General features: G+C 45.4%; 4 protein-coding genes across 8 annotated transcripts; 1 reads left to right on the top strand and 3 right to left on the bottom strand.

Moving 5' to 3' along the window:
- Positions 1–66,571: 66,571 nt before the first annotated feature.
- CSF3R (colony stimulating factor 3 receptor) lies at positions 66,572–98,782 on the top strand. The gene is made up of 16 exons (XM_026673671.2): positions 66,572–66,693; positions 70,241–70,340; positions 70,461–70,763; positions 72,742–72,865; positions 73,126–73,310; positions 75,354–75,508; positions 75,819–75,969; positions 76,479–76,555; positions 77,273–77,486; positions 86,284–86,472; positions 86,764–86,865; positions 87,742–87,888; positions 89,888–90,028; positions 92,859–92,949; positions 94,825–94,906; positions 96,280–98,782. Exons 2-16 carry the CDS (start codon positions 70,247–70,249, stop codon positions 96,793–96,795), a joined length of 2,571 nt encoding a protein of 856 aa, XP_026529456.2. The 5' UTR covers positions 66,572–66,693; positions 70,241–70,246; the 3' UTR covers positions 96,796–98,782.
- An 8,191-nt stretch (positions 98,783–106,973) lies between these two features.
- DCDC2B (doublecortin domain containing 2B) lies at positions 106,974–121,056 on the bottom strand. 2 transcript variants are annotated; one of them, XM_087970472.1, is made up of 11 exons: positions 120,660–121,055; positions 118,409–118,466; positions 117,093–117,169; positions 116,209–116,340; positions 114,508–114,654; positions 113,019–113,055; positions 111,899–111,952; positions 109,558–109,735; positions 108,771–108,874; positions 107,684–107,746; positions 106,974–107,159 (listed from the first exon to the last, which is right to left on the bottom strand). In XM_087970472.1, exons 1-11 carry the CDS (start codon positions 120,935–120,937, stop codon positions 107,151–107,153), a joined length of 1,137 nt encoding a protein of 378 aa, XP_087826598.1. In that variant the 5' UTR covers positions 120,938–121,055; the 3' UTR covers positions 106,974–107,150. The 2 variants fall into 2 exon arrangements, with proteins under 2 accessions (XP_087826598.1, XP_087826599.1); XM_087970473.1 differs by lacking the exon at positions 106,974–107,159 and adding an exon at positions 107,382–107,485 and having other exon boundaries at positions 120,660–121,056.
- A 1,226-nt stretch (positions 121,057–122,282) lies between these two features.
- IQCC (IQ motif containing C) lies at positions 122,283–127,632 on the bottom strand. 2 transcript variants are annotated; one of them, XM_026673704.2, is made up of 5 exons: positions 127,260–127,632; positions 126,103–126,246; positions 123,622–123,940; positions 123,290–123,408; positions 122,283–122,915 (listed from the first exon to the last, which is right to left on the bottom strand). In XM_026673704.2, exons 1-5 carry the CDS (start codon positions 127,293–127,295, stop codon positions 122,877–122,879), a joined length of 657 nt encoding a protein of 218 aa, XP_026529489.2. In that variant the 5' UTR covers positions 127,296–127,632; the 3' UTR covers positions 122,283–122,876. The 2 variants fall into 2 exon arrangements, with proteins under 2 accessions (XP_026529489.2, XP_087826600.1); XM_087970474.1 differs by having other exon boundaries at positions 123,622–123,931; positions 127,260–127,406.
- Positions 127,633–128,618: 986 nt separating this feature from the next.
- CCDC28B (coiled-coil domain containing 28B) lies at positions 128,619–140,747 on the bottom strand. Of its 3 annotated transcripts, none has more exons than XM_087970470.1 (6): positions 140,580–140,747; positions 138,375–138,561; positions 135,932–136,101; positions 133,309–133,463; positions 132,024–132,046; positions 128,619–130,470 (listed from the first exon to the last, which is right to left on the bottom strand). In XM_087970470.1, exons 2-6 carry the CDS (start codon positions 138,530–138,532, stop codon positions 130,416–130,418), a joined length of 561 nt encoding a protein of 186 aa, XP_087826596.1. In that variant the 5' UTR covers positions 138,533–138,561; positions 140,580–140,747; the 3' UTR covers positions 128,619–130,415. The 3 variants fall into 3 exon arrangements, with proteins under 3 accessions (XP_087826596.1, XP_087826597.1, XP_026529486.1); XM_087970471.1 differs by lacking the exon at positions 140,580–140,747 and adding an exon at positions 140,372–140,531; XM_026673701.2 differs by lacking the exon at positions 140,580–140,747 and having other exon boundaries at positions 138,375–138,808.
- Between the last annotated feature and the right edge of the window lie 1,349 nt (positions 140,748–142,096).

The raw sequence follows: 142,096 nt of genomic DNA, 5'->3' as shown, positions 1-142,096 counted from the left end.
TTCGCACAATGTTCATTGTATGGTTTGGCATTTTGATCCCTCTGCTTACATGACTGATTCATCTTCATTATGGTGGCTTCAGTTTGGTCTTACATTCTGAAATGTACTATTCTTAATTGGATGGCAAATAAAGCCGACCAGGATTTCTGGTGGTGGGGAGTGTTTCACGGACTCTCTGTAAGGTCTTGCCTCTCCAATCTTCCCACGAAAGCAGGACTCTTGAAACTGCAGTTGTTCCAAAAGGAGCTTTTATTGAAAGTCTTGTGATAACCAGAGATCTGGGCAAGAACTGAAGCTTTTCACTTAAAACCAGCTATTTGAAGCAATGTTAACCAAACCAGGGGTAGGATTCTACCAGTTCGCACCTATTCGCTAGAACCGGTTGTTTACATTCTAAGAAGTTCGGAGAACCGGTTGTTGGAAGAAAATATTGGCCTAATCCTGTAAGGAAGGCAGGAAGGAAACATTATGGTGTTGCTTACAGAAACTGCCTCGCCGTTAATCCTTATTACATTCTTGGCAGGACTAACTTCCTGTCCCAGGAACGTCTCTGGAGTTTTTTCCCCACTCCTTTGCTGATACCTTGCTTGTGTGGAGTGACCATTTAAAGTTACAATGGCGCTGAAAAAAATGACATGACCATTTTTCACACTTATGACTGTTGCAGCATCCCCACAGTCATGAGAGGCCAGGCAAGGAGATGCATGCCTCAATGTGAGTGATGTTGAGTTGGCCACGCGCAGCCAGTCACATGACCACCAAGCCATGTCCACCAAGTCACATGACCACCAAGCCATGCCCACCAACTAATCCATGCCCACAGAACCGGTTGTTAAAAAAATTGAATCCCACCCCTGAACCAAACCCCCACACACACTACATCATTGCAGGGAAACAGAAACAGAAACTTAGTTAGCACAGTAATGCAGGAAACAGAAACTTCACCTGCAGATCATTCCATTCCTCCCCCACTTCCTCCCACCAAAATGCCAATGTCCCTGTAGAAATATCTGGGACCTGACACTCTCCTAGGCTTCTGAGGTTCCCAGTCGTCTGAACATGGTTTGGTGGCCCACAGTAACTCCTCAGGACAGGGCCTTCCTTGATGACCTCAGCCTGATGACCTCAGGACACCTGTGCTGTCCCAGCCAGTCTATGGGAATTGGATAGTTACTTAGGAATTATGAGCTGTCCCCTTAAGGGACATCATGGTAAATGTAGTTAAAGGTATCCTGGGAAATGTAGTTCATGTCACGTGGCAACATCTGTAATCCCGATTGGTCATCAATTTGACTCTCGATGGGTTGGGGAGTTTTCCTCTCTTTGCCTGAACTCCCTAACTCATGGCAGTTGCTTTCTATCACTACGAGATGGGTTAGGAGATAACCATCTTTTACTACAAGGCAGATATGCAAAGGATTGGTCATTAAAGAAGAACTTCATCACAAATGTGAGTTATGAGGATACCTGATGAACTAATAAATGTACTTTGTTATGGACGCCTTGTTGAGTTTATCTATCTGCATCTGTACAGCTTAAAAATCCACTACTGTGCAGAAGACAGAAAAACACCTAACATCAAAAACATCATCAAAAACCACAACAAAGAATGTTCTTTCTGTGCCAACTCAGGAAGCTCAAACTGCCCAAGGAGATGCTGATCCAGTTCTACAAAGGAATTATTGAGTCTGTCATCTGCACCTCTATAACGGTCTGGTTTGGTTCCATAACCCAACAGGACAGACAGAGATCTCAGAGAAAAATTAGGACTGCAGAATTAGGACTGGTCACTAATTTGACCCTTGATGGGTTGGGGGAGTTTTCCTCACTTTTGCCTAACTCATGGCAGTTGCTTTCTATCACTACGAGATGGGTTAGGAGATAACCATCTTTTACTACAAGGCAGATATGCAAAGGATTGGTCATTAAAGAAGAACTTCATCACAAATGTGAGTTATGAGAATACCTGATGAACCAATAAATGTACTTTGTTATGGACGTCTTGTTGAGTTTATCTATCTGCATCTGCACAGCTTAAAAATCCACTACTGTGCAGAAGACAGAAAAGTGAAAGATGATCTCCTGAAGCCCATCAGTATAAAGACTGTTAATTTGGATTTCTGATAAAGCAAAGTAATATTGAAGCCAGGTGTGAATATGCATCCTCTCTCTCTCTCTCTCTCTCTCTGTGAGCATTGGAACTCTTTACGTGCTGGTTGGATGGTGGGAGGGGTTGGAATTCCCCCACATGCTAGAAACAAAGAGAACTTTCTAACCACAGAGTTGAAAACCAGTAACCCACCCACCCCCCTCGTCTCTGTTCAATTTGTCTTCCTGCTATCTCAAAGACTCCATTTGCATAACAAGGAGAGTCAGATATTTCCCAGCTCTCAAAGGAAAATCAAACCTCTGTCTTTAAACCTTCTACAAATGCAGTGAGAGACTCTGAGAAATCATGCCTATATGCTTGTCGGTAAAACAAAAGCTGATCTTCCTCTGCTCATCTGGAAGGCGGACAAAGCAATAAAGAAGCCAGGGTTATAAAAATTCCTCCGGCCAGAGCCGTCTCCAGAGCAATGGGCACATTCCTTCCCCCTGAAGAGAGACACTTAATCTAGCAATGATTTAAACAAAGTCAGCATCTTGTCTTTTGCTATCCTGCTGAAGTCAATAAGGATTTTTCCTTTAACAAAATTAGTAGCAATCTAAAAGCAACCACGGTGAAGCATCCTAGTTGTGTTTTCAATTGCCATTCAACTGCTACACTCTACCACCATCTAGTGGTCAAAAAAAATTCTTATATGATTTTTTTTTTTTTTTACAAAGTCTCTCAAGATTGACCAGAGTGTTTCTCCAATGATAACGCCATTTTGAAACTCTTGTGGACAATTTAATCAATTTAATTCAAATGTTCCAAGATTAATTGCAACCTACCAGACTCAAGCAAAGCAGCCCACAGCACCAGCTGGTGGTCAAGGAGAAATTTCCCATATTTTTCCAATACGTGTTTATCCAATGACAATCCCTTTTTGCAACTATTGTGGACAATTTAATCAATTTAATTCAAGGTTCCAAGATTAACTGCAACCTAACATGGGTGTAGCAACAGCGTCTTCCAGACCCTCTACTGCCATCTTGTGGAGCAAGCAATTCTAACAGGCATATTTCTGCGTTCAGCCCTCAAGTCTCTAGACTTTGCAACGCAACCTCTAGTGCCTCCTTGTGGAGCAAGCCACACTAGCATGCATATTTCTGCATTCACCCCTCAAGTCTTCAGACTTCGCAACACAACCTCTAGTGTCCCCTTGTGTTGCAAGCTCACAACGCACCCTGGAAACAGTCATACTATGTGCTGTGCTAGCATCGCCCAGACTCTGCAGCGCTACCTACGTGCTCAAGTACTAAATTCAGCAGAAATCCTACTTTCCGCTACCTGCACATAGCGCCCCCTAGTACAACAAAAGGAATTACACGGAAAACCACTAAATTTTCCAAAATTCTCCCTTTGCCAATTTGAAGCATGGCAACTTCCTCAGCCATGACAGATGTCTCTGATGTACCAGAAGACCTGAATCCTCCACCCACCCTTGTTGCAAACATGGAACCTGGTTCCCGAAACTGAGTTTCAGATGTCCAAATCTCTACGGAAGTGGTGATACCTCCGAAAGCCTACGACCTCAGAAAGAGTAGGAAGCTTACCGAACCCATGGAAGAACACTTGAAGAACGAGTGGGAGAAGCAATATCGCCGCTATGCAGACTCCTGGGCGGAGCTTGAGAAGATCTGTGATACCCCAAAAGACAAGCTGTCCCCCGAGAAATTCCGCACATTGCTAGATGATCTAGATGCCCTTTTCGCACAGTGGAGACGCAGCGAAAACAACCTCAAGTCCATCCAGTCAAGACTGGGTGACCCAAGACTCCTCAAACATGTCCAATGCTTTGAGGAGATTCACATGGAACGTGAAGACTGCATCGAGGAAAACATAACAGCCCTCCAGGCAGCATGCCGCAACACGGTCCGCCAGGAAGTAGCATCAAGGGAGCAGGCCACATCCAACATAGCTCCTCGATCACATGCGTCTTCTTCCCACCACTCAAAGAAAGCCTCCTCCCTCCATCCCAAATTGGCTAGATTGCAGGCAGGTTCTAGTGTCTCATGCCAATTCTCTGCTGCCAGCTCTCACCATCCTTCCAGAACATCCTTCCATCGTAGCGGTGTATCTAAGGCCTCCAAAGCAGCTAGTTATGCCAAATGAGCTGTAGAAGCCCAAGTTGAAGCTGCAGCAGCAGAGGCAGATTTACCTATTACGACAGAGATGATATGGCAGAAAACTCAAATGGCCAATCAACAAGCAGAAACGGCCAAACAACAGGCAGAAATAGCCAAAGCTCAGACCCAAGTGGAGTTACTTGAACGACAAAGAGAGACAGCAGCAAAAACAGCACAGGCCGCAGCATGGCAGAAGGCAGCCAATGCTGCCTCCCTCAACTTTGCCCTCGAAGACTTGAGAGAAGAGAGCCCAGATACACGGGTCAAGGCCTACATGGATGAGCAGCACTCGCTTCGAAATGAGCAGATGGAACCACCTCATTTGCCTAACAGTCTCCCACAACCAGGGAAGCACAGGGATGAATCTCAACCACAGACTCTACACGTCAGTTACACAACTGACGTTGTACGACCTAAAGTATGAGATTCACTTCCCACAAACAGCAAACTTTCCCCAACTGATGTTGTACATACTAAGGTCCAAGATTCTCTTCCCAGCACCAGCCACCCTACCGCAACATCTCATGCCCTGCTGCCCAAGCAACTTAGCCCACCAGGTGCTTACAACAACTTTTTGACAAGTTGACATGCCATCAATGACAACTGCCACACTCAATTCACAGGCAGCAGCATTCCTGCCGCAACCTTAATACCAATCTGGCTCCCAGGCACCACAAGGTAACCGTGCCCAGCCTACACAGCAGCGTGACGCTCAACCATCATCCCCAGTATGGGTGAACGACATCCTCCATAAGTACTGGGAGGAAAACTACAACCCGTCATTGACTTACAATCTGAACCCACCCTATGAGAATCCAGGGGGAGAACCCTCTATGTCAATACCTCCCCCCAACTTAGCAAAAGCTGAAGATTACTGGAGAAACTTGGCTGTACAGAGTGGAAAGCTAAATTTGTGCACCAACGGAGCTCGCAAATTCTCTGACAAGCCAGGCGGCGAGTATCTAGGATGGAAAAAACTTTTCCTGCGCCCCGTTCAGGTGGCACACCTGAACCCTGATGAAATAATTGGACACTTGATAGCATGGCTAGGGCCACAGTCTGCTGAAATACCGAGGGCACTTTATGCATCCCACTTAGACGACCCAGCCGCTGCCCTATGTTTATCATGGAAAAGGCTTGTCGAAATGTATGGTGCTTCCGAAGATGTACATGTCAGCCTTCAAGATTTTTCTCCCTTTGCTTTGCTTCTTTCAGCTGTCATAAGTAACAGGGGGAGGAGGGGGGAATGATTATGGGAAGTGAGCTGGAGTGTTACCAACCAGAACTGTATAAGCTGGTGTGGGGGGTGTACATTCTTGCTTAGGTTTCTATCCTATGCTATGCGCAGCTGCAACCCTTTATCAAACTATGTCAAGGTCAACGGACAGAAGCCTCATCACCACTTGGAGATGCCCACATGATGATATACACAACTTTTAATTGGATGAGCCAATTGAACTATTGGGGGTGGGAACTTTGCCATCACTTTGTATATGTGATTTATGCGCAGATTTTCTCAGATTCAGAATTCTTTTATTGCTACCACTTGATTTCCAGTAAAAGATATCTTTTCTCTAATTAATGGAGTCTAAGTATTTCTTTCTTGGATTTTGAATGGAGCACCAGCTGACATTATTCTGAATCTCCACATTACCAGCCCACCCGGAGAAATAATAAATTTTCTTCCGAGGGGATCTGAACACAATGTCAAATCCAGCCAGAGACCAAGAAGACCTGGGAGCAACTGGAGGACCAGCTTCCCTACTGTTAGAGGCGGCAGGGGAAGCTGAGTTGTTAGCAGAACTACATCTTGATGAAAAACCCACTCTAAAGCCCAAATGGTCTCTGGGAGTTGGCTGGAAGAATCCGGAGGAAGATCCCCCTCTAGGAGTGACCACTACCAGACAGCGTAGAAGAGGAGCCATGGCGAGAGGATGAAAGAAAGAATTTTTTATTAGCTCAAGCCCTGCATCTTCTAAATGAAGCTGTCAGAGAAACTCAGACTGATCAAAGGTATGAGAGGGAAGAGGGGGAGGCAGCCTCAGCTAGGAGAGCCCAAGCAGCGACCCCCCATAAATTAACCTGGGCCGGCTCAGCCCAGGGGGCCCCAGGAGGGGGAGTGATTGCCAGAAGACGTAGAACTCCAAAGGTGCCTCCGTTGGAAGTAAAATATGGAGGGGATCCCAAGGAGTTAGGTTTCTTCCTGGCACAAGTCTGGAGCCACATGGAAGAATATGGGGAGGATTTTTCCTCGGAAGCAACCCAAGTCAGATGTGTTATCAGGACTCTCGAAGGGACAGCTGCAAAATGGATGGTGACTTTGCATAATGATAATGCCCTCCAGCTGATGAATTATGATCTGTTCATGACAGCGCTGTGTGCCAGATTTGAAGACCCACTTGCTGAACGTAAGGCCAGAATTAGGATGAAGACCATAAATCAGGGGCGGAGATCAGTGGCCGACTACACCCAGGAATTTAGAGAGCTGGCGTGTCATATTCAAGGCTGGTCCCAGGGAGCCCTGATAGAAGCTTTTAAAGATGGGTTGAATGAAGATGTATATCAGAGCTGCATCGCCAGAAGAGACCCCAGTGAGCTACAGCTGTGGTATGTTCTGGCAGCAGAAGTGGAAATTGATCTGACCCGAAACAGACGCAGGGGTGGCCTTGGTTGGAGCAAGTCATCCCCCACCAGCCCTCAAGAAGCCTCAAAACCTCAAAAGGGAGGGCTGGTGGCAAAGCCCAAGACTACTGCATGCTTCTGATGTGGGAAGGAAGGTCACCAGGCTGCAGACTGTCGTACCAAGCTGGAGAAAAAGGGGGCACCAGAAGGAGGAAGAAAACCTGAAAAAACTCCAGTCAAGCTTCGCGTAATGGCTCTTAAAGTGGAAGAGGTTGTAGAGATCGCCCCTCCGAAAGGAGAGGAGCTGGGAACTCCAGCCTCTTCTGAAGAGAGTGAATCCGAATCGGAAGACGACTCACTGGTAAATCCAAACAAGGGCCCTATGATCATTCCAGTGAGATTAAGGGTACCCACGTCGGGAGCCAAAGGGGAAATGCTGGCCTTGTTAGACTCTGGGTGCACAAGGTATGTAATCAGCTTGGAGGTAGTGGAGAAAATGGGCTTAAGGCTGAAGACTTTAAAAACGCCCATAGCCTTTTGCCAATTGGATGGATCGGTAGCTGGGGGCGGCCCTGCACATTTCATAACGGAACCAATAGAAATGACGATGGGGAAGCATAGAGAGACTTTGTGTTTTATTGTGGCTCCTGGGATGGAGCGGCCCCTAATACTGGGGTTGCCCTGGCTCCGGAAATGGAACCCCACGTTGATTGGAGGAGAGGGTCATTGCGCATACGTACTGACCAGCGCCCAGAAGGGGAGGGGCAATCTCAACCGAAACTCAAGAATCCCACTGAACTGGCCTCCACTGGCACCGAGAACCTGAAGGGGGAGGAGAAAATTCCGGAGGAATATTGGGACTTAAAGAAGGTATTCGGTGAAAAGGCCTTGGATGAGCTTCCCCCCTCATCGTTCAACAGATTGCAGTATTGAAATTCTACTGACAGTAGAAGCAACACTCTTGGATAGCCTCAACAGTTTTCCTAAAATTACTATCAACAAGCCTCGACAGATCATAGACCTCACTAACATACTTGTCCAGATGAGAACGGCACAACGGGATCCCAAATTACCGGGACTCACCTGTCTTGATCATATCACACCTGGCTCATCACTTTCCCACTCTAGATCCAGTGGCCATCAAATCTCCACTAGGATGAGGGATTGTAGAAATTGTCAGTGTCGATCGGATGCAGGCTCCAACCCAGGCAAATACCTTAACACCATCCATTCCAACAGCCTTCCGACGCCCTTTCGCACCATCGAAAACAAGAATGACGTTCCAGCCTAAAAGGCCGCCTCCAATCACTACACTTTCGCTAGGACACCCTAAACGGCCAACAACAACCACCAGACATCCACTAAGATGCTCAACACGGGCATATGCCTCTGCAACACCCTTTCCAACAGCTTCCCGACGCCCTTTGACACTGTGGAAGCAAGAGTACCATTCTAACCCTAAAAGGCCGCCAGAAGCGACCACCAAACTTTCACCTTTGCCACCAAGAGTACCTGTACACCCTAAAAGGCCACCAGAGGTGACCAGCAGAGTTGCACCAAGAGGCCGAACTTGAAGATTGAACCTCAAGCTTTGCATGCTTTGCTTTGTTTGATGCTTTATTAATGTTTACTGTTTTTCTTAGTTATATAGCTAACTGTTTATCTTAGATATAGTTATCTGCTATTCATAGTATTACTGTTTACTGATTATCTTAGTTTATAGTTAATTTTTTTCTCTTCTCTTAATAGTGGAATTTACAAGGGGAGGGGAGGGGAGTGTGCTGTCCCAGCCAGTCTATGGGAATTGGATAGTTACTTAGGAATTATGAGCTGTCCCCTTAAGGGAATGCATCATGGTAAATGTAGTTAAAAGTATCCTGGAAATGTAGTTCACGTCACATGGCAACATCTGTAATCCCGATTGGTCATCAATTTGACTCTCGATGGGTTGGGGGAGTTTTCCTCTCTTTTGCCTGAACTCCCTAACTCATGGCAGTTGCTTTCTATCACTACGAGATGGGTTAGGAGATAACCATCTTTTACTACAAGATATGCAAAGGATTGGTCATTAAAGAAGAACTTCATCACAAATGTGAGTTATGAGGATACCTGATGAACTAATAAATGTACTTTGTTATGGACGTCTTGTTGAGTTTATCTATCTGCATCTGCACAGCTTAAAAATCCACTACTGTGCAGAAGACAGAAAAACACCTAACATCAAAAACATCATCAAAAACCACAACAAAGAATGTTCTTTCTGTGCCAACTCAGGAAGCTCAAACTGCCCAAGGAGATGCTGATCCAGTTCTACAGAGGAATTATTGAGTCTGTCATCTGCACCTCTATAACTGTCTGGTTTGGTTCCATAACCCAACAGGACAGACAGAGATCTCAGAGAAAAATTAGGACTGCAGAAAAAACAATGGCTACCAACCTGCCTTCAATTGAGGACCTGTATCCTGCACGAGTCAAAAAGAAGACTGTGAAAATATCTACAGATCCCTCACATCCTGGACATAAACTGTTTCAGCTCCTACCCTCAAAACGTCGCTATAGAGCACTGCACATCAGAACTAGACACAAGGACAGTTTTTTTCCCCAAAAGCCATCACTCTGCTAAACAAATAATTCCCTCAATACTGTTCAACTATTTACAAAGTCTGCACTATTACTGTTAATCTTCTCATCACTCCTTATCACCCATCCCCTCCCACTTGTGACTGTATGACTGTAACTTTGTTGCTTGTATCCTTACAATTTATATTGATTGTTTCCTAGTATGATTTGATCACTTATTGTACCCTATGACTATCATTAAGTGTTGTACCTGATGATTCTTGACTCTTGATGGATGTATCTTTTCTTTTATGTACACTGAGAGTATTTGCACCAAGACAAATTCCTTGTGTGTCCAATCACACTTGGCCAATAAAGAATTCTATTCTATTCTATTCTTTGTTGCCACCCAGGCAAAGCCCAGCCCAGCAATTCCCCACCCATATCTTTCACTTTTGTTCTTTGCTTCTGCCTTGGTTACTGAAAATGCTACCTCCAAATATTTTATAAGTCCATCTTTAGGCACAGAGATGTTAAAATAATCCATAACTCCAAAGAAAGCATGTTTAAACTTTAAAAGAATATTTCTCAAAGCAGCAACAAAACTTTGCTGAGTTAACTCTTGATTTCCTGTAAAATATTGTCTGTTTTGTTTACAGATACAAGTAATGCTTAATGTCAGCCCAGTGGCACTAAAAAAAAAAAAACAGCTTCTGTTGAGTCTTGAAGAAAATCATTTGCAAATCTACCGCTGTGCTTTTCAAGGTTGCCAAAGAATAACAATCAGATGCTGCCAGAACAAGACTGTCATAGAAATTGCTCCTGAAGTTCAAGCTGCTAAATGGAAAGTATGAATTGCCTTCTTAAGACCTGTCACCTGGAGGTAATTCGGGTAATCACAGCATAGCAGACAATTGACCTTAATGAGCATCTGGCTGTGGAATTAAGCTGTTCCACACTGAGGCAAGAGCTGTGGAGAAGGACAGAACCCCAGCCCTGGCAATTATGGAAAACAGTTTTCTAGGAAGGCCATCCGTCTTGGTAGCAGGTAAATAGCCCTGATTGTGCCTGATTTTCAGTCCAGACTGAGCCAGTTCTCCAGATTGGCTGACTCGGTGCTGACAGAAGAGGGGGACTGCTGCACTGTGGCAGCAAGAAAAAAAGAAAGGCTGAGGGAAGAAACGGTTGTGGGATGGTGCTTTTTGGCGACCAATCCCTTCTGTTAAACAGTGGGACCAGCTCCCTGCATTGGCTCTACCAGCTACTGGCTTCCAGGAGGAGGGAAGAAAAAATATTGCCCCCCCCTCCCCCCAATTCTTCAGGAGGGCATTTCCTATTGGACCTTTTGCCTTGGAGAACTATTTTACTAACTAGATTTGGGGTTTCCAAAGTCTGAAAAGTGCTAACAGTTATTGCTAGAGCTAACAACAATGGTTCAGTACCTCCAAACTGTAAGCAAAAACATTTGAGATTATTTTCTCACCATGTAAATAATAAAATATACAAAAGTCAACACAACACTGATATAGGCTTACCAACTGTAGAGTTCGAACTAGTAGCCAGCACAGGTTTGTTAAAAACAGATCATGCCAAACCAATCTGATTTCATTCTTTGATAAAGTCACTAAATTAGTAGACAAGCGAAATGCTGTGGACATAATATACTTAGGCATTTGACAAAAGTAGATCACAACCTACTTCTTCATAAACTAGAAAAAAGTGGGATAGATAACATCACCACCAGATGGATTTGTAGCTGGCTGACAAACCATACTCAAAGAGTAGTCCTTAATCAGGGGTGGGATGCTACCTGTTCTGCCCAGTTCTAAAGAACCAGTAGCTCTGAAGAGCAGCAGACACCGAACTGGTTCTGTGTTTGCTGCTATTTGGCCCACCTGCCCACCCGGGCTCTTACCAGTCCTTTATTTCCTGCTTTTCCAACCTCAGCTGCTTTGCATGGCACGGTTGAGGTTGAAAAAGCAGGAAAAAAGTGGCTTTTCAAACGCTGCGCACCTGAGCGCAGTGCTTGTCAGCTGTCCAGGCACCACAGCTTAAGGTTTTTTACACGCGCGCACAGCATAACATAGAGGTTTTTTACACACACGTGCAGCACAATGTAAAATGTAGTCACCGAACTGGTAGTAACACCGGTTGAATCCCACCCGTGTGGCAGACTATCAAATATTGGAATGCTGCTATCATGTCGCCCCTAGTCCTTCTTTTCACTAGATTAGGCATGCCCAATTCCTGCAACCACTCTTTATATACTGTATTTTAACCTCCAGCCCCCTAATCATCTTTGTTGCTCTTCTCTGCACTCTTTCTAGGGTCTTAGCATCTTTTTGCACCATGGCGACCAGAATTAGATGCAGTATTCCAAGTATGACCTCACTTGTGCAATATAAATGTAAAAGTGTTAGCAATTGCGCCCAGTTCAGCGTCATCTGTAAATTTGATGAAATTCACTTCTATCCCCTCATCCAGAGGTGGGATTCTACTGGTTCGGACCGGTTCAGTAGAACTGGTTGTTACGATTCCTCGCAGTTTGGAGAACAAACAGCCCCTGGCTGTTCCTGCCCCTCTTCACCCTCCCCTCCCTGCCCAGTCAGTGCTTATCGCGCATGCGCAACATCACTGACTGCATTCTCCCCCTCCCACCCTCCCCCACCCAGTCACTCCTTATGGTATTTTTTTTTCTCCCGACAATCAGCTGTTCCGATGATCAGCTGTGATGGGATCCCCCTTGCTGTCTTACTGCTTCACCCAGGAGGCAAAAAGGGACATGGGAGATGCTGTGCGTGGGGGGGCATGCTCCATTTTTTGCCTCCTGGGCCTCAAGGAAGCCTCCTGGGAGCAAAAACTGCCTCCTAGGATGACTCCCTGAGGCATAGGAGGCCAAAAAATGGAGCACGGGGGGGTTGCAAAAGAAGAAGAAGAAGAAGAAGAAGAAGAAGAAGAAGAAGAAGAAGAAGAAGAAGAAGAGAAGAAGGAGGAGGAAGAAGGAGGAGGAGGAGGAGAGGAGGAAGAGGAGGAGAAGAAGAAGAAGAAGGAAGAAGAAGAAGAAGAAGAAGAAGAAGAGAAGGAGAAGGAGAAGAAGAAGAAGAAGAAGACATGCCCACCCAGTCATATGGCCACGCCCACTTAGCCATTCCCATCTAGCCATGCCAACAGAACCGGTAGTAAAAATATTTTCATCCTACCCTGGCCCTCATCTATATTGTTTATAAAGAAGTTGAAGAGCACTAGGTATATGACAGAATCTTGAGGTACCCCACTGCTTACTTCATTCCGTGTAGATGTAGTTCCATTAAGGACTACAAATTGAGTGTGGTTTGTCAGCCAGTTACAAATCCATCTGGTAGTGATGCTGTCTGTCCCATATTTTTCTATCTTACCAAAAAGTAGGTTACCAAAAAGTAGTCTACTTTGTCAAATGCCATGTTTACTACATCCACTAATTTAGTCACTTTGTCAAAGAATACAATAAGGTTGATCTGGCATGATCTGTTTTTAACAAACTCATGCTGACTTCTAGTGATTGCCTTATTCACTTCTAGGTACTCACAAACCAGCTGTTTGATTATTTTTTTCCAGTGTTTTCCCAGGGATTGATATCAAGCTGATTGGTCTACAGTTTCCTGGATTCCCTTTTTCTCCTTTGGAAAATTGGAACAGAGTCTTATCTTTCCTGACACTGGTTCTTGTAGAACTGAGCTATTGGCTGGTATTCTGTTCTACTTATGTGCCCCTTTTCCCATTTTTTTATACTTGTCTCTTTTGTTCCTCAGTTTGTCCTTCAGTTTGCAATAAAATAAGTATTGTATATTTTAAGAACTCATTGGACTATAAGGAAGAACTTTTGGTGCCTGCACCTAGCTCTGGAATTCCCTTCCCAAGAATTTTTCATCAGTAGTACTTTGGAAGTCAATGAGGAAGATCTTGCTTCGAGGCATAATTATTTGCAGAGCCCTGTGAGTTTCTGCTGCAAAACCAGAGCCTTTTGTCCCAGCAGGATACCGTCCTTCCCTTGAAAGGTGAGCGTCCTTCCACAGTAACTTGCCTTTGAATCATGTTTGGCTGCCTTCTCTTTCTCTTTTGCAAGAAAAGCTTTCTCCACCCCGTGAGTTCCAAGCAGTTTTGCAAAGCCCTGAGAGACTTCAGCAGCTAATTAAAACTTTGAAGTTCCGATCGAAGTGAGGGAAAATGAATGTGAAACATTAAGAGTATATTCAATAGAGTGAGCATGTTCCTTAGTAAGCAAACAATTCAACTGAGCAAACAAAACTGTACATAAAACTCTTGGGAAGCAATTTGAACTGACAGAACGTGGAACCTGATGGATCTCTCACAGCATCTGGAAATGTGCTCCATTACAAGCTGGCTTTAAGCTGAAGGACAAAGGACCGTTCACTCCATCACGTCTAGGATAAGCTAGGAGGTGTGGCATGATGGCGGCCAAACAAGAGCACACAACTTGCTTCTTGGGACCCCTGTCTTTAAGAGAATTAGAATTCTATATTCAGTATGGAAGAAAGATCTAGACAATATTGAATTCCAGAGTCCTAGTACATCACACATTTGGTAGATTTCATTTGGCAACATTTAGAGATTCTGTCGCAGCCAGAATGACAGACTCCCCAAAGGCTATTTATGATTCAGTTTCAAAGTTATGGCCGCTGCGGTGCCCCCCTCCCCCAATTATTCACACATACCAACAACCATGTCAGTGCCTCCCCACTATCTCCCCCACCCATCCCGCCAGCTCCCTGCAGGACTTTGGCCCCCAACTAGGCCACTCAGCTATCCAAGGGAGCCTAAACCCAGGCAGCAGAAAGTACCAGCTTGTGGGGTCTTCACAGCTTGGAGGCTAAGATCTGCTTTCCATCTGGCCACCCAGAGACTTGCAGGAAACTTGTCTGCTCCTCAGACAACTCCTGTTGTGAATCAATAAAAAAGTAACTAAGCCCAAATGCAAAGCGGGTTTTGAAAGCCTGCACACCTGATTGGTCCTTAAACAACGAACAAGGATTGGTCCATAACAAGTCCCTGATTGGCCCATATTAGGACACTTCTTATTGGGTATTAGTTGAACTTGTTGCACATATTATTGGTTAATAAGGTAGCAGCCAACCCTATAAAAGGGTTACTGCTGCCCATAGCCTTGCTCTGTTCTGTTCTATCTACTGTTATTAAAGAGTTTGAAGTCACTGGTCAGATGTCTGGTCTCCATGATTCTCCAAACTTAACAACTCCAGAGCCCAGAAACACCCAGCTTTATTGCAGAGGCACCTGGTCGATGCAAAACCGGACGAGGCTCAGCTTTCCTCCAGAGGCTGCCTGTAGGAGATGAGCCGGCTGAGTCCAAGGGAGGGACCAAACACCTCATGCCGTCCCTTGGCACCCCCAAGAGATCTATCCAGCCGCCCTTGAATTCCACGGATTCTTATCTATCGCCTATTTGCTTTGACGGTTACTAGTAATTGCTATGGCCTTGTAGAGACCATAAGCTTGCAAGAAACCTTTATGTTCATTTGAACTGCCTGAACTTCCTGATTTTCCCAAGCTTGACACTTGACACACAGGGCTTTGTGGCAGCCCTGTGCTACTCTGCAGGCAAGTGCTATTCTCACCACCCTCTAGTGATCTTAATTTGTTTGTAGAGTTTCTAGAGCCTTCTTTAAAAAAAAACAGAGTCTGCTAGAGCAGAGGTCTCCAACCTTGGCAACTTTAAGAGGCTGGAGAATTCTGGGAGTTGAAGTCCACAAGTCTTAAAGTTGCCAAGGTTGGAGACCTCTGTGCTAGAGAACCGCAAGAATAGCACCGGCTTATAGCCTAAGGTTACTATGAGGCAGCCTCTGGAGGAAATGTTGGAATTAAAATCAGGTCCTGTTCCAAGCTGGGAGAAGGACGCAGAAATAAAATGGAGTCAGGCTGAAGGAAAGAAGGATTCTGTTCACTTGGTAGCCAGAAACTAGTGATAGCAGCATGCCAAAATGAGGTTGAGATTAGGTGGGGTTTTTTTTATTTTTGGGGGCTTTTTGATTGAGATGCTTGTTCCCCGTGCAATGTATTTTGACCTGTGCTTGAGTGTGCCCTTTTAGTATTCTAATTATTGTTGGCTGACTACCACTGTAGCTGGGAGGTCATGCCTTGTCCTTGGAGCTGGCGGGGAGGGGGAGAATCAGTGGTGGTATTCAGCAGGTTCTGACCAATTCTGGAGAAGCAGTGGTGAAAATTTTGAGTAGTTGGGAGAACCGGCCAATCCCACCTCTGACTGGCCTCACCAACCCCATCTCTTCTCTGCCTCCCATTGAGTCCCAGCTGATCGGCTGGGTCTTCTTTTGTTGCCCTGCACAGGAGAACGGAGCTGGAAAGCAGGTCAGTGGGGTGGGGAGGGAAGGGGGATTTTGCAGCATCCTTCCCCTGCCACTCCTACCAAGCCACGCCCACCAAGCCACACCCACAGAACCGGTAGTAAAAAAAAATTGAATCCCACCACTGGGGAGAATGTAGGTTTTAGGAGTCTTTGCTTTTTTGCTTTTAATCCCATCAGCTTCAGCCTTCTGTGGGAGCTGCAGCTGAATGCGTTTTGTTTATGAATGGAGCTGTCTGGCTTTCTGTAAAATGGATACTGAATGGAATGCTCCAGTTTTCTCAAGAGATGCAAAAGTATCTCATTCATAAAAGTTAGAGAGACTTTCCTACAGAAAGCTGAGAGATGCGGGCACCCCAAGGAGCAGGGAGCAGAGCAGTGGGGGGGCCTGACAGGATGGGGGCGACCTTGGGAGGCCCAGGGCAGGAGGACCTGCTTGTTCCCCAAGCCTCCCAGGGCTTCCCCAATCCCTGAGGTACCCAGTGCTCTGCTTAATGACCTGCGTCAGAAAAAACAGGGTTGGGGGGTCATTACATGAGGCCAACTGTAATAGGCAGTCTCCGCTACAGTCATAAGTCAAGGATGGCTTGTAATTCGTTTAAATTGTAGACATTATTTTTGTTGGTGCTAATACTTTAGAAACCATTACTTTGGTGCAGTTGTAGGTATTACCATTTGGTGGGGTTGTACCTTCTTTGGGCTGTGTACCTGAGTTTCCTGTTCCTGTGCAAGAACATGTCCTTTAATATTGTATTATCTGTTGTCAGATTCCTATGGGGTCATGTAGGGGTTATGTAGTGGTCATAGCTGGCTCTATAGGCAAAAGGGGAAATGCAAATCCTACATGCTTGTCAGTGGTGGGATTCAAAAAAATGTATTACCGGTTCTGTGGGTGTGGTTTTGGTGGGCGTGGCAGGGGAAAGATCTTGTAAAATCTCCATTTCCTCCCCACCCCACTAACCTGCTTTCCAGCTCCTTTCTCCTGTGCAGGGCAACAAAAGGAGACCCAGCCAATCAGCTGGGACTCAATGGGAGGCAGAGAAGAGATGGGGGTGGGGCCAGTCAGAGGTGGGATTTGCTGGTTCTCAGAACTATTCAAAATTTCCACTACCGGTTCTCCAGAATGGGTCAGAACCTGCTGAATACCACCTCTGGTGCTTGTCTGAGCTAATCTGGTCAACCTCTGGCTTATTGTTTATCTCAGCTCCCAGGTGAAGTTTGGGCTGTTCTGGGATGGTGCAATGAAGGGGCTTGAGTTCTGAAAGGGTGTTGGACAATTCCCATTGTGGCTTAATGGCTTTCGTTCTGTTTTGGATCTTGGGTGAGGGGGCTGCTTCTAATCCTACCATTCTGCCTTTGTTCAGACTTTGCTATTGTTTCAAAATAGCCTGTCTTGAATGGATTTCTGCCTGCAGTATTTGCTTTGCCTATGAATAGAGCTATCTAGATACTTGTCTTCCTCTTTATCTCTTAACTGGTGACATCTGCTGTGGGCTATTAAGGAAAGTGGGGGCTGCTTTCTGCCTCTAAAACAACATTTTTCTCCATTTCTCCCTTTCAGGAAATATAATATTCTGCCTTTTTTTTAACATTTCCCAAAATATTTCATTCTTCTAGGAGGGGTAGGTGCTGACTTTCTACACTATCCTGTTTTATACTATTTAGAATAGAATAGAGCCGGAGGAGACCTTGGAGGTCTTCTAGTCCAGCCCCCTGGTCAAGCAGGAGAAGAACCTATACCATTTCAGATAAGCGGCTGTCCAGACTCTTCTTAAAAGCCTCCAGTCACAAAGCACTGACTGCTTCTGAAGGCAACTTCTGTTCCACTGGTTCATTATCCTAACTGTTAGGGAGTTTCTCCTCAATTCCAGGTTGTCTTCTCTCTTTGATTAATTTCCACCCATTGTATCTTATCTTGCCTTCTTTGGTGCTTTGGAGAATAATTTGACCTCCTCCTCTATCATGTCTCCCCTCATCCTTCTTTTCTCTGGACTAGCTGAACCCAAATCCTGCAGTTGTTCTTCATATGTTTTAGTCTCCAGGCCTTCAATCACCTTAGTTGCTCTTCTCTGAACGTTTTCCAAAGTCTCTTTTTTGCAGTCTGGTGACCAGAATTGGTTGCAGTATTCCAGATGTGGTCTTACTGGGGTTTTATACATGTCAAGGTGTTTTATAAATGTATTCTAATTTTGTCTTAAACTGAACGAAATTAAAAATCTGCTGTTAGGAAGCTTCCTTTGACCTTCTGCTATACCTCTAAGCTTCCAGAAGTACACTCAAAAAGGTACTTGGGTTTAACAAAACAGGGGAGAGGAAAGAAAGACACCCCAAAGTCCTTGAAAACTTGAATGTCAAGACAGCCCCATATTTTCCTTTTTCACCTTTTTTAAATGTCTCCTCAACAGGAAGAGGGCCCAGCCTTGGGAGCGATCCAGAAGCAGAAATCATGTTCCAACGGGTCATCCAAAGAAAAGAGAAAAACATTCCCCCAGGTAGGTTAATGAGGGACTTCTTGATGGTTAATTGTCCATTGTGTCCCTTCCCTGCATCGATTATCTGTAATTATGCTTCTACTCTAATTAAATATAATAATGGAACCCAGCTAAGCATTCATAGCAGAGGCCGCTGTGCTCCCTCTCACTGTCCCACATGAAGCCTGCCAGCCTGTGGCTCTAAAAACCCCTTCATTTGCTCAATCGTTCCAAGCGTCCTTTGCCCCTGTCTTTCTCTGTTTTGTTCACAGAGGACAAAGGATGGTGGGGGGGAAACTGATATAATGGGAAGAAGAGAACAATTGTCGTATCTTTGTTTCCGATTCTGCCTTGCTACTCCCCAAAACCTGAAGCCAGACAAAAATAATGATTGTAATCTTTTCAGAAAAATAGGAGGAGGGAGAAGAGAGCAGAGGTCCCAGGAACATTAACAAAAGCTGACATGTATATCGTTTTTAAATGTGCTTTACTGGATAGAACAGGTATCCTCAAATCACAATAGTTCATTTAGTCGTTCACAGTTACAATGGCACTGAAAAACGTGACTTATGACCATTTTCCCACTTATGACCATTGCAGAAGTCCCGTGATCTCTTGGACAACATTCGGGTGTTTTGGCAACTGGTTCACATTTACGATGTGTCCCGGGGGTCGTGTGATCCCCTTTTGCCACCTTCTGACAAGCAAAGTCAATGAGAAAGCCAGAGTCACTTAACATCCATATTACTAACTTTAGCAACTGCAGTGATTCACTTTGCAACTGTGGCAAGAAAGGTCATAAAATGGGGCAAAACTCACTTCAATGTCTTGTTTAAACAACAAACATTTTGGGCTAAATTGTGGTTGTAAGTAAATGACTTCTTGTATAACATTGTACAGTATTTAGTGATACAACAATAAGTGGATATAGAGGCAGAGCGTCCTTCACCCACTCTAAATCCGCACAGGTATCTGAGAAGAAAATGAGAAAAATGAGAAAAAACAAGAAAAATGAGTTTAATAAAAAAGCCAAGGGGAAAGAACAATATCCCAAAGTTCCATGAAAACTTAGATATTGTTGTGGCTCGCCGGCAGCAGGTGCAGATGGCTGAGGTCTCGGAGAGCGAGGACTCCAATGAGGACCCTGCATGTGATGCAGGGATGGGGCCAAGACCCTCAGGGAGTGGATTGCTGCCTTTGGAGATTGTGGGGGCTGGCAGCAGCGATGAAGGGTCCCTGAGGAGCCTGTGCCAAGTGTGCGTGCACACAGGGCTGTTCGAAGGAAAAAGCAGCTGCAACAGCACAGGCAACTCGGGAGTAAGGCTGCAAGGTAATGCCCCCCCCCCCTTAAGATATAAAAGCCAGCTGAGAAACCGGAGTTCTTTGCAGGAAGCAAAGAAGTTTTTGCACTCAAGCCTTGTGGATGTTCGGACAATCTTAGTTGGTGTTTAGAGATTCTTTGTGTTTGAAATACTTCTTGGCAACTTTATCTAGTGTTCTTGGCAGCCTTGCACAACCTTGGCAAGGCTCAATCTTATCAGAGTTTTAACCGGGAAGGAACGGAATATGTAAAGAATCATTAAAAGGTTTTGCTGTTATCTCTGTTTCATGTGGAACAAGGTTTGGGTCAGAACAGATATATACCTGGCCACATGGTTTCCTTTCCCTCCTTTCTTGGCAAGGAAACGAATGCAAAAACATCAACTAGTGTAAAATCTTCAGTACTAATAGAGAAATGCTGCTGGGCCCTGCCCGTCCTTCTCCCACTTGTTGTGAAATAACTGATCGCTTTTTCTTTCCTACAGAAAATTCCAATAATTCAGGGGCTGTTATAAATTCTCCAAAGCATCTGAACTCAGGACAAGAAGTAACGGATGGACATTGTATCAAAAAGAGATCCAACCTCGCATTAAGGAGAATTACAGTGAAAACAATTAGTCAAGGGAAGAGCTTCCCTCCAGAAGTTGTGCATGCTCCATCACTGGAGGTTTTTAAGAGGAAATTGGACATCTGTTTGTCTGGAATGGTATAGGCAGGGGTGGGATTGTACTGGTTTGGACTGGTTCTATAGAACCGGTTGTTATGATTCTGGGCAGTTTGGAGAACCAGCAAATTGTGCCCCTGGCTGGCCCCGCCCCTCTCCGCCCACCCCTCCCCTCCCCAGTCAGTCATTACCGCACATAGGCAACATTGTGCACATGCCCGACATCGCTGACTGTGTTCTCCCCAGTCACTCCTTAATGTGTTTCTTTTTTTCCCCTCCCAACGATCAGCTGTTCCGATGATCAGCTGTTCCGGGATCTCCCTCGCTGTCTTACTGCTTCACCCAGGAGGCTTTCCTGAGGCCCAGGGAGCTGTGCCCCCCCGCTCTCCACTTTTTGCCTTCCTGGGCCCTCTGGGAGCAACCCCCCCCGAAGCAAAAAAATGGGAGTGCTGAAAAAAGAAGCCACGCCCACCCAGTCACGTGACTATGCCCACTTAGCCACACCTCCCTAGCCACAGCCACAGAACTGGTTGTTAAAAAATTGTAATCCCACCCCGGGTATAAGGTGTCAAACACACAAGAGTCGCGTTGCCATCACATGACGTATCACGACATTCTTTCCCCCTTCATGGAGCTGGAGTGGGTGTCTTCTGTGCATGACACATCCACCCCACAGGCCACCAGTTTGACACCCCTGGTCTAGGGTTTCCTGCTTGAGCAGTGGGTTGGACTAGAAGACCTCCAAGCTCTCTTCCAACTCTGTCATCCTGTTGTTATTCTCCAACCATATGGAGCTCCAACCATATCCAGCTGATGGCGGTCTTTGCTGTACGTTGCTCACTCATGCAAGTGTCCAGCAAAGCACATTCTTCATTCTGCCACTATCTTAGGGAATTAGGAATTATTTATTCGTAGAATTTCCTCATTTGTGACATGGTCCCAATAGGAAATCTCTATGGATGGTGTGGATCTAATCCTAGGAACAGCCACTCAAGTAGAGTTTCATTACTGCCCGGAATAGAGTATCTTCTCCATTCAGGGGAACTGCTTGGTCACCACAGTGGTTATGCTGCTTCTAGAAGAGCTTGCCTGCATCTTTTTAGAATTCCCTATTCAGAAAGCTGGAGTGCTGGAGTGGCTAAGGTGGTTTGCCAGGAGTGGGGAAGTCCAACTTTTATTCGCCCCCCTGGATAGAGAAACCAGCTGGGTTGATGAACCAGAATTCAGCCATTCTGGTTTTTACAGACATTCTGGTGTTTTGTATGATCTTCCCCACCACTTAGAGAGAAGCTGGCACAGTGGCAGCCAGGAGAATCACTTTGTGAAGTGATAAAGTAGAGCAGGGGTCTCCACACTTGGCAACTTTAAGACTTGTTGACTGGGAAAATCTGGGAGTTGAAGTCCATGGGTCTTACAGTTGCCAAGTGGGAAGACCCCTGACTTAGAATCATAAAGTGATCTAGCCTTGATTTGATGGGATTGCTACAGAAAGCTGGGATAGGAGATGATAAAAATTTGGGGTGGAAAAAAAAAGAGTTGACTGATTTAAGCTTTTTACAGCCTAGGTGGTATATACCTGGTGTGAGATATACTTGTTTTACTGATAAGAAAGATAAACCTCTAACTCGCTAACTTCTAAGACCACAGGATGCTTCCTTGAGACCACAGACGTAAAAGCTGGTGGCTTTCATTGGAATTGCACCTGCTTGGAGGAAAAATTTCCAGGTGCCTCTTCTGCCTGCAAAATAAAGTTGCTCTTATCTCCACCCTCAATGTCCGATTCATTGAACTGTACCCTGCCAGGAATGACCCCAGAATTCCTGGGATAGCATAGTGACCTTATGCAGGTCCTCCTTCCCAACCAAATCAGCCTCAGGCTCTGCAACAAGCACAGTGCAAAACACTGTTAATCACAGTGCAAAACAAGAGGATTTTGCAAATACCCCTTGCCTGCCTCACCTGGGTTGGTTGGTTGGTTGGTTGTTTTTGGAAAGGATTTTTTTGTATTTGTATTTTTCCCCTCCTTCAAATTCCTCCCTTGCAAACAGGAGGGATTGCTTAAATGAGCAATCTCTTCCCAAACTGCTATAGTTGCAGCACAGCACTTCCCTAAAAGGTGCTAACCATAGGTTAGCTCAGCTCTGCTACCTTAATTTACAGATTTACAGATAATCAGAGTTGGAAGGGACCTTGTAGGTCATCTAGTCCAACCCCACACCTAAGCAGGAGATCCTACACCATTTCTGACAAATGGCAGTCCAATCTCAAGTGATGGAGCACCCAGAACTTCTGAAGGCAAACTGCTCCACTGATTACTTGTTATGAAGTTTCTCCTAAGACTGCTGTTCTCCTTGGTTAGCTTCCATCCATTGCTTCTTGACCTGCTTTGGAGAAAAGTTTGGCCTCCTCTTCTCTGTGACAGCCCCTCAACTATTGGAAGACTATTATCATGTCACCTCACCAGTCCTTCTCTTTCAAGATCAAGATTTCTTTTTCCAAGTATTGAATGTGAGAGAATCTGCTGTGTGTGTGTGTCTTCCAGCACTTTAGTGTAACTATGTCATTATTTTGCATTGTGGGTTTTTTTTTACATTGCTTCACTATGTGGTCCTCATTGATTTTTACTGTTATTGATGGTGAACACCCTCCCGAATCATGTGCAAAATATGTTTAATGCAAACAGTATTTTTTAAAAAATATTCCACTCCATTTTTAGATAGTCATCATTATCTTTCCTATTTGGCCTGCTTGTAAGTGAAAAATCTCAATTCCAGAGAGCACATGTGGTTTCTCAGTTGGCAACCTCACTGAAAACCTGTTCAATGCGCTGTTTTCTCAACTGTAACTCCTCCATTGCTGCCAATATTATCCAGTGAGCCAGTTTTCAGCCCTGGATCCCTCATTGCCAACCAGCTGACTGAGGGGACTTATGAAGAGGGAGGCAGGCTGGCAAACGGTGGCCTAAAGTTCACAAGAGCAGAGGGCACTATGGTGGGCTTCCTGGGGTCGTTTAGTTGTTGTGGTTAGCCGGCAGCAGGTGCAGATGACTGAGGAGAGCAAGGACTCAGATGAGGGGCCAGGACCATCAAGGAGTGGACTGCTGCCTTCAGGGATTGTGGGGACTGGCAGCAGTAATGAGGAGGTTCCCGAGGAGCCTGTGTCAAGTGTGCGTGAGCGCAGGATGATTCGTAGAAGAGAACAGCTGGAGCAGAACAGGCAACTTGGGAGTAAGGATGCAATGTAATGGCCCCTCCCTCCAGGGAATATAAGCCTGGTTTCAAAAGGTTTGGCTTTTCCAGAAAGCAAAAATGTTCTATGGACTCAGCATTGTGTGTGGAGACTCCGGCTTATCTGAAGAATTCTGTCAAGGCTTTTCTGGTTGGACTAATTGGCTGCAAGCCATCTTTTATCTACAAAGAAGTTATTTGTAGATTAAAGCTGAGAAGGTTTAAGTTGCTGCGTTTGTTTGAGATTTTTTTGCTAGTAACAGGGTTGGGTCAGAACATTAGTATGTACAATATCAGCCCCTGTGATACACAGTCCTGCTTTCTGGATGCCCTGGATCAGCGGCTAGAACTGAGAAAAGTTAAGAGAAGAGTCATTAACCAATACCAAGAGAAGCCAGCAACAAATTGTTGCTGCACAGGTGTGTGTGACTCATCCAGTTGGCTGCATGGAGGCGGAGCTGGCGTCGTGACGATACGGCATGCGATCTTGGAGGTCTGAGATCGCTGCCGATATCTTTGCTCCTGGACGGCCCTATCGGATCTAAACCATCCCGAAGAGACGGTGAAAGTGAAGAGCGCATCCTGTCGATCCCAGGGATACCGCAAAGTCCATGGTAGATCCAGGAGAAGCTCTTCTTGCCAACGGCAAAGAGGCAGCCATTAAAGCTGCTGAAGTTGGGACAGCTCCGAAATGGAAGAGAACAGAAAGAGAAAGTGTGCCAGTTTGGTAAGAACTTTTTCTTTATTCTAAGATCTGAAAGGAAAGCCTAAGGAAAAGAAAGAATCTGTAAAAGTTTTGACAGAAGTGATTAAGCGGCGATTTTAAACAGGAATGTCAAAGTAATTTTTTTTTCTCATTGCTGGATTTTCTATACACGATCTTGTATTTTGAAACTGGACTGGTTTTTTCATTTACATCTTTTTTCTTCTCCTTTTTGATTCTGTAATATTTTAGGCTAGAGGCTCCCTTTAGTTATCTCTTTTTTTAAAATATATTTTTCTTTTTTTATTAATTCTTATTATATCTTGGGGGGGGGGGGGGGGGGGGGGGGGGGGGGGGGGGGGGGGGGGGGGAGGGGGGGGGGGGGGGGGGGGGGGGGGGGGGGGGGGGGGGGGGGGGGAGGGGGGGGGGAAGAAGGGGGGGGGAGGGGGAGGGGGGGGGGGGGGGGGGGGGGGGGGGGGGGGGGGGGGGGGGGGGGGGGGGAGGAGGGGGGGGGGGGGGGGAAGAAGGACATTGCTTGAAAAGGAGGGAAAGTGAGAGCAAAGAAACTTTGTAACACTGCCAACTAAAGGCTTGAAAATATTCAATTTCCTGTGACCAGACAAAGCTGAGAGAGAAAGAACTGAGACTCTTTTTCAAGGACATTGCTATTTGATAAGATAGAGGGAAGAGCATGGGAGAGTATTATTGCAGGTGCTCTTCTGGGTTTCTATCAACAGCTGGAGTCTGGTGTTGAAACCTAGGGGGAAAAAGGTGATAAGTTTTTGGACAAGAGAGCTATAATAAGAGCCTTGGATAATTAAACAAACTGCAGTGTGCTCTTTTTACTTTTTCTAAGTTGTGCTATCCCTCCTCACCAGCTTTATTGTATTTCATTTTATCTTTTTTTTTTTTTTTGTAATAACTATTTGGGGTTTTGGCTTTGTTGGAGCTTGTCTTTGTTTTTGTTTTTTTCTTTGGAAGTCCAATCTCTACATTTGCTTTTTATTTTAAAGGGAAAGCCTTTAAGTATTAATGTTTTTTTTAAGGGAATAGCCTTTTTTTCCCTTTCCTGGTATTTTTGTTTTTTCATCTACCTTTCTGGTTTATTCTTATGCACTCTTGCCTATTTGAGACCTTTTAATTGGATTAAGGTGTTGAAGAACCTGAAGAATTTTTCTTTTTCCTTTCTTTTTCCTTTTTTTTTCCAAGCCTTTTTCTTCATCTAACTATTAATTGGATTAAGGTATACAAGAACCTGAAGAAATGTTGTCCTCCCTTTTTTTTCTTTTTTTTATCATTATTATTTGGCTTCTTTTTTCTATTATTTTTATTTTGAACTATAATTGGTTACTTCACAATTGGATTAAGGTTTAGAAGAACCTGAAGATTTTGAATTGCTTAAAATGAGTAGGAAATTTACAGCTCCTGGTTCTTCAACTTCTACTTCTTCCTCTCCACCATCTGGAGGACAACGTTCAATACAGACAATGTTAAAGCAAGAAAAAGAACAAGAAACAGTGACTCTGCAGATGATTATGCAAGGAATTCAAAATATTCAAGCAAGATCAGAGAATATTGAAAAGAGAATAGAGAACATTGAACAAAGAACAGGGAAAACTGATGTAAAAGTGGAGAACATCCAACAAATGATGTTGAAGTATGATGAGAGATTCCAAAAAATTGAAGAAGAAGATAAACAAAGAGACAAGAAGATTGGAGATATTGATAATAGATTAACAGTGGTTGAACAAGATAAAAGTGGTATGTTGAGAAGGGAGATGGATAGATCAGAATTCTATGTTAGATTCCAAAATGTAGAGGAAGGAAAAGGACAAAACTTAGCTGAGATAATGATAGAAATACTGGCTGAAGCTTTGGAAATAACTCAAGAGAAGATGATGGATGGAATAGATGAGGTTTATCAAGTTTTCACAAGATATGCGATGAGAAATAGCTTACCAAGAGAAGTTCACATTAGATTTACAAAGAAAGCCATTAAAACACAAATATTGCAAGTGGCAAAAGAGAAAACATTGAAATATAAAGGCAAGGAGATTGTGGTCTTGAAACAAGTACCCAGAAGAGTGAGAGAGATGAGAAGAGAATACCGATTTCTGACCAAAATGCTACTTTAAAAAGAGGTGAATTATAGATGGCTGATTCCAGAAGGCTTAATGTTCACATGGCAAGAACATAGATACAGAATTGATTCAATTGAGAAAGCTGAATCATTTTATACAGAATTTTTTAGAGGGAAAGAGGAAGAGGCAGAAAAAGAGATCTCACTAATTGAATTCCAAGAGGACTGCCAAATGGCGACTGAAAAAGAAGAAGGTGCAGTTGGTGGAAAGGTGGAAGCCAAAGAACAACGTGAACTAAGATCTACGAGAGCTGCTAAACTTAACTACAAAATATAACCATGGAAGAGAAAAAATTGATTACAATTAATATAAATGGACTTAACTCAGCTGTTAAAAGAAGGAAAACCTTTCATAAATTAGAGAAATTAAAATTTGATATAATTTGTCTACAAGAAGTACATATTAAAAAACAATATGAACAATTGTTGATACAGCCAAAATTAGGGAAAATATTTACTTCCTTGACCCAATGTAAGAAAAGAGGAGTGGTTTTATATATTAAAGAGACCACCCCAGGAAAACTGATTTATACTGGTGATGATGGAAGAATACTAATGGTGGAAATAATGGACAATAATACGAAAACACTCCTGATTGCAATCTATGCTCCGAATGACAAACAAGAAGAATTCTACAAAAAACTACATATGAAAATAATTGAACTGGACTATGTTAATATAGTTATGATGGGAGATTTTAATGGAATTGTAGACAATAAATTGGACTATACAGCACAGAAAACAATAAAGCAAAACAGAAAGACTCTCCCTAAATCTTTTTTTTAAATGGTAGATGAAATAAACTTAAAAGATACATGGAGAGAAAGAAATGCTAAAACTAAACAATACACCTTTTATTCAAATAGACACTTATCATGGTCCAGAATAGATATGATATGGATGTAAACAGAATTAATAACTAATATTCAAGAAATAAATATTGAAACAAGTACTTGGGCAGATCACAATCCAATGACAATTAAATGGAAAGGACAAAAAAGAAGATCTAGATGGACGTTAAATAATACTATTTTAAAGAAAAAAGACTTCACACAGTGGATGGAGAAAAAATTGGCTTTTTTCTTTAGAGAAAACAAAAAGAAGATACATCAATTCAGAATGTATGGGATTCAATGAAGGCATATGTTAGAGGCTTGATAATAGACTATACAAGGAAAAGGAATACTATGAAAAGACTAGCCTCTAAGGCAGGGTGGGCAAACTTTTGGCTCGGGGCCTCATTGACTTTTAAAATTTGACAGACGGGCGGGTCAGCACAAGATACGATACATATAAAAACTGCAAAATCTCCTCAAAATCAAGTCACTGCGCCTAATGCGCTACCTGGTGTCGAAATGCCTGTCATTATGAGTCAAAATCAAATGAATGCAATCATTCAATCATTCACATCAAACCTTAATTCTGTACCAATCTTCGGCGGGCCGATTAAAAAGACCAACGGGCCGGATGTGGCCGCGGGCCGTAGTTGCCACCCCTGCTCTAAGGCCTTAGAGGATGAGTATAAAACACTTGAAAAAGAGCTATAGAAAATACCAGAGAAAAAGGACATCAAGCTAAAAATGGATATAACCAAACATAAAATGGGTCAAATAGAAAAAGAAGAATTAGCACAGAAAATTAGAGGTGCTAAACAGAACTACTTTGAAGACGCAAACAAACCAGGTAGATGGTTAGCATACAAATTGAGAAAGGAGAAAGAATCAAGGAAAATATTGCAATTAATAGATGACCAAGGCCAAGTTTGCTATGGTAGTAAAGAGAAGAAGGAAATCATTCGAGACTTCTATGGGAAATGATATATGCAAGAGAATATTGATGAGGAAAGAGTTAAACAGTACTTACAGAATGCTAATTTACCTCAGATACCTAAAGAGATTGAAAGTGAGGATGTTCTTTACAGATCTTTGGGAAAGGAAGAAAAAGGGAAAGGTTCACTGTAGCTCAACAGGGGGTGTCCTGCAGCTGGATGGAGCTGAGCTTCTAAGGCAGGGGTCCCCAAACTTGGCAACTTTTAAGACTTGTGGACTTCAACTCCCAGAATTTGGAGTTGGAGTCCACAAGTCTTAAAGTTGCCACGTTTGGAGACCTCTGTTCTAAGGTCTCCTACTTTCTACCTAGCCATATCTGCCAGTAGCCAGTCCTCTAGGGAGAACCAGGAAGTCTCAATTGGCCTCAGCAATACACCTTTCCCTTGAGGGCTTCAGGAAAACTTGCTCTGATAGACATGGTGCGAACCCCAGATATCTTAGCCAAACTTTGGCCGCTTCATGAAGAACAATGCACTCTGGACCAAATGGGATCTAATATTCAGGATAACAGATTTGGATGGGACTTTGTAGATCTTCTAGTCCAATCTCTTACTTGAGAAAGAGATCCTGTACCATTTTGGAGAAATGGCTGTCCAATCTCTTCTTAAGAACCTCCAGTGGTGGTGCATCCACAAGTTCTGGAGGCAAACTGCTCCATTGGTGAATTGTTCTCCCTGTCAGGAAATTTCTCCTTAGTTCTAAGTTGCTTCTCTCCTTGCATAGCTTCCATCCACTGCTTCTTGCCTGGCCTTCTGATGCTTTGGAAAACCCTCTCTTCATTGTAGCAACCCCCCAAATATTGGAACACTGCCATCACGCTACCCCTATTCCTTCTCTTTGCTAGACCAGACATAACCAGTTCCTGCAACATTTCTTCATATGCTTTAGCTTCCAGTCCCTAAGCATCTTTGTTGCTCTTCACTGCACTCCAGTCCTGATTTTAGTGTCCTATGTAACAGTCATTTGTAGGAGAAAGAGGGATTCTTTGAACCACTGCCTCACCCAAATGCCTATTGTAGCTTTGCTTTAGATCTCACAGCAGGAGCTGGTCTGAGCAGATAGCATGCTCTTGATGGGTGTTTATGTTATCAGAGGCAATTACTTTCCCCCTTCCCCTCCTCCTCCTCCTCCTCCTCCTCCTCCTCCTCCTCCTCCTCCTCCTCCTCCTCCTCCTCCTCCTCCTCCTCCTCCTCTCCTCCTCCTCCTCCTCCTCCTCCCTCCTCTCTTCTTCTTCTTCTTCTTCTTCTTCTTCTTCTTCTTCTTCTTCTTCTTCTTCTTCTTCTTCTTCTTCTTCTTCTTCTTCTTCTTCTTCTTCTTCTTCTTCTTCTTCTTCTTCTTCTTCTTCTTCTTCTTCTTCTTCTTCTTCTTCTCAGAATTTACCTTTCTCCTCATCTCTTTCTGGGACTTTGTCTGGCTGGAAAGATAACCAAAATATTCCTAACCTGGGTTTGGGGAATCCAGATGCAAATGAAAGGCAGCACCTGAGCAAACAGCTGTTGGTGAAATTTAGATGTCCAAGAAAACATGATTTGGGTGCACAGAAATGCTGTAAGAAGACACAGGGAAGACACTATCCACAATAGAACTAAATCTGGAAAGAGAAACTTTTGGCTACCAACATTGTTTGACTGCAACCCTGTTACCTTTCATCCTATAGTGGGGACATAGGAAGGTTGGATCTTGGCAACACATCACATCACAATATCCTTCCGAAAAGGCCATCCGTAGCATCTGGGCATTGTTGGCCACCATATGTTTTGGTACTCAAGATGGTGTTTCTGTTCCTAGTATTTTTTTTCCAAAGGAGAAGATTGCCATGGCAACTTCCACCTGAAAACATGCATTCTAAATGTCACTCATCATCCAACAATGTTAATCTGCTGGATTTACATAGTAATTAATGTCAAGAGGCCCTCTGCCATTGAAGCAATCAGCTCCTGTGTTTCCAGGTCCCTGCAGCCTGATGCTTGGAGGGAGGCCCTGATCTGACCTCTGGGTTGGTTCTTGCTCGCCTGCCTCTTGGCTGTGGGGGGAAATGAAATGGAGTGAGAAACGGCCTTTTCTTGTAGGCCAGCAGGTTTGGGGTCCGTGCGGGGCTGGTTCTTCCTGCCTTCTTTGCAAGCTGCTCCAGGCAACCCTCAATTGATGACCTCAGTGACCCCAAGAATTGACCCCAAGAATTGCTAAGTGAGAATAGTTGTGATGACCCTAAGGGCCATGGCACAAAGGCAACACAGTCAGATAATCAGTAGGAGTCCCTTTATTAGCTCCAACTTTGCCCCCAGTGCCCTGGTTACCTTCTGGCTGGAGAAAAACTCTCCCAGGAACAGCCTTCGGCTGCAGAGAATCCAGTCCAAAACGTGGTCAACAAAAACTGCAACTATAAGTCCAATCAAGGCAAAATGAGGTGATTAGTCCATCTGAGCAGGAGAAGGAATTCCAGATGTGAAGTAATTCAACCCGGTTGGGAGAACACCAGGAACGCAGATAAGCAAAGTCAACACAAGATAAACTCACATTTGCTCCCAGCAGCTGCCTCACTCATCATGCATCTCTTTTAAACTCTCATTCCCAGCGGTGGCTAATGAAGGGAATCAGGGCCCTTTCCTCACCAGTAAGCCACGCAACTCACATTGCTCCCTTCTCCGTTCCTCCCAGGATGGGCCTGGGTCTTCCTCTGAATTCCCTCTCCCTTGTTCTACCTCTCTCCTGCTCTGCCCAACCGGACTTTGCCCTTCCCCAGTTTCCTCCAGAGCCAACGGAGCCACACACACACTCCCTGTCAGCTGTTCATCTTCCTCCTCGGATTCAGACTCCGACAGGGGCACGACACTTGTTAAGTAAATTTGGCCTCATTTTATGACTGCCACAGTTGTTCAGTGGAACACTGCTAACTCAGTAAAACAGCTATTAAGTGAATCCGGTTTCCGCATTGACTTTGCTTCTCAGAAGGTCGCAAACGGGGATCATGTGACCCCAAGGGGGCATTGTAACTGTCATAAATAGGAGTCAGTTGCCAAACATCTGAATGTTGTTCAAGTGACCATGGGACTTCTGCAATGATCATAAATGGAAAAATGGTCATAAGTCACATTTTTTCAATGCCGTTGTAACTTCGAACAGTCACTAAATGAATAGTTGTATGTCAAGGACTGCCTCTATTTGTAATCCAAATGTCTGACAAGGAAGCCTACATTGAGGAGACTTAAACTTTAAAGACTTTAACCCTGAATCTGAATTGGGGAGCACCAGAAGTTGAAATTCCAGAAAATCAACTCTAAAAATCTGAAAACTCTTCCCCAAAGCAGAGGTGGTATTCAGCCGGTTCTAACCGGTTCTGGAGAACCCGTAGCAGAAATTTTGAGTAGTTTGGAGAAGCGGAAAATCCCACCTCTGACTGGCCCCGCCAACCCCATCTATTCTCTGCCTCCCATTGAGTCCCAGCTGATCAGCTGGGTCTTCTTTGGTTGCCCTGCACAGGATAACAGAGCTGGAAAGCAGGTTAATGGGGTGTGGAGGGAAGGGGGATTTTGCAGTATCCTTCCCCTGCCATGCCCACCAAGCCACGCCCACAGAACCAGTAGAAAAAAATTGAATCCCGCCACTGTCCCAAAGCGCATATAAAAACTCTTCACTGAGCCTTGAGCCAGCAGGAGAGGATGCAAGCAGACATGGTGCAGCTCAGTCATGGATCCCAGTTTGGTTGTCTGACCAATTCACTTTGGGACAAGTGGAGGAAGATGTTGCTTTGTCTCCCAACAAGCATCACCTTCCTATGGCAAATCTACCCCCAATTGCTCTCCTTAATAGGGCTTGAACCTAGTGGATGGTAGATTTCACCTGGTTTTTGGGTAGCAGGAACTGTAGGTTGAGGGTGGGGGCTGCAAGGGGGAGTGAAAGGGGGCAATCCTGATGCTTCTACTCAATGCAACTCTTCCTCACATCACTGATTTGTCCTGGACACAACTCTAGACATTTCCTGAAATGCATTTCCAAAAGTAGCCCTGTTGATTGGCCAGTACTGGAGTACAAAAGGGGATCGACTGGGATTACCTATGCGTGAGCTATGGAAGACATGACAGTGAGCAACCAAGAAGACCCGTTCTGTCCTCGGGGCCAGCAAGACACGGAGTCCCCAGCCGTGGTCCCAGGGAGCTGCTATTTGGATTGGCTTCCTTCTGTAGAAACATCAGTGTTATGTCTCACCTGGACAAACAAAGTAATAAGTCCAAATTTCCAACTGAAACACAAATAAGCAGGCAAGTCCGGTAATTACAGGGTTAACTTCCTTAATCCGAAAACATTCTTGGCAGTCTCAGGCCAGCTGTCTGCCAAGTCCGATAAGGAAGCATAAATCACAAGCTGACGCCACACACAGGAAAAATGCAGAAGCTTCTCTCACAAAACAAGTTGTCCCGAACAAAAAACCAGAGCTAACACGCCCACTTTTATTCCCTGTGGGGCGTTGTCAGTCTCTCATCTCAGTCTCTGATTTGTCCTTTCTTTTTATGTTGCATTTCACGCTTTTGCCTGCGTCTTTGCCTTGCATCAAACCAGCATTCCTTGGCTTGATCCTCAGTCAGAGGCTCTGATACGTTCTCCTGATTATCTGCCGACACCTGAGGCACAATCAGGGGGGAAGATCCTGCCGAGGAGGACAGTCCTGGGGAGGAAGGCAATTCCAAATCCTCCAACAAAGCAGGCTCAAACCTCAGAGCCAAATCCTCCTCTTCCTCATTTACCAAGTCCTTGACCTCTGACAAAGCAGGCTCAAACCTCCGAGCCACAACACATCAGCATGATGCTGATGCACCAAGGCAGAATGAAGAAAGCAAAATGGTGGCATAACCATGAAGCTAGGTAGATTCTACCATCCCCCACCTTATCTCACCCCTTTCCCTTGACTGCATCAGCAGCTTATCACTTGAAAGAATTGTAACAAATCACCATCTTACAAATGTGAGGGGCAAAGCTGAGAAGGGGGTGGCATTGCCTCAACTTGCCCAAACTTCAGGAAAGGAAAGGCAGCCACTCTGGGCCAACCCCAAGGCGCCACAGTCACATTTCCCAGGAGGGTTGAGAATCCTCTCTCACCTGAAGGATCTGGAGCCTCTGCCTATTCTCATTAAGCTGTTGCTATTGCAATGAGCAGAAGCTGTCAAAATACCGAGCATTTAAGTGCCTGCATGGAGGGGAAGAGAAAGAGACGGGGGGAAAAAGAGGGTGCCCTCTGCTCAGTCGTGAAGAGCAAATTTTTTTTGACAAGAATCAGAAGCAGACTTTGCAGGATGAATAGCTTTCACAAAAATCTAACATCACAAAATGTCTAATTGGCACGTGGCTCCAGCATGTTTTATTCATCCTTTCCTAAATGGTTTCCAATGTTTTGTCAAGAACAATTTGCCATCTTACAAAGCATCGATTAGAGCTGTCTTTGGGTTACTGTTTGGTATCACCCTAGTGAAATATTCATAAAGACACATTTAAGCAAGGGATGGAAAAGAAAAGCTGCCAAACAGCTTTGGGCTGCAGGGAGGTTTCTGTGAATCTCTTGCCAAAGGAAATGTGAAAAGGGTAGTCCTCACTTAACAACCGGTAAATAGAAATCAGAAATCAGAAATTACAGATACAGATAATCAGGGTTGCAAGGGACCTTGGAGGTCATCTAGTCCAACCATGCATCCAAGCAGGAGACCCTACACCAGACAAATGGCAGTCCAGTCTCTTCTTGAAAGTCTCAGGTAATGAAGCTCCCACAACTTCCGAGGGCAACTTCTGTTCCATTGGTTGATTGTTCTAATTGTCAGGAAAAAAAATTCTTAATTCTAGGTTGCTTCTCTTCTTGATTAGTTTCCATCCATTGCTTCTTGTCCTGCCTTCGGGTGCTTTGGAGAATAACTTGACTCCCTCTTCTTTGTGGCAACCCCTGAGATATTGGAAGACTGCTATCACGTCTCCCCTAGTGCTTCTTTTCATTGGACTAGATATACCCAGTTCCTGCAACTGTTCTTTACATGTTTTAGCCTTCAGTCCACTCACCATCTTTGTTGCTCTTCTCTGTACTCTTGCTAGAGTCTCAACATCTTTTTTACATCGTGGTGACCAAAACTGGATGCAGTATTCCAAGTGTGGCCTGACCAAGACATTAATAAGGTAGTATGAACACTTCACGTGATCTTGATTCTATCCCTCTGTTTATGCAGCCTAGAGCTGTGTTGGCTTTTTTAACAGCTGCAGCACTCATGTCAAATCCATGTATCTGTCATTTCTTCAGTGAAAGAAGAAAAGTGGGGGGGAGATGATAAGGAAATCCTTTCTTGATGTAACCTGAATACATTCAATCTTATATCAAATTTGTATAACCTACACTTGATACAATGGAGGGAGAAAACCCAGATGGCCGGAACCTATCACCTCTGAGAGGCACAGCCAGGAGATGAGAAGACCATAAAAATTCCAGTGAGATGTATGCTTGGGAAACTGTGGAAAAGATCGTTCCTTCAGAAGAGGTGGGGGTGGAATAAACATACCGGCTTTTGTTTCACAAAATACACATCGAGAGAAGGGGAGGGGTTCTAAACTCCCTTATCTACCCCTGCATGCCTGAGAGACCTTAGACGCTGCTTTTAACCCCTACATGAATTGTCTCATCTCAATAAAGGATTCCTTTTTGATACGTTTTGATACGTTTCCAGAAGTTCATTCTAGTTGATTGAATGGGAAAAGTTCTGTCGCCTGACAACTTGGCTGGCTCATATTTAAGTGATGGACCACTAGGACTTCAAGATGCCTCTCACAGTTACTACTATTAAGCAAGGTACCACTTATACTGTACCTGTGCATTTTGTTTTTCTTGCCTATATGTAGAACCTTACTTTTTTTCCACCATTGAAGTCCATTTTGTTAGATAGTGCTCAATGTTTAAGTCTGCCAAGATCCTTCTGTTTCTTTAGCCTATCTGCTGGACTGTTAGCCACTTATGACCCCCTTCTCCCGGTTATGTGACCCCATGGCAGACAAGTCCGCTTTATAATGGTCATGTGACTGTGATGTGCAATGAATTGGTTTGCCTAACAATGTGGCATTTCAGTCAACAACTGCTGTGAAAAAGACTAGAATATTCTCTTCCGTCACATGGGTGCCTCAACTTACGACCATAGCAATTCAATTATGGCTAGAAGTCAAGGACTACCTGTATCCCTAATCAAAGTAGGATTCTTTCCCCCTTACTCTTTTTGGACCACTGATAGCTGGCCTTCAGTTTGAAAGGCAGTTTTCCTATGAAAATAAAAACCAGACTTCTAGCCTGGAAAACATTGTACAGAAAGAAAGGGAAGTAGTGGGGGGAGGGGAAATGGGCAGCAGAGCGTGTGGTTTGTTATAAAATTTGTCATGCCTTAGAAAATATTATTTTGTTACAGGTGTTATTTTGCCCAATTGATTTGATTTCTAGGTACCACAGTGCAAAAACATGTATGCACATATAAACACCTCTTGCTTGCTCGGATCACTCACTCTAAAACGGGGCAACTTTAAGACTCGTGGACTTCAATTTCATGGCTGGCTGAGGAATTCTGGTGGTTGAAGTCCACAAGCCTTAAAGTTGCCCAGTTTGAAGCGGCTGCCCTAAAGCATGGTGTTGCCACCGTTTGCTCTCCTCTTTCCAGTTGCCTTCCCCCGGGGCCTAGCCAGGCACCTGGAGAAGAAAATAGCTCCGCTTGTTTGGTAGGTTGAGTGGGGAGGAAAGGCAGAGAAAGGAGGTGGGAGGAGCCAGGCCAACCCAGGTACAAGCTGTCTCCTGTGAGGCAGAGAAATCAAAAGAGACCAGATGAGACCAGCCCATCTTGAATTCCATTGACTCTTACCTACCTCCAATGCCCTTTGACCATTAGTAGTTCAGATTCTTGTAGAGAGCGTTAGCATACAATAAACCGGTATTCATTTGAACAGCCTTAGCTCCTGATTTCCTGCACTTGGCAGTCTCTTAAGCATCAAGCCATTGGCTCCAGAGAGCCTTTTCAGGTCTAGTAGCCTTATCAGGCCTGGAAAATGCCTGTTTTTGCTGCATGATTAGCTCCTGAACCTGCAGCCTGGCTGAGAACCCTCACAAGCAAACAGAAACCTGTTCCCCTGCCTCAGGCTTGGCTGGAAGGTGTCCAGGCAGATATATCAATTTGTTCATTAAAAAAAATAACTCTTTAAATAGCCCTGGCGAAGGTGTTTCTTATCCAAAACACTAAACTTTGAGCACTTGGACGCTTGAATGGTCTTAATTTTCCTCATATATATATATGAGCCATTATCAAGCTTCATCAACAAACAAAAATATTCCTGCTTCCAAAGAACTGTCTGCCCAACACTATCAGCCTCCAACAATTATTGGATGTGAATCAATAACCAGCAGGTGTTTTCATTCCAGGTGCTACCAGATGGAGGCTGTTCCCAGGATTACTAAAAGGAAGGTGCTGGACAGCTATGCCTCATTACTCCCTTTCACTGATTTAGCCCATGTGTGTGAATGTGAGATAAGGAAAGGGATGGGGAAAGGAATGGGAAGGCTGATGGCTTACAAATAGTGGGGAGACTGAGTCAGGCAATTGCACAATACAATTCTCACCTGGAAGTTCTGTCTTAGTGCAAGTGTGCTACCATTGTGCATAGGGATCAGTGGTGGGATTCAACATTTTTTTACTAATGGTTCTGTGGGCGTGGCTTGGTGGGCATGGCAGGGGAAGGAGACTGTAAAATCTGCAGTCAGAGGTGGGATTGGCCAGTTCTCCAAACTTCTCAAAAATTTCTGCTACCGGTTCTCCAGAACTGGTCAGAACCAGCTGAATCCCACCTCTGATAGAGATGCTTATTGGAGAGGAATAAAGCAATTTGTCTCTGTTGCTTGGAAAAAGGGTGTTCAGTGTGTTTTTTAGTGAAGGTATTTAATGTGAAACCTCTTAACTAACCCAGCCAGCCTAACATCTGGAGCAACCACCCACTCAGTGTCCGCTGATGGGTACATTACAACACTACAACAGTCGGTATTGTAGTTGTCCCTTGTGGCATCTGGAATCAAGTATCTTTTTGACCTTTTTGATGGCTCCTGCCAGCTGGCCACTTTTTTCCTCATTCACCCTTGGTTGCTGTCCCAATCTACCGATGGGTTCCATTTCCTCAACCAGGCTAGTCCTAGGACCATTGTCCCTGGTTCATTCCAGGAGCCATAATAAAAGGAATAGTCTCTTCTTCTTCCTCTTTATTGTTGCTCTCATAGAAAGCCAAGCCGGGCTTGAGGTGGGTCAGAATTTCCCACCCAAGACCTCCCCGACCTGTTGAGCCACCCGCATTTTCTCTTTCGGCTTCACGGGTCGTTTTCTCAGCTTCAGCCGACTCTTGGTGCAGATGCTGGCTGCAGCGCGAGCCAATTGGCCATGCAGTGACCTTCCTTCTGACATCAAAAGCGTGCTCATGGGCCCAGGGGAGTCTTTCTCCAGTGGCAGGAGGCAAGCCCCCCATTTCCCCCACAGGGCGCTGAGTATCAGACTTTGGTAGGGCCAGTTCTCATGTGCAGCGTATTCCCAGTACTCCATCAGGTCAGACTCTGCATTCCTGGCAGCTGGTCACACACTCAGAGGTCACAGGGCACCCCCTGGGGTAGGCAGTGGGTGATACAGCTCCTTGTTCGACCCCTCTTGGAATTGGTGGACCAGCGTAAGCTTGGGCCAATCTCTCAGGCGAGCCACCAGCCTGTGAAAATCCTGGATGTACTCTGCCAATGGTCTCTCGCCCTGCTGCAGGGAGGGAGTGAGGTTCTCTGCTGCTGGGCTGCCATGGGGTCCTTGAACCTTTCTCTCAGCACCTGCATGAAAGCGTCCAGGTTTTGCAGTTCCGGAGTCCCTTCGCCATGGAACTTCCACTTGGGTTGTCCCATTCGGCCACTCGCCTGGACTTCCATTTGTTCCCCCACATCAGTGGATCCTCTGCTTCAGCTGCCTTCCCCCCCATTGCTCGCCCACTTGGGGCCCAATAGGGTCCCTCCATCCCTCTTTCCAGCTTCTCAGCCTTCTGTTTGGGGCATGTGCCAATCACTTGCACCCTGGCTCTGACTTGAGGCATTGCAGAGCCTCTTGAGAGGGGGTTTTCTCTGCCTTCACCCCCACCCCATCTGTCTTTTTGTCGGTTGCCAACATCTCGAAGCTGCTGAACTCCTGGAGGTTAGCCTGGAGGTGGAGTCCAGGCAGAGAGCTGGTTTATTGTCAACTGTCCAGTTAGCAAATCCAGAAGAAGAACTTCTGGTGCAGAATGTAGGTGAAAGGGCAAATCAGTCGTGACAGAATCTCATTTTACTAGATGGATGTTGGATGTTGGGCTACAGCAGAAAACTCTGAGATCTCCTTGGGTGTCCAATCCCTAAAAGTGATACTGCCATTCAATTGGGAGAAGCGGGGAGGGCTTGGATTCATTAGTATTGCCTGTGACAACTGGTATTTTATAACTTGTATCCTGGCTCAGGAGCACCCTGAGATTTTCTCATCTCTTGGGGAGGATGGATAGGGAGGACCATGTGGGTTGTTTCCCTTTAATAGCCAGTGGAAGATGGCCATGGGAATGTATGCTGATCTGTTTTCTCAGAGTAGCTGGTACAATAACATCTTCACACCTGTGGATTGGCTGAATCCGCACCTGGCTAGAGGGAGGGGTCCCTACTGCTTTAATTCTACTTGTCTTGCCTCGGGGTAGCCAGACATTGCTTTGAATGGCATGCTTTCACTTCTGCTTAATAAAAGGTTCCTTTTGAAATCCTTTGTTTCAAGAGTCTTCACTTTCTTAAGTAAGAAGGAGGCAATGGGTAAGGATGTACCCAGAAGAACCTAGGATTTAACTGATGTTGAAACGAGTGATTCAAGCCATTAACATGAATAAGACCATCGATGCAGGCATGAAAGGAGCTGGGGGTATATAATAACATTAGGCACCTGGGAAAGAACATGGCTAAGCTCAAGTTCAACTGCTATTTAGTAATGCAGAATATTTGCAAAGATCTGGGTTGCAGTTTATACGGACCATAACAAAAGCAAGGTGGGCAGGAACATTGCATGGTGTGAATCTCAAACCCAGACTGGCGGGCTTTCCAGCTGACAAGCTTAGCATATTTCATCAGTGAGCCACCGTGCCCCCTTCATCTAAGTAAATATTCCCCAGAGCATTGAACTTCACTTCTCATAAATCCCAGGCAGCGTGTCTGAAGTTTATGCAGGCTGTGCTTATGGCAAAGGTCAATATAAAGCTGGGGAGTGTAAATATAATATAAAGATATAAACATAAAGATATCAGACTGGGGGATGCTATGCAGTACAAGTAAGCCCTACACTTATGACCACAATTGAGCCCAGAATTATGGTTATAAGTCATGGCAATAATGTTGTGGCCAGCAGAGCTGGCAGCAGAGTCAGACAGCGAGGAGGTTGGGGAGGAACCTGGGCCAGTCCTGGAGGCTGAGGAAGGCTCGGACGAGGGCTCTGCGTGGGAGGCAGAGATGGGGCCAGGGCAGGCTGGCAGTTATCAGCTGCCTTCAGAATCAGACAGCCACGAGGCAGGGGAGCAGCTGGAGCCGGTTCCCAGCCTGCACATGCACAGAGCTGCCAAAAGAAAAGAAGAATTACGAATTAAGGGTTGACGTGGGAGTAAGGCCACAGGTGATCAGTGAACGGCCCCTCCCATAGGGATTAAAGGGGGAGCAAAAGGGGAGGGGGCTTTTTCTTAAGAAAGAGAATTCAGAGATTTTAAAATTCTCTCAGGTGATTACTCACTACTCAGTGAGTACCACTCAGTACTACCTCTCAGTACTATACAGGTGACCCTGATGACATAGGGGTCAACTACAGGTGACCTCAACTACTCGCTAAAATAATCCTTCCATTCCCCACCATCCAGTCAGAGCTGAAGAAGCTTCTTGGATGAAAAGTGAAACATCTTTAAAGAAAACCCAGAAAGTCCAGTTGCCTCCTGAAAAAGTCCCTTTGGAAAAAAAACTATGACCTGGAATCTCCATAGACAACATAAAAAAATTGGTTAAATAATATGAAAGTGGTGATGGGAACAAATAAGGCTATTTGTAAGGTGGAGGAAAGCAAGTAGTGGAGACCTGAAGCCAACACTATTTGGGCCAGTTATTTAACAAAATTTCATAAACATCCTGCAGTCACACACACACACACACAGCTCATACAAAGGGAGTCTTGTAGGGTAAATGAGAAAATGAGACCAGATAATTCAGGAGGCTGAGGAAAATCAGAGCAGGCTGCAAACGGGGGCCAGGAGGATTGTCTTCAAAGGGACCGAACAAGCATTAAAATGGCAAATGTGATTCAATATAAATTAACATAACAACGACATTGTTAACTCAGGGGTGGGGGGAGAGGAGGAGGAGGAGGAGGAGGAGGAGATTCTCTGCTCAGAATAATTGAAAAGGAGATTGGAAACAAACCAGTCTATGATGCAGCCATGCTGGAAAACTGTAGAGAGCTCTCAAATTAGGCATCACATTTTAACTGGATACATTTACCTAGCTAGGAAACAGGCCTTGATTTATACTGACAACCAGGTCTACGGGATCATAGCTATGGTTTATAAAAAGTTAGGCTGCTGAGGATGGAGAACATTTTTCTCTTCATGTGAATATCAGAAAATCCCCGAGGGCAGGTGAGGCTGGGAACCCTCCTGATCTGAAAAGAGGAGCCGGACAATGTACCTCATGCCACCCACCCACCCACCCCGGTCAGTTCCTGCTCAGCAGCTCCTCTGCTCTGAAAGCATTTCAGGCACCTCCCTGGAAAGCCCCTGAGGGCCACTCAGGTTGCCAAAAACAATGAAGCCCACGACACCTCGTGGCTGTGACTCTCCCTTCCCCCGAATCCCCACTGTGCTTGCTTACAGTTTCTCATTTGTGAAAAGCTTCTGCCTCAGCAGCCTGCCAGCTCTCATTACCTGGCAGGTAGGAGAAATTGCTGGTGACACTTTACTTAGGCTGATAACAGGGTGTACCTGCTACATCGTTTCTGTTCCTGCCTCCCCACGCAGGATGTGGCTGGGCTGGTGGAGAGCAGCCCTGCATTTTAGCAGCAAGGTTGTGGAATACAAAAGAGGCAGCCTGTGAAACCTCCGCATGATGAAATCCAGAGAATTCTTCTTTGATTCGGGGTGCACGACAAACATTAGCAAGCAGTCCCTGCTGCATTTCAAATGTGAGTGCAAGACACGCTCATAATCGCTGGAGAAGGAGGAGGGAACAAATAGCCTGGTGGCTCTGGAGACAGAGCTCTGAAATTGCAGGCGCCAATTTGGCGCCATCAGGTTTCTTTACTCGCTCTGGACCAATTCTCTCTGTGGACAGTCCAAATCATCTTTTCTTCCTTTGATATAGGCCTTTTTTTAATGATTTCTTTTCAGCCACCTGTCCTCTGAGGCGGGGAAAGACACACACAGAGACTTTCGCCTTTGCATTTCTTGTCTTATCCTTGATTTGTTAATGAGGATCTTATCCAAAATCTTGCCTCAGGTCACCTTCACTGGCTCTTAGTTTCATCATGTAAAATCCATGTGTTTATTCAAATAATAGTTCATCAGGATTGAGTCATGCTTAAGCAGCAGCCTGAGTAGTGATAATCATGACATTCTTGGGTTCTTTTCAGACAGATTTCTGTGATGTAATGGAAAGGTCACACCATCTAGCCGTGGAAATTGAACAGATCAGCAAACAGAATGCACATGAAATGTCATTTTTGTGAGGGAGGTGTGGCCAGAAGTAACTGACCAGGGCCTAGATCCTGAAGTGTTGGTTGAGTGAATCAAAGAAGATGAGGCAGAGCGCGGAAGGAATCAGCATCCTGACAGGACAGAATTAGGACCAGCATTAGAGGGAGCAATGAGGATGCGCATGTTAAGGAAGGACAACCAGCGAGAGAGCAGGAAAGGAGCGCATTCCTTGTGGCAAATGGAAGGGAACAGATAGGAAGGGAATCACCATGTTGGAGCAAGTCCTTGAATTCCTGTCCATGATTGGGCAATGAAGAAACTAAATTGCAGGATAGGTTGCAGGAATTAGGTTGGAGGAACTGGGTATTTCTAGTCTAGCGAAAAAAAGCACCAAGGGCGATAGGATAGCAAGTGTTCTAATATTTGAGGGGTTGCCAGACAGAAGAGGGGATCAACCAGAGCACCAGAAGGCAAGACAAAAAGCAATAGATAGAAACTCATCAAGGAGGGAAGCAACCTAGAACTGAGGAGAAATTTCCTGACAGTGAGAACAATTAACCACTGGAAGAGCTTGCCTTCAGAAGTGGTGGGCGCTCCATCACTGGAGGCATTTAAGAAGAGATTGGACAGCCATTTGTATAGAATTGTGTAGGGTCTCCAGCTGGAGCAAGGGGTTGGACTAGGAGATTTCCAAGATCTCTTCCAACTCTATGATTCTGTATTGTGTAAAGAATTATTGAGTATATTAAAGGTGACTTTGAACGTGAAAATTGATGCTGGATTTAATTTCCATTGATCCCAATAGAAATTGGAATCTGCTCCCCTAGAACTCCAAATATTTGTTGTTCATTTATTTTATTTGTACACCATTAACAAAATAATCTTTAATCTTAATTAAAAAATGGAAAAAATACAACTTCAAACATCAAAATAAAGAAAGGGAAAAATCTGTTTTTAACAAACCCAAGCTGGCTTTCAGTTATAACTCCCTTTGTTTCTAGATGTTTGCAGATCTGTTTTTATTATTATTATTATTATTATTATTATTATTATTATTATTATTATTATTATTATTATTATTATTATTATTATTATTATTATTATTATTATTATTTCATTATTTTTATTTTTATTTCCAATCTGTCTTTTACAGTTACATTTTGGGTAGGTTGGGTTTCTTTTTGCGTGAAGTCCAATGCAAAGAATGAATGTTACTAACTTAACAATTGTAACAATTGATTCACTTAGTAACTGTGTCATGAAAGGTCATAAAATGGAGCAAACTTCACAGAACAACTGTTTTACTTAGCAACAGAAATTTTGATCTCAATTGCAGTCGTAAGTCAAGGATTCCCTGTACGGTTTGTTGCTTGCCGGTTAAGACCGGCACAACTGGAAGAGATTTTTAGTCCTTTTCTCCTGCTTGTATACATTGTATTAAGGTGTGGGGGGGTATTATGAAGACAGGATCAGACCTTCAATGGCGCTGACATCTCCAGAGGGGCTTAGAACACCCATCCAGCATGCAGGATTGAGAGTATCTGGGTTTGGGAAGCAAATAGTAGGGCAGCGCCACCATCTAGTGGTCAATGAAGGAAGGAAGCCCATGGCATTTCCAGAGTTGTTCTAGGGCAACTTTAAGACTTGTGGACTTCAACTCCCATGCTGAGCTGTGGCTCTTTCTCAGCTGGTGCTTCTCCACAAGCAACTACATCCTTTCAATAGATGAGAGAGTTATTCTGTTGACATTTGGCAGTTTAGGGCAAGATATAGTTGCTTGTGGAGAAGCACCAGCTGAGAAAGAGCCACAGCTCAGCATGGGAGTTGAAGTCCACAAGTCTTAAAGTTGCCAAGTTGGGGACCCCGGTTCTAGGGAGAGTCAGCCTTGTTTTGAGTTTGGGTTCTGGACAGATGAGGCAGTTGCACTCCAGTCACAAAAGGCATCGAAATTGTCTTTAGGAAAAACTGTGAAAAATTCCCCCATTGTACAGAATAAGTAAAATTTTACAAGACAGCTGTTCTGGTGTGCTGGTTAAGGCACCAAGTCAGACTGTTCCAAGGGACTGTTATGTTCTTGGCCTGCAAAGCCCTGAGGTGCAAAGCCAGCTGGGCCGGTCATTCTCTCTTGGCCCTGGGAGAAAGCTGGCAAGGGGCAATGGAAGGGGGTAGCGGCTGTCCTATTGTTTCTCTTTCTTGGCCTTTCTAGGATTTTTTATGTAAGCAATGGCAAACCACTTCAGTAAAAAAATAATAAAAATAAAACCACTTCAGAAAAACCTTGCCAGGAGTCAACATTGATTTGAAGGTAGAAATTACAATGATATAATGTCTATGGAGATTGTCAGTCATCCAGGTCATGGTCGTCCCAAAAGTGCTTTTTCAAAAGGCAACTGGACTTCCTTGTTTTTTGCTTTAAGACATTTCCCTTCTCATCCAAGAAGCTTCTTCAGTTCAGAACTAAAAAAAGCTTCTTGGATGAGAAGTGAAACTTTTTCAAGGAGAAACAAACTCCAGTTGCCTTTTGAAAATGCACCTTCTGGACTACAAAGATACAAGTTTTATAATGACTGATTTGATGCCTTGTACTAAGCTATGATTTGCTTCACATGGTTTATTCAATGAATGACACTTTCCTAATTCAGAAAACATGACTTTCAAAACAGATTGGCTGGATTCACATAAGATGGCCAGTTTTTAGAATAAACCCACATTGTGGCCTGAATCAGTACACAAATGGCCGAGCTGTGGATGAAAACACGTACTTCCTCCTACTTCTTCTTTTGTGTAAGTAGTGGTGTGTTAAATAACAACCAGGATGTCATCGGACTTCTGTTCAGGGGAAGGAACTATTTTGGCCTCTGCTGCTGGATCCCATAATCCCAGATGACCGATTAGGGGTGTCCATATTCTGCTGAAAAGTGTGGAGTTCCACAGCATTTAGAGAGCACCTTTCTTGCTCTTTCCTTTCTTCATTTCTAGTTACAAAAACAAGAGGAAATTGGGTTTTTTGAGCCATATGCCTCAGCCCCAGAAGCAGGAACCGAAGCGGCCCAGAGATCATCTATTATTCTATAGACACCTAAGAGAAGGGCTGTTAAGAAACCATCTTGGTGAGGAGAAATGTCCCCCCGATGTTTGACTTTAACCGGGGTTATTAAAGAGGTCAGTTATTTCCCAAAACCAGCAGGCCACCAAAAGGTTTACACTAGAGCTATTGCAGATAATTTTTCCCAGGGCCTCTGTCTCTCTGAGATGACTACAGGCAATCCTCCACTTACAACAGTTTTTTAGTGACTGATAACAGATAACAGATAATTAGAATTGGAAGGGGCCTTGGAGGTCATCTAGTCCAACCCCCCCACCCAAGCGGGAGACCCTACACCAGTCTCTTCTTGAAAGCTTCCAGTGATGAACCCCCCACAACTTCGGAGGGCAACTTCTGTTCCATTGGTTGATTGTTCTCACTGTCAGAAAAATTCTCCTTATTTCTAGGTTGAATCTCTCCTTGATCTGTTTCCATCCATTATTCCTTATCCGGCCTACAGGCACTTTAGAAAATAGCTTGACCCCTTCCTCCTCTCTGTGGCAGCCCCTCAAATATTGGAAGACTGCTATCATGTCTCCCCTGGTCCTTCTCTTCACTAGACTAGCCATGCCTAGTTCCTGTGAACGTTCTTCATATGACTGTTCAAAGTTATAAAAGCACTGAAGTATAACAACACTGAGAAAAAGTGACTTCCGGTGGCACTTCGATTGACGACAGTCAGAGACCGCTATTGTGTGCGACTCGGGTCTGTGTTTCCCTTGTCGGAAGGGTCTCTACGGGACCGGTATCATCCTGACTCACCTCGGAGGGGTGGGTGAAGAGGGGGAGACCGCCAGCTGGGTTGAGGGGAGCCGCAACTCCCATCTCTGGCTAGGTATTACTCCCCTGGAAGACAGAGTGAAACGGAAGTCTAAAATGGCTGCCCTGAAGATGGAAAGCTGCCGGGATCTAAGTTTTGCGCTGGAGTGGTGAAGTGGTGAGCAACGTGCAACCAGATAAAATAACTTGGCTTTTTCTTAACAACTCTGAGAAGTAGAAAGAAAGTGCCCTCGTGTAAGAGTACATAGCGGCGAACAGAAAAAAAAGAGGAAAATACAAGGTAAACAAAATTGGTTCATAAAAAGCTACAATGAAAATAGAGACTAAACTTTGCATAATATAAATTGGCATTAATTAGGCATTGGATTAAATGCTGGACTAGCCTGGAATTGGTTAATATTAAGAAAATTAATTGTGGAAATGTTTGGAAATTAATGTTTAATATAATTAAAAGAGAAAATAAAAGAACTTTAAAAAGTGGAAAGTGATACAGAGCACCATCTAATGGTCAAAGACTTTTTTTCCTACAAAATTATATAGAAGTTTCCTGGACTTCTAATTGTTATGAAAAAAAAAAGACAAATAAAATAATAAGAACCCCGGAAATTTTGAAAAAAGAGGCAGAAATTTTACCAAGAGGATATACCAAAAAAACGCCATTTTCAGTCTGATCTAAGTATGGTATATAAAATCAAACATTGCAATGACTTACCGGTCAATGAATACTTCAGCTTCAACCATAACAATACAAGAGCAAACAATAGATACAAACTCAAGGTTAACCGCACCAAACTTGAGCAGGAAATACGACTTCAGCAACAAAGTGGTCAATGTCTGGAATACTCTACCGTCTGTGGTTTCTTCCCCAAACTCCAAAAACTTTAACCTTAGACTGTCTACTATTGACCCCACTCCTTTCCTAAGGTGTCTGTAGGGGGCGTGCATAAGTGCACCAAGTGCCTACTGTCCCTGTCCTATTGTTTCTTTTATTTTTCTTATATGTACCCATTTCATGTATTCATAACTACATATATACTGATACCTATTATCTTGTAAGCGATTGACAAATCAAAATAAATAAATAAATAAATAAACTTCCTGGGACTGTTGGGTGTTGATTGTGACAGAGACAGAAGGATTAACAAAAGAAATAAAGATAAAAGGAGACTTTTGGCAAGGATCGCAATAAAAGACTTTGAATATTAATAATTTATTATAAAAATGGAAGAAATAAGCAAAGACTTTAAGTTGGAATCACAAATGGTAAAAGGAATGTTGAAAGAAAGAAGAGAATTATTGGAAATATTGGAAAAGAAAATAATGGCGATGGTTGAAGGACAAAGAAATTTCAGTGAGGCAAAGTTAAAGGAAGAAGAAAGAGGCTCAGACAGACATGGAGAACAAGAGACATTGCCAAAAGACACTAAAGGAATTAAAACTATGATATTGATGACAGTCTTAATAAATAAAAGAGAAAATGCTCCCAAGATTAAACAAAAGAAGAAGAAATTATACAAGAAGAAACTTCAAAAAAGAGAACAGGAAAGGGGATGGGTGAAATGTTAGAAGGAAAGAAGGAAGACCAGGGAAATTTAGAAAAGGGAAAGTTGGCTAAAATTAAAATAAATAATAAAGCCAAAAATTTAGAGATAAGGGTTAGGGATTCTGTAAGGGGGATACCACATGGAACATATATTGGCGTTTAATTTAAAACTTGTATGGAAATATCTTAGGAATGTGTAATTACATATATATATATATGAATATTAACTGTATATAAAATGTGTTGTTATTAATCCTTTTCTTTTTTGGAGGATCAAAACAAGGGAATGGAAATGAAAAAAAATGATTATCAATGATTATAAGTAAAGTGAAGACAAAATGAGAGATATTAAGAAGTTATTTTAGTGATTTATTGGAAGGGATATATGACAGTTGACTATATATACAGTTGATTATTTAATGGATATTAGAATTGTATAATGAGAATATTCTATTATGATTAAATTAGGGGAATGGAAAATACCATGTGGATCCAAATATATTGGTTTTATCTATATTTTTACTTCTTAGATTGTTTATTATATATCGGCTTAGAGAAAACTAAGGATAATAATGATGTGTAATGTAAAATAAAATAGGTGGTAAGCTGAAAATGGAAATAATAGGGGATAAAGATTTGAAAACTTATGTATGGATAAAATGATATTGATATTGAATCAATGAACTGAAACATGAAATGCAAATTTATTTAAAGATGAGTGAAATGGATAATGATATGGGTTAATATTATATAAGATCAATGGAAATGAAAGTATGACTATGTACAAGTGTTATTGTCAGCCTTCAAGATTTCCTTCCTTTGCTATGCATCTTTCGGCTGTCATAAGTAATGGGGAGGAGGGGGGACATAGTTATGGGAAGCGAGCTGGAGGTTTTACAAAAAAGAACTGTATAAGTTGGGGGGGAAGTTTCTTGCTTATGTTTCTTTCCTATGCTATGCGCAAGCGCAGCTCTTTATTAAAATATGTCAAGGTCAACGGACAGAGGCCTCACCACTACCTGGAGATGCCCACATGATGTTACACACAACTTTTTATTGGATGGACAGTTTGAACCGTTGTGGGTGGGAACGTTGCCATCACTTTGTATATGTGATTTATGTGCCCATTTTCTCAGATTCAGAATTCTTTTATTGCTACCACTTGATTTCCAGTAAAAGATATCTTTTTTCTAATTAATGGAGTCTAAGTATTTCTTTCTTGAATTTTGAATGGAGCACCAGCTGACAGTTAAAGCCTGAAAATATGCATACAATTTAAAAAATAAAAAACTTGTATTTTAAAAAACAACACTGAGAAAAAGTGAATAATGACTATTTTTCACCCTGAGGACCATTGCAACCTCCCTGTGGTCATAGGATCAAAGTTTAGCCATGTCTCAGGGTCAGGCAATCCTACCTTTTGTGATCTTCTGGCGAGCAAAGTCAATGGGGAATCCAGATTCACTTAAAACAACTGGGCAATCAACTTAGCAGCAGGGCTTCACTTACTGTAACAATTGTGGCAAGATAGGTTGTAAAACGGGGCAACACCATCTTGCTTAGCAAGAAAAATTGGAGGCTCAATTGTGGTTTGAGTTGAGGCTACCCAGCATTCAGCCACTTTCGAGGCTGCTTTTGAATCACCTGATACATTTCACATGTTCAAACCGAGGCTGAAAGGACCGGAAGGAGTGAATTGTAACATCCTGGAAACCAGCAGCCTCTGGTGGTGATACATGATGGGAAGAAGTTTGTTGCAAGCCTTATTCACAACTTCTTGATGAGAAGTTACCGCCACATTTCTTACTGCTGGAAGCCACATCAATTGTTTGCTATGCTGCAACAGTGGAAAATAATGACTTCTTCTTTGGGGGTTTCTACTGATGTGGGTGACAGGGAGAAATACACCTGCCCCCCTCCCGACACACAAAACCTGGCTCTTCTTCCTGGATTAGGGCCACGTGTGTCATCAGCCCGTCCTGTTCTGAGAAACAAAAGTGCCCCCACACTTCCTTCTTCTGAATTAACATTTGAAAAGCTGTTAACAAACACCTCCCCCCCCCACACACACACAAGAGGGAAAGATCCTTCAGGGCCAGGCCAAGGATAGGTAGCTTCCTTATATTGTTGCAAATCCTTCCTTTGTTTTCTTTTTCAAATGACACTTGAAAACGCAGGGTCTACAGTTAATTGAGACACAAGCAGTAAAATTATGTATGCAATTAAATGACATCAGTAAAAACATCTTGCAGTTTTACGTAGTTCAACTTTAAGGAGAAGTTTAAAAGTATAATCAGACAGGATGAATTGCTTTTGATGAGTAACAACTGAGACAGCAGAGACAGCCACAGCAGAGACGTTTCTCATGAATTTGGTGGGCTAGGGTGTGATCTGGCCCTGGCATCGAGAGTGTAGAATAACAACAAAGGTTTGTTTGTTTATAAATCTATTCGCCACTCATCTTACCACAGGGTCACTCTGGCTTATGGCCTGGGGGCTGGTTGTTGAAAGCTTTCTGCAGGAAAAAAAATCCAAAGATTTGTGGCAGGGCAGGGCTGTCAAACTTGCAGCCCACGGGCCAGATGCATCACGGGCTGGCCATGCCCGGTTTAGCGAAGGGGGAAAAAGTCCCGATACGTCATGTGATGGCACGAGTTTGATACCCCTGTTTTAGACACTTACGCAGGCCTTTTATTTTATTTCAAGACAGTGCAGCATTATTATCACCCAAAAACAGATTTTTCTTATTTCCAACTTCTCTCATAGTGTTGAGCATATGCAGCTGCCTTTAGATGTGCCAGTTTAATTCTGCGGAGGGCTGCTTATTTAAGGTACAGTACAAATAGCTCTTGTACACGTGAGAAGCTTCCTCTGATGAATACAAATGTATGTAACTGGAGAAGCCATTGATTTATTTCCTGCCTGTGAATATCAATGTCTGGCTGGAAGTAGAAGGATGGCCTAACTGGACAGAGCTCTGATCTATGAAGACAATTTATAGCTCCTCTTACAAAGAATTTTTATGTCAGTTTTAATATGAACGTTGCAGGTGCAGTTTTTACTAACATTCATTCACAGAATTGGGCTACATCTGGAATACTGCATCCAGTTTTGGTCACCACAATATAAAAAAGATGTTGAGAGTCTGGAAAGAGTGCAGAGAAGAGCAACCAGGATGATTAGAGGACTGGAGATTTAAACATATGAAGAACGGTTACAAGAACTGTAGACTAGGCTGGTCTAGTGAAGAGAAGGACCAGGGGAGACATGAGAGCAGTCTTCCAATATTTGAGAGGCTACCACAGAGATGAGGGGGTCAACCTGTTTTCCAAAACACCAGAAGGCAAGACAAGGGATAATGGATGGAAGCTGAACAAGGAGAGATTCAACGTTAGAAATAAGAGAAACTTCCTGACAGTGAAACGAATTGAATTACCAGTGAATGGCTTCCCTACAGAAGTTGTGGGTGCTCCATCACTGGAGGTTTTCAAGAAGAGACTGGACAGCCACTTGTCAGAAATGGTCTAGGGTCTCCGGCTTGGGCAGGAGTTTGGACTAGAAGACCTCCAAGATCTCTTTTAAGTCTGGTATTCTGTTAAGAATTCTATTTTCCTTCCCTTAGGTCTTTTCATTTCATTTTCATCCACAATGCTATGTGCTCCCTGATTTAAATATAATTGTAATATTTCACTGGAAGAGAGACTTTTGGAGAGAGAAAATAGTTGCAACACTCACAAAGAGTCCACTGTCTCCACCATTCAGGGGTACTGCTAGGCCTTTAATGTGGAATCCTGAAATATAATCCTGGCCACCAATACAGGTCTGATTTGCCTTATTCCAAGACTGGTTTTTTTACTCCTGGGCTAATGATCTTTGATCATGGCGCTAACAGACAGTGATCTACAGTTGATGCTAAACAAATTCTGAAAATCTTTGATGCTCTTTGGCCTGACTATCAGCCTGAACAAGACTGAAGTATGTTATCAGCCCATGCCAAATGCCAACCCCGTAAAACCAAAAATCACTGTTGATTACATCCAGCTGTCCAATGTAAACAGTTCCAAATATTTGATAAGCATCATCTCAAACAACGGGTCTTTGGACAAAGAAATTGCCTCCAGAATCAACAAGACCAGCCAGACTCTGACTGGCTATTCTCCAGCTGGCTGGGGAATTCTGGGAGTTGAAGTCCACAAGTCTTAAAGTTGCCAAGGTTGGAGACCCCTGTTCTAGAGTGCTCAATCAACACAGTGTCCATGTTTCCACAAAGCTGAAAGTCTACAGGGCTGTGGTTATCTTTTCCCTCCTCTAAGGAAGTGAATCCTGAACTCATCCATGACACTACAAACAATTGGAGAAATTTCACCACATGCTCTTTGCTCCATCCTTGGCATTTGTCAGCAAAACTCTGTCTCCAACCTGGAGGTCTTGCATCACACAGTCCACCAACACTGGGTCCCTGTTTATTATCAGAGCCTAGAAGTAGTGGGTGGAATGTCATCGTCCGAATAGATAGCCAGTTGCTCTGTCATATACCGGAGACTTGAAAAGCCCTTGAGGCTGTCCATGCAAGTGACACAAAGGTGCTGTGAAGGAAACCCTAAACCACTGTAAAATCCAGCCAAGGGAACTGGAAGTTGCAGCTGCTATGAAGCTTCCATCAGTTTTGAAGATAGGCACCGCCAAAAATAGCCAGAAAACGTTGAGTGGCATCAACAATGGTGGTGCCCCCATTGCACAGACTGCACTTCCAGACTGGGAGTGGAGAGCCACCTGAATGTCCACAGATTATCTGCACCACAGTGTGTCTTCTTCAATCTTGAAGGATTTCTTACATATCACCTTCATAATTCACACAATGAAGAGTCTTTTGAAGTTGAAGCAACAAATGGAGTGTCTATGGAGATTCTCAGTCATCCAGATCATGGCTGTCCCAAAGCTGCTTTTTTAAAAGGCAAGTGGATTTCCTTTGTTTTGCCTTGAAGACATTTCACTTCTTATCCAAGAAGCTTCCTCGGTTCTGACTGAATGGTGGAGATTTTTTTTAATCCTTCCATCCTCTGCTATTCATTCAAAACTGAAGAAGCTTCTTGGAAGAGAAGCGAAACACCTTCAAGAAAAAACAAAGGAAATCCAGTTGCCTTTTGAAAAGCACATTTGGGGCAGTAAATGGGGGTTTCTCTTTGGCAGGAGCTCACCTCATCCTGCCTGAAGGAGAAGTATGGAAATACTTCAGCGAATGAAAAGCTGAAGCCACTGACTGTGTCGAAGCAACCTCTGGGTGGTTGGCGGGCTGCACTTACTCTCTCACCATTCTTTGTGCTTATCCTCTTTCTTTTTGCACATCATTTCTTGTAGTGCAAATAGCAATGAGGCAGTTTGATGAAGGGTTGATATCCTCTGAATAAATAAAATAAGCTGGGCCTGTTCATCTAAAGGCCAGGATACAGCAAAAATATTGTTACCTCTGACACAGACAAAGGTCATTACTTTTGCTGTTGACTGAGGAAGGGCTGCCATTAAAGATGAAAAATCTGGCCAGGTGACCTTTTACATTTCATGTTTTCAAAGGCTCAACCTCTCCAGTTAATCTGGGAGAAGTTCTAAGCAATGAGATCAGCTGGCGAAAATAAAGCTACTCTTTCTGCGTTTTATTCTGTTACTCCTGTCTAGCAGTCTTCCAATATTGAGGGGCTGCCTCAAAGAAGAGGGAATCAACTTATTTTCCAAAGCCCCAGAAGGCAGGAGAAGAAGCAACTGAGGGAAACTCTTCCAGGAGAGAAGCAACCTAGAAGAACTAAGGAGAAACTTCCTGAAAGTGAGGACAATTAATTAATGGAACGGCTTGCCTTCAGAAGCCATAGGTGCTCCAACACTGGAGGCTTTTAACAAGAGATTGGACAACACTTTGTCCAAAATTGCATATGGTCCTGCTTGAGCAGGGAGTTTGATAGAACTTCACCTGTGGCATATGTTCTTTCAACATCCCCTCCAACTCTGTTATTCTATTATTCTATGGAAATGCCAACTGCGTTACATCCAGCTGCTTGCAGGTTATGGCTCCCCTTTGATAGAACTTCACCTGTGGCATATGTTCTTACAGCAATTGTTTTTTTTCTACTTGTAATCCAGGCAAGAGGAAGAAGTAGACAACAATGTTTGTTTTGTGTGTTTATGTGCTGTTTCTTTGATCTGACACTTCCCTGCAGTTGGTCCCTTGAAGCTTCTTCCCACAGAGATGGATGATGCACATCACCATAGTTACTGGGGGGGAAAAAAACTTGTTTTTTTCTGTAAGAAAGTACAAGAAATTGCATCACTTTCTAAGTCAAACAAATTACAAAACTGACTCATTTCTGCCCAACAAGAAAATGTGGAGACCAGAAAGGGACAGGGGATATGTAATGTGAGGCCTAGTGGATTTTGCAGAAAAATGGGCCTAATTTGTTGGATCTGTTTTTTCAAAAAAAAAATGTTTTTCAAAGTGTAAAACTTAGATATCATCAGAATAATGCATGTTTTGATCTTGGAATGTGAGATGTTGCTGACTGTTTAAGCATCTCTCGCTTGCCATGTGCCAGTTCTGAAATTGATTGCAGTGTTTCCATACTGGCGTGTTGTTTGGAGCATGTTGTGTTTTGTAGCTGCAGCATTACATCCTGACCAAGCCTTTAGGAGTTCAGGGGAGAGTTAGTCTATTGATGCACATGAATACAGTCTTGTGTTTTCTTTTCATCAAGTCAGATAAAGAAATCAATGCTCTCTGCTGGCCGACACCACCAGTAAAAGAGAATATTGAAATGAGGGATCCCCAGTGCTCCCTGAACTTGGTTGTCTCCTTGGAGACATTTCATTACCCAAACTAGGTAATAACGTCATCAGTGCCAGAAGAGGCTTGTTATGTAAACAGAAAGCAAAGCCCTTCAAGTACTGAGGATGTTATCTAATTGGATAACCAAATGTCTGCAAGAAAACATCAAAGCTCAGAAAGCACCAAGGACCCCAATACCACCAAATACCAAGATTTTCCCATCCAAAATACAGGGATTCTGACTTGGAAACTTTGGGGCTGCCCTGCTTCACGGAGCATCCACGTGGGCCTCTGCTTGAAGAGTAGCATGGATCACTTCATGCCTGTCCTCAGCCCGCTTAACAAAGCAGTTGGAGGACAAAGGCAGCGATTCAGAAATGGTGTCTGGTGGGAAATGGGTGTGACTTTCTTCCCAAAAACCTGTTTGGCAGCCTGAGGAGAAAACTCCTGTTTTGTAGGGAGGGAAGCCATCGGAAGGAGTGCCAAGGGGAAAGGGTCGACTGACTGACCAAGGGCTGTGGCTGCATACTTCATAGCAAGGACCTTTTAAATGCCTCCCCACATTGGACACTAGATCCACTTTAGAAATCTGCATTTCTTTGAAAGGAAGATTACACTTTCATGATTGTAGGTCAGTCTGATGTGGCTTTTGGGGGAAACCTCAACTAAGTGTGCCTAAATCCAACTGGCTTTACTCTACTGGGAAATACAGACTGCCCCCGAGCCCACAAGGTCTCAGGTGGAGGGTGGCTTGCTTGTGCTTACAACCAGCCATGGACATGGAGGAATACATTTCCCAAATGGAGAAATGGCCTTTGACCCATGCGCTCTTCAGCTGTGGGGCTTGCAACAGGTTTTTCTGTTATGGGAAGTGACTCATGCTGCCTTGTTGGAAACCTTGTAAAAGACCTCTTGCCAACTCCATGTTCCAGTTAGCACGTTCTGTGGTCTCACAGGGTACCTTCCGTTCACTCTTGCCCCATAGATGACTTCAGAGCCCATGGAGCCTCACTCAGATCTTGAAGACCCTTTATGGCCTAGTAGGATGCCTCATAACAAACTAAAGTTAATGTTGAAAGATACTGAGACTCTGGAAAGAGTGCAGAGAACAGCAGCAAAGATGATTAGAGGACTGGAGGGTAAAGCATATGATGAATGGTTGTGGGAACCGGGCATGTCTACTCTCATGAGAAGAACGTGGCAGCAGAGTTCCAATATTTGAGGGGATGTTATAAGGAAGAAGGGATCAACCTATTTTCCAAAGCACCCAGAACAAGAAGTAATGGATGGAACTTATCAAAGAGAGATCCTACCTAGAACGAAGGAGAAATTTCCTGACAGTGAGACTGGACAGCCATTTGTCTCCTGTTTGAACAGGGGTTGGGACTAGAAGGTTTTCAAAGTGCCTTCCAACTCTGCTACTATATGAACTATGTTCTATATCAATGATTGGCTGTTGGTAGTGTTTTGAAAAAGGCAAAATCTACTATCTACTATATCTACTAGTGGAAGAATTCAGTAATTGATGTTATATTACTATGGCTGTTGTGATAGCTTACAATAACATTTTGCATTGATCATTTTATAATAGTGAATTCATTAGTTAACCAGCAACTATTGATAAGTATAAAATACTGCATAAGATTATTTTTTTGTCTTTGTCTGTCTCTTTTCCCTTAATTTGATATGATGTTTGAAGTTGTCTTTTTTCCATTTTTTATTATGATTAAAGATTATTTTGTTAATGGTGTACAAATAAAATGAACGAACAACAAAGAATTGGAGTTTTATGGGAGCAGATTCCAATTTCTATTGGGATCAATGGAAATTAAATCCAGTATCAATTTTCACATTCAAAATCACCTTTAATATACTTAATAATTTTTTAATAATTTTTTTATAGAGTTGGAAGAGACCTTGGAAATCTTCCAGTCCTGCCCCTGCTCAACCTGGGGACCCTAAACCATTCTGGACCAATGACTGTCCAATCTCTTCTTAAAAGCCGCCCGTGTTGGAGTATTCACAACTTCTGAAGCCAAGCCCTTCCATTGGTTAATTGCTTTCACTGTCAGGAAATGTCTCCTTCGTTCTAGGTTGCTTCTCTCCTTGATCAGTTTCTATCCGTTGTTCCTTGTCTGGCCTTCACATGCTTTGGGAAATCGGTTGATCCCCTCATTTTTGGGATAGCTCCTCAAATATTGGAACACTGCTATCATATCACCCCTAGTCCTTTTTTTTCACTAAGCTAAACCCACCCAATTCCTGCAACCGTTCTTCATATGTTTTAGCTTTCAGTCCCCTAATAACTTTGTTGCTCTTCTTTGCGCTCTTTCCAGTCTCAACATCACTTGTGGGATTCAAATTTTTTTACAACCAGTTCTGTGGGTGTGGCTTGGTGGCCGTTGTTTGGCTTGGTGAGCATGGCAGGGGAAGGACACTGCACAATCCCATTCCCTCCCCGCCCCACTAGCCTGCTTTCCAGCTCCGTTCTCCTGTGCAGGGCAACCAAAGAAGACCCAGCCAATCAGCTGGGACTCAATGGGAGGCAGAGAAGAGATGGGGTTGGCAGTCAGAGGTGGGATTGGCCGGTTCTCTGAACTACTCAAAATTTCCACTGCGGTTCTCCAGAACTGATCAGAACCTGCTGAGGAACACCTCTGCTCAACCCAAACTGGATGCAATATTCCAAGTGTGGTCTTACTAAGGCTTTGTAAAGCGCTACTAACACTTCACATGATCTTGACCCTATGACTCTGTTTAGTAGAAATTGTTATGAATATGGGCCTCTCAAAGAAGATGATGTAGTCTTAGACAGTTAAACGGTGCAAAGAAACAATCTTATAGATTTTGTGGCTTATTAGAATCATTTTAAATGAATTTAAATAATCCATTGAGACTTAACAATTAAATCAATTATAAATTCATAAATCAAAATGGAGGTGTACCATATTTGAATCCAACCAGGTGGCAGTGCTTTGGATCCAGCTGGCATCCTCGCTGTGCCTGTTGGCCATGCATTAAAAGAGCTACAGACTTTTTCTTGATCTCCCATTATGGCCACGTGAACTCTGGGAAACATATGTTGTTATGTTTGGATTAATGAGGCACCCAGTAACCACGCAGTGATGTGGGTTACCACCCCCTCAGTCCAAAGGATGCCACTGTAGCAGGGAGAGAACAAACAGCAAATATACATTCTCCTCCTCATCTCTCCACTCATTTTTTCTGTTATTTCTCACCTGACTTCTACCCAACCATTCGTGCCAGCTAGCATGAATGATTCAGTTTTGTTTTGTTTTGTTTTTTGATGGATCGTGTGCACTGATCTTTTTCCTCAGTAGCTAGAGATATGCCTCTTATCTAAGGATCTCATCACCTGGCCTGAACGTAAATTTTATAACCATGTCCGTACAGATGATAACCAGATGACTGCAAAGAAATATGACCCTTTTAACCCTTCCTGTCAGAACTAATCCTTCCATCACTCCCATCATTCTGCCAGGACTGATGAAGCTTCTTGGATGAGTAACAGAATAACAAGAGTCGGAAGGGATCTTGTAGGTCATCTAGCCCAACCCCCCTGCCCAAGCAGGAGACCTTACACCAGGGGTGTCAAACTTGATTTCATTGAGGGCCACATCAGGGTTGTGTTTGACCTCGAGAGGGCGGGGGAGTGTGGCCAGGGGGCGTGGCTAGCTCAGTGTCACTCATCCAGGCTCCCTTTCTAGGACGGCCTCCTTGCAGCCCTTTTCCAGCAAAAACAGACCTCGGGGAGGCTGCTCCATTTTCACTGGCAGAGGCACCACAGTCCAGTCCTTCACTGTTTCCATGGTGGGCCCACGGGCCAGATCTAAGCACCCCATGCGCTGGATCTGGCCTGTGGGCCTTGAGTTTGACACCTCTGCCCTGCGCCATTTCTGACAGGTGATTGTCCAGTCTCTTCTTGAAAGCCTCCAGTGATGAAGCTCCCACAACTTCCAAAAGCAACTTCTGTTCCATTGGTTGATTGTTCTCACTGTCAGAAAATTCCTCCTTATTTCTAAGTTGAATCTCTCCTTGATCAGTTTCCTTTCATTATTCTTTGTCTGGCCTTCAGGTGCCTTGGAAAATAACTTGACCCCCTCCCTCTCTGTGGCAGCCCCTCAAATATTGGCACACTGGTCTCCTGTCTCCCCTGGTCCTTCTCTTCACTAGACTAGCCAGGCCCAGTTCCTGCAACCGTTCCTCGTATGTTTTAGCCTCCAGTCCCCCAAACATCCTGGTTGCTCTTCTCTGTACTTTTTCTAGAGTCTCAACATCTTTTTTATTGTGTGGTGACCAAAACTGCATCCAGTGTGGTCTTAATAAGGCTTTATGGAGCGGTATTAGTAGCTCACGTGATCTTGATTGTATCTCTCTTGTTAAGTATCCATGTGGGAGTGAAGTCTGATATAAGACTTCACTCATTGGTTCATTTTCCAGGTGGGAAAATGAACCGATGTCAGTGGATGAAGTGCTGGACAGGAAGCTGCTGGCAGCCGCATTAAAAGAAGGAAGCTGCTGGCAGCCGCGTCTTTGTCTTCTCTTACCAGAGCTGAATAAAGGGTTATGCACTTTTGCGAAGCATCCTGCCTCCCCTCACTCAACCCACAATCTAATTTAGGATTGCATTCGGCTTTTTTGGCTGCCGCTGCGCCCTGCTGGCTCATATTTAATTGGTTGTCCACTAAGACTCCAATGAGTGGATGAGAAGCAAAATATTTTCTTCTTCTTCCTTTTGAAACAACACCTGTGAGACATATCTATACAGTCTTATTCACAACTGTGCAGAACTGGTTTGCAATGCCTCCTTCTGGTTCAGGGTTATCAAACTCACATCATCACAGCGGCATCATATGATATATTGAGACTTTTTTCCCTTTTGCTAAACCGGGAATGGGCATGGCCAGCACATGATGCATCCGGCCTACAGGCCGGAAGTTTGACAGCCCTGTTGTAGTTTGATTGTGGAATTCCTTCACCTGGATGAATTGGCTTTCTTCATGCTAGCTGAAGACACCTGCCTTCCTCTGTCACAGAACCTATTAACTTCCCTTTCATCCTGAGCAGCATGAACAAGGCTACCGTGGCTCACACTACCCTTGATGCCAAGCTTCCGAGATCTCCCATAGTGGTAATCCACCAAATGAACACATTCTGGTAGATACTTCAAGATATTGCTACTCTTGAGATACCTGAGATCTGGGACAAGAAGAGGATGATATACACTTTGTGAAAAGAATGGTGTCCTAAAAGAAGAGGAGGCTGAGGTGGGAATAGTGGTCAAGGTATTCTGGTAATTCATACAAAACTGACTTATTTTAGATGGTATAAGAAATGTTTGATGCTAAGTCCCACAGAATTCCTATTCAACAACTCTGTGGGATTTTGGGGAGAATTTGTTTAAATATTTGGGGTCTTGAGCCATTATTCAAACTTATTTCTTCAAAACAAGAAAGAATTGTTTACTTTGTTGGTTGGTTGGTTGGTTTTAAAAGAGTTGTATGGCCACCCATCTTAAAACACAACTCTGGGTGGTTTACAAGAAGAACAAAACCTAGAACCTAGAAGAAAACCCGTAAAACAGAAAATCATAAACCAAGACAAAACCCAGTGTGGTGAATTGTTCCATAAGATGGGGCAGCCACAGGAAATGCAGGTCCTTCTAGATGGCAAGACTTCAGGGAAGCAACCTGGAATGTGCCTATCTTATCCAATCAGGTAAGGCAGGCAGGTATGCTCAGGGAGAGGTAAATAACTTGGTCCTGTACAACATAGGTTTTTTTAAGTTAATGATCAGCATCTTGAATTACACCGGGAATTAAACTGGGAGCTTTTTGGTAGCAACCAAAGTGAAACGTGGCTGAATTAGAAGTGCCCCCTACTCTTTGCATTTCCGCATTCTGGTCAGTTGTAGATCCTGAGCAGTTTTTTAGGGTAGCCACATGTAAAGCACATCACATCAGTCGAAACAGGAAGAGATTAAGCCACAAGTGACCACGAACGAGGCCTCTCAGTCCAGGAAAGGATGCCTTGGTTGCACAATGAACCTGTGGAAAGATCCCACCAGCCATGGCTGACACCTGCATGTCAAGCAGCACTCAGAGTCCAGGACGGCCCCCAAACTCCACACCAGCCCAGTGTGGGGAAAGTCAACCTTCTTCAGAGTCAACAAACCATCAAACACCAGGGGGAAGGAGAACCCCCAAATCACTCTGTCTTGTCAGGGTTGGATCAAGAAAGGTATACTGAAATTCTTCTAAGATGGATATTATATATTATTATATTATATACTTATATATTATATAATATAATATTATAATATTATATAGATATTATATAATATTGTTCCTCACCTATACAGGTAGTCCTGTAAAGTGAGTTGCGAGCGTTTTTCACACAACCTTTGCAGTATCCTCATGGTCACGTGATCAGAATTTGGATGCTTGGCCACTGGCATGTACTTAGGACAGATGCCGTGTCCGTCCCAGGGTCATGTGATCCCCTGTTGTCACCTCCTGACAAGTAAAGTCAATGGGGAAGCCAGATTCACTTAATGACATGTCACTAACCTAACTGCAATGATTCACTTAACAGCTGTGTCAAGAAAGGTCACAAAATGGGGTAAAACCTAACAATTGCATCGCTTAGCAACAGAAATTTGGGGCTTGGTAGTCGTAAGTCAAGGACTACTTGTAGACAGAAATCTTGCCAAATTAAGCAGACTCCTTGTACCATAAAACATATATCCCAAAGTGCTGTTGATCCAGTTCTACAGAGGAATGATGGAGTCTGTCATCTGTACCTCTATAACTGTCTGGTTTGGCTCTGCAACCCAACAGGACAGACACAGACTTCAGAGGATAATTAGGACTGCAGGAAAAACAATTGCTACCAACCTCCCTTCCATGGAGGACCTGTATACTGCACGAGTCAAAAAGAGGGCTGTGAAAATATTTACAGACCCCTCACATCCCGGACATAAACTGCTTCAACTCCTACCCTCAAAACAACACTAGAGAGCATTGTCACCAGAACAACTAGACACAAGGACAGTTTTTCCCCAACGCCATCACTCTGCTAAACAAATAATTCACAATTGCATCAATTTCTGAAAAAACTAGGCTGTGGCATGATTATCTGTACCTTTTCTGTACTGCTACTCTTACAAGCCATTCAGATGGTTGGTCTGGCCCAGGAGGAGGTGGGTGTAGTCTGCCCACAGAGCAACTTATCACTGTGTTGTATATCTGCTTCATAGTAACTGTGCATCCCTTTCCCAAAGGTATTAAAATAAAATCTTTTTTAGGTGTTCCACATTGGAAAAGTTAGCACGCTGCACCAAATCTGTCGAACAAGGAAGACTGTCCACTGCCTTTTATTGCACTCACAAAAATAACAAGTAGGGCCAAAATTTCATTTTGTTTACATTTATCAAAATCAATATAGATCATTATTTCAGCCAAAGAATCATTTTCCCCTTCTGTCACATTAAACATTTCGATTTGGACACCTCTGAGGACTGTACCCAGGGCTTGGAGAAATTGGCCATAACCTCTGCATCACACATTCAAGAGATTAACGTTATCCACAAAATCTCTGCATTGTATTATCTCATTATCCTGAAAAAAGGCACATTTTAAAAATCAGAGTTAAAAGAGTGTAGCTAAAATAATCTCTAGAGCAGGGGTCTCCAACCTTGGCAACTTTAAGCCTGGAGACTTCACTCCCAGAATTCCCCAGCCAGCTGGCTGGGGAATTCTGGGAGTTGAAGTCCTCCAGGCTTAAAGTTGCCAAGGTTGGAGACCCCTGCTCTAGAGGGATGTCTATGAATAACAGAACAGAATAACAGGCTTGGAAGCAGGGGTGGGATCCGACCAATATAGCTATCGGTTCGGTGATTTTACGCTTGCTGCGCGCGCCTGTATATCGTCATCAGCTAGCTGCCTGGAAGCTGAGCAGCACTGCATGCAGGTGTGCAGCTTTTGAAAAAGCACTTTTTTACTGCTTTTTCAACTGCAGCTGCTTTGTGCAACACAGCTGCGGTTGAAAAAGCAAGAAATAAAGGTCAGCTAAGAGCCCGGGGGTGGGGGTGGAAACAGCAGCAGACACAGAACCGGTTCATGTCTGCTGCTCTTCAGAGCTCCCGGATTCTACAGAGGTGGACAGAACCAGTAGAATCTCACCCCTGCTTGGAAGGCACCTTGGAGATCTTCTAGTCCAACCCCCTGCTTAGGCCCTAGTAGCGGTAGAGTACAGTGGTGGTATTCTACCGGTTCTGCCCAGTTCTTCCAAGCTGGTAGTGCCGATTAGCAGCGGAGACCGAACCGGTTCTCTCCGCCGCTCTGCTGTTGGGCCCACCCACCTGCCCAGGCTCCCATACTCACCTTTATCCTCTGCTTTTGAAGCGCAGCTGCTTTGTGTGGCACAGAAGAGCGCCACGCGGCAGCTGCTAAAGCGACCGGGAGAGTGCCGACTTGCAGGGGGTGAGTTAGAACGCCTCTGTGCCTGCACAAACGCCTTTGCGCAGGCGCAAAGTGCGCATTCGGCATGCGCACGCACACAACTTGTGTGCACATGTGCAAAGCACGCCCATCAAGCCCCACCCACCGAACCGGTGGTAAAAATATTTCAATCCCAGCCCTGGTAGAGCAGTTCTGGAGTGACTTGAGGCAAATCAGATCAATGGAATACATGTTCTCTGCACGCCCCCAACTTTCAACGATCGTCAGTGAGGGAGGGAGGGTTTTAGATTACAGGTAGTTCTTGACATGATCCAAATTCAGACCCTTGGCAACTGGCTTGTATTTATGACAGTCGCCATGTCCCAGGGTCAGGTGGTCCCCTTCTATAAACTTCTGACAAGCAAAGTTCACGAGGAAGCCCAGGGTGGGATTCAAAACTCCCAGCAACCAGTTTGCTGCACAGTTATTGGGTGGGCGAGGCCATGATGGGCGGGGCCTACCAGAACTCCCTGTTCCCGGCTTCCGGTGGGCTTCCTGAGCCTGGGAGAGGCCATTTTCGCCCTCCCAAGGGTCCAGAGGCCTCCCCCGGGCTCAGGAGGCCCTCCAGAAACAGGCCTGTTTCTGGACTTCCAGAAGGCCGTTTTCCCCCCTCCCAGAGCTCCGCGCAGCCCCCGCACTTACCTCCATCGAAAATGGGCCGCATGGAGACTCCTGGGAGGGGAGGGAGGGGGAGGAGTGGGCAGCCGGGCAGCCGGTCAGTTGAAATACCAGTTCGGCGAACCAGATGTAACTTTAACATCCAGTTCACTCGAACCGGTCCAAACCAGTAGAATCCCACCCCTGAGGAAGCCACATTCACTTAATAGCTAACTTAACAATTGCAGTGATTCACTTAACAACTGAGGCAAGAAACATTGTAAAATGGGAGGAAACACACTTAGCAACCGTCTTGCTTAACAACAGAAATTTTGGGCCCAGTTGTGGTCATAAGTCAAGAACTACCTGTATAAAAGTGAGATTCAATTTAGGCCTGGAAATAGATCGACTCTCCCCTTCAGGTTCCTGGGAATTGCTCCTCCAAAGATGTTGAATGTCCCATTTCTGTAAAAATGTACATTTTTTTTTCTGAAATTATGGGTAAGGTAGTACCTGAACATTTTCTGCATGTGCATTTTTTTCAGTTTGACATGTCAGGGCAATATTTAAAACAGCTCTCTTTTCTCCAACATTCTGTCCGGCTGCTAGGTTGTTTTTTTTTCCCCTTCCCTGAAAGATAATATAACCTGATCAGGAAACAACAACTGAATGAGAAACTGCTGGTGACCTTCTACCGCTGCACCATAGAGAGTATCTTAATTTACTGCACCTGTGTATGGTTTGCCAATTGCACAGGGGCAGATAGGAAAGCACTCCGGAGGGTGAACGTCATTGCCCAGAGGATCAATGGTTGCCTTCTCCCCTTTTTGGAACAGCTTTATAGCTCCCGCTGCCTTAAGAAAGTTCAAAACATGCTCAAAGATCCATCTCATCCTGGGAACCCTTTTTTTGAACTATTACCATCTGGCAGACGGTGCAGGATAATAAAAACAGGGACAAATAGGCTGAAAACCAGCTTCTATCCCAGGGCAGTAGCTCTTTTGAATTCTGCTGTATAGTGCAATATTAATGCGATATAAGGGATTTTCAATTCAATATATAGAATGTGAAGGATGTATGTTTGTGTTTATTTTCATGGTCATGATGTGCACTGAAGATGGTGTTTGATTTTGTTGTACGAGATGCAATGACAATAAAGTAAACTAAATACTAAATGCTAAACTAAATATAAAAGAGACTGCCCCCAAAGAGTCTGGTATTCCTGTCCTTATAAAAATCTGATCCATGCATGGAATCCATGGTATTTTTGGAAAGGCTACCTGCCCTAAAATTCTTGTACAAGGTACAAGAGTTCACCTGATAAACCCAACACTTCCTTGGCCAAGGCACCAGATGATTGTATGTCTAGCCCAGAGCAGTGGTCAATGAGAACTCGTTTCTCTTCTCCCCAAGGCTAATGGAAACCACTCCTGCCTGCAATGAGCACACCACCAAATTATGTAATAAACAACCTCTTGCTCAGGAAGTGAAAGTTTGACAGTCCTGTGGAATTGGGCAATAAGCTTGTTTTTCCCAATCACAACCCATCCTTTCCACTGAAGGCCCTGAAGGGGTGCTTGTCCCTTGGGCCGGACTTTCTCTCTGCCTTCTGCGGCCACAGTTCTATCCTGGCAGGAGGACTTCTGTCCTCCTCCTTTGGCCAAGGGTTAACTTTGCATCTTGCCTCTGAGCAACAGCCTTGCATTTGAGGGCAGCCGAGGCTCCATTCACACAACCAGTTCCTGAATTAAATCTTTTTTTTTTCTAGAATGACCAGATAATAATCAGATGGACCAGATTCACCCAACGCCTAAAAGAAATAAAAACCTTTCAGTTAACACCTACTGAGCTGGGAGTGATAGGCTGGATCCAGACTTGTCTTGGTTAAGGTCGCTGTGATGACCCAAAGAAGCATGGCACAAAAGCAACAAAGTCACAAAAGTAGGTAAAGTACCTTTAATGCCTCCAACTTGGCCCCCAATGTCCAGTTATCATCTGCTGGAGAAAAAACTCTCCCAAGAACAGGTTTTAAAGGGAAGAAATTCAGTCCAACCCCAAAGTACATATAAATTATAAATAAAAACCAACACAAACCACGCTGCAGCAATTAACGAGACAGGGCAGGATAAGGAATTGCAGACTTCCAAAAGATAATGAAACACACACACTTGGGAGGATGCCAGAACCCAGATAAGACTTCACAAACAAAGATAATTCACGCTTTGCTTCCAGCAAGGTGCTGTGCGCAAACACCCTTTTTAAATCCTGTTTCCCAGCTGCAGCTAATGAAGGGAATCAGGGCCCTTTTCTCCCCCATTGCTCCCTTCTCTGTTGGTCCCTTCTCCGTTCCTCCCTGCGTGCCCAAGGATGAAGAAGGGGTGGGCCTGGGTCTTCCTCTGAATTCCCTCTCCCTTGCTCTACCTCTCCCCCACTCTGCCCAGCTGGACTTTGCCCTTCCCCAGGTTCCTCCACAGCCAACGGAGCCACACTCCCACTCCCTGTCAGATGTTCGACCTTCCCCTCGGAATCAGATTCCAACAGGGGCAGGACAATCTCATTTGAACGCAACCAAATTATAAGTAGTCCTCAACTTACAGCCATTCATTTAGTGACTGTTCAAAGTTACAATGGCACTGGAAAAAAAAGAGTCCTATGACCATTTTTTACACTTGCGGATGTTACATCCCCCCCTGGTCACATGATCAAAATCCAGACCCTGCTATACGCCATGTGTCCAGGACTCATGGGATCACCTTTTACACGTAAACTCAATGGGGAAAATAGATTCACTTAACAACCGTGTGGCTAACTTAACAACTGCAGTGATTCACTTAATAACGGTGGCAAGAAAGGTCATAAAATGGGGTGAAACTCACTTAAAACTGTCTCACTTAGCAACGGAAAGTCTGGGTTCAATTGTAGTCCTAATTTGAGGGCTACCTTGTCTCCCTGTCATATGTTTAACTTCCGTGAGATAGTTGGGCTTTGGGGGGAAAGGACAATTCCAGCCCGCCCAGCCTCTTCCTGAGCATCAGACACGTGGCACCCACCCCTGGGCAGCTCTCCCGGTTTCTGAGCAGGACCAGCCTGTGGGGGCCATAAAGGTGTGGTTTGCTCCACCAGTGAGGCTGGGCCAGGCTCTATGAAAGCCGGGGGGGGAGGGAGGGAGGGAGGGAGTGGGTGCCAAAGGAGGAGTGTGCACACTCCCCGCGTGTGAGCTGGTCAGCCACAGAGTTCCTTCCTTCCTGAGAGTTGGGCAGATAAAAGCTTTCAGCAGCATTTTGCAATCACCTTGCTCAGAGAGAGAGAGAGAATAACGACAGCTTTTGGCGTTGGGAGGATCATTTTCCTTCCAGGGGAAGTGAGGCGGCTCGCTGGCAGAGGAGTCCTCTCCGGCGAGCAGAGTTGTGGCACCTGAGCTCGCCTAAGGTAAGGGCTGGGCATCCCAGCCTCTTTCGTCCTTCCAGGGTCCCTCGCGCTGCTTTAAGGGCCATGGCTACGCGCAGAATGTAGCTGTGTGCCAACTGGGGTGCCTGCGTGCCTTTTGCCTGCAGCTGCCACTAACGTGATGCTGGACTCAGTCCTGTGGCCAGAGGGCAGGGGTTTGGCAAGGTCCCATTTCCTGAGTGCCCAGTCACAGCCACATGGGGATGGAGGGGGGGGTGCTGCATGCCAGGAGGCCAGATTGCAACCAAAATGGCTGGCAAGGAGCAGCTGGGAACTTGCTCTGGCGTCTGGCAAGATCATCCAACCGAGAACGCTGACACCAGGCATCTGGGGGGGTGGGGGCTGAGCCCCTTTTGTCTACTGGTTCCAGCTGGAGAGCTGCTGTTGCAAGGGCAGGATGGATGGAGGCTCAGTTTGACAGCATTTTCAAGGGTGGGTGATAAGTGTTGCTCAGGATCCTCCTAGTAGTTGATATGTGGGGAGTCACACTTCCAGGTCATCTACATTGGAAAGCTTGCGTTGCTCCGATCAGCAGACAAATTTTCTTTGCTTGTCTTCCTTTTTTTTGGGGGGTTAAAATTGTCATAATATAAAATACAAATAAAAACAAAGGTAGTAAGAATTTGGAAAGGGAAAGAAACGGGAAGGAGAAGCATAGGCTAAAGGGGGAAATGAAAAAAGCTTTGACTCCCAAACTTTTTTCAGCACAGTAAAATACAAAGTAAAGTAAAATTACTTTTAGGTGCTAAATAGGTACTACCCATTTGCATAACAACAAACTAATTTAACAGCAAATCTCAAAGTGAAGAGGTGCCTCAAGCCTACAAGTGCATTCGGAACAAAACTAGATATATTCTTTTCTCTCATTAAAGGCTCAACATTCAGAAGGATCTTGACCGGCTTGAGTTCTGTGCCACACGTTGCCATTCAGTGGTGAGAAAAGTAAGTCCTGCACTTGGGCAGGAAGACGCCCAGGTATAGAATGGCTCAACCTCCATAACTGTGAGAGGGTTCTAGGTTTCCTAGGGGGTCACCATTTAAGTCCATGTCAGCAGGTCCTGCAGCTGCCAAAAAAGCCAATGCAGCATCAATAAAGAGGCAGCATCAAGATCACGAGAAATGATATACTGCTTTATACTACACTAGTGAGGCAACACTTGGAATTTTGCATCCAATTCTGGTCACCATAATACAAAAAAAGATGCTGAGACCCTAGCAAGAGTGAAGACAAGAGCAACGAAGATGGTTAGGCTTCTGGAGGTTAAAGCATTTGAAGAACTATTGAGGGAGCTGGGTATGTCTAGCCTACTGAAGAGAAGAATTAAGGGGACCCGATAACTGTTTTCCAGTTCTTGAGGGGCTGCCAGTGGAAAGAGGTCTATTCTTCAAAGCACCAGAAGGCAGGACAAGAAGTAATGGGTGGGAGCTTGTTAAAGAGAGGTCCAATCTTGAAGTAACTTCTTGACACTGAGCACAATTAATAAATGGAACAGCTTGCCTCCCAGAGTTGTGGGTACTCCCTCACTGGAGGTTTTCAAAAATAGGCTGGACAACCACTTGACCAGAATGGTATAAGATCTCCTGCCTTGAGCAGTAGATTGGACTAAAAAAATAGAATAGAATAGAATTCTTTTATTGGCCAAGGATGATTGGACACACAAGGAATTTGCCTTGGTGCAAATGCTCTCAGTGTACATAGAAGAAAAGATACATTCGTCAAGAGTTGAGAATCATAAGGTACGACACTTAATAATAGTCATAGGGGACAACAAGCAATCAAATCATACTAGGAAACAGTCAATATAAATCGTAAGGTTACAAGCGACAAACAGTCATACAGTCACCAGTGGGAGGGGATGGGCTATAAAGAGTGATGAAAAGATTAACAGTAATAGTAGTGCAGACTTTGTAAATAGTTGGACAGTGTTGAGGGAATTATTTGTTTAGCAGAGTGATGGTGTTTGGGAAAAAACTGTCCTTGTGTCCAGTTGTTCTGGTGTGCAGTGCTCTATAGCGTTGTTTTGAGGGTAGGAGTTGAAACAGTTTATGTCCGGGATGTGAGGGGTCTGTAGATATTTTCACAGCCCTCTTTGTGACTTGTGCAATATACAGATCCTCCATAGAAGGCAGGTTGGTAGCCATTGTTTTTTCTGCAGTCCTAATTACTCTCTGAAGTCTGTGTCTGTCTTGTTGGGTTGCAGACTCAATCATTCCTCTGTAGAACTGGATCAGCAGCTCCTTTCTGAGCTGGCGCAAAAAGAACATTCTTTGTTGTGCTTTTTTGATGACGTTTTTGATGTTAGGTGTCCATTTTAGGTCATGTGATATAATAGAACCTGAGGTCTCTTCCATCTCTATGATTCTATGTTAACTTTGGCAGCTCTGCTGATTCAAATTCTCTTTGCTCTTCCACTCAACAATTTGGGTGACTCTTGCGAGCCATTGACCTTTCTCACCATCAATGGGCCAACCTCCAACTTCCAAACCCCAGTAGCCCATCACTCTGGTCCAGCAATTCAGTCTCTTCTTCTCTCCAGGGTAGAATCGACACAGGTGTCCAGCCTCTTATCCAGGAGGTTATAGCTCACCAGCTCATAATGGGATTGGATCAGAGCACTTAAGACCAGGTATTGATCCAAAACCCCTTTCTTGGAGGATGATTGGCATTTTCATAGCAGCCTCCATGCCAGATATAAGCCCCTTAATAATAGCCATCATGCATCAACGCAGCAAGTGTGCCCAGCAGGTGAACTGCCCCTTATGAAACATGCAACAGAGCAGTCCACAGTCCATGGCTCAGGTTTCCATGATATACTTGCCTACACATAACTGGAGGCTTTCTTGGAGCTTGGGCACTGTCCTTGCCAGGATGAAGGCCTATAAGCCACAAGACTCCTTGGTCAGGACCAGGCGAGGCTGCTTCCCCAAACAAACCACTGCTTTGAATTCACATTTGTACGTCAAGTAGCGGATGGGGAAGAGGGTCCTTCCCTGCACCCAAAAACAGTCCAATCGTCCACCCAGTCCTGTTTAAGCTCCTGTCCAGTCAGTACAGCAGTCCTGCAGCTGCAGCCAGAGTCACTCCAGGCTCTGTAACTCCAGCCACAGCTGCTTTGCAGACTGAGATGAGCAGACAAAAGGATCAAAGAAAAGCAAGTTGGATGTGTTTAGCCTATAGCCATTCAGTGACTCTACTGAAATTCTAGACAAATAATTATTTTTATTTTATTATTTCTTGAATGTGCAACCCCAGAATGTATAAACCACCAACTTAACAATATTTTTAGTGTACTGAAACTTGATGGCACAGCGGGCAGAGGCACAGATGTTGTCGAGAAGGTGCTAATGCCCCTTTGTGTGGCACACAAAAGGAGGATGAAGTCCGAGCCTTTTGCCACTTTCCTCTTTGAGGCCCCACAGTCAGCCAAGCCCATGTTCCTACCAGGAAGCCGACCAAATCCTGCACAAGGGGCAGGCCATAAGGTGAAGTGCTGGAAGCTGCCTGAATGTCTCTTTCTGTAAATTGCAGGACTAAATGTTACACTGCCTGAGCCAAACTATGAGAAGCCCATGGGATTCCTGGGCAAAGATGCTGGGATACACTTTTTTCCTCCTCTGGATGCCAGGAGGTAGGTGCCCGTGACTCCAGCTGGGGTAGCCTTGGGGGAAAGGGCCGGCCACCCCCTTGGGCAGGCAGGCAGCCACCCGCCTTGCCATTCATTGCTTCCAAATCTTTTCCCCATCTTCAGCGGGGTCCTTCTCCTGCAGTCACTTGGCTGTCAACTCCTCAGTTGTCATCTTGGGAGGAAACATCACAGCTTCTTGTACCATCTGGAGAAACCACTGCCCCATTGCAAAGGATAGCAAAATCCAGATTATTTGGAAATTGAGCAACCAACAACTTCAAGGATCCCAGTACAGCTTAAGCAATGGAGTGGAAGTTTCCAACATCACTCTCGGCCCCTTCAAGGAACCTGTGACTCCCCTGAGCTGCTACCTGCAGGAACATGATATCCCACAGGTTGTGAACCTTACCCGGATCAAGGCTGGATGTAAGTCTCACTGCAGGGATCCAAGGAGAGTGTCCACTGTGCAGTGATCATAAAGAAACCTTTGTATTGCCTGTTTATGAATCATAACAGGTAATAATCAATAATATCATTCATAATCCAACACTGGGACCAAAATCCCTTACAAGCGGGATGTGATTTTTAAAACTCAAAATGGTGGCCACGAAGTAGTTTGGATCATATCTTTGCAGTCACCATTTTTTGTGACCCTCAGCAGACACTGCAATTCACTTATACCGCATCCAGATTTGATCACCACCATACAAAAAAGATGTTGTGACTCTGGAAAGAGAGCAGAAAAGAGCAATAAAGAGGATTAAGGGCTCTGGAACATATAAAGAATGGTTGCAGCAATTGGGTTGTTTAGCCTCGTGAAAAAAAGGGACTTAGGGAGACATGATAGCCTTCCAATATTTGAGGGGTTGCTAGAAATAAAGAGGGGATCAACCCAGGAGTGGGCTCCTGGGGGTTCCCTTAGCTAAGATTCTGTGCAGTTCAGAGAACCCCCAAATCCCACTCCTGGCTGGCCCTGCCCACCCCACCCCTCCAACCACCTGCTCAGGCAGGAGGTCCTACACCATTTCAGGCAAATGGCTCTCTAATCTCTTCTTAAAACCTCCAGAGTTGGGCTGGTGTTTCCAGTCACATGCTGGACCCAGCTTGTACTGGTTTGCAACAGACAGTTGATATATTTTCTACAATGTTTGTGATTTGCTTGAGAGCAGAGCTGAGTTACAACCCCTAGTTATTAGTTATTCTCCAGGTAGCAACGAAGCCACAGAGATAGCTTCAAACATTTTCCATTGGCCATTGGTAGTTTCCTAATCTCAGCACCTTTGTAAAGTGTGAAGTTCAACTCCCAGAATTCACCCACCAATATAGCCATTGCTAAGAATTCTGGGAGTTGAAGTCCACATCTCTCAAAATTGTTGTGGTCGAGAACCACTAGTCTTGTGTGCGATGAGATCCCCGTTCTAACTAACCAAATCTACAGAAAAGCATTTTAATTTTTTTTGCATTTAAGGAACATCATTAATTAAAGTGATGATGTTGTGTTGAGATGGCTTCAACAAGGAAGCAACACTGCACTCATCAGTGGCAGGGAGATGCCAGTTAAATGCTGGATAGCCATTCCTTCCTTCAAGAGGACAGGAATCAAAGTTGGCCATAAGTAAATCTTTTAAGTGAATGAAATGACTTCCAAGTAATGCCATAGAAATGCATTTTGTGGTTTGTTTGTTTTTGTCCAATAAATCTAAAACTGAACTTGGGAACAGATTCATATCAGTGGTGGGATTCAAAATTTTTTACTACCAGTTCTGTGGGTGTGGCTTGGTGGGCATGGTGTGGTTTGGTGGGCGTGGCAGGGGAAGGATACATTCCCTCCCCACCCCACCATCCTGCTTTCCAGCTCCGTTCTCCTGTGCAGGGCAACCAAAGAAGACCCAGCCGATCAGCTGGGACTCAATGGGAGGCAGAGAAGAGGTGGGGTTGGCGGGGCCAGTCAGAGGTGGGATTGGCCGGTTCTCCGAACGACTCAAAATTTCCGCTACCGGTTCTCCAGAATCCCACTTCTGATTCCCATCCTAACAAACTGCCTGTATTGAGCAGAACAGAAATCCTGCACTCCATCCTGGGCTCTGGTTTCTCAAGACCAAATAGGCATCTCTGCTCTCACTGGTGGATGTTGTATGTTAGCTAAGAAATTCTCGCTCATTAAAAAAAAAAATACCAATTGTGATGTCAGGAGGGACAGCAGACGTGAGGAGGCTTGTGTGTTGGAACAAGTCACTAGAAAGGAACATCAAATGTCGATTGTGTTAGGACAACTCTAATTCTCTACCATTCAGTGTAAATCCCTCAAACTCGCAGGACTGTTGCTGCCTGAAATATTGTCATTATTACGCCGAAAACTTTTTCCTGCTTCTTTTTTTCTCATTGCCACGGGAACGCCAAGCAGACCCTCCAGGCCAACCTCAGAACCTCACCTGTGTCTTCAACCTTACCTCCAAGAGCCTGGCCTGCCAATGGGACCCTGGCTGGGACAGCCTCCTCCCAACCCGTGTGGCCCTGAAGGGATTCCGGTAAGGACAGGAGACGAGCCGTTGCGGCCAGGCTAGGGCCAATGAGGGAGGAGGGTAGACTGCTTCCTGACCTTTAACTTGTAAAAAAGAAATCAGGATTTCTGGCTTAATAGAGCCCCTTCCTCCTTGGAATAAGGTTTGCAAGAGGTGGGCCCTTTCCCTTCAATATGGCCTTGCAATTCTGTTAGCCTCTCTGCACATCACAGAGAGCACAGCTCCTTTCTAGCCCTCCCCCCTGACAGCTGTTCTTGGTGTTTCAGGAGCTCGAGGGAGTGCAAGGCCCTGACCCCCATCACAGATTGCATTCCTGAGCCTGGCCAGCACTCCTGCACCTTTCAACGCCTGGAGCTGCAGCTGTATCAAAAAATGCTTTTCTGGGTGTCTGTGGAAAATGCCCTGGGCAACGTGACCTCAGAGCGCTTGTGTGCAGACCCCATGGACCTAGGTGGGTGCCGACAGCAGGGGCAGGTTTCCCCTGCCCTCTTTTCTAGACAGGTGGGGCTGAATCCCTGGGTGTCTGTGAGAAGCGGGGAGGGCTGCAATATTCAGAGGCCCAAATGAGAAGCAACCTGCCTTGCCTGGAAAGTTTCCGTCCCTCCCCGAGCTGGAAGAAAAGCTGCTCCTTGCAAATCACTCCGCACAAGAGAACTGCCCAGGGGGACTGTCTCCCCATTCCCTCCCCACCAGGGGTGGGATTCAAATTTTTTTTACTACCGGTTCTTCTGTGGGAGTGGCTTGGTGGGCGTGGCAGGAGGAGGTTAGCTGCAAAATCCCCCTTCCCTCCCCACCAGGGGTGGGATTCAACCGGTGTTACTACCGGTTCAGTACTTACGTTTTGCACGTACATTCTGGCTTCACGCATGCGTGTGTGTAATACAACAAAAACCGTGCCTCCCGGACAGCTGATAAGAGCTGCGCACAGGTGCATATCATTTGAAAAAAGCCCCTTTTTGGGGGGGATTTTTCAGCCTCAGCTGTGCCACGCAAAGCAGCGGAGGCTGAAAAAGCAGGAAATAAAGGTCAGGTAAAAGCCCGGGTGGGTGGGTGGACCAAGCAGCCGCAGACACAGAACCGGTTCTGTGTCTGCTGCTCTTCAGAGCTACCGGTCTTACAGAGCTGGGCAGAACTGGTAGCATCCCACCCCAGCTGCCCACCCACTCACCTGCTTTCCAGCTCTGTTCTCCTGTGCAGGGCAACCAAAGGAGACCCAGCCAATCCGCTGGGAGTCCATGGGAGGCAGAGAAGAGATGGGGTTGGCAGGGCCAGTCAGAGGTGGGTTTGGTCGTTTCTCCGAACTGCTCGAAATTTCCACTAGCGGTTCTCCAGAACCGGTCAGAACCTGCTGAATCCCACCTCTGCCTCCGTCCCAAAGGTGCTTTTTGAAAAGGCAACTGGACTTTCTTTGTTTTTGTTTTTTTCTTGGAGAAGTTTCTCTTCTCATCCAAGAAGTTCCTACAATTCAGAACTGGCTCCTTGGAAGAGAAGTGAAATTTCTTTAAGGAAAAACAAAGTCAGTCCAGTTGCCTTTTCAAAAAGCACCTTTGGGAGGCCCAGGGAGAGAGACCCCATCCTCCCTGCTCCCCAGCCAACAAAAAAAAAAAAACCCTCTGGGAAGGAAGAAGGCAGGCTGGTTGCTATCGTTCTCTTTTCTCTCTACCCTGGCATCTCATGTCAATATCTAACAGCCATGACACTTTTTTGAATGTCGCACAGCTTTTGGGGGTGTTCCATTCTTCATCCTCTAAGACAGGGGTCCCCAACCGCCGGGCATGGACCAGTACCGGGCATGGAACAAGCCTTACCGGTCGCTGGTTGCTGGGCGCCGCCATCTTTTTGGTAAAAGTGCTTCCGGTGAGCTTTTCCGGGTAGAAAGCTCACCGGAAGCGCTTTTTCACAAAAAGATGGTGGCGCGCATGCTCGGTGAGCTTTTCCGGTAGAAAGCCATTTCTACCCAAAAGCTCACCGAGCGCTGGCGCCGCCATCTTTTCGTCCAAAAAGATGGCGGCGCCCAGTTGACGCTGACCGGCCGCGGCGCCCAGCTGATGCCGGAACCGGGCGCGGCGTTGAAAAGGTTGGGGATCCCTGCTCTAAAGAAGAGAGAAACTTCATTAAAGTCAAGACTTGGAGCAGGGACTTGGAGCAGAACCTATTGATGGTTTCCAAAGGTCAAGGTGGGGATCAAATCTGTTCCAAATCCCCCTCAAGAAGATCCAAGGTGTCCCTTTTGATGGACATCCCTTTGGAGGCGACCAAGTATCGTTGGTGCGGGTGGCACAATCATTTCAGGCCCTGGGAGAAGCCCTTCCCTTCCTCCCCAATGCTCTTTCCTGTTACTGCTTGATGTACGTTTTACCCTTTTAACTTGGTTGTTCAGGGTGGTGATGTCACTCTTCTTGCCACCTCTCCTTGGGGTGGCTTTGGAGGTTGGCATTGAGATACTTCAATCAAAGTACCAGGCTCTCTCTCACCCCCACATTGTTCCTTCTAGCCTGGCTGGAGCCCCCAATCATCCAGGACATCAGGCCCCTCTTCGAGGAGAGCGACTGCATGGAGGTCAAATGGGAGGCCGCGAAGGATAGCGAACTCATGGAACAGGCCTGCGACCTGCGCTATCGGGTGGAGGGCAGCCTGGAGTGGAGCCTTGTGAGTCCCTCTTTGGCTTGACAACAGAATGGCTTTGCTTGGTAGGACCCCTCTGTGAGGGGGGGTCAAAGCCAAGGCCCCCTTGGCATGGCTTCCCCTTCTATCCCTGTCCCAAGCCCTGTGCTTCAGGCTTTGGGCCCTTTCTGGTGGCCACGGCCACCCATAACACCTTGGCCCTCAACTCAAAGGCCTTTTTGTTCAAAGCATGTCTGGCCTCTTCCTGGGGGTCCTGTGGGCTGCGGGGAGAGAAGGGGGCAAGGGAAGGAGGCTTTCCATGGGCCCGCTTCTCCCATTCTCCCTTTCATCCCAGGTTCACAACATCACCACCTCCAGCCGGCGGATCCAGCAGTGTGGCTTCCTCTTTGGCAGCCTCTACCGCTTCCACATGCGCTGCAGGCGCCTGCATCTCAGCTACTGGAGCAGCTGGAGCCCAGCCAAGCTCTTCACTACCGACGAGAAAGGTGGGGAAGGGGACGAGTCCTGTGTCTCTCCCACCCCCTGACCCCACAGATAGCCAAGCCCTCTAAGTCCCCGGGGTAGCCAGGGCGTTGGGACAGGTCGGCCTATCCAGGTTGAGGAACCGCTTTCTTTGATCATATCCACCGGGCATCGTTCTCAGTGAACTGGAACACAGTGTCCGGTGGAGGAGGATTGTATCACATCATGTCTGCTTACAACAGGGGTGTCCAACCTTGGCAACTTTAAGACTTGTGGACTTCAACTGCCAGAATTCCTCAGCCAGCAAAGCTGGCTGAGGAATTCTGGGAGTTGAAGTCCACAAGTCTTAAAGTTGCCAAGGTTGGACACCCTGGCTTACAATCAAATACGTTTAGTGAAGAAGAATTGGGGTGGGGGGAAGTGACTTTCCAAGCAGAAGATAACTTTAGCTGACCTTGAAGAGCTGGGCTGCTTGAAGGAGAAGGGTCAGAGCCAAATGCTGATGGTGCTGAAGCCTCTTTCTCTCCCACAGCACCTTCAGGAATGCTCGATGCCTGGTGGGAACTGCGAGAGGCAAAGGAGGGGACAGAGGTGCAACTCCTGTGGCAGGTAAGCAGGTGCCTCACTAGGCAGGACTGAAGGCCACTTTATTCCAGCAGCTGCTCTTGGGATAGGGAGACCATGGCCAGGCGGCCAAGCAGGAGGGAGATGGGTAATCGTATTAGAGATAATCAGTGAACAAACACAACTGAGCCCAAAATTTCTCTTGCTAAGCAAAGCGGTTGTTAAATGAGTTTTGTCCCATTTTATGACCTTTCTTGCCACAGGTGCTAAGTGAATTACTGCAGCTGTTAAGTTAGTAACATGACTGTTAAATGAATATGGCCTTCTCCGTTGACTTTCCTTATCAGAAGGTTGCAAAGGGTGATCACATGACCCCAGGACACTCTGGATTTAGATCACATGATCTTGGGGTCACGTGGTCACCCTTTGCGACCTGCAACGCTCATGGAAAAGTTTTTCAGTGCCATTGGAACTTTGAATGGTCAGTAAGCAAATGGTTGTAAGTCAAGGACTACCTGTATTGCATTAGCCCATTTCTAATCTTGGTTCATACAAATGAATTAGTCCAACGTCCTGAACTCTCCAAACAAACCCACTTAGCCATAAAAGGACCGGCTCCAGTGAAAACAAAGATTTGTGTGTTGAACCAATGCAAATTCTAGCTCTTTTGCTCCTCTGATTAAATGTACTGTGTGAATGCAGACGATACAGGCTGCAGATTTCACGTGCTGCATTTCCACCTGCCTTTATCTCGCTCTACAGCCGATGAAGCCGCATGAGGCCAATGGTAAAATCCTGGGATATTGGGCAGCACTCAGCATCAATCAGCACGCAAGCAATTCCCTCTCTCTGTGTAACACCACGGAGAAGCAATGCACGTTCTTGATGCCCCCAGGAGCCAGAAGGATTTATCTCTCAGCCTACAACTCTAGAGGTGCATCTCAACCCACAGAAATCTTCTTGCTGGAGAAAAACGGTAGGAAGTGGATTGACTCAGTATCCCATTTCTTTAAATGTATTATTTGGTTTGTTTCATTTTAGGTCTTTTTTTTTTAAGGGAGGGGGAACTGTAACTTTTGTCTCTTTTGACAGATTTCCCCAAACATATATATTTTTATTTGAAACCTTGCTTGGTGACAATCAATCAATTTCTACAACTAATTTTCTCTGACGTAACTTTAATTTTAATAAATGCATCCTTTTTTGAATATAGACATTATTCAGATACATACTTTATTGAATTAGTGAATATTGTAAAATTTGCAGAAGTGTACATTTTGAAGAATAACTAAATTCCAGATCATATAATGTGTTCCCAACCAAAGAGATCTCCAGAATTTTCTCACAGAATTTGTCAGCTGGCAACACAGCCATGACTGAAAACCCCAGAAGTTGGTCTTGAAGTTGTTGAATGAATGATCCTTCTTCACCTGTTTTGTTCTGGAGTTTCAAATTAGGTGCCTGGCTGATGGTACCCAACTCGTTGCCTCTATTAGTAGCCCATTTATTTGAGCAATAGGCTCGAGATATTTTCTAGCCAGCTTTATTGAAGTCTTGTGTCCCTTAATTCTTTGTTGTAGCCTATCTCATGTGTGGCCTATGTCATTTTGGTTGCAGCCCTGGCAGTTGTATACAATATCGGTTTGGGGGGTGGGGGGAGACTGCAGTCTTTTACTTTGCACAGAGTTTGCAGGCAGTTTTGTGGGCCACCTTTGATCCCCAGTGGGTGGAATAATCTCCTAGTGTGTTCTGACACATTTTTTAAATCTATGGCAACATTAGAAACCTAGAAACAATGAGAAATTTCCTGACAGTGAGAACAATTAATCAGGGGAACAGCTTGCCTACAGAAGTTGGGGATGCTCCATCACTGAAGCCTTTGAAGAAAAGACTGGACAGAATGGTATAGCATCTCCTGTTTGGGCAGGGGGTTGAACTACTAGAAGGCCTCCATGTTCCCTTCCAACAGAATACAGAATAACATTCTGTATTCTGTTAGTATAGTAATTCTTTCTGTTCGTTGTTTTGTGTCCCAGTACATTGTTTTATGAAATTGGGGTTGGGGTGTATGTTGGGGGCTCTTGAGTGTATTTTGGAGGTAGTTAAATCCGGTCCTTCAAAGCAGGAGACTCCAATTTTGATAACTTTAGCTATGGCTGGCTGAGGAATTCTGGGAGTTGAAGTCCACAAATCTTAAAGTGGCCAAGGTTGAAGCCCCCTGCTTCAGAGTGTTCCTGAGCTGTAGGGTGCCCTAGACCTAAGGAGTCTTACTCTCCTCATTCTGTGGGCTGATGATGGTTGCTGCAGATTTTAACATTTGATCAGGGTGTACCCATTTTCTATAAAGTTGAGTTTGTAGTATGGCATCTTTTTTGTCTGGAGATAAGACAGAGTGATCAAAAATTGGGGTGGAGGCAGCTGGTGGGGTTTGGGTTTTTTTTTGTCACTCTCTACATCAGGGGTCCCCAAACTTGGCAACTTTAAGACTTGTAGACATTAACTCCCAGAATTCCTCAACCAGCTGGCTGGAGAATTCTGGGAGTTGAAATCCACAAGTCTTAAAGTTGCCAAGTTTGGAGACCTCTGCTCTACATGAACACTGAGTGCCCTTTTCAATTTGATTTTCTAGGAGGATTAGAAACGGCTTCTTAATTTTATTTTTTGTGGCTTTAAGCATGTGTCGCCTATTGGCAACTGCCTGTTGTTTTCTTGACAAAACTTTCCAAAGTGGTTTGGCATTGCCTACTCCCCAAGGGCTTAGAAAGCCTGACTGAGTCAGGTCACCCAGCTGGCTGTATGTCTAAGGCTGATGAGAACTCAGGGTCCAATCCTTTCTAGCCTCATACTTTCACCATTATACCGAACAGGCTTTCTCTTATTAACACAGTTGATAATATTTTGAGTTTGATCCTGGGAAGGACAACCTGCTTCTTCTGTGTAGCCTGAGATGTGCAGTTCATGAGTTTTCTTGTGATCTGCTGGAGTATTCAGTTGTTAAATTGGATGTAGGTAGTGAGGCTTAGATTAATTACAGGTGTATCCAAAGGGATTTCTCTCCCTTGGAAGAGTGTGAAACCTACATCCAAAAGATTATGAGGCTAGAGGCAATACTTGAGACAAATCAGAGGGGGTTTTTGGACACGGATGCAGTGCTGTTCTTGAGGTTCCCTGAAGCCATGTTCAGAAGCCACTGAACAAGAGTTGGAGAGTTGAGTTGGCTCTCTCCTGCTTCATCCCCTACTGCCCCAGCTGCTCTTTGAGACAATCCAGGCTGGACCATGGATTTGATTTCTAGAAACCAAACGGGTTCAGAGAAAGAAGCTGATATAAAAGAACCGGACTCTCTCTGCCCAAAGCAAGTGAAGATGCTTGAAAAAACACCCTGAACAGCAAGGGAACCAGGGGCTTCCTGCACCAACCTCTGATGCCCAATAGGCGTTGGACTGATGCTGCCCCCTCTGACCAAATCCTTGGCAAAGTACATCTGCAGTACCATCACACATTGAAAGTCCCACAGTTCCTCACTGTTTAAGGAGGGAGAGAATGGAGGAGCCACAGATGGAGGAAGAGGCTTTGGTAGAGGTTGGGGACAAGGAGGAAGCAACCTGCTAAGACCTTGGCAGAAAAAAAGGGCTCGATCTGTTCATGCCGTAGCTAGGTGCAAATGAAAAGAGGCCAAAGGCAAAAGCCAAGCATGATTTTCCAAGAGCCTCTCTCTGTGGGGGAGTTTTTCTGCCATGTGCTTTGCTGGAGGGGATAATTGCACAATGTATGAGAAGGAGCAGAAGCAAAACAGGAAGCTCAGCCCTGTCCTTTCAAAACAAGCCAGTCTTCCTAGATAGTATGCAGGCTCTTGGTCGACTGCAAGCTGTGGCTTTCTTTCAATAGCGAGGAGCTTGTGTTGATCCATGTTAAGCCTGTGCTGGAGGCAACCATGCTCTGCCATCTCCTCGTGGCATTGCCTTGATCTCCTCTCTCATCCCTAAGAGAGGCAGCCATTATTCATGCTAAAGTGGCATTTTCTCTTTAAGCCAATAGCATCTAATGCCAGGCCCCATGGCTTATCCTTGACCTGAAGGAAGAGTCGGTTGATCTGGGGGGAGACCGAAATAAGGTCAACCGCTACTGGTCACCCCAAAGCATGCCCCTCCCCTCAAATCAATCAATCAGACTAGAGATGGAAGGGACCTTGGAGATCTCCTAGTCCATCCCCCTGCTCAAGCAGGAGACCCTACACTATTTCAGACAAGGGACTCTCCAGTCTCTTCTGTTTTTTTAACAATAGATTTTTATGGTTTTCCACCAGTACAAATCTTAGTTAAATTTTCAACAGCTTTTGCATCAGCATATAATATTATCTTACATTTCCATCATCTATTCGTACATATCATTAATACATATTGCCTTTATTTACAATTACTTATTTTTCATCTTTAATCCTTTTTGTCTATCTATTTACATATTATGTATCACTCTCTTGGGAATTCTCTTATAGTCATCCTTTCTAATTCTTATCTCTCTTTTCTAGCCACATGTACCATCTATGCCAAACTGAGTAGTATTCAGATTCTTCTTTTTCTCTTACTTTTAGTGTGAGCATATCCATTTCAGCACAGTCTGCTATTTTTTGTAAAATTAATTCTTCTGTTGGGACCATATGCTCTTTCCACACTTGTGGATAGGCTATTCTGACCACTGTCAATATGTGTAACATTAAGTATTTTATCTTTTTACTGTCCAGTCTCTTCTTAAAAGCCTCCAGTGATGAAGGAAACCCACAACTTCAGAAGGCAAGCTGTTCCACTGGTTGATTATTCTGTTAGGAAATTTCTCCTTAGTTCTAGGTTGCTTCTGTCCTTGGTTGGTTTCCATCCATTGCTTCTTGTCTTTCCTTCTCGTGCTTTGTAGCAGCCCTTCAAATACTGTCCCCTTCTTTACTCTAGACCAGGCAAACCCAATTCCTGCAACCATTCGTTGTATGTTTTAGTCTCCAGGTCTTTAATCGTCCTAGTTGCTCTTCTTTGCACTTTTTCCAAAGTCTCAACATATTTTTTGTAATGTGGTGACCAAAGTGGGATGCAGTCTTCCAGGTGTGGCCTTACTAAGGCTTTATAAAGCGGTACTACCGACTTCACTTTATGACTTTCATTCTGTGCTTCTCATGTTTATACATCCAAGGATTGTATTAAACACGGCTGGCTCATGTTTAAGGGATCGTCCACTAGTTCTCCAAGGTCTCTCTCCACAGTTACTCTTTTTGTGCCAGGTTTCACCTAATCTATACTTGCACCTTTGGTTTTCCCTGCCTGAGTATAACACCTTGCTCTTCTCCACATTAAATGTTATGTAGTTAGCGAGGGCCCAGTGTTCAAGTCTGTCAAGATCTTTTTGGATCCTGAGCTTGTCTTCTGGGGTGTTGGCTATTCCTGCCAGCTAAGTGTCATCTGCAAATTTGATGAGTTCCCCCTTTTATTCCCTCATCTAAGTCATTAATGAAGATATGGAAGAGTCTAGGGTCTTCTCCTCAAGGACCATCCTGGCATGGGGACACAAAAGAGCCTGGCTTTTCCGGAACTTCCGGTTTGTCGGCTTCGTGAGCGGCAGGGATTTGCGGCTGCGCGATCCCTGCCGCGCTAGTCGTTTGGGGCTCCGACCCAGACGGGTATGCGGAGCTAGGCTGCCCTGCAGGGGCAGCTGAAGGTAGGGGGATCCGGAGAGGGGTTTGGGGTGTTGCAGACCCCTCCCCGGCCGGCAGAACCCCCTTTCCCAGGACGGTGCAGCGGCGGTCCGTAATGGCCGCCACAAAGAAGCTGGCAGCCGGGTAAGAATGCGCAGGAGGAAGTGGAGAAAGTGCTTGAGAGGAGAAAGTTTTTCTTGGCTCCTAGGACTCTAAGACATATTTAATAAAATTCCTGAAAAGTATGACTTTCTGAATAATACCTGCCAGAAGAGGAAAGAAGCGGCAGTTTGATGGTGCTGAAAGGATAGCGTTCCCTCTTTCCTACGGAATAAATAACTGGATATTAAGAAACCTATTTTTTTAGGTGAAAATTGGTTTTAAGCGATGAGTGGGAAGAGAGAGGATTAAAAAGAAAATATTTGTATGCTAAGACTTTGTTGGAGGAGATGCCTTAAGGATTTGAAGACTAGAAGATATTGCAATAAGATTTTAAACAGATTTGGACTTTCTTTCTCTTTGATTGATATTACCCCAGAAGGAGAAAGTGAGAACTCTGCCTTGGTTTGGACTGACTGATAACTTTGGGACTGCTTTATTTTTTTTTATCTTCTTTTGAATATTCTGGTTGTTGTAAGAAGAAAGAAGGGGAAAAGAAAAGAAAAGATTTATAATGGCTTTTTCTGTTGAGGAACTAAGAAAAGAATATGAACAAGCAAAAAAATGGTAAAGATGGTGTGGAAGAAGCTTTCCTTTTTTTTAGAAATGGCGCTCATTAACTATCAACAAACATTACAACAGATGAAGACAGCAGAGGAACAAGAAAGAAAGGAAGGAGCCATTTTTAATGAATCTCAGAATTTGATCAAGAAAGAAGGAAGAGAGAAAAGAAGAGAACTAAAGGACTTAAGATCTAAAAACATTTAAGAAAGGGAAAAATAAGGTGCAAAATCAATATGATGATAGTAAACAAAAGGGAAAAGGAACACGACAGAGAAGGGAAGCCAGTAAGGCAGAGGCTAGAAGAAGGGGGGTAGAAAGGTTTGTTGGGAGAAGAAAGAAAGGGAAAAGGTGGAGAAAAGCTACGTTTGAAATTAAATGAAAAAAGGAATTTTTATGGATAATGGATAAAGTATAATTTTTTTAAAAAAAGATTTTGCAAGGTACATAAGATGAGATGGTAGTATTGTAATGGTTTAAGACTTGATAAGAGATTAAAATGCTAAAATGTTTAATAATGATTGGCTTTAAAATTTAATAACAGGGGAGGTTTAGAATACTGTTTTAATTAAAGAATTTAATAAGATTATGGTATTGATGTTATTATAAAATTTTTATTATAGTATTTGTTTTCAATATTTGGATTTATTGTCTAATTATGTATTTAATTATTTTGGATGTACTAGTTAGATAGAATGTACCAAGCAAAATCGGATTGGGTATTGGATGTTATCTTAAAGATTAATTTGATTAACTTAGGGGGAGATAGAAAGGCATCATACTCTGATTAATGATTTCAGGAGAAACTTATTTTTTTCTTTTTTATAAGGAATGAGACAAAGGGATGATAAAAATGGACAAAAGATATAAATACAATGATTCAAACTAAGATGATTAATTAAGATAGAATTAAGAAGAGTGAAATATGTGGAGAAGTTAATATAGAAGGCTTAGAATGGTAAATAAAATAAGTAATGATATGTAAGATGAGCATGAATATAATTGAAGTCCATGAAGACAGAGATACCTGGGTCCAAGTTACTTTCCAAAAAGATTTTTTTATGTTTTGTGTGTTGTGTGTATATGTTTTTTTGGGGGAGAATTAGTAAAAACTTGCAGAAATATAGAATGAGAATAATGGTAATTAAGTCAGAAAGAAATAGATGAAATAATAATAATGATATTGAATAAGAGTAAAGAGAAGTAAAGAGAAATTGAATAATAGGTTTTTGTATGTTATATGGAAATGGTTTAAAACAGAATCATAATTTATCTGACTTGTTAAATTTACAATGAAAAAGGTTTAAACATGTAATGAATAATGATAATTTGTGTGTTTTAAAAATTAATAAAACTTGTTTTAAAAAAAAAAAAGAGCCTGGCTTTTCCACCTAGCCCTCTCTCTGTGCACCCGCCATTTCCCATCCCAGCTGCAGAAAGACCCAAGTGCTCCCTCTGTGACCGAATAAGAGAATAGCAGAGAGGGATGGGGCATTGGAGGTCTTCTACCTCAGTGATCCCCAACCTTTTTATGCCGCGGCCTGGTACCAGCATCAGCAAGCCGCCATCTTGTTTTGATGAAAAAGTGCCCGGTGAGCTCACCGAAGCCCTTTTTCATCAAAACAAGATGGCGGCGCTCATGCTCGTGAGCTTTTCCGGCAGAAATGGCTTTCTACCTGGAAAAGCTCACCGAAGCGCATGCCGCCGCCATCTTGTTTGATGATGAAAAGCTTCGTGAGCTTTCTACCCGAAAAGCTCACCGGAAGCACTTTTTCTTCAAAACAAGATGGCGGCACCCAGCAAACCAGCGGCCGGTAGGACTTGTTCCACGGACCGGTACCAGTCCACGGACCGGTGGTTGGGGACCCCTGTTCTACCTAGTTGAACCCCTTGCATCAGCAGGAGACCGTAAACCATTTCAGATAAATGGCTGTCCAATCTCTTCTTGAAAACCTTCAGTGATGAAACATCCACAACTTTTGGAGGCAAGCCCTTCCACTGATTAATTGTTCTCATTGACAGGAAGTTTCTCCTTAGTTCTTGGTTGGATCTCTCCGTGATGAGTGATCAATTGATTCTTCTTCTGCCTTTAGACGTTTTGGAGAATTGGTTGAGTCCCTCTTCTGCTGGGAACTCCCACCTCCCCATAATTCACATGGCAGATAATGGGCAGAGGGCTGAGCTCGAGGGGCCTGAACTGAAAGAGCTTTCTGGCTTCTCCCATAGCCCAGGAGCCATGGGCACCAGGATGCACCAAGAGTGTGCAGAAGGTGCTTCAAGCAGCAAGGATTTATTGCTCTTGCAGCCTCTCTTACCTGCTCACCAACAGGGCAACCTGATTAAGGATTAAAGTAGATCTCACTTAAATACTTTGCAACCATAATTCAGTGATCTCACCCTTATCCTGATCCTCCTCCTTCTTGCAAGCCGTTCCACTGGTTAATTGTTCTCACTGTTAGGAAGTTTCTGTTCTGACCCAGGCTTCATAAACCATAATTATTCACAAACTTGTTTTAAAAACAAAACCTATTTTATTGCAACACTGGGAATTGTTTCCATTCCCAGCCGGAATTAATCTCAACCAGTCCCCCAAGATAAGCACACACCTTTCAGTTCTGAGGCATGCTACCAAAAACAGAAGTATCAAATTAACTAGAAAAGAAACTGACCAAAGTACAAGAAAAACCAACCAAAGTACAAAGAGCTTCAAGGATGACTCGGAACCGATCAAGCTACTTTGCCTCCTGCAAAGGTTTCACCATCTTTGCTTGTCCTTTATTGCTTATGGGAGGGGCAATCACCTCCCAGCCTTACTCCCGAGTTGCCCCTTTTGTTTCAGCTGCTCTCACCTTCTAGCAGCTCTGTGCACACGCACACTGGGGACAGGCTTCCCTGGGTCCTCTGCCTCGCTGCTCCCAGACTCTGAAGGCTCCGAAGGCAGCATCCCACTCCCAGATGGTCCTGGCCCCATCCCTGCATCGGACACAGAACCCTCGTCGAAGTCTTCTCCAGAGTCCCTGACTGGTCCCCGTTCTTCCCCACTGTCCGACTCTATTGCCGTCTGCACCGGCTGCTGGCAAACCACAACAGTTTCTCCTTAGTTCTAGGTTGCTTCTCTCCTTGATTCCATCCATGGTTTCTTTTCTTGCCTTTTGGTGTGTTAGTAAATAGCTTGGCTCTTTGTAGAAGCCCCTTAGATATTGGAAGACTGCTGTCATGTCACCCCTACTTTTTACTAGACATACCCAATTCTTGCAATCATTCTTCATATGTTTTAGCCTCCAGCCCCTTAATTCTTTCTGTATCTAATCTCACTCGGCTAAATAAAGTATTCAATTTAATTCACTTCTGCTACATTCTCCGCTACTGTTCTCAGGTCAGCCTGTGCTCAAGGTCCAGGCCACCCCCCACAACGAGAAGAGCTTCCAGCTGTGGTGGGATCCTCCAAGGACCCCAGCGACTGGCTACATCATTGAGTGGCACCAAGTGACTTCTGCAGCAACAGACCGCAACTTTGGGTGGCAAAAGCTACCGAACGGAAGCATCAGAGAAATCCTGATCCAAGGTGATCCACTCCCAGGGGAAGGAGGAGGGGGCACCCTTGGGGAGCGAAGGCAAATCTCTCTGACATTTGCCTGGCCAAAGTTTCCCAACTTGGCTACACAACTTTGGTCAGATCTGAACCAGGAGGATTCATCCTGTTGCTTTGTTAACATTGTCTTCCCTTCAAACATTGCTTTTACCTACAATCAATTGTAGGTAAAAGCAAGCAGCTTAATAGGTGGGGATAGGGAATGTACCCCACCCCACTCCAGACCTTCAATCAGTACTAACACCTGCCCCTTCTCTGTTTCAGAAAACATTGAACCTTTCCAGCGCTACAACATCTCTGTCTACCCCCTCTACAGAGACCGAGTTGGGGTACCGCAGTCCATAGAAGCTTACACACGGCAGAAAGGTGCATCTTCAGCTCAGCATCCATCCAAATCAGAATGGTTTTCAATCAAAAATGTCCTTGGTTTGAATTTTATATTAGGGGAGGGGAAGCTGGGTAATTTCCCATCCTCTCTGGAGGTGTTGTTGTTCTAAGAATGGGTTGTAAAGAAAAATAGCAATGCAAATTAAGCCTGATAATCAACTTAAATTCCAACATTATAATAATGTAAGCATTCTATCTTCCCTTTTGAATGCTGTTAGCAGAGGATGGCATGATGAGTAACTCTTAGTAAGTAGTCAGTTGACTCAGGCAAAAGCTCATCCAGTTTTAAACTTTTTGAGGGGTGACCAGAAGCGCTTCAGAAGCAACAAAGGGGATTGAGGGCCTGGAGCATATGAAAAACCATTACAGGAATTGGGTAGGCCTAGTCTAGGGAAAAGAAGGGCTAGAGGTGACATGACAGCAGTCTTCCAATATTTGAGGGGCTGCCACAAAGAAGAAGAGGGTCAACCTGTTGCCCAAAGCACCTGAGGGCAGGACAAGAAGCAACAGATGGAAACCAAGCAAGCAGAGAAGCAACCTAGAACTAAGGAGAAATTTCCCTGCAGTGAGAACAATTAACCAATGAAATGGTTTACCAGAAGTTGTGGGTGCTCCATCACTGGAGATTTTTAAGAAGAGTCTGGACAGCCATTTGTCTGAAATGGTATAAAGTCTCTTGCTTGGGCAGGGGGTTGGACTACACAAGACCTCCAAGGTCCCTTCCAACTCTTCTATTCTGCTCATGGCAAGCTGAAGTCTAGTCTCTTCTGTTTACCCAATGGGTCCACCCACCCTCAGCATACTCTTCACTTTGACCAGGGTTGATGCTACTCTGATTCCTTCCTGTCTCCACAGCTCCAACCAACAGCCCAGAAGTACATCCCCAAAACATTGGGGTGTCCACAGCTGAGGTTCGGTGGAATCCTCTCCCTATTGAAGACCGGAATGGGTTCATCACTGGCTATACTCTCTTCTGGATCACTCGCGATGAAGAACCTAGAAGTATGTTTGGCCCCTCCCTGAAATTATGGGGGTAGTGGATGATTTATCCCCCCCCCCAAAATCAGGCAACCCCTTCATCAGTTGCTGAAACTGGATTTCAGCTAAGAAGAGAGCAGCCACTGCCTCTAAGAGAAGTTCTGTCCCCTTTTGTCTGATGGACCTAGAGCAGGCGTCTCCAACATTGACAACTTGAAGACTTGTGGACTTCAACTCCCAGAATTCCCTAGCTAGCATGGAGTTCACAAGTTTTAAAATTGTCAAGTTTGGAGACCCCTGTCCCAGAGGAAATGGGATGAATCGGTCTATCTTTCCCTCTGATCAAGAAGGCTTACAGGGCTGCTTCTGTATGTTTATATCTCTTTAGAAATAAACTCAGAAATCTTCCCTCCATCCTGCCCTGTCTCCTCTGCAATAAAAAAATTACTTTCGAGCTTCTGACACCAAGACAACTAAAGCTGTGTGAATTGTGCAATAATCTGCAAACCACACATTTGTCGTCAGAACAAACGAGGAGCATGGAGAAAGAGGGGAGAAGGCAGATTGTTTAGAAATCCTCGGCCCACGGCACCAGTCAAGATAGCTTGACTTATTCACCCAAGGAATATACTCCAAATGAATAAGTAGACGACCCTCGGTGCTTCAGGGATTAACATATTTCATGCAATCAAGTTGATTTAAACCAATTTACGCCTCCTCTGGCATTGATCAATTTAAAGAGGAAGTTGCAAAAGATTTCCCCCTCCATAACCTGCTTACTAAATTGTTTGCAACATGTATAAACATGCTGTACTTGATAGCAATGTATTTGTCTCCCTCTTTTAAAGAGCAGGAAGAAATTGAATTTTGCTTTTCAAAAAGTGAACTAGGAAGTGCAATGGCTCAGTGGTTAAGATGCTGAGCTTGTCAGCTGGAAAGCTGATAATCTGGGTTCTAGACTCGAGCACCAGGCAAGGGGGTGAATTCCCATTCTTTGTCCCAACTCCTGCCAAGCTAGCAGTTTGAAAGCATGCAAATGCAAGTAAATAAATAGGTACCATTTAAGTGAGAATTTAACAGTGTTCTGGGTGCCCTTGACATATAGCCATGCTAGGCAGATGACCACAGAAAAGCTCTCCAGAAAACACTGGCTCCTCGGTGAAGAAACGGAGATTAATAATGTCTCCTAGAGTTGGACATGACTGGACAAGGGAAACATTTACCTTTAAGAAATTGGATCTTTCTTTTCAAAAAGTGAACTCAGAGGGAAAGCAGCAGATGAAAGCAACTTAGTCCAAATAAAAATATCTTCCGGCTAACGCAGGGGTCTCCAACCTTGGCAACTTTAAGCCTCGAGGACTTCAATTCCCAGAATTCCCCAGCCAGCAAAGCCAAGGTTGGAGACCCCTGGTCTAATGAGCAGGAAATGGGGTAGAAAAAGTTTGCAAGGAGGAGCATTGGGGAAGCAGCATAGGGAAGAAGGAGGCCGAGGAGTCAGGAGTCATAAGGGACCATACCAGGCATCCCACCCTCCCTTTGGCCTGGGCATTTGACATGCCTGGAGCCAAGGGTAAGAAAGAGACAAGTCGCACTCTTTTTGATAATAACTGATTTGACAGTAAAAACCTGCACTGAATATTTCTAGATAGTGAGATGGGCAGTATGTAAATTTAATAAATAGATAAGCGAGCACTTCTAAATATTTTTGCAGCTTGGGTCATTAATATTAGAAGAGAAAGAATAGTGTCTTCTAGATATGTTAGAAGATACTAACGAGTGTGGCATTGCCAATGGTGAAGGATGATAGGGATTGATTTTAACAGATGATTTCCTGGAGTGCTAGAGGTTCCAAGACTTTGCCGTCCGAGGTGCTGCTCATGCCACCCCAATCACCACAAGCAGAGAGAGAAAAACCTTTAGGACGAGTCTGAAGAATAAAAGGAGGCCTCCCATCATTATCGCTCTGCTGCCCTCGTTTTGGCTTCTGAAACGATAACAAAGCGTTGCCAACTTTTTTCTCCAGGTATTGCTGTGAACGCTTCCGTAAACACCCTGACCATCTCAGGTCTTCGGCCTTCAAAGATGTACAGCCTGCATCTCATGACCTCTACAATGGGTGGGAGCACCAATGGGACCAGCCTTGCGATCACCACCAAGGACATGGGTAAGGAAAATCCTGGCCATCTTAGGGGTTGGAAGTTAACCAAGGCCATGGAAATGGAAAGCCAGAATTATTGGGCCTATGAGTCAATAAGCCATTTGAGAGTGTAGGATTTTCCCAGAGGTGTAAAGGGTGCAAGTAGTCCATCACGTACAACTATAATTGGGGCCCTATCTTGGTCGTTGAGCAAAGGGATCGTTAGAGACATTGCATGACCATTTCTCTCCATGACTGCTACCCCAGCACTCCTGGTTGTGATGGTTAAATAATCTTGTAGGTGGCTTAGCAGAGTCCTGGGTAATCAGTCCCCAGCCTAATCCTGCAGTACAGCTCTCACTGGGCTTGGGGTGGAGGCCTGGGGCCTTCCGCAGTCTGGACCATTTGCCACCACCTGCAGCATCCTTGCGGTGCTTTGGACACCTCATTCTCCAAATCAAGGAAGGCTTGGAGAATCTGGCTGGAATTGCTGAAGGTCCTGGGCCCGGGTCCAGCCCCAGCCTTGATGCTGCCCAGTGGTGGGATTCACAATCCTTTTTTAATCACCAGTCCTATGAGAGACGCTATGCACAAATCTTGCAGGTCTGCGTGTGTTTCTTCCTCCCTCCCTTTCTCCTCGTGTGAACTAAAGAAAGTCGTTCTCTCGTGGCCCCCACTGCCTGCCTGATTAGATGAACAGAGTTTGGACTTTGTAGGTCACTCAAGCAGGAGACCCGACACCAGGGATGTGAAACTTAAGGCCTGGGGGCCGGATTCAGCCCGTGGGGTGCTTAGATCTGGACCAGGGTGCTGCCGTGAAAACAGCGATGGACCAGCCCGCTGTGCCTCTGCCAGCAAAAAGGGAGCTCAGGAGGGGCATGCACGACCCTTGCGAGCTCCGTTTTCACTGGCAGAGGGTTGCAGGACACCATCCCAGCTGAAAACTGAGCTTGCGCATCCCTCCCCCCCAGGTTCTGCTTTTGCTGGCAGAGGGTTGCAGGAAGCCGTTGCAGCCACAAATGGAGCTCAGGAGCCTGTTTTCACTGGCACCCGGGCCACCACCTCCGACACAAGTGTCATCATGCTGGGCCACGTCCACCCGGCCCTCTAGGATAAAACACAACCCTGATGTGGCCCTCAATAAAATTGAGTTTGACACCCCTGCCCTACACCATCTCTGACCAATGGCAGTCCAGTCTCTTCTTGAAAGCTTCCAGTGATGAAGCTCCCACAACTTCTGAAGGCAACTTCTCTTCTGTGGGTTGATTGTTCTCACTTCTTATTTCCAGGTTGAATCTCTCCTTGTTCAGTTTCCATCCATTATTCCTTGTCTGGTCTTCGGGTGCCTTTTGAGAATAGCTTGACCCCTTCCTCCTCTCTGGGGCAGCCCCTCAAGTATTGGAAGGCTGCTCTCCTGTCTCACCTTATTTTCACGAGACTAGCCAGGCCCAGTTCCTGTACATTTTTAATACAGTATATATTGACAAATATAACTGGTACAAACAAAAGCTTTTGCGGGGTGTCCTCACCAATTCTACCAGTTCAACCCAGTTCGGCCAAACCGGTAGCTCCAAAGATTATCTGGGAGCGAACCAGTTTGCTCCGATAATCAGCTGCTGGGCCCACCTGCCAGCCCCGGCTCCATACTGACCTTTATTTCCTGCTTTTGACACTCAGCTGCATCGCCCGGCACAGCGGATTGCCGCGCATCAGCTGTCAAAGAAACAGGGGAGAGTCCAGGAGTGCAGAAGGTTAGTAGGAAAACCTCTGCGTGTGCGCAAAGTGTGGGTGCGTGCACATAGCATGCCCACCAAGTCACGCCCACTGAATCGGTGGTAAACCAATTTGAATCCTACCTCTGGGGGGTCCTTCATAACTTTTAAAAGTGAGAAGGGATCCTGAGAGTAAAAAGTTTAACAAAAACAGATTACAGAATGGTTGGCTAAAGATGGCTCACGGTTCTAATTCAGTGCCCCATAACAATGCCCCCTTTTCCTCCCTTCTCCACGTGCCTGGCTCACTGGAATGGGAGAGTCAGTCGTAGCCTGGTCCTCCCATTCTCCTGGTGCTTTTCAGCAGGGTCTCTACACCTGGCCACTTGAAGACTTGGAGACTGGCTGGCTGGGGAATGCCAAGAGTTGAAGTCCCAAAGTCTTAAAGTGGCCAAGTTTGGAGAGCCCTGCTTTTGAGAAATGTTGGGAGGCATCAGAAATTCACAAAACTGAACCCTGCTCATCCTGTTGTCTTCCAAAGCATTTTTATATTGTTGCTCTTACTGTGAAAGAAGCAAACAAGATTATTATTTTTTCTCCCTGAATATTCCAAAGAGATAGCATCCTTGAAGAGTTATGGAATTTTTTTCCATAGCTATTATCTGAGGACTCTCAGGCTCAAAGGAAGGGTTAGTTGGGGCCAATTCCTCTGGGGCTTCCTACTCACATCCATCAGTTGTTACAAGCCCATCTGTGTAAACACTAATAGTCCTTGACTTACAACAATTCGTCTACTGACTGTTCAAAGTTACAATGGCACTGAAAAAAGTGACTTGTGATTAATAGTCCTTGACTTACAACAATTCGTCTACTGATTGTTCAAAGTTACAACGGCACTGAAAAAAGTGACTTGTGACTGTTTTTCACACTTTGTGAGTTGCAACAATCCCATGGTCACATGATCAAGATTCAGATGCCTGGCAACTGGCTCAAAGACCAGCAGACACAACAATTCAGCCCGTTGGCTCCGGACACACATTCTCTGAACTGGGCCCACCGCAATGTTCCACTTTTAGTTCCATGTGTGGAAGACGATCACTAATCCACCCACATCCAACACTTTGCTCTCTCTCTCTCTCTTCCAGAATTCCTGGACATCACCATTGTGTACTTACTCATTGGGCTGCTCTTGGCCATGGTTATTGGCATGGTCATCTGCTTTCAGAAGAGCAAAAGGTATGTGGAGAAGCAAGTCAGAAGCTGCAGAGCGTCACTTTGGCACCTGAGTTTAGATTCCCACAGACAAGCGCAGGAGACAGCAGGGAGACCCAGCCAGAGGCAGCAGGGTGGAAGCCAGAGGCCGAGCAGGAAAAAAATTGTACGGCAACAAAGGTGGAGGAGGGCAAAGACCATAGCTGCGTAAGACCTTTGGATCCCTTTGGAGGTGAAGATGGAAGGTGGCAGCAGAGAGGAGAGGACCAGTTCTTCTTTGAAAGAGAGTGAGATGGCACCCCTGAACTTCACTCCCACATGCTCTCGGGGTGGGGTGGGGGTTGTCAACCCATGCCAGAACATCTCCCTGTTTCATGGGGTACTTAGGGTTAGCCAAGTCCAGGAAGGAAAGGATAACAGCGTAGGGAAGGGGTCCCCAAACTTGGCAACTTTAAGACTTGTGGACTTCAACTTGCAGGATTCTTCGGCCAGCTATGCCGAAGTCTAAGTCTAAAAGTGCCCAAGTTTGGAGACCTCTGGCATAGGGGAAGGGAGCATCCTGATGTTTCCTTCAAACTGAAATCAACTCCTCTTTACATCCAATCATGAAACAAGGCAAGGGGGAGTTTAGGAGAGGCTCCAATAATGAGCAGAAACTGGTGCCACAATTTAGGGGGAAGCACTAAATGCCCCTAAATGTTCTCAAGAATTTATCTAAAAGCTAAAAATAAAATAAAATGCTAGTAAAAACAAAAGAATACTTGCCAAATCACAGGTCATATGTGCGACCCAGAATGTATAAAGACCCCAAACTTACTCAGTTAGATAGACGCATAGACCCCCACATACAGAATAGCCCTTCCTACTCCTGTTTTCCACACAACAAAAGCCATAGGAGCAGAGTTGGTCGGAGAGAAGTGACTGTGAGAGAGTGACTTTAGATGATGATGATATAGATCAGGTGTGGGGAATGGCTGCCTCAGGAATTCTGGGAGTTGAAGTCCACAGGTCATAAAAGGGCCATAGATCCCCACACCTGACATAGATTATGATATAGAGAGAGTGTGTGTGTGTTGCAGATTGTGTGAAGACAAGATCCAAAATTCATATGTATGCAGGGATGGTATTCTACCGGTTCAGACCGGTTCTATAGAACTGGTTGTTATGATTCTGCACAGTTCAGAGAACTGGCAAATTGTGACCCTGGCTGCCCCTGCTGCCCCTCCCTGCCTGCCCCTCCCCTCCCAGTCAGTCCTTATCGCGCACATTGCTGTTTGCGTTCTCCCCCACCCAGTCACTTCTTAAGGCATTCCTTTTTTTCCTCCCAATGATCAGCTGTTTCGAAGATCAGCTGTGCTGGGATCCCCCTTGCTGACTTACTGCTTCGCCAGGAGGCTTCCCTGAGGCCCAGGAGGCAAAAAGGGGTGTGCAAGGGGGAGTGGGGGGGAGCAGGTGGTTGCTGTGCCCTCCCCCTGTGTTCCATTTTTTGCCTTCCTGGGCCCCAGAGAGGCTTCCTGGGAGCAAAACACCCCCCAGGAGGCTTCACTGAAGCCCAGGAAGCAAAAAGAAATGGCAGGGTGCTGAAAAAAATCCACACCCACCCAGTCACATGGCCATGCCCACCTAGCCATGCCCATAGAACCAGTTGTTAAAAAAATTGAATCCCACCCCTGTATGTATGAGTTTATACGTGTGTACGACAGGATTTCCCTCCTAAACAGCTACTTCTCCTGAGAGAAAAGGCCCTGACCCATGTCCCAGACATCTGTGTTGATTAGACAAGAGCAGAACAGGGAGTGGCCAATATCAGGGCATAGAGCTTGACTCCCCTCTGGCCATCAGAGCTCCAGACTAACCGGCTGCTTCTCTCTCCTTCTGTCCTCTCCAACTCACCCCCAGGATGAAGACGCAGTTCTGGCCCAGCGTCCCTGACCCAGCCAACAGCAGTCTGGGCAAGTGGGCCCCCGCTGTTCTGCAGGAGGTAAATCTGGAAGCCACTGAGACAAACGGCTGCTCTTCCTTCTGCAGCAGCAGCAGCTGGTGCTTTACAAACCTTCCACCCAGCCGGATGTATCGGCACCGGGAGCGACCCTGCCCACTTCCATTTGCTGGATTTGCAAAATTTGTGCACCCCGATTGACAGCTCAATTAACCCCGTTTTCTGGGTTCATACAACATGCTGAGCCACAAACTAATTACTTGAGCTGTGTTCGTACAAAATACTGGGCATTGACTATCATTCAGTGCTGATGAGTTTTGCATACAGAAATAATCAGGGTATCTACAAGTAAAACACAGGCCAGTTCAGTTGCAAAGCAGAGTTTGCATACTAGGCTAAAGACACTTTATTTCAGTTTATTTATGCGTGTGTATCCAGTCCTTTCTCAGGAGGTTAAGTGGAGTCCTTTCCTTCTGCTCTTACAATGTCTGCATGAAGCAGGCTGGCTGAGAGAGAGCAAGCGATTCTCAGCTTCAGTAAGACCTGGAGACACCCCAGTTTCCCCAGAGCCATTCCAGGGAACCCTGTCTGTTGAAGACTTGCTCACTGGTATAGCCAGAGAGTAAGGTAGTGGCTGCAATTGGGACCATTCCTGCAATTGCTAAATGGAAAATCATGTGACCATGACAGACTTATGGCCTGATTTCTTGTTTGGTCACTAAATGGAACATTACATGACCACAACTTATAAGTTTATTTATTCATATCCCAACTTTATCATTTCTACAAATAATTCAAGGTGGGGGACATACCTGAGACTCGTTTCTCCTCCGATTTTCCCCACCACATCCCGGTGAGGTGAGGTGAGGTGAGAAAGAGTTGACTGGCCCAAAGTTTCTCAATCTGCTTCCATGCCTAAGGTGGGACTAGAACTCACCACTTCCTGGTGATTGGGCTACAGTCACCCAGCTGGCTGGCTTTCATGGCTAAGGAAGGACTTGAACTCACCGACTCCCACTTTCTAGCCAACTACATTCATCACTAGATCAAACTGGCTTTTATTTCTGTTAACTTTGCTTGTGGCAAGCTAGTGGTGTAGCACACAAATAGCCCCCATGTGAGCATTGCACGAGGACAGGTCACAAAACTGTTTGGTCTACTGTTGTAACTTCAGACAGTCATTAAATAAGGCAGTCAGTAAACAAGGACTACCTGTAAAGCCTTCCTGCCCCGTGATAGTCTAACCTCTAAAGGAAGATGCTGGAAATGAATTGCCCCAACCGAAAGTGTTCAAGGACGGAAACCCCCCACACACCCACACACACACCTCCTTTGCACTCAGCCAGGACCAGGTTTCCTTAGTGACCGCCCTACCACCACCATTCATCGTCCCTTCTCCTGCCTTCTTTCCACAGGAGACTATGCAGGCCCCCAAGGCGTGTGAGCTCAGCCCCATCATCGTTTCTGCCATCCTCATGATTGAAGCAGACGAGAAGAAGTGCGTCTCCTGTGGGAAAAGCGAGCCCAGCCCAGCTGTGGAGGAGAGTCCGGCAGCCCCCTCTGACTCCGGTGCCCATGAAGCCAAAGGAGCTGTGCCAACTGGGGGCTCAGGGCCAACCTCCTACATCAACAACCCAGAGCCTGTTCAGTATGCCAAGGTGCTGGGGGGCAGCTACCTCACTCAGCAAGAAGCCTCCTCGCCCACCGTCTACGTATGCTCCAGCTCCAGGCAGCCTCTGCTCCGCAGCCTGACCCCTAGCCCAAAGCCCTACAAGAACCTCTGGTTCCACGGTGACCAGCCCAAGCAAGCCCCCCCCTCCAGCTTCCAAGAGGAGACGGTTTTCCTGGATGGGGCCCTGCTTGATTTCCCATTGCTGCAGGGGCTCAAAATTGATGGCGATGAAGACCTCTGCAACTTCCGACAGCTATAAGGACCCAGCTGGAGTCTCAGGGCTGCAAGAGGGAATGGACTACTCTTCTTTGGCTTCTTCTCTTCTTCCTTCTGCTCCCTGAGAGGCCTGGCCAGCCATTATTTTGTGTGACTGTGCTGTGAGGAGGCCAGGAAGGTGGGAAAGATAGGCAGGGTTCCCAGGGCAGAGTCACATTTCTCCAGACTCGGAAGCAGCCATGCTTTAGTTTAGAGCAGGGGGGTCACCAAACTTGGGACTTACGACTTGTGGACTTCAACTCCCAGAATTCCTCAGCCAGCCATGAAGTTGAAGTCCGCAAGTCTTAAAGTTCTAAGTTTGGAGACCCCAAGATTGGAGGGGAGCAGGAGGCAATCTCAGGGAGGGTGTGAGTGTTGGATGTTCATTTCTGCTTCAGAAGCTGCCAGAGGCACCTAGGTGACCTGAGAGAGTCTCCAGGGATGGGAACCAGCCTATCTGGAGGTGCTAGAAAGAAGCGCGGAGATAGGTAAAAATTAGGTGTCTTAACACATTTAACAGCTTCAAAATACAAACGCTGCAGCACTCCCAACCTGCAGAGTCTAGCTCATGGTGCTGCATGGGCTGTACATGCAGCCCTATTCAGAGTTTTGCAGCGTTAATTCAGCGCCAGAAAAATAAACACAGATGGCTGATGCTTGTTTTTATAAACATAATAAGTAGATTTTACAATACCGGTTGTAGATTTCTCCAACAGGAAGCAAACTCAAATAGAAACATGTTGCAAGTTCAGAGCAGAGCTCCAGTCTTCAGCAAGCAAGCAAGTTAGTTTCTCTTTTACTTTAGTTCAGCAGGCAAGCCAGAGGAGAGAAGCCGTTTCACTTTCAACAGACAGACTCGGAACTCAATACAGATTCAGAGCTTAATGTAGAGCCACTTCTAGGCTACTTCTAGTTTCAGTTTCCAAACAGTCCTCATTGGCTGACTTAGTTGCTATGCCTATTCATTGGCTGACCTTGTTACCGGGCTCTACTCCAGCTCATGAATATATTCTGACAAGCCCAATGGCTGTAAGTTCCCCACCGCCACTTTTGCATCATCTTTTGGCAACCGTTAGGCCTGCTCAGTCCTGCTGAATATCCTCCGTTCTCACGAGTTCTGCTCTGTTCCGAATAGATGAGCCACAAGCCTCTCCTGTAGAATGGACATCCCCAGCTGCCAGGCTGATGATGCTACCTGGTTGGGTAAATGTCTGCGGGCAAATAAGCCAGCTCAGAGAGTACCAAGGACTCCACAGTTCAACCTTGAGCTACAAATTCTACTGATACTTCCAATATTTATTGAACTCCCCAATCCGGAATCCCAAAAGACAGCAGAGCTCAGCTACCTTGGCAGGAAGAGCCACGTCTCCATTACTTTGGTACAATTTTGGCTACTGGTTAAGTCAGTGAGGGTCTTCTGCTACCCAGGACCAGGGGGACCCTTCCCTCAACCAGAGGTCTCCAAACTTGGCCACTTTAAGACTTGTGGACTTCAGCTCCCAGCATTCTCCAGCCAGGATAGCCAGCATGGGAGTTGAAGTCCACAAGTCTTAAAGTGGCCAAGTTTGGGGACCCCTGCCCTAAACTGCCAAATGTCAGCAGAAGATCTCTCTCCCCTATTGAAACGATGTCGTTGCTTGTGGAGAAGCACCAGCTGAGAAAGAGCCGCAGCTCAGCATGCCCACCTCAGCAGATCCCTGATAAAGGAAGGAGTAGAAGGAACCAATGGGCGTGAAGAAGGGTGAGGAAGAAGCAGCGGTTTCCTGGCCGTCTACGGCTGTTGTTATGATGTACTTTGACCGGCTTGCAATGAGGACTGTCAAAGACACGGGACGGTTGCAGAAGGACACCAAGGAATGGTGGAGAGTAAGGCCCCTTTGGAGAACTCCCTCATCCCTTCAAAAGGCTTTTTCCACCACTGCTGCTATTATTTATCATGTCTATAAAACACTGTACATTAAAGGTGCTCTTGTATTGTCCTCAATTGAGGAAAACTTATTCTTTTCTTCCCGTTACATAGCTACAAATTAGTTGACACGTCACTGGTTTACATAGATTTTCATGGCTACTCATATCACCTTAGTGACTTTGGGCAACAAAATATTAAAATATCAACCACAGGAACCAATTGATACACAAAGCCTAAAATAGTGTCCCCCCCCCAAAAAAAAAACTTTCTGGCTTTGTGGGGGGAATGGAGGGGAAGGAGAGGACTTGGCTCCATGCAAGCAGCAGGCATGAGCGCTATGTTTGTGTGAGCGGAGGTGGGGGGCACGCACATGTGCACATGATGGCCCATTTTGTCTGCCACCGCGGTGAGAGCCCGCCGCTTATGAAAATGGAGCTGTGTGCACAAAGACACACCTGCTGTTTGCAGGGCCCAGTTCCAAGTGGGACACCTGGCCTAAAAAGACCACAAAGGTAGAAAACAAATCCAATGAATTAGAAGTGCCCTGCGGGCTCCAGCTACTGTTCCCATTCCCACTCTTGAAAGCAGAATCCGATCTTGAAAGCTTGTCCAAAGACTCAGCAGACCAAGGCTAAAGTGGGGGTCAGGGAATGGTGTCCCAGGGGGCAGGTGGGAGGGTGGGAAGAAGGGTGGGACAAAGAAGAAGCCATCTTCAATGACCAAATCTACAGGGAAGGTTTGCTTTCTGGGTGACGTTCTTTAACTGACACTATGCCACAGGGGATACACCAGAATATTTTGGGTAATACTACAGCATTTACCAACACCCAACCCCTATCCAAGGGAGACGGGCAATTAAGAAATATAAATAAATACATACATTCCCAATGGGCCAATAAATGTGTGGAGGAGGTTTATACATTTTTTAAATAGGATAGATAGAAGCTTCATCCTGCAAAAATTTCCATTGGAATTCAGTTTGCTTCTATTTAATCCTACAGTGACTGATACTTTTAGCCACTGTATCTTCGAAGCTACGACTATATTAGCCAGGCAAAATCTTAGCTTTCTGTATAATTCCTAACTCTTTTTTGCAATTTGCAGCTCAAAAACTTTTATGCTTTCCACTTGGTCTGCAGTCATCTGTTATTATCGGTGCTCAATTTAATCCCCACTCATTTCAGCACTAGGGGGAGCTGCAGTCCCACCATTCGCTGTGTAGCCCGGGTGGAAAACCTTTAGGATGCTTTAGGATGAATTGACTTGAGTTGATAAGGCTGTTTGATAAAAAGAACCATAGAAGAATTCTGTGTGTGTTTGGGGGTCAGCCCCAGATCCATCTTGATTCAGATTCAGGGCTGCCACCACAGGGGACGGACAAGCTGTGGGAACGGGAGAGCGATGAAGGGAGTAGAAAGCCACAACGTTCTTTCGCCAGAAATCAAGGACCCGTTGCTGGAGTTTGGTGGGGAGTGACTGGAATTGGCGGGAGTTCAGAAATGAGGTGGATTGGCCAATGTGACTGAGGAGTCATAAATTGGGGCAGGGTGTGAGTTTTAGTGTGGAGGGGGGAAATGCGGGAATTCAGATTCAGGTTTGCCCCAGATGTGCCAATGTGACTTCTCTAATAAATTCTTACTTTGACGGCTTTTGTCTCTGAGTTTTGAATCAGGATGGAGAGTTTAGTTGGAACACAGACAGCCGTTGTTAAAATCAGTCACAGGTTGTTAATTGAATCTGGTTTCCCCATTGACTTTGCTAGTCAGAAAGTTACTTTGATGGACTTTGTCTTGGAGTTTTGAATCGCATGGAGAATTTAATTGGAATGCTGACCTTTGGTTTCTTTTTGCAGAATATTTCTTCCGTGAGATATGAATTCCTGTAGTCCCAAAGAATGGGTTGTCATGATGATGCTTTCAAGTATTTATGTAAGTGAGGAACTCAGAGTCAGCTGCCGTGGTGGTAACCAGCACAATTGCTTGTGATTCTGCCCACAGATGCTGTCATGTGGCCTGAACTCTGTGTTCAGCATCATCTTTTGGCTCCTTGAGGCATCCTTAGCAATCACTGTGTCCCCATTCCCCCCCTCCCCATTGGACTAAGTCTCAAAAGTCTCAATCAACAAATAGGGTAGAAATCCAACTGGTTGGTTTGTCTGTCTTACCTCTTGTAGTAAATCTAGCCTTAAATCAGGAGCTTTACAGAAGATAAGCCATGTTCACAATAGTAGCAAAAAAATCAGAAGAGTCTGAGAGTATATCTACGAAGATTCTCAAGCATCCAGATCATGGATGTCCCAAAGGTGCTTTTTCCAAAAGGCAACTAGACTTTCTTGGAGTTTTAGAACATAGAATAACAGGGTTGGAAGGGACCTTGGAGGTCTTCTAGTCCAACCCCCTGCTCAAGCAGAAGATGCTACATCATTCTGGACAAATGGCTGTCCAATTTCTCTTAAAAACCTCCAGTGATGCTGTTCTGGTTTGAGTCTCTTCGGCGACAGACCGAAATCTGCGAACGTGCGCAGTTTCGATCTGTGCTCGCCGCTGGAGCGCCCCGAGCTGGCTGGTTTCAGGGCTAAGCCACCCCATAGAGGTGGTGAAGAGCTTTGGTGACAGCTTTGGATTATTTGGATTACTTGGTGATTTTTGGATTTTTGGCTACTGGATCTAAAGGACTAAAATTAATCGGGTGGTTGTTTAAAAGTTTCCAAAATGGTATCACTCTTGGAAGAATTGAGAATGGAACTTAAAAAAACAGAAAGAAGATGCACAAGAAGGAAGAGGTTCTTTTGGCTTCGTATTTCAATTTTTAGAAATGGAGATCCTGAACTATGAGAAACAACAAGAAATGCCTGTAGAACAAGAAGGGTGGGACAAAGAAGAAGCCATCTTCAATGACCAAGTATTTCTATGTGGGGAAAAGAAAGGAAAGGCGGGGAAAGAGAGTGAAAAATTTAAGATTTGAAAAAACAACCCCAAAAAAGAATAGTTTGAAAAGTAATTACAACATTAGGAAGAAACAGAAGAGAAGATTACAGAAGAGAGAATCATAATTAGAGAGTGAGGGGGTCAAAAAGGGAAGGGAGAAGAAGAGGGAAAGAAAAAGAAATTATAAAGGACAGAAACAGGATACAGAGAAACAGGGAAAACGTACAAGGATTAAGGGTATAAGCCTATTTAGGAGACACAGAGATAATGGGTGAAAACTTAATTGAAAGGGGGATTCTGCAAGGGTACATAAGATAGTATTGTTATATTAGAAATAGAAATGAACTTTGAAAATATGAAACAAGTGTGATTAAAATGATAGATAAAATACTCATTGTAATGTAATGGAATGTTTAATAAATAAGTGAAATAAAGAGAATGAGAGAATGGAATTAGGAAAGGAGGGGAACATTTTAATTATTATAAATGTGTTATAAAACTTTAAGTGAAGAGGAATATGAAAGAAACGGAAAAATTATGGAAATATTATAAGTGTTCCTATGGGTATGAGGTATGATACCCTATTAATAGGTATGATACCCTATTGAAAATAAATGTTTAAAGATGTCAAAGATTATCACTAACATTAATGATAGAGCTGAATTGGAATAGAATAAGTATTTTATTTATTATTGTGATATATATATTTTCTCTTTAAGAACTTAGTGCGTATTTTAAGAATGTACCAAGCAGAATTCGACTGGAAGTTATGTGTTATATTGAATGTTATAATTGCAAAGGCATAAATTGAAGTTTAAATAAGAGTTGAATGGATAAAAATTAAAAGATACAAAGTTGTCATACTCCAATTAGTAACTACAGGGAAAAATTTGTTTAATGAGAAAAGAAAATATGAAATTGTAACAGGACAGACAAAAGTATAAATATAATGACTAGAAAGATATTGAAACTTAGAAAAAGATATATATATATATAATTGAATTTAGAAAGGAATGAGATAATTAAAAGTAAGATTGAGGAAACTGAGGGAAGGGAAAAATTATTGAGAAAATGTTAAAATAATAATAAGATATGGAATAGAACACAAAGATGAATATGAAATTGAATTTGTGTCTGTATGTAGAAGTGATAACCCGGGACCATGCTATTCTCAAAAAAAGAAATTTTACTTGTATTATGTTTTGTGAAAACCCAAATAATTTTTTTATAAGAGAAAAACCTCCAGTGATGAAGCATCCACTTCTGGAGGGAAGCCGTTCCACTGGTTAATTGTCCTCACTGTTATGAAGTTTCTCCTCAATTCCAGGTTGCTTCTCTCCTTGATTGGTTTCTATCCATTGGTTCTTGTCTTGCATTCTGGTGCTTTGCAGAATAGATAGATTAGATAGATTAACAGAGTTGGAAGGGACCTTGTAGGTCATCTAGTCCAACCCCCTGCCCAAGCAGGAGACCCTACCTACACCATTTCTGGCAAATGGCAGTCCAATCTCTTCTTGAAAGTCTCAAGTGATGACGCTCCCACAAGTTCTGAGGGCAACTTCAGTTCCGTTGGTTGATTGTTCTCCCTGTCAGAAAGTTTCTCTTTATTTCCAGGTCGAATCTCTCCTTGTTCAGTTTCCATCCATTATTCCTTGTCTGGCCATTGGGTGCCTTGGAAAATAGCTTGATCCCTTCCTCTATGTGGCAGCCCCTCAAATATTGGAACACTGTTATCATGGTCCTTCTCTTCACTAGACTAGCCATGCCTAGTTCCTGTAACCGTTCTTCATATGTTTTAATCCCCTAATCATCCTGGTTGCTCTTCACTGCACTTTTTCTTGCCTAAGTGTAAGACTTTACTTTTCTCTACATTGAATTTCATTGTGTTAGATAGGACCCAGTGTTCTAGTCTGTCAAGATCCATCTGGGTCTTGAGCCTATCTTCTTGGGTGTTAGCTATTCCTGCCAGTTTAGTACCATCTGCAAATTTGGTAAGTTCCCCTTCTATTCCCTCATCTAAGTCATTAATGAAGATATTGAAGAGTACTGGGCCTAAGACTGAAGCTTGTGGTACCTCACTGCTTACCTCCCTCCTTGTAGACCCATTAAGGACTACTCATTGAGTACAGTTTGTCAGCCAGTTACGAATCCATTTGGTGGTGGTGCTATCTATCCCACTTTTTTCTAGCTTACCAAGAACAGTTGCAGAAATTGGGTTTGGCCAGTCTAGAGACTGGGGTGGGGGACGACATGATAGCAATCTTCCAAAAACTCCCAACCGTTTCATGGTGGTGTTCCCCAAGCACTTCGAAGATCTTCTCACTGACCAAAAGACTTGAGACCGTATCAAGACCATCAGTCAGGGCCCTAGGAGCACAGCTGAATTCCACAACCTGGGCTGTTGGCTGAACGACTGGCCACAAGGGGAGAGAGCAAGATCGGCGGTGCAGGGATGCTAGCAGCTCCTCAATTATTGGAAGACTGCTATCATGTCGTTCTTCCACCCCAGTCTCTAGACTGGCCAAACCCAATTTCTGCAACTCTGTTCTTTTTTCTTTTTCTTTTAGTCTCCAGGCCTTTAATCATCTTAAGTTGCTCTCCTTTGCACTTTTTCCAAAGCCTCAACATCTTTTTTGTAATATGGTGACCAAAACTGGATGACGTATTGCAGGTGAGGCCTTACTAAGGCTTTATAAATGGTATAAAGACTCCTGTCTTGGGCAGGGAGGGCAAGACCTCCAAAATCCCTTCCGGGCCTGTGATTCTATGATTCCAGATGAGATTCCCCCACCCCCAAAAATTGTCTTCTAAAAGCATTGTTTTATTGAGCTTTATTGTGCTGTACATAAAAGGGGGGGGGCTTTATCATACAGCCCAATGAAGGATAAGGATTATGTGAAAAAGTCATCAGCCCTAAAATGTTTGCCCACCCATGATTTCTTTTTGACAACCCCATGTTGACTTCTAGTAATCGTCTTTCTCGTTTTTGGGCACTCACAAATCTACTGCTTGATTATCCTTTCTGGGATCTTCCCAGGTGTTGATGTCAGGTTGCTTGGTCTGTGGTTTCCTGGATCTGTTCCCTCCCCCCTGTTTGAAGATTGGAACCACATCAGCCCTTTTCTAGCCTCCTGGTAGCCTCATGACTACCATATTTGTTCCATCTGCCTTTCCAGTGAATATATCTGATTCCATTTCAGTGTATTATTGTTAAACCATCTTTAAAAATATTTATTACTATTATTTATTTTGTTTTTTACCTTCTTCATCCTGAAGTCAGAGAATGTGGAACTCGTAACAACTCCCAGCATCTTGTCTCAGGGGCCTTCGATGTGGCTTCTTCCCAAGTGACCCACCCCTCCAAAGGGGACAAAAAGGACTGAAGTGATGCACCTGAGTGCAGGGCCTTCTTCCCTTACTCCTTCTGTGCAATGGGGTATCCAACTCACAGGCATTTCTGCACTCTAGCACTGAAATTGAACCAGGAGAGGAGGCTGGTGGCCATGGAGAACGTTGCTTCTCCATTCCAGCCTTCTACTTAAAACATACCTAGAATCTAGTCATTCTTTACTTTCGTCTTTTTTCTTCTTTAAAGCCCCTTTGCCCCTTTGCCCCCACCCTCCAGCCACAGCCAATCGACAGCGAGCGTTCAGATTCAGCAGAAACTCTGCCGGTGGCATTTCTCCGAAACCAATGGACCTCTGTCCCCCCCCCCTCCCAGCAAGGGAGCTTCACTGAGGGACCACTGTACTCCACCAATTCACCCCAAGGCCAAGCCATCACACCTCAAGGCTCTGAGGCTCTGAGGGGTGGGTCTCTCCTGAGCCATGGAGGCGCTGGCCGGCAAGCGGGATGGCAGTAGTGGGATGCTCACCTCAGGGTCAGGCCCTCTGTGAAGATGCTGAGGGGGCTGCGTTGGCAGGCAGTGGCATTTCTCTCTCTCTCTCTCTCTCTCTCTCTCTCTCTCTCTCTCTCTCTCTCTGTGCTGGCAACCCTTCTCTGTGGGAAGGGGAGCGTCACACATATACAGACACAACCACTAATGCAGTCGTCATCATCCCCCCACCACGCCTTCACGGAAGGCCCAATCCTGGGCCGAGCATTTTGCTTCTGCTGCCACCCCACTTGCCACTACCACCACCCCGGCCAGCCCCTACATGGCTCAGGAGAGGCCCACCCGTCAGAGCCCCAATTGGCTGCCTGCTTTTCCTTGGGGCGAATCGGTGGAGTACAATGGTCCCTCAGTGAAGCATCTGTGATGAGAGACGCAGAAGGTGGAGGGCTGGGGGTCCATCTGCATTGGAGAAACGCCAGCAAGAGGTTCAGCTGAGTCTGAACACTTGCTGTCGATTGGCTGTGACTGGAGGGCGGGGCTGAAGGGGGCGCAAGCATGCGGTGGAGGCAAAACGTCCTAGCCCAGAGGTGTCAAACTCAAGGCCCAGGGGCCGGATCCAGCCTGCGGGGTGCTTAAATCTGGCCTGTGGAAACATCAAAGGACCAACCCACAGTGCCTCTGCCAGTGAAAACAGAGCTGCTGGGTGCCCCCACTCCAACCTCTGCTTTTGCTGGCAGAGGGCTGCATAAGGCCACAACCTCCGAGGTCAAACACAACCCCGAGGCGGCCCTCCATGAAATGGAGTGTCAGGATTCCAGCAGTTACCCCAATTAAATTATGAGTCTTGAGCCAAACTTCTGAAACGTCAAAAGGATTTATTGGGAATTAACATGTCCGGCACTGCCTGGATGTAGCCGACTCTGAGACACATAATTCATTGTCACCCTTGACTCTGATTTTCCCTCCCACCCCACCTCCTGGGTGTATCATAATTCATGTTCTCCAAGGAGACACATCCATAGCCAAGAGTCATCAATCATGCTCTCCAGTTAATATTTTGCATGGCAGAAACTTATGTCACCTAGTTACTATCTTTGAAAAACTATTTATGGAATGCACTTTTGATTTCCGAGCTGCCACACTTCTCCCTCCTCCCTTTCTGTTGGCAACTCTAAAAAGACCATAGAAATATTTTATGAGTTGACATGGAGTTTGGCTCCCCTGTCCTAGCCCACCTGTGGGTTTCCTGCTGCCCCCTTCTTTTGGCGTATGAACAGTGTCAGTTTGCTGGCATGACAAGCCCTTTCCCACTCCAAGACCTACAATCTTTTTGCACCTTCTTTACCTGGTGCCATTATTGGTGGCCTCTGTGTTAAACTTGGAACAGCTGTCAGCCCTTGATCCCCATGACTGTTTCTCCCCACACACAGACACAGACACGCCACCCTACCCCCAATGGCCCCTCACTGGAACCTTGTCTCAGATAAGCATTTCAGACTGAGAGGTGGAGATGGAGTTTCTACATTTATTGTAAGAACAAATTCTGTAGACAAAAATTGCACAAAACTACCACACATTTGGTTCAAGACATTCCCTCCGGCAAACTTGCTTGGCCTGTTTCATTAGAATCACTTCTCGGGTCCACGAGAGCTTCTCCTCGGTGACTGCAAATGAAGCTTCTGTCCCACTTACAACCCCTACGAAGAGGAGAGAGTCTCGTCATTGTAAACGGAATGACAAAGAGAGAACGTCTGTTGACTTCAAAGGCAGAGGAACGTAGGGATTTAGAGCACTCCCAGGTGATGTGGGAGCAGCCGTTGCTCGGTCTCAGAGAAGAGAAATTTGTGCTGGGATGCCCACCGTGTCTGCTTTGTTTTCTCCTGAATAGATTGCACTTCAGTAGAAGAGACCCTGGGCAGCTCAGGGTTAAAGTCCTTGGACTGGGTTAAATGGCATGTAACCAGGAAACAAACTTGCTCCCTTCTATACTGTGAGGACGTTACCTTGCCGGGCAGTGAAATACCTGCAAGAAAATCACCCAGCCCAGAGCATACTAAAGACCCCACAGGGTGCCCTTCTTTTAAGCTGGCTTGTTTTTTCATAAATGCACAGATTCTTTCCCTTGCAGCAAACTGAAATGAACCAGTTGTTGTATAAACCCCATTATTCTTTCTTCTCTCCAGCACTTTGATTAAAGTATGTATTAATACAAGCTAATTACCTTCTTGGATGGCCTTCCTTCGATCTTTGATATAACTTCCTCTTCCACAATCTCTGCAGCTTTCTGGGAAAAATGGGGGAAAGGTACAAGGACTCAGGCCACGTCCATTCAAGGCAATGAGAGAAGGCTGCCCTTGTGGTCAGAGGTGGGATTCAGCAGGTTCTGACCAGTTTTGGAGAACCGGTAGTGGAAATTTCGAGTAGTTTGGAGAACCGGCCAATCCCACCTCTGACTGGCCCCGCCTCCCGAGTCCCAGCTGATTGGCTGGGTCTTCTTTGGTTGCCCTGCACAGGAGAACAGAACTGGAAAGCAGGTTAGTAGGATGGGGTGGGAATGGAGATTTTACAGTAGCCTTCCCCTGCCATGCCCACCAAGCCAGATAGAGAGAGACTTCCAGGCCTGTGGACAGCTCTGAACACCCACTGCAATTCTTTAGGGCAGGTGTCTAGACTGGCTAGGGAATTCGGGAAGTTGTCCACAGATCTTCAAGTTGCCAAGGTTCGACACCTCTTCTTTTGGGTAAAAGATATGAGCCAGCATCGTGTGGCGGCCGCCAAAAAAGCCAATGCAATCCTAAATTGCATCAACAGAGGGATACAATCAAGATCAAGTGAGGTACTAATACCACTCTATAAAGCCTTAGTAAGACCACACCTAGAGTACTGCATCCAGTTTTGGTCACCACACGATAAAAAAGGATGTTGAGACTCTAGAAAAAATGCACAGAAGAGCAAGCAGGATGATGAGGGGACTGGAGACTAAAACATACAATGAACGGTTGCAGGAAATGGGCCTGGCTAGTCTAGTGAAGAGAAGGACCAGGGGAGACAGGATAGCGGTCTTCCAATATTTGAAGGGCTGCCACACAGAGAACCTATTTTCCAAAGCATCCGAAGACCAGACAAGGAATAATGGATGGAAACTGAACAAGGAGAGATTCAACCTAGAAATAAGGAGACATTTTCTGTTCAACCAATGGAACAGAAGTTGCCCTCGGAAATTCCAACTCTTGTTATTCTGTGTTCTGTATTCGAATTGCTTGTGAATGCAAGGAGACCAGAATACATGCACTGAGAGATCCTCCTACCTGGTCTACAGGCAATTCAACCTGCGTGTTTTCATCTTCTCCAATTTCCTGCGCATCCGCCATCTCCTGCCTTCCTCCTCTCCTTTTATAAACACTTTCATCTTCTGAAAAAAAATAAAAATAAAACACAAGGCAACATGAGATCCCTTGGGAATAACGTGCACTTCCCTCCTTGTGCGAAAGCTCCAGACCAGTTAAACTAGGGGGGGTGGGCGTGGCCAGCACATGAGGCATGTGGCCCACAGGCCACACGTTTGACCCCCCCTGCTCCAGATCCAGATGGTGGCTACAAATTAGCTTTGATGCCTTTATGACTGATCTGGCAGAAGAAAGCCCTGCCTGTGTTTACAAAACAAACCATGATTAACAGAGCCATGGATACTGAAGGCATTGTGGGAGAAGCCCTGTGGAGTCTGTGCTAGCCCTTTTCCAGCATTTCAGGCATTCACTTTCCTGAGCCGCTGCGGACATCAATGTCAGCGTCCCAGTGAAACTTCCCATTCTCATTCAGTACTCAGAAACAAAGTTCATCCAACATAGCTTCAGAGCTGCAGAGCTTAATACAGAGCCACGCCAAGGCTACTTCTAGTTTCAGTTTCCAAACAATCCTCCTTGGCTGACTTAGTTGCTATGTCTATTCATTGGCTGACCTTGTCACCATGCTCTATTCCAGTTCATGAACATACTTTGGACACTATCACCATAGCATCCTCACCAGTTATAGCCCACCCTCCGCCTTTCACGCCTAGACATGCGTGCTGTTCTTTCTCCATTTATTTATTTTTACCTTGGGCAGAATAGTTGCCAGGGCCCTGGCTCACTTGTCTGACCTGGCTTGGCTTGGCATGGAAGACAGATGTCGCTTTATCTTGGTGAGGATATTTCTTAGCTGCCCTGGACTCAGAGGGACGTGGAGGGTCTCCTGCAGGCATGATCCCTGTGGAATGCACCCGCCAAGGTTTCAGCTGGAAGTTCAAGGAATGTTCATCAGGGCCAGTTCAAATCATCACCAGCACCTCCTATTTCCATCCTCTCAAAGTCGTCCCCACTCCACAATCTCTTTCCATGCCAAAAATAAAAAAAAGCAATTCCCTGCAGAAAAGGTGCCACAGCTCCCCAGCTTTTGGATCCGTAGCCCTTGGGAAAGTGGGGAGTCTCTGGCACACCCCCAGGGCTGTGAGATTTCAACTCGCCCCCCCCAGCTCCATCCAGGCCAGGAAGGATGGCAAGGAGTCCAAGCCTCTTTGGATGGGAAGCTGCTTCCCCATGCTTGTTCCAGGCCAGTGGTAGCTAACCTTTTTGGGCTCCTGTGCCAAAAATTGTGCACGCGCTTGCACATTCACGCTCACGTGCCAGCACCCAGAAGGCAATGCACGCCCCCACACCCACTACACATGCGTGCGTAATCACCATGCGGTGGGTTGGACTAGATGACCTACAACAGGGGTCCTCAACCACCGGGCCGTGGACCGGTCCCGGTCCGTGGAGCACTCTGTACCGGGCCGCAAATTAAAAAAATTAAAAAAAATGGTGGCTTTCTTCGCCTTCGGTGAATGCTGCTGGGATCGTGGATCAAGGACACAAATGAAAGAAGGGGAGGGAGGAAGCAAACCAAAGCCTGTCCTGCTCTCCGGCTCAGCAGCTTCGGTTTCCTCCCGCCTCGTTCCTCTCTCAGTTGCTCTCTCGCTCCTCCACCAGCCCAGGAAGAAACTGCTTCAAAGAAGCCGGGGGGCTTTTCCTGTCGCCGCAGCTCCTCCGAAGCGCCCGTTTACTCCCCCACCCCGCCCGCCCGCGCGGTTCAATCCAGTGCTCCGTTCTGCCTGCCTGCCTGTCTGGTTGTTTGGGAGCAGCTTCGGGTGAGAATAATAACTCTTTTATCAGCTGTCAAACTCGATCGCATGCATCGTATGCTGGCCACGTCCATGCCCAGTTTAGCAAAGGGGGAAGTCACAATATGTCACGTGACAATGCCAGGATGCCGCAAGTTTGGCATCCCTGCTCTAGGGAGACCCCCCAGGACAGGCTCTGGCCCAGCACTTTGCGATTTTAAGCTCCCCTTCCCCAAGCCGGATGTGAGCAATCCCCAAGGCCCAAAGAAGTGTGCCTGACTCCCCGGTTTGCAAAAGGCTAAATTATTACTACAGGTGGTCCTCAGCCAACTTCTTACCACCCATTTGAAGTGACGATGGGCCCCAAAACAGGTACTTAGGGCCCAGATTTGAAGTGACAGTGGCTGCCCCCTTCCCCCACAGTCACACAATTGTGTTTCAAATGCTCAGCAACGACCTGCAGCATCTTGTAGTCACGTAACCACAATTGACTTTTTTTGCCACAAACTGATGTTTACTTCCAATTTCTAGCAAAAAATGCCCATGGTGAACAAGGGGTCCACTTAACAACCACAAATTGAGTTAAACACCATTATGATTCTCTTAACAACGGCCACAAAAAATCTAAAATCAGGTTGGTCACGTGATGACCCCTTAACAATGTAAAATCTTCTTTTCATAAAAATTGTAAGAACACAAAAAGCAGGACATTTGGAAAAGTCAAAAGGTCAGCTGTGGCTACAAAATCCAAGCCCTTTGAGGTGCATTGTATTTCTTAAAAGGGTGGAACTTGGTTAGGCGGTTGCAGCTGCTATCTTGACTTTTTGGACACCCACAAACGCCTGCAGACGCCCCTGCTGATTACGATTTGGACCCAAATCAGCATCATGAGGGAGATGTAAGGGCCCTAGGCTAGGTTGATAAGACCCCACTTCTGAAAGTCTCAGGAAATAGGGCTTCCGCCTTATTTCCTGCCAATCGGCTGGAGATCTTAAGATGCAGGCAGGACAACTTGCCAAACTTTGCTTGAGGTTTTCAGTATACACAGGTTGAACATAATATTCATGAATTTAGCCCACCGAGCCTTTTATTGTGGAGAAAATATATTCCCCAAAATGAGATTTTTATTGCAGAAACTTCAGTGTTTTATATATACATATACATGCACACACATACACATATAATGTAATTTAGAGGTCTTTGAGAATATAGAATCCCACTTTCAGCCAACACGAAACATTAAAATCCTGCACTTTTTGATTTAAGTTTGGCAGACTAAACCCTCCAAATTCCCTTTACCTGTTGCGCCGGCTCAAGGAGTGCCGAGTCGCTGGCTACGTCTTCAGAGACCACCTGGAGAGAATAGAAGGGAATAGAAATAACTAAACAGGTAAACAACATTGTGAGGTTTTGCTGATTCTGATCTTAGCTAATGCAAAACCCCAAACTGGCAAGACATTAAATAATGAAATACTGAAATGTAATAATGTTGTACACGTTTTATTTTTTTAAAGACAAAATGTGATAATCACACATCAGGAAACGTATCAGCCTACAACCTCCCAAAATTCCAAGTGATAAAAATTAAATACTTGGCCACCATATTCTTTCTCTCCCTCTGACAAATGACCACTGTAGGTGAATTTTCTTCTTTCAGCACAACTTAGGCTACTTATGGGGAATTTTGGAACAGGCAGCGGGCATTCTCACCAAATGGCTACCATGCATGCATAACCCATCCACCAGTACACAGAGAAAGTCATGGACTCTCCCTTGTTTTTCAAGCCCCGTGTCTTGCCTCCCTCTGCCAAAAGCTTTGTGCTACCACCCCCTCCTCACTTTACCCTCTTTCTGGGGAAGGACCCATAGAGGCAGGGGCTGCTCTAGTTTACATTTGGTACCCAGGAGCTCTTGCAGTGATGGAGGCTGGCACTTTGCTTTGCCAAGATGCTGCTTTTCCCCAGACCTAATAAAACATTTAGACCAACTATAACCTTTTGCCTTCCAATCTATTGTAGCAATTTAATTTGGGCCCCGCTAATGAATACCACGTCCAGGGGCAGTAGCATTAGTAAGGGGAAGGGCCCCTCTTTTCTGGGATTTTCCTAAGAGTGGGAATGCCTGCTCCGTGATCTCCTGGGAAGGCGGGGAGAAGCCATGTGGCTGGGAGGAATTCCTACTTGAGCGGAATTCCTCCATGATTTTCAGGGTTGTCCCATAAGAATTTTCCCTCACTGGGAGGCTTTGCCATATATGACCCATCCGTTAATCCCAAACACAGCAGAAGCCACAATATCTTTTTTTTTTAAGTCTTAACAGGAACATTAACACATCACACACCTTCTCCAGAGGCAACGTATTTTTTTGCTTCTTTTCAGACAGGAGCTGCTTTAGGAAATCCGCTCTCATGGCTACTTACCTCCTGATTGTAGCTCCTTCTGTTAGCAGGAAAGTTCCTACGAGCAGAAAAGCAGCACATTCATATCCACAGCAACTGAAGATAGTTTTTCCTACCTCGCTGAGATACCTTGCAGGGTGATGGGAAGAAGGAATCACCTTGAGGAACAGGAGGGAGAGTTGCTACCCAGGCAACAGACAAGAGAACAGACGAGACAAGAGAACAGCCTGAGAAGCGACTCAGACCAGAACCTCTCCAGTTCTTCTGAAGAGAAAAGGAAGAGGCAGGGGAGCGTAATCACACCTGCAAGATCCTGGGGATGCTACAGCAAAAACAGTTGACCCCTCCATGGCCCTAGTTTCTTAGCCTGGACTACCTTGACACTCGGGGTCTGTAGGCCCAGCACACCCTGCCTCTCAGCTGGCGTTGGCTCCCTTTTCATGTGCTAGATGCCTGCTCTGGGATCGTGGCTCTCTTCTTGGTAGTTTCTTGATTTGTTTATTTGCCAAGGGAGATTCTCAATCGTCCAGGTCATGGTTGTCCCAGAATTGCTTTCCCCCAAAATAACCGGACATTCTTGGGTTTGTTTTCTTGAAAACGTTTTACTTTTCATCCAAGAAACTGAAGAACTCAAACTGGAGAAGCTTCTTGGATGAGAACCGAAACGTTTTCAAGAGGAAAAAAACCAAAAAAGTCCAATTGTCTTTTAGAAAAGCACCTTTGGGACACTGTCGCTTACTGTTAGCTTGTTTGGCAATTCCTCATTGGGGTATTGTTTGCTTCTTGATTGTTGGTCTAGTATTAAACTTGGTGTTGATCTGTGTTTATCTGGGTATTGATTGCTGGCAAGGAGGTGTTTGGGCCTTTTGGGGTTTTTTGACTCTGACAGGGCAAGCCACTGGTGTATAAAAAGACAGCAAAAGACACCCTTCTAGCACGGAGGACGTTACCTAATTGAGTAAAGAAGCGTCTGCAAGAAAAACAACCCAGGTCAGAGAGCACCCAGGACCCCACAGTTCAGTCCTGAGCCCCAAACATTCTTTTATCAGTTTCCCCCTGAAGGAACACAACGTAGGAGCCCTCCCAAGTTTCCCCAACGTCTCATTTGGTTTCTCCCAAACAAGGAAGATTGGAAGCACAGAGGTATTTGGAGAATGTGGTTGGACAATGCTGCTTTTTTTTAATTCTCCTTCTTCTTTTTGTTCTAAGGAATTGTATTCTGCACAAAGGAACCTGCGGCTGCATTTCAGTCGCATTGATTCAGCCTTCTGGATGTGGGCCAGATTGGCTACCATTAAAATCAGGGGTGTCCAACCTTGGCAACTTTAAGACTTGTGGACTTCAACTCCCAGAATTCCTCAGCCAGCTTTGCTGGCTGAGGAATTCTGGGAGTTGAAGTCCACAAGTCTTAAAGTTGCCAAGGTTGGACACCCCTGATTTAAATAAATCTTTCTCCACCTGGCAGCCGATTGAAAAACCTGAGCTAAGCAGGGGCACCTCAGTTGCCTACCGAAAGGGACGATGAGGGATTTTGGGAGGCACCAGGAGTTCAAAGTAAGGCAAATCTTTGTACTTCTCCAGACCCACAGCCACGTAATATTCGCCATTCACCAGCTCCTCCCCCCGGGAGACGAGGTCGCCGTTCAGCTTGCAGAGCCTGGCAGGAAAAGCACAGCAGAAACAAGTTCATGAAAAGTGGGGAGAATCTGAGGAAGGCTGGCTGGGGAATTCTGGGAGTTGAAGTCTCACCCAACTTAAAGCTGTCAAAGTTGAGAAGCAGTCTTAAAGAAAGCTTATTTGAAGTACATGGGACCAGCTTCCATGAAAATATGTACAAGCTTGCAGACAAATTTCTCTATTTCCCGTAGTATGAAGCACAATGCTTATCAGCTTTTAGGCCCTACGTGCACTTTGCAGCATAATTGTACGTACATGTTACATACAAAAGGATTGTATGCAAACATACTGCTAACCTGAGTATTGAATTTACCCACTGCTGAATTGGGGCACTATATTAAGTTGTATCCTAGGTTCCACAAACCGACCAAGATGAACACTAGGCAAGTTCATCACATGGACAAAGGCACCTACTGGGCTTTATCTAACCAGGTAAGCTTCTGTGTAAACATAGCCAGAGAAGGCTATGACATCTTCTACAAGTTTCCTCCTGTTTAAAGACTGAAGAGGAAACCAAGAAAGCTTTGGGTCAGAAAAACCCATTCGTAAATTAAATCCAATGACCCCTCTGTTCAGTGGTGAGATTCAGCCAGTTCGCACCGGTTCAGGAGAACCAGTAACTAACTTTCTGAGCAGTTTGGCGAACTGGCTGTTGGGAGAAATCTCCTTCCAACAGCCTTTTGTTTTTCCCACCTTATGGGGTTAATCCTGTCAGGAAGGTAATGTTCTGGTGTGCCTCTGTGTTTCTAGCCTAATCCTGTTTATCTTTATTGCTCTGTTGAAGTGTTTTCAGAAACTGGCTCTGCAGTTAAGCCTTGTGACATTGTAACAGCCATTAGTGCTTCTTGGCAGTACACCAGACTTTCTATAGCCTGAGTGGCTGGCTCCTCTGGAGTTTTTTCCTCTGCTGGTACTTTTATTCCGGAACTTGACATTCTTAAAGGGGAAGGGTTGTTTTAAGCTGTTTACATTGCTTTAGTGGTTCCTGGCGTTGTCCTTTTGGGGTGTACTTCCAACACCACTGAACCCCCTCACAGCCACTCCTTGCTTCCTCCATCTCCAATTAAGAGTGTGAGGGGGCAATCGCGAGCCTCTTTCTTCCCTGGATCAATAATCTCTACATGGAGCAATCTGGCTAGTCTTTGCCTTCTTTGTTACCAAAAAAGGGGCTTTGGGAGGTCTTCCCCACTCAGTAAAGCTATATATAAATAAAGCTTTTTGGCATAGAAAGCACAGAGTTGTGAAGCAACCTTCCTGGGCGCAGAATTACCCCAAATGATACTCAGCTGGTGTTGATGCCCCCCCACCCCCAGGAAGACAAGGTCCCTCTGCTTCTCTGGAAGCAGGACTCAGTGCCGGGACCCCAGTGTACAGAGACCCCCAGGAGGCAGCCCCCTCCAGGCCTTAAGCCAGAGAATTTGGAGGGCCGAACTAGCCTAGTTCTGAAGCAGCAAGGAGGCGGCAGAGCCTTTGATTTCCCTCCCTCCCCCCAAGAAATAGACAAGGATGGTAAAACGACATGGACAGCACTTACTTTTTCACCACTCCAGTGTGCAAATTTGCCTTTTCTGACAAGCGGCTGAGGATGATGCCCCATTCCTGCAAGGCGCTCCTGGCCAGGACCATTCGAAAGGGGGGGCTCAGCAGGTCTCCGTTGCGGAAAACGCTGGAATAGCAGAAGCAGAAATCCCGGCTTCCTTCCCTGTGGAGCTTCCTAAGGGAAGACTCCCAGCTATTCCTATTTCCCTCTCATTCACCTGTGGGGGGATCTGGATTTCATCAAATTGTACGAGTGGAGCACAGGTGAACGTCTGGACTCCACCACAAGCAGAGAGTATCTCAAGTCTTCTGTGCGTCTTAATTTATTTGTATTTATACTTCAGATTCTGGCAGAATTTTACCCGGGGGAGGGGACAAGGATTTGGTCCCTTTTTCATAACCCTGCCTGTGTTTTCCAATCACTTTGCCCATCTTTTTTCTTTACTGGCAGTAAGGGCTGGATTAAGACTGGGAAGACCCTCTGAAGAGGACCTCCCCACTCAGCCCGGCCCCTTCCAGGTCTGTGACAATTCTGTTCTTCTGCTACAGAGACAACGAATTGTGCCAATTCTGCCTTTAGTTAGCTGTTTCTTTCTTTGTCAGATGTTTATCCTGCCTTTATTTTAAACAGCAGCTAACATACCTAATATTCCTTCCTCCTACTCTTTTCCCCCACAACGACTCCATGATGTGGATCAGGCTGAGAGACAAGCCCAGAGTCACCTAGCCAGCTATCATGGCTAAGGCGAGAGTAGAATTCACCACCTTTGGTTTCGTCTGCTACCTTAACCTCTGGACCAAAATGGGGTCTCCTTCCCTGAGCTGCCCCATTTCTTCCTTTCCTAACCCGAGAGGGAATTTCCAAGGAGAGTCACTCACTAGATGACACAAGGAAGGTTCGTTTGCCGCTTCCATCCTGCCGTAACCATCACCTTCTGAGGAACACCTGGATAATTCTGGATGCCAAAACATCATTATCATCAATAGCAGCAACAATAACACATCATTATCTGCCCTTTGTAGTTTCTAGTCAGAGGTGGGATTCAGCTGGTTCTGACCAGTTCTGGAGAACCAGTAGCGGAAATTTCAAGTAGTTCAAAGAACTGGCCAATTCCACCTCTGACTGGCCCTGCCAACCCCATCTCTTCTCTGCCTTCCGTTGAGTCCCAGCTGATCGGCTGGGTCTTCTTTGGTTGCCCTGCACAGGAGAACAGAGCTGGAAAGCAGGTTAGTGGAGTGGGGAGGGAAGGGAAGGGGGATTTTGCAGTAACCTTCCTTTGCCACGCCCACCAAGCCATACCCACAGAACAGGCAGTAAAACATTTTGAATCCCACCACTGCTTCTAATGCTGTTTCTTAACCTCAGCACCTTTAAGATACATGGACTTCAACTCCCAGAATTCCCCAGCCGGCTCCAAAGTCCAAGCCCAACATGCTCAAGGCCTTAGAGGAGCCTGGCTTGCCTCTGCCTCCTTCGGCAGAATATCCTCTTTTAGGTTGCTTTTATTATATTGGTACATAATACAACACTTGGACAATAGGCAGGCAGCTTCTGGATCCAAAGCCTCTCCCGAGTGTCGAGCCTTTTGTATTGGCAAGTATTCCTTTGCAGAGCCCCCAGAAGGGTCTAGGACAGGGGTCGGCAGCCCACAGCTCTGGAGCCACATGTGGCTTTAGTGCACCCCTGCTTTAGTGTCTGTTGAAAGTTATAACAGCACTGAAAAAAGGGCCTTACGACGGGTACTTAAACTTGCAACCACCACAGCATCCCCCATGGTCATGCGATCCAACATTCGGGCGCTTGGCAGCTGGCATGTGATTACCATGGTTGCAGCATCCCAGACTCACACGGTGGCCATTTAGACCTTCACAGCCAGCTTCCGACAAGCAAACTCTGTGTATGTGTGTGTGGGGGGGGAGAGCTGGATTTAATGACCATGTGATTCACTTAATGACTGCAATGATTTGCTTAACAACTGCGGAAAAAGGGTCATAGAAGTGGATGTGATACTTAACAAGCCCCTTGTGTAGCAATAGAAATCCTGATCCCAGTTGTGGTTGTAAGCCAAAGCCAGCTTGTAATTGTCTAATGGCCGGTAGTGCATAAAATCCGCTCATCCTAGGACTTTTCTAAAGCAGAACTAGACTGTTCCGTTCTGAAACCAGCTTTGGCCCACCTGTGACCACTTACTCACCTGGGCTCCATTTTTTTTCTGGTGCTGGTTCAGCTGCTTCATTCCAACATTTGCATAGCTGTCAAAAATGATTTGGGAAGAACATGAGCCACTGAGGTGAGTCAGTGCTGGAGAGTTTTGAGTTCAAGACTCAGTTCAGAGCAGACTCACCTACTACCACGTCCAACCATTTCTTCCATGAATGCTGCAGACAAATTGCATAAGCCCTGGTTGCTGCATCTCTGGAAGTGGCCAAAGAGTGTGGCAAAGTAACTCTTAAGGGGTGTTTTCCAGTCAAACAACCAGCATATCCTTTGCCGTAGATATGGATTACATTACAACTCCCATCACCTCCAATGTCATTAGATATGCTCCAGATGACTTTTAGGGAAGAAGTGGACTTCAACTCTCAGAATTTCCCAGCCAGCTATGCTGGGAGTTGAAGTCTACATACTACAAGCTGCCAAGATTGGGAAACACTGAGCTGGATCAACCAGAGAAGACAAACAATACAGTCCCTTCAACACATCTTTAATTCAAAGAAGAGTTTGAATTTATCTTTAATTCACACACACCCCAATAAAACTTGTGGGATGGACACCTTTTCTAGAAGGAAGATGAGCTGCACGTGTGATGCATTCTTGAAGTAAAAAAGCAGAGTTCCACCACCCCATACCCCCCCACTCTTATGATTTAAATAATGTTTCTGACAGTTCAAACAATTGGCCAGCCGAAGGCAACCAACCCCAAAATTCTGTGCAGTAAGACAGCAACTAATCCCAAACTATAGCTAAGAGATGGCTGTGAGCCCAACATTCCTTAGCTTTCACCAATTAGGCACCTGCTGCAGGAGTGTCAGCTGGCAAGCTCAAAAATGGCCCTACAATGGCTGGTTGGAGAAAGATGTCCAAGGGGTAGAAGTTCAAATTTTGCTCATTTTTTGGAAACAAAGCCAGAGGCTTCTGGTGCAACCAGTGAAAAGACTCAAGGCAGTTCTGTGCCTTGGGACCGAAGAACGAAATGAGATTTAATGGGAGATGTCCTCAAGTCAAATGCCAGGAAACCCCACAAAAATAGAAACTTTCTACTACAGCTTTTTCCAACCTGGTTTCCAGATGTACAATATTAGGGCTATGAATTCTCTAAACTCCAAATTCTGGACTTGAAGGATTCCACCACGGGGAGGCCTTCTCTTCACTATTCCAGGCGCTCTACAGAGCTGTGACTCTCTTCTTTGAACAAAGGCCACTTAAATCTTGTGCTGGAGAAGCTGCCGCGTATCTACGCAATTTAAATACTGCCTTGCGTGCTGGGTGCCAAGAGCGGCCCTCTTGATACTCCCACAAGGACAAGGGCTGCTTGAAGACTGACATCAGGAGTTTGGTGTTGTCATAATTCAAGGGTCCTGGGTCCTCCCTTGGAGTCTAGAACAGACAGACAGCTCTAGAGAACAGCCCAGCGCTTCAAGAGCCTGCTCAGGCTGCCTGTTCTGCTTTGACTCGGGTCTTTCTCTTTGGTCCTTGGCTGCAAGGGGGAAGTAAATGACTAAGAAGGGGCTTTGGTTCCCCTGCCGGTGCCAGATTGGCACTTGGCTTGGCTCGGCTTCCCCTGGAACTCTGGGCCTTGGAAGGGCCTCTCCTTGCCCCACCCGCCAGGCTCACACTCTGTCACACCCTGCACGGAGTCTACTCCATCTTTACCGTGAACTTTCATGCCAGTGAATGGGTCCTCTTCCCTCCCGCTCCCCTGCATTGGCAGTTGCTGGCACACAAGGGGCTCCCTTCTGGCCCCCAGCAGTCCTTGAGGAAGGCGCCTCTGGCTTGGAGTGGCAAGCCCCTCCCTCCCCCTCTCCCCCGCCAGTTCTGGAGGCAGAGGAACAGCGTGTGCTCCTCCTCCTCCTCCTCCTCCTCTGGTGCTCCCACTGCAGAGGCTCCCATTCTACCTCGTTCTGCCGTTGCTGCAAGGGCGGCCAGAACAATTGTCCCCCTCGGCTGCTCTTGTGTATTAAAACTGTCTAGTTTCATTCGGCACTATTATCAGGTTCAAAATTCATCAGCTGATTATTGTGCTTTTACATAATCATCATTACCACGTTTAGGGTATTCTGTAATCTAGTACATTTTCATTTATTTTATTTTTACATTTTCATTTCCACCCTAAAATCTTTTTAATGGCCTCTATTTTAGATTCTCATCTCGCCCTTGATGGCTGGTATATATACACTTTTAAAGTTTTTATGACTAGTAAAAAGGGACTGGGTTAGGTTGCTTACTCAAGCCTTTTGAACCGCTCAAAACCCGCAGCGACGTATCGGCAGCCGTTCTGCAGCTCGCTCAGCTCCATGATGCGATGACCCCCTCGAGGCGTGTAGATGCTCCTAATGGCCACGGGGGCTTGGACGGTGCTGGTCACTTCATTCAAAAAGGCATCAAAAGTCAGGAACCGGCGGCGGCTCACCACAAATTTCCGGCCAAGGAAAAAGGGATCCCCGTTGCGAAAGACCACCACATTCTTGGCAAGGGGTGCCACTGCCACAGTGCCTGAGACCATCTCTCCCAGGCTGCAGACCGCAGGCGGCTCGTCTGAGAAAGCTCCCTGGCAGAGGGGGGCACCTTGGGGGCTTCTGCAGCCAAATGGCACCACTCTTCTGAGTGTGCCAGGCTGCCTTCTGAGAGAGAACTATGCTGTTTCCATAGTGTCGGTTCAACAAGGAAAGAGAGAGGGAGTGCCCTCCGCTTGGTGAAAGACTTGGGTGTGTCTCTGGCAGAAACTTCTCTTTTGTGGAGGTATGAGTAGCCTCTTTCTAGAATGACAGCGGGACACCCTTCAGCCCTGGAAGCAGAGGTGCCAGCTCCGCCGTCCGTGAGATCAGAGGTGGCGCCGTAATGAAGGTGGGACTACAAAGACAATAACATGCTCCTCTCTACTCTTCTGCCTCTGCTCGATCTAGTGCAGATGGCTGGAGAGTAAGCCAGGGTTGCCCCAGTCAAGGGAGAGTTTTTGGGCGAAAAACATAATAAACTCCACGTGAAGTGCTTTCCCCAGTCAGTGAGCTTTTCACATCCCACCCAGGCGCAACGGGCGGCCTTGTGCTGCCACCAGGGTGGAAATGCAAGTGCTACAAAATGACTCTGAGGTGAACGGCTCATGTAAAATGCCAATCTGTTTTGCAGAGACTGTGAACGCACAAGTGGATTTGGAAGGAAATAAAAACCACCAGTATTAATAAAGCAACAGTGGCCTGTGTTTAGGGCTCCTCTCTGTTCTTGGCCCGCACCGTTCCACATGTTCATTGCGGAACCTGCAACTTCCCAAAAGCCCTTAAAAAACTAAAAGATTATGAGACTGACCAGTCCTGCCAGAGAAGTTATTACTCCTGCTGCTAATTTCATTTGGGGAGCTTCTCTCTTTAAATGCTTTCTTTTGCTTTCTCTCCTTTAGTGTTCAAGCTTGCACAGAAGGGGGTATCTTTTGTTGAACTAATGTAACCCACTCTGGGGATCTTTGGCGAAAAATCACACTAGAGTATTGCTACTGCCTTGTTTAATTTGGGGCAATGTTTCCCAATCTCAGCATCTTTTAAGACATCTGAACTTCAACTCCCAGAATTTCCCACAGTAAAACTGCAACTTTCCAACAAGCTAAGTCAACAGGTGAAGCTGGATTTCCTCAACAACCACGTGATTCATTTAGGGACTGCACTGATTTACTTACAAATGTGGTGGAAAGATCTTAAAATCAGGCATGACTCATTTAACAACCGCTAAGCAACGGAACTGATCCCAATTGTAATCGTAAGTTGAGAAATACCCATAATGTCTCTGGCAGATTCAAACTGCCCAGCACAGTTGAAAAATGTGGGGTACTGCCTAATTTTACAGTCACAGGCCAAAAATGGGGCATGGAGGAAAATGTTTTATTTAACTTCATAATAATTTAATAATACAGGGCATCCAAATTTAAAATAAAAAAAACAAGCCAGCAAAATAGCAAAACCAACCATGTAGTAAAGACTTTAAGAATAATCAGTCAGTAGCCACAAAAAGCAGAATACCGGAGTCAGCTACAATACGGGACCCTGGAATAATCTCCAGGAATTGAAAACTATCTGGTCAAAGCTGCTCTAAAGTAACTGACGGGGGAAAAGGCCACATGAGGCAGCAGCTTGCATGGCCCACTGATTACTAGCTACTGTAGCTTTGCAAATGCTGGTAAAACGGACATTCCGTCGTTGCTCCACCAAAAGAGCACAAAAGAAGCTTCTGCAACTGCAATTCCAAAAAGTCTGCCAGCCTTGAAAAGCGTTTGCAGTCTCCAGTTTTCACAGTTACTTTTGTAAGTCTCAGTGGTGACTTCCGAATGCGGCCTCTCTAGGGAAACATGGCGGATGCCTTGCCTGCAGCCCCTTGCTTCCTTTCTGGAAGTAGCAGGTCAAAGTGTGAGCTTCCAGTTCAGTGTGAAAAGGTCACATGCGAGATCTGCTGAGCTCTCAGGCTGGTTTCCCCAACCTCCGTTTCAGGATCAAATACTACGACAGAAATAAAAACAAATGAAAGCAAACAAAATCTACATCAAAGGTTGCAGCTATCCTAATAAAGTGACACAAATCACTATATTCCAAAGGAGACCATGAACCTTTATTCCCTTCATAGTTTTAATCCCTGTCCAATGCATCTACCAGTACGGTTCTGACTTTTAAAGATGCACGCTCTTCCACACCCCGAGGGATCCCGCTTTTGCCCAAGCCCGGGACAATGCAGAAATACCTCTCCTCCCCATGCCATCCGTCAGCTTATAGAAGAAGCGGTCATCACAAGAACTGTGCCAAACCATCTGGCATTTGGGTGATGGCTGCTCCACAAGACAAAAGTCCGACAAGCAACCCAAAGGCAGTGTCCTTACATTCTTACGGCTGGCAATTGCCTGCTGCAGCCAGAGCAGCTCCATGGCCAGGTGCTTGCAGTAGTTCTGCAGGTCAGGCATCCCTCTGGGCATTTCCGGTGCTTTGGGGAAATGAGACTCTGGAGAAGCAAAGAACAAGGCGGTCAGAAACAAGATTGCCTCCCTCCTCAAGCTGGGCAAGGCAACCATCTCACTTATACACACACACGCACACAATACTGCTTCTGTAAAGTTGTTAGGAAGAAGATTGATGCTATCCAGGAACTTGGATGTACAGATGTACTGTCTGCTCAGTTTACCAAAGTCCAGGGTTCTTCCAGCGCCTAACTTACCCTGACTCAACCTGGGAGACTCCATCCCCAGAACTGTGCTGCTCCAGTCAGATGAGGTATTGCTGGGTTCCCCGCCTTCCTCATTTTCTGCTGGCAGGCTGCAGACATTCCCTGAGTGAGCATCCAGAGCTTGCTGTCCTACCTCGCCGATCTTGGGTTCAGCCGTCACTTCAGGCAGTAGTCGGCTTGGAAACTGCATCTCAAAGTCACACATTTGTTTAGACGGTGATGCCTCTTGAAAATATTGTGCATCCTGTTTTTGTGGCTTGTCAATTTTAATCTCTTCTCTGTTGAATTGCTTTATTGATTTCTTAGAAGACTGTAAATACAAAAATAAAATTCATCAATATAAAACAATAATGCAAAATAAAAAGATTACCCTTAAAAAGAGAATGATCATTATGTACAGAGCAAGATATTTTCTAGTTGAATGTGCAGCTCTGTGTTGCAGAGAGCATTGCACATCCTATTACACATCAAACAAAAAGCAAACATTTATATGGTAAACAAAGGCAGTATTCTATATACTGAATACTACCAGACTGTTAGTTTTGTTACAACAAACACACATGAAGTTCATCTCTATGTGGAGGGAACATATTTGCAAACAGAAGATAGAACTGCATGTATTAATTCCTAATTGGGGAGTAAAGAAAAACCAATAAATTCTTAAAGGTGTCATCAGAAAGAAGCAGGACCCCCTACTCCCCCCACCATTCATAGTGTTCTGGCCAATTCCTGAACTTCCTCATGCCAGAGACAGAAGTCTGGTGCTTTTCTGCATCCAGTTTAATAGGACAATCCAGGCATCCCAGAAATACAGAAACCAAGTAGAAGCCTCCTAAAAATGCTGCATTTCACTGCTTCGGCTCAAACAGCAGAGATTTAGTCCCTCATTCACTCAATTTATAGGGTCATCTGAGATCAAGGTAATGAAAAGGTCGGTTTAGTTCATTTATTATGTTAGTCTAATGCAAAGTAATTCATAACTCAGCATGTTGTAGGCACCAACCATTGACTTAGCATGTTGCATGAACACAAATTACCATCTTAAGCTACATTGTGTGCACAGTTATCAGGCAAGTTGTATTTTGGAGGATTAATTGTATTATTGAACAACTAGTGCTCTCGGTCAATCCAAAATGTTAATAAACTTCAAACCTGAATATTTAAGGAAGTAAAACTGAGGTTTTGCCTTTCTTATAAAAATATCTGTGTGTGCAATTATCATGCAACTAAATGAAGAATGAAAATTTGCCCATTTCACTCATTTATTTGCATGTGTTAAACTGAGAATAATAAACAATTCAAAAGGTACAAATAAACATTTCTGACATTTCAAAATAAAACTTGTGACCGATATAGCCACCCTTTTCAATAACAGTCATAAGCCTTCCATTCATGGAGTCTATCAATTTCTTTATTTGTTGACGATCAACCTTTGGTGCAACAGCAACCACAGCCTCCTAGACACTGTTCAGAGAGGTGGACTGTTTTCTGTCACCATAAATCTCCCGATTGTGAGAAGTCCACAAGTTCTCAATAGGGTTTAGGTCAGGTGAGGACCATGTCATTATTCTTTCATCTTTAAAACCTTTACAGGCTAGCCACACAGTGGAGTACTTCAATGCATGCAATGGAGCATTGTTCTGCAGAAAAATCATGGTCTTCTTGAAAGATGCAGATTTTTTCCTGTACCACTGCTTGAAGAAAGTGTCTTCTAAAAACTGGAAGTAGGTTTGGGAGTAGATTTTGAGTGCATCTTCAACCCAAAAAGGTCCAACTAGCTCATCTTTAATAACAACAGCCCATCCCAGTACCCCACTTCCACCTTACTGGCGTCGAAGTCGAAGTGGAGCTCTGTGGCCATTACTGATCCAGCCACAGGTCCATCTGTTTGGTCCATCAAGAGTCATTCTCATCCCATCAGTAGATAAAATCTTTGAAAAATCTGTCTTCAGATATTTCTTGGCCCAGAAAGTTGCCGTTTCAACTTATGTGCCTTGTTCAGTGGCAGTCGGGTTTCAGTCTTCCTTAGTGCTCTGAGCACTGAACACCTTGTACAGTACTTCTGGGCACTCCAGGTAGATTGCAGTTCTGGAATATGACAGTCTATTAGACTGAAAAATAGTTATCTAGATCAGGGGTCCCCAACCTCTGGCCCATTACCAGGCCGTGGTGTATTTGCAACCGAGCCATGGGCCACGCTGGGCCAGCGCACAGTTGAGCTGTGTGTGTATTTGCATGCTTGAACAGTTCACTTCCCCTCCTCCCCTCCCCCCCAGCCAGGCTGCCAAGCTGCAAAGTTTGGGATCTGTTGGTCTAGATGGTTTTCATGCTTAAGGTAAAATCAGAACTCACAGCCTTCTGGTTTCTAGCTGATGCCTTAACCACTAAACCTTTAATTCCCCCCTGAAGCATTTCAACAACGGATCGATACTCCTACTTCTGCTTAAGAGATGAGCCTATCGACAGTCCTACCTTTGAGAAAAATGCTGGTCTTGGGAAGAGATGGCCAGTCCACTGAAGCCAATCGAAGTCCCCTTCAATTTCCTTGACGATGCTCTCATACTTACTCCTTACGCTTTGAAGCCTTTTCCTGATCAGGTAACCCCTGACAACAGCCTGAATGGGAACAAAGCACAATCACAGCTGCACAGAAATGACCAGTCTTGGCATACAACAAGGCAGCACGGATTGAGTTTCTCCAGTATTAAAGGAGTTGATAGGGAGATGCTTAACGGGTGGTTTTTCTTTCTCTCAGCTGCCATTTGACAGGGGAGCGAGGGCAAGGAGGAAGCCAGCCCTTACTTGTGCCCATTCCAATGCCAGGGTCTAATTCTTAAATACTGAAGGCGAGGAAGAGGAAGGAAGCCCAGAACTCTTTTACAGTTACCTGAACCTTCTAATCCCCTCACCATTTCTACTACAAGGAGCCCTCGGCTTGCAATTACAATTGAGCCCCGAATCTCCCTTGCTAAGCAACACAGTTGTTGCAATGAGTTTTGCGCTGTTTTACAATTTTCCTTGCTACCCTTCCCTAAGTGGTAAGTTAGGAACGTGGCTCTGAAGTGAGCGTTGGCTTCCCCTTTGGCTTTGCTTGGTCAGGGCGCAAAAGACACTGACACACACAGGCACAGACACGCCCGCCTGTTGCCAAGCGGCTGAACTTTCCGCACACGGCCGCGTGGGAGAGCCGCAGCGGTCCTAACTGTGAAACGCGGCCATGTGTCACTTTTTCAGTGCTGCTGCTATCTTCGAACGGTCACTAAATGAGTGGCTATAAGTCGAGGACTGCCTGGGCTGAAACAAAGACCTTCCCCAGAAGAAGTTGAGGGAGACCACAAATTCGGGGCGAGGCAGGAGAGGCCAGGAGGCCCCCAGCTTTTCCACTCCAGGGCAGCGGAAGCGCCGCAAGGGCCGAGGGCTGGGTGCGGCGCCCGCCGTAAGAGCCAAGGCGGTCCTCCCGGCGCCTCACAGCGCTGCCTTTCGCTCGGTGCTCCTCGGCAACTTCCCTCCCTCCATTCCTCGGCGCAGCCCCGCACAGAGGCGGCCCCGCTGGGGCTTAGCCCGGCCGGGGCTTCTGTCCACCGACCCCGGCGCCGGCCTAGGCCGAGCCGCGAACCTCCCCCGCCCACCTGCAGCCGCGCCGCCGCCGCCGCCGCCTCCCGCATCCTCCCGCGAGCAACGGCAACCGCGCCCCCTGATGACGTCAGCGAAGGGGAACACGCGCCCCGCCCACGGCCAGAGGTTGTTTGGGTGGGGGTCCGCTTTTCAGCTGCGCTGAGTTCCAGGTTCCATCATTCCCAGCGGGAGGGGGGGTCCACAGAAATCTGGTGTGTCCGACCCCCCCCCCTCTAATTGGCCAGGTTCTTCAGGCTAAAGTGGGGGTGCGAAGGGCCCAGCCCATCAGGTGTGCGACGGGGCGCCGGCTTCTGACGTCTTCACTGCGCGACGTCCTGCCAGAAGGCAGAGGCTGCTTGGCCAAGGGTCTCCAACCTTGGCAACTTTAAGACTTGTGCAAGCTGGCTGAGGAATTCTGGGAGTTGAAGTCCACAAGTTGCCAAGGTTGGAGACCCCTGTGCTTGGCGACTCTAAAATGGGGGGGGGGGGGGCTCGACTCCCAGAATTCCCCCGCCAGCAATGCTCCAACGGCGGCAGAGCCCTTCGCGGCCCGTCCCCCCATCAACACTCCCAGCCATAAAAAAAGAGAAATGATCAAATATTGCCACCAGACTCGAAATTCTAGAAAAAATCTAGAACTACGCCGCCTTCGGTCCGATCTAAGTATAGTATATAATGTATATGATTATACATTGCAATGACTTACCGGTCAATGAATACTTCAGCTTCTACCATAACAATACAAGAGCACACAATAGATACAAACTCAAGGTTAACCGCACCAAACTTGATTGCAGGAAATACGACTTTTAGCAACAGAGTGGTCAATGCCTGAAATACTCTACCTGACTCTGTGGTTTCTTCCCCAAACCCCAAAAACTTTAACCTTAGGCTGTCTACCATTGTCCTCACCCCTTTCCTAAGAGGTCTTGTAGGGGGCGTGCATAAGCGCACCAACGTGCCCACAGCCCCAGTCCTATTGTTTCTTTTATATATTTTTATTTTTCTTATATGTATCCATGTATTCATAACTATGTTTTTACTTATACCTATTATCTTGTAAGCAATTGACAAATAAAAATAAATAAATAAAGCTTTATTCTACAACAGGGCTGGGGAACTATGGTCCCTTTTATGACTCCCAGAATTGCTGAACCAGCCATGGCTATCTTAGAAATTCTGGGAGTTAAAGTTCCCAAGTCATAGAAGGGACATAGTTCCCCAGCCCTTTTTCTACAGGAAGATCTGGGAATGCTGGAAATGTAAACAGACTCCAGGAACATATCATATGTGGTGGACGTGCCCAGTAGTAAAAAAATATTGGATAAGGATAAGAACGTGGATAGGGGAAATAACCAAAGAACAAGCAGAGCTAAAACCAAAGATAGTCTTACTAGGCATAATAACAAGGAAATATGACACAAAAACACAATATCTAATGCTACACTTAATAACAGCGGCCAGAGTCATTTATGCACAAAATTGGAAAAATGGTACTATACCATCTGAGGAAAGTGTGATAAAGTATTACAGTGCGCTGAGATGGAGAGACTGACAATGGAAATAAAAGATAGAGGAGAAACTGAATGCCATTTGATTTGGAATAAATAGTAGATATAAAAATAAAGATATGAAATATTACAGTAGGATAATAAAATGTAAAATATGCACTATAAAACATAAAAGGGGAAAATATTCAGAATAATAAATACATATTGTACATGTTAGTGGAATAACATATATAAAGGAATATATATATGTATACACACACACACCAAAAATGTATGGAAACCATATGTATACCGATACTGAAGTGTTGCAAAAAAAATGAAAATTGTGTTATGAAATGAGGAAAATTGTTCAATAAAAATATTCAAAAGAAAAAAGAAAATAAATTCTGGGAGTTGGTCCACAAGTCATAAAGGGGCCATAGTTCCCCAGCCCTGTTCTACAGGAATATCTCAGAATGGGCAACCCGCTCCTGCTCAATAAAAGTAACCAAAAACAGAGTATAATTTCAAATGTGTTTTTTTTCTTTTATGACCAAGAGTTTCTGTAAGCGAATTGATGGCATTGTTAGCTCACTCGAACCAGAGTCTGCAGCTCGGAGCGAACTCAACGCAGAGCTCTTCTCTCTGGGAATTGCTTACAAAGGAATAAATCGTCCCCAATACAGACAAAGCCTTCTGGAAATACGCTAGTTAGTAGATTCAAATGGTTTTTGGGACAGAAGTCTGCGCTTGACCACTGCTGAACAGAAGGTCTCTCCACCTGTTCTCAAGTCAACCGCTCTGGTTCTGCACTGGCTTTCCTGACTTGACAGCCTTTGACAAGGAAACCAAGTAGCTCAGCCTCTGCCTGTCCCCAGCCAGGGAGACTGGAGAGGGGGGGCAGGGGGGATGCAGGGATAGATCCTGTCTCAAGAATCATCTCAGCACAAGCATTCCCCAGTCACTTTCACGTTCAATGCGGTCGGAATTCATCTGTTCCCCCACAGCAATAGATCCAAGTGAAAAAGGAGGAACATAAAAGGATCATCATGAATAATGGGGGCTTTTTCCAAGCTCTCCCCAAGGCCATTGTCCCACCCCTAATATACTAATTGTGTTCTTGGAAAGAATAATACATAGCTCCCAGACTAAGGCCATGTGCAAAGAAGGCACAGGATGTAGGAGATCAAACTCATGGAGCATTACAAAAACAAAACTATTTAAAATGAGAGGTGCCCAGTTCATACAGCAGGAGGAGTGAGAATTCAAGGCCACCACTGGTGTTGTGTCTGCTGCTCATCAAATTTCTGGAAAGGTCTGTCAGTTATGGAACCTGGAGCGACACTGCAAGGAAAGGGAAACCAGAAGCCTCCTTCTCTTGTGAATCTGAACAGAAGGGGGTCTCTCAGCTCGACTCAGGGCTCCAATGTGGAAGATCAATATCCTAGCCGGTCCCTCTCCTTTGCCTTCCTTGCTTCCTTCCATACAGAACAGGCTCTTTTCCCTTGAGCTTTCTGCCTCCTGCCAATCTCCAGTCCTGCTGCTTACATGTTTCTGCCTCTTTCCATCTGGCAGCCCCTAACGTTTTTACATAATAATTCAGAAGCAGACATCTTTGTGGGACGTCCATCTCGAGGCCTCGTCAGAAGGGGGCCAGCCTGGCCCTTCCCGGTGCCTCTTCTAGGCGTTGGGTGCTTCTTCCACATCAGGGTTTTCAGCCAGGTGAAGCTTTTGTCTAAGGTAAAGGGTTAAGAAATGAACAGGAAAAGGCGGAGAGCAGCCATTTATCCTGGCACTTTCTCTGGGCTTCTATAGCTCGGATAGACCAGCTGCCTGAAGTTTGGGACTTCAGCTCCTATCAGTCTCAGTCCAAATGACCAACAGCAAGGAATCTTGATGCAAGGTTGTATCTCGGGGTGAAAAAAGCCAAGATGGTAGCCACAACCAAAGATTCAATACATGTAAACAAAAGGGCAAGGCTTCAATTGTGCAGCTGCAGTCCTTGTCTTGACTAGTGTTTCTTTACCTTGGCAACTTTTAAGATGGGTGCACTTCAACAGACTTGCTGTCTGGGGAATTCTGGGAGTTGAAGTCCACCATCTTAAAGTTGCCAAGGTTGAGAAATGCTGGTCTTGCCTATTTGACCCCCATCTACCGAGGGACGTCTCTGCCATTGGTTCATCCTATGAAACATAATATTGTTATGAACATCAGCCATGTTGACTTAGTTCAGATTGCAGCTCTCTATTGAATCTGGAGCATGTAACATTAACATTGAGGAACCTGGAAGAGTACACCCACACCAACCTGTCTACTTGAAAAGATGGGCACTAACATCTGTTAAGATTGTTTACTCCTCCAATTTGGGAGGACCAAGCAACACAGACGTGGCTCATGGAATGTTTGCACACTGACAGTTCCCAAGATCAGTCTGTGAGCTCCATGACCAGGTGCAAAATTTAGCTCTCTTAAACTAGGTTGGCTCTCGTAACAATTGAGTGGGTGGTTTCACACCATACATGAGCCACCCAGGGCCATTTTAGCCTGTATTGCTATGTCTTGGTAACCAAACTTCTAAGATAAATCAGCATCTTTGCCCGCGGGTTGTTGATAGGAGAAAGGGGCTCACTTGTAATACAAGTAGTCCTCAATTTAGAACTGGTTGAATAGCAACCGTTCAAAGGTACCAGGGCCTCGAAAAAAGGTACTTCCAACCTCCCAGATTTGGAGCTCCAATGGCTGTGTCCCTATCTGCAGTCACATGACTGCATCTTGGATGCTCAGCAACCAGCCTGTGTTTATGCCAGTTTGCAGTCACGTGACCACAATTTATTGTGGTTTTTTTAAAAATGGAAAATGACAGTAAACACCAGTTTATGGACAAGGCACAGCATCTTAACAGGCACAGCATCTGCTTTAAAATGTTGTAAAATCCTGTGGGTGTCTCAATTTATGGCCATCATGACATATGGAAATTCCAGGCTACATTAGAGTAGTAAGGCAAGGACTACCTGCGCTTTGTACAAGTTGTACAGTGGCAGAGATGTTGTGTCATATTATCTTAATTGTTGTAGACCAGAGATTGGCTGCCCCTTGGATTTAAGTGTCCAGGGCAAAGCACAATGAAGTCCTTTACACAAGGACTCCCCGTCCCCATGGACACCCAGGCACTGCCTCCCCAGAAGCCACCTTGTTCTCTTAAACAGCACCCCATTCACATCCTTCTTCCTTCCCCACCTCCGGGCCAGTTTGCCAGGAGAACCACCTTGGGCCCTACAAAAAGGATACATGGAATTGCTGAGTTCTTCCAGCTGCAAAAACAAATGGAAAAAGCAAAAAAAAAAAAAAAGCATTGTGAACATATGCAAGAGGCACAACCCCAGAAGCCTTGTCCAAGATCACGTTACACCAGGCGCAGGGACAGGCACGAAGGAAGCTGCCCGACCATAATTCCAGGAGCTTAATTTAAACAACGAAACAAGATAAAGATATGGACAGATTAACAGAGTTGCAAGGGACCTTGTAGGTCATCTAGTCCAACCCCCTGCCCAAGCAGGCCCTACAGCATTTCTCACAGGTGGCAGTCCAGTCTTTCCTTAAAAGTCTCAAGTGATGAAGCTTCCACAATTTCCGAAGGCAAGCTATTCTATTGATTACATTGCTCTCACTGTCAGAAAGTTTCTCCTTATTTCCAGATTGAATCTCTCCTTGTTCAGCTTCCATCCATTATTCCTGTCTGGCCTTTGGGGGGCTTTGGAGAATAGCTTGACCCCCTCCTCCTCTCTGTGGCAGCCTCTCAAATACTGGAAGATGCTATCCTGTCTCCCCTGGTCCTTCTCTTCACTAGACCAACCATGCCCAGTTCCTGCAATCATTGCCCTATGAGCAGTGGTGGGAGCTAGGACATGGTCATCAAAACAAGGCACTCCCAACCCTTCCCCCATCTAGGACAAGGTCCACTTTTGTTTCAAATTGTTCTCCCATCAAGCCCAGCAGTCACCCTGAACCATGCAACTTATGGTCAGATCCGTGTATCTGCCATTCTTCAATGGAAGAAGAAGGGGGGGGGGGGTTGATACAAGTAATTCTTTTTTATGTAACCTGAATATTCTAACTCTTGTACTGAATCTGTATGACACAATTTACAACCATTGCCTGGCGCCCCAGATGCCTGGAAACTTCTCACCTCGGAGAGATGGCCATATAAATACGGAAAGAAACTTCCTGGGAATCTCTTCTCAGCTACGTTCTCAGAGGCGAGGGGAAAATAACGTGTTTGCTTCTGCGTATTGGCGAAATCCACACCGGACCAAGGGGAGGGGGTTCTAACTCCCTTTACTTGCGTGCCCAGAAGGATATCAGACCCTGCTTTGAACGTGGACTTGCTTTTTTTCCTCTTCAATAAAGAATTCCTTTTGAAATACCCAGTTTTCAAAAGTTCGTTCTTATCGTCTGAAGGAGGGAAGAGTCTGGTCCTTAGACTTATTTTAGTCCCCAGCCAAAGAAAGGAGGAGGACAGGAAAGGGAGGGGTCCTCTGAAGACGAGAAGGCGGCAATCGCTTGGGACACTCACGTTGGTCAGCAGCTGGTCCAGATTCCTGTCAGCTACGGTTTTCTTCTGGTCTTCCACAAGTTCCTCCACATAAACATCCAGGCTGAAGTGCAGGCGGGCGAGTTTCTCCTGCATCTCCCGGACATGTTCCAGCTGCTCAAAAGAACATTCCCTGCCTGCAGGCCCAGATGAGGATAGGGGTGCAGAGCAAAGGTGAGCCAAAGAGGGGAGGGGGAGAAATAAAAGGTTAATTCTGCTGGCTTTACCAAAAAGGTATTCATGGCGGCTAGCCGCACTGATTAAATGTTTCCAGCAACTGGGAGTTTCTTTGATTAAAGTTTCTAGTCCCTGAGGAAACAAAGAAAGTTCTGTACAGTCTGATAAGAGAACTGGTTTAAACCTGTTGTGGACCCTGACTTGAACTTTACTTACTTGCAATCTTTTTTATGCTTCATTATAACGTAAAAACCTCCTGAATATGAGGATATGCATTAACAAGATCAGACTAATGATATTTTGGGGTACTACAGAATATTACATGCTACATACTAAAGGTACTGAGCATGTGTGCTGCATCAGAGATGTCTCAAATGATGCTAACCAATGAAAACTCGTTCCAAACCCAGGAAGTTTAAACTGTATATAAAGTGATTTTCTTCTGTTCTAAGCTGCTCCTCTCCTCGGTGAGGTGCCTCTCCTTACTTGTGTACATAATTAAGACATTTTAATCTACTTTTCTGGCTTGGGTTCTATTTGAGCAAGGTACTCTGGGCTAATGGATATGAGGCATTTATGGCTAACAGTGTGATAATTCTACTCAGCTCAACAATCGGGCACAAGGTGTATTAAACAGAACATGACATTTTCTTACAAACTGAAAGCATCCGTTGGTAAAAACACAAACTATATCTATTATTGGAATCCTTAGAACAATGATTCTCAACCTGGGCAGCTTGAAGTTGTGTGGATTTTAACTCTCTGAATTCCCCCGCCAACATGGTTGTCAAGGTTTAGAAATGCTGCTTTAGAAGTAGAAAACCAAAGTATCAAAGGAGCATAAACCTTGCACTTGATTGAAATTTCCCTCCTCCGACATTGGAGCTTGTGTACATGTCCCCATGTAATCCATATGTAAGTTGCTAAGGAAAGCTGCTCTCCCACATCTTCTGGGGAAAATCAAACGAGCTTTATAATGGGACAATTTTTCTATCCCTGTCAAGCCTGAGGAATGCTAATTGTTGCAGCAAGAGAATTATTAGAAAGACAGGACAACTTCTTCCACATAGACAAGTGGATTAACAATGGAGCCGTTTGACATAGAAATGCATCTAGACAAGGTTTGGGGCATTGGTGGCCAGGGAGTGACAAGCAAGATTTAACATCAAAGAGACAAGAGAATTGGTAGGGGAGGAACTAAGGAGAGGGAGGAAACCCCAATTAATTACAACGCTTCTCCTCTGGTAATACTGATTTGCAAACTAGGGCATACAAAACCTTTGCTAGAGCAGTACTTGAATACAGCTCCACTCTCTGGAATCTGCACTGCATATCAGACATTAATACAATTGAGCCAGTCCTGAAGTATTTCACGAGAAGAGTACTACACTCCTCTGCTCGCAACAGAATACCCTACATCACCAGGCTTGAAATTTTGGGCTTGGACAACCTTGAACTACGCCGCCTACGGTTGGACTTAAGTGTAGTACACAAAATTATCTGCTACAATGTCCTACCAGTCAATGACTACTTCAGCTTCAACTGCAACAACACAAGAGCACACAACAGATACAAACTCAAGGTTAACCACTCCAAACTTGATTGCAGTACGACTTCAGCAACAGAGTGGTCAATGCCTGAAATGCACTACCTGACTCTGTTGTTACATCCCCACTCCTTTTCCCTCAAAGTATCTACCACTGACCTCACTCCTTTCCTAAGAGGTCTTGTGAGGGGCGTGCATAAGTGCACCAATGTGCCTACAGTCCCTGTCCTATTGTTTCTTATATATATATTTTTATTTTTCTTATATGTATCCATGTATTCATAACTATGTTTTTACTTATACCTATTATCTTGTAAGCAATTGACAAATAAAAAATAAAAAAATAAAGCTTTATTCTACAACAGGGCTGGGGAACTATGGTCCCTTTTATGACTTGACTTCAACTCCCAGAATTGCTGAACCAGCCATGGCTATCTTAGAAATTCTGGGAGTTAAAGTCCACAAGTCATAGAGGGGACATAGTTCCCCAACATCGTGTCTACCATCCCTGTCCTATTGTCCCCATTTATTCGTACTTATTTCCTATATTCTTACTCGTGTTTTTTTTTTATTTCTATTATATTGTAAGCATTTGACTAAATAAATAAATAATCCATTTAATTCATCTCTGATTTCACAAATGGCTAAGAGCCTTTCTAAACCAGCTAGACAAGATTAGAGATAATTTAGGATTTAAACCTGCCTCTTCTCTCTCTGCCCAGCATAACACAGTCTAGAGCGAGGGTCCCCGAACTTGGCCACTTTAAGACTTGTGGACTTCAATTCTGGCTGGAGAATTCTGGGAGTTGAAATCCACAAGTCTTAAAGTGGCCAAGTTTGGAGACCTCTGTCCTAGAGATATCCCAGTATCAAAGACCTTACCAAAAGCTTGCAGCTTCCCTGAATGGAAATCATTCAGCAGGTTAAGGAGGCCCCCTTCCATCTCGTACACATCAGAGACGTCGGTCAGGAACGAATGCTGCAGGGGGGTGCCCACCACAGACCCCGCATTGCCCCCAAGCTGGGGGACTCGTGATGTCTCCTTGCTTGCTCTGCCACAGAAAACAAGGACAGGTGAACTCTGAGGCGATAATGGCAGGAAACCAGCCAGGCTTCAAGACAAAAGCAGGCTCCCCACCCCTCAAGATTGGCACAGCAGCTGTCCTCCCCTGCAGAAAAAGCTTTGGCATTGCCTGAAGGGTGACTTGCAAGGACTGGCATTTTGACTGCCTATTAAAAAGCTGCTGATGGGGTGTTTTTATACTGCTGGCTGAGCCTCCATGTTCCCACCTGCCCTCCTGCAACTCTGCACCATAAATGCAGTGGTCCCTTGACATACATATACCTGCATTTGCACAAACCTAGGCTTGTCTGGTTATAACTCTGAATGGTTTTTTGTGACTTAAAGAGTTCACTGCAATGTGCAAACTCAGAAAGGAAGCTAGCTTGGTGACCACATCAAACATGCTGTGCAAATACATCTGGACCCGACTGGCCCTATTAAAGTTTTCTTTTACTGAATTGTGATTATATAATGCATAGCTGGCTGGAGAATTGTGGGAGTTGAAGTCCACCCGTCTTAAAGTGACCAAGTTTGGGGACCCCTGTTCTAAATGAAGCATATTGCAAATGCATTATTATTACCACCTGAAGTCTGCTCACATTTCAACTCCCAGCAAGAAGCTGTTCCCACCCCGAGGGATGCTGGGAATTGTGATTTCGGGACATCCTTTTTCTTTGCTGGGAGTTGAAATGTGAGCAGACTCAGGTGGTAATAATAATGCATTTGCAATATGCTTCATTTAGAACAGGTCCCAAATTTGCACTTTAAGACGTGGTGGATTAATCTCCACACTCTCAGCCAGCTGTGCTGGCTGGAGAATTCTGGGAGTTGAAGTGCACCCGTCTTAAAGTGGCCAAGTTTGGAGACCTCTGGTATAATGCTAGGAGAATGTGAAAGAAGTATCTTAACTGAGCTGAGGGGCCCCCTCAGACCCTTGACTCAAACCCATCACTGCAGGATGAGCTTTCAAACCCCTGATTGCTCAATGAGATCTGAAGCAGGTTATGCTTCAGATAACACTAAGGCACAAGATTAGAGGCACAACTCAAGTGCGAGTCACAAAACGTTTTAAAATGCACATAGAGCCCCCTCGGGTGTCAGTAACACTTATCTGAGGAAGAACCCACGTGGGCTCAGCTCCGTGTTTCACCCCAGTCGAGGTTGTTTCCTCGTGACTTCATCAGCAGGACTAGACAGATTTCTTAGTGGCAAGACTGGAGCAGTTTTTAATTGGCTTCTGAGAAGTTTTTGTCAACTCTGAAGTTTCAACCCAGCCCTGACTCGGCTACTTTTCCAAGCTCAGATTGCTGCCCCCAGTTGAAAGAGTTCTGTTACTTATTATAGTTTTGTTTAAAATAGTCAAATGCTTTTCCCTGTTGCCTTTTGTTCTCATCCTTGTTTGCTGGGGTTGGTTCTAGTGCTTTATGATGCTCTGAGCCAGCTTCTGACATGGGCTGGAATAGCGATCGAAAATAAATGAATCTTCCATCTATGTGAGATTCTACCTGCCTGTGATGACCCAAAGGGGGGTGGCACAAAGGCAACACAGTCAGACAATCAGTAGGAGTCCCTTTATTAGCTCCAACTTTGCCCCCAATGTCCTGGTTACCTTCTGGCTGGAGAAAAAACTCTCCCCGGAACAGCCTTTGGCTGCAGAGAATCAAGTCCAAAACGTGGTCAACAAAAACTGTAACTATAAGTCCAAACAAGGCAAAATGAGGTAGTTAGTTTGGCAGGGCAGGAGAGTGAATTCCAGACATGAAGGAACAGCAATAACTCAACATGGTTGGGAAGATGCCAGGAACGCAGATAACCAAAGTCAACACAAGATAAACTCACATTGCTCCCAGCAGATGCCACACTCGGCATGCATTTCTTTTAAACTCTCTTCCCAGGTGTGGCTAATGAAGGGAATCAGAACCCTTTCCTCCCCCGTAAGCCACGCAACCCACGTTGCTCTCTTCTCCGTCCCTCCCTGCGTACCCTAGGATGAAGTGGGGGTGGGCCTGGGTCTTGCTCTGAATTCCCTCTCTCTTTTTCTACCTCTTCCCTGCTCTGCCCAGCCGGACTTTGCCCTTCCCCAGTTTCCTCCACAGCCAACGGAGCCACACTCCCACTCCCTGATGGCTGTTCATCTTCCTCCTTGGATTCAAACTCCAACAGGCGCATGACACTGCCCTTGCTGAAAATGCTGCCAGAATGCCAGTGCCTGGCCTGGCCCAATGCCCTCAGAGGCCTGCTCTGCCCCGTCCTCACGCTGACCTCTTAAACTTGGCTCTTGGCCTTGGAGATGAGAGGTGTGGCGTCCCCAGCGAGAAAGAGGCACTCTTGCTGGCCGGACCAGGCAGCTTGCGCAGCGCACTCGCAGGCACCGGCTGGGTGAGGTGAGCCTTCGGGCTCTTCTTCTTCCTCTCCTCCATTGTGGAAGTCTCCCTCTCAGTCACCCAACCTGGAAGAGAAGAGCAAGCAAGATGGAGGAGGCCAAGCGAAAGTAACCCTCGAGCGATGACTTTGGAATTCAGCCTGCACTGAATTCCATACTTGAGGAAAGCCTCACAGGTCATTGGATCAGAAGGACAATGAGGACTAGGAACGTTTTCTGAAGAGGAAAGTTCATGCTGGCAACTGCTTCTGGACTTTTTGCTCAAAAATGAAAACACTAGGCTTTGATGACTAGAATGATTTTGCTGTTACAGAAATGGTTTGAAATATTTAGAAATGTTTAGCAAAAGATTGAGGACACAAATATATATTTTTATCTTACTACATTGAAAAAAGTCGGGAAAAGTCACTACTTTTTTGCCTTTCTCTTTTCACCTTTCCCCCCTTCTTTTTGGGTTATCTAAGGTAAATAAGAATAAGGGGTGACATGATAGCATCATTTCAGTATTTGAGAGGCTGCCACAAAGAAGAGGGAATGGATGGAAACTAATCAAGGAGAGACGCAACCTGGAATTAAGGAGAAACTTCCTAACTGTGAGGACAATTAACCAGTGGAACAGCTGGCCTCTGGAAATCGTGGGTGGTCCAACCACCTCCCTTTATGGATTGGTTTTTTTTTGGGGGGCATGTAGCAAACACAGCTGAGAGAGTTTGCAGGGCAGATGGAGCAGCTTCTTTCTCTCTGTCCTGCCCACCTGCTTCCACAGGATGGTTGCACCTAAATCTGGGGCCAGAGCTTTTTCTCACCACTGATAGTGACCAGTGATTTGGATACAGCGGTTCATGTTTTGGGGTGAAATCTACACAGGATGGATTTTGTAGTATCAACATTGACTTTGTAGTATTGTTGCATGTGCTAACTAACATAGTTATTGTGTATTTTAATCTAACTTATTTTTCTCTCTTTTTAAATGATGCTAATGGTTTAATTGAGAACTTGTAACATTCCCAAGCTTCAAGATAAAAACTGTCTTTGTTCCCCAGATCAGAATAGGATGGGATGTTTGGAGTTGGTCTGGTTTGTCTCTCTGTGAACTCCAAACTACTTTATGACTCTCTTTTTTTTTGTCATTCACATCTTAAAATTTATGCCCCCCCCTTTCGTCAGACCTCATTTAAATGGACACAGGTGTGTTGTAACATGCAATGTTTAACTCCATGTAACTGATTTAGAATGCCAAGGAGGGGTTATTTTTGCCCTGCCCAACTTTTCTCTTGCTTTTTCTTTGATCAAAGGGACGGAAAGCTGGCCTCTGGGTTCCCTCTTTGAATGAGAGGAGTCCGGTTTTTTTTGCCAGGACGTTCAAATTTCATAAAATGACCTTCCCGTCTCGATCTGTTTCCTTGGCTCGCCCGAGGAAAGAGGCCAGGAAGCCACGTCCCTGGAAGCTTAGCCCGGGGCAGGAACCCTTCAGGATGGGCGCAGGACCGATTCACGTGAGCCAGCAAAGGCTCCAAAGCTCTCCCACCGCCTCGTTTCCCACCTGAAGCTTCCCGGGCGTCCCCGATCGGTTCTCCGCTCTTTTTCTTTCCGCAAAAAGAGGCGCCGCTTTCCAAAGGCAGGAGCCCCCGCCTCCTCCGCCGCCCCCGATGGGGAAGCCGAACCGCCGGCCAAGGGAGCAGCTGGAGACACACGCGCCCCGGCTGCTCCCCGGACCGGAGGCCCCTGCCGGCCGGGAGCTCCGAGGGAGCGCGGAAAGGGTCGCGAGGCTGCGCGGCCCCGGAGGAGCCCTGGCGGCGCCGGCCCAGCCAGCCCGAACGCGGCACCGGCACCGGAGCCCCCGCCCCCGATCGGGGTCAATCCCGGTCCGGCTCACCCGCAGCCCCGCCGGCTTCCCCGCGAGGGCCAAGTCCGGGCTGAGCGGCCCGCCACCCTCCAGCCCGGCCTTCCTGCTGCCCTCCGCTTCGGGATTCGGCGTCCGGGCGAGGGCAGGGCAGCCGGGGGGAGCGGCGCTCGGCTCGGCCTGAGAGCAGGCGGGGAGCGGAGGGAACCCCACCCCGCCCGCCTGGGATAACAAAGAGAACCTTTCACGGCTCCCGGGCAGCCTCGCCGGCCTCTCCGGCGCCGAGCTTGGGAGTCCCCAGCCGAGCTGACGGCCGCTGCAGCCGCTGCAGGCGGGGCTGGACCAGGGGATGGGATTCAATGTTGCTTTACTGCTGGTGCTGTGGGCGTGGCGTGGTGGGCGTGCCAGGGGAAAAGGATATACAGCAAAATCCCCCTTCCCTCCCCCTCCCCACTAACCTGCTTTCCAGCTCCGTTCTCCTGTGCAGGGCAACCAAAGGAGACCCAGCCCATCAGCTGGGACTCGATGGGAGGCGAAGAGATGGGGTTGGTGGGGCCAATCAGAGGCGGTATCTGCCGGGTCTCCAAACTACTCCAAATTTCCACTACTGGTTCTCCAGAACTGGTCAGAACCGGCTGAATCCCACCTCTGGAATCATTGCAGTCGTTAAGTTAGTAGCCCAATGTTAAGTGAATCATGGCTTCCTCGTAGTTTTTACTTGTCCATCACAAAAGGTGATCACCTGACCCTGGGACATTGCAAGTGACAATGAGTCTTTTGGCAATTGTGGAAGGGGGGGGGCGGCTGCAACAGTTGTGTGGAAAATGGTCATGTCACTTTTTTCAGTGCCATCCTCATTTTGAGCAGACACTAAGCAAACTATTAAGGTGAGGACTAGTATGTTTTTTGACGGCCTGTTCCTTGACAGATGGGTAATGCTAAAAGGCAAAAACTGTATTTCAGAATCTTCATTTCAACCTTTCCTAAGGTTGATTGCTTTGTTGCTAGTGTATCAACTTTGATCTTGGTCTCATTTCGTCCCTGGGCTTCTTGATTTACTTCCCTTACTAGATCTGGCAGTTCCTTTGGGTCTTCAGCTGTCTGCACAGTGTTCTCAACCCAACCAGGGTTAACGTTTCTTCCTCCAGTTTTAAAACCCCACTTAGCTTCTTCCAGTCCAACTTCCATTTGTATATATTCAGCATACAGGTTGGATCAATAAGGAGAGGAGACCCTGCCTGGCCTTGCTCAGTGGGCAGCCTGGAGCCCTCTTTCGCACTCATCTCACTTCATCGCCTGTCATCCTGGTCTTGGTTCTCCTAAAGGAGCTTTTTCAAAAGGCAACTGTTTTTTTGTTTTTCCTTGAAAATGTTTTGCTTCTCGTCTAAGAAGCTTCTTCAGTTCTGACTGAATGGTGGGGAATGGAAGGAGTTATATTCCTTGCAGTCATCTGGTTGTTAGCACTCTCTGTGTGTTGTGGCCACGCAAGTCTATCTGTGCCCTCAGGATCACCTGAACCACAGTGCAAATGGCTATGGAGCCTTCTTGGAACTGCGGAAAGCACTGTGCTGTACATAGTAGATGGGGTTGTATCCCTCCCCCTCTGCTGAGAAAGCAATGTGTTGGTTGTAATTTTGTTTCTCCAATGTACAGATCTGCACATCTCACTGCATTGTATTGCACATATCATATTGTGCTTGGGTACTTTATACTTGGAGTGGACAAGCATTAGTGTATTCTTGGGTTTAAAGTGTGCAC

Source organism: Notechis scutatus, chromosome 8, assembly GCF_049901735.1.
Source record: "Notechis scutatus isolate UNSWTSFEM ecotype Mainland chromosome 8, rNotScu1.2, whole genome shotgun sequence".
Taxonomy (NCBI): Eukaryota; Metazoa; Chordata; class Lepidosauria; order Squamata; family Elapidae; genus Notechis; species Notechis scutatus.
Note: the sequence above shows the minus strand (reverse complement) of the source record. Positions and strands in the feature narration are given on the sequence as shown.

What these genes read in the sequence shown, in the direction of transcription:
- IQCC (XM_026673704.2), bottom strand. Translation starts at nt 127,295, where the DNA reads ATGCGGGAGGCGGCGGCGGCGGCGGCGCGGCTGCAG. An exon ending in CGGCGGCGGCGCGGCTGCAG is followed by an intron (nt 126,247 to 127,259) that starts GTGGGCGGGGGA and finishes GTTCCCATTCAG; the next exon opens with GCTGTTGTCAGGGGTTACCT. An exon ending in GACCAGCATTTTTCTCAAAG is followed by an intron (nt 123,941 to 126,102) that starts GTAGGACTGTCG and finishes TTGTATTTACAG; the next exon opens with TCTTCTAAGAAATCAATAAA.
- DCDC2B (XM_087970473.1), bottom strand. Translation starts at nt 120,937, where the DNA reads ATGGTCTCAGGCACTGTGGCAGTGGCACCCCTTGCCAAGAATGTGGTG. An exon ending in TGGCAACTATTCTGCCCAAG is followed by an intron (nt 108,875 to 109,557) that starts GTAAAAATAAAT and finishes ATTTTTTTTCAG; the next exon opens with AAGATGAAAGTGTTTATAAA. An exon ending in AAGGAAGGCCATCCAAGAAG is followed by an intron (nt 107,486 to 107,683) that starts GTAATTAGCTTG and finishes ATTTTCTTGCAG; the next exon opens with GTATTTCACTGCCCGGCAAG.
- CCDC28B (XM_026673701.2), bottom strand. Translation starts at nt 138,676, where the DNA reads ATGACCTGTGAGGCTTTCCTCAAGTATGGAATTCAGTGCAGGCTGAAT. An exon ending in AGGGAAGCTGCAAGCTTTTG is followed by an intron (nt 133,464 to 135,931) that starts GTAAGGTCTTTG and finishes CTGGGCCTGCAG; the next exon opens with GCAGGGAATGTTCTTTTGAG. An exon ending in TGGACCAGCTGCTGACCAAC is followed by an intron (nt 132,047 to 133,308) that starts GTGAGTGTCCCA and finishes TTGTTTTTGCAG; the next exon opens with CTGGAAGAACTCAGCAATTC.
- CSF3R (XM_026673671.2), top strand. Translation starts at nt 70,247, where the DNA reads ATGTTACACTGCCTGAGCCAAACTATGAGAAGCCCATGGGATTCCTGG. An exon ending in AGGTGCAACTCCTGTGGCAG is followed by an intron (nt 76,556 to 77,272) that starts GTAAGCAGGTGC and finishes CTCGCTCTACAG; the next exon opens with CCGATGAAGCCGCATGAGGC. An exon ending in CAGAGAAATCCTGATCCAAG is followed by an intron (nt 86,473 to 86,763) that starts GTGATCCACTCC and finishes TCTCTGTTTCAG; the next exon opens with AAAACATTGAACCTTTCCAG.